Here is a 144,179-nt window from a genome sequence, read left to right as displayed (position 1 = left end):
CTCGCAACTTCGATGACCGATTGAGCTCAAATTTTCACAGGTTTGCTATGTTATGCATATGTTGAGATACACCAACTGTGAAGGCTAGTCTTTGACAATTACCAATAGTGTCTTTTGTCTTTAATGTTATATTTTTTGCTTTATTCCATACTAAATTACATCTTATCGTTATCTTTCTAAGAAGTATGGAAGTAAAAGTGTATCTGAATTGAATTGAACTGAATTGAATAATAATAGCCTAATATCTCTATATTCATTACCTTTGTTCCTGTCTTTTCGGCACTTAGCGGTAAACTCAGCGAATGCCTTAGCCGTCAGTGGCTTCCTTTCCTCCCCGGGAGCTACGGTGACCATCGTGGAGCACATTTCCCCCCTCAAGCTCAAGATGCTAGCAAGCAGAACCGCAACACGTAGAACTAACATTATGTAAACTGCGAAAGATCTTCGTTTTTTGTTGCAGCAAGAAAGTAGGTTAGAAGTAACAGGCAGAGTCTTCTGATGATGACCAGAGAGCAAGCTGGTCGAAACGTTGAGACTTTATTAAGAAGACTCCGCGGTAGTGCAGTTAATAATGACCCTATTATAAGCTAAACAAGTAGAAGTCCAAGCCGATGTTCTACCTTCCGCACAGGTAGTAATTAAACTGAGAAGTCTACTGAATTTTGTTTTTACAATAAATCTACTCCGCGGTGGTAGAATATAGCACTCTCTGAAATAATGTGAAAGAGTGAAAAACACCACTCTTTACATTTCGAGATGTCGCTCATATGGCTCTTCAAAAATATTGGTAGTTATTTCACTCTTTTAAGGGGTTTCACTCCAGGACAGAGTGAAAAGTCACTCAAAAAGATGCAAACTTCAATCTAAAAAAATGTAAGACCGCTCGAAAAAGAGTTGTCCTTCATATGGCTCTTCAAAGAGTGATTTTCACTCTTTTACATGTGGAGAGCAAGACAGTTCTCTTAGTAGCCACACACAATGATGTTACCGCACACCAAATAATGTTCACCATGCATTGCATCAAAACCTATATAGGAGAGTATAGGTTCCAATGGTAGTCGCATCGCATAGAATACCAATCGATTTATGATTATCGGCATAGGTTATATCAGTCAATTTTGCATAACAATCGCCATGAAACACATAATTGAAATAAACACGCCCCCTCTCTTCGTGTGCGCAGCCTGTTATTTTGGGTCACGTTTGGTTGTTCACGTTTTTAAGTAAAAGTAACGAAAAATAATCTTATTTAAAAAAGAGGATGATAGTCACAACCAAACTCTTGACCTCCAAACAATTATGAGTAAAAAAAAAAAGAAACGGTGAATAATCGTCACGGTAATTACTGCAATTATTTGTGGTGCGTGTTTTTGTATTATTTTGTGCAAGTTTATGCTTTAAATTTGAAATGTAGTATTTTTATACATAAAACAACCCGTGATTGATTATACCACTGTTCAGTATTGCAATTTTCTTTTAAACCACGATTGTAGTAAACCCGTGAGCTCAATTGGTCGTCGAAATTGTGAGATAACTGTGAAAGAAAAGACACCCTTGTCACACGAAGTTGTGTGCTTTCAGATGCTTGATTTCGAGACCTCAAAATCTTATTCTGATGTCTTAAAATCAAATGGGAAAACTACTTCTTTCTCAAAAATTACGTCACTTCAGAGGGAGCTGTATCTCGCAATGTTTTATAGTGGGTGCGTTCGTTTAGCTTCCCCGGGTCGACTCCGGTGTGTGGCGTGTTTTTTCCAGGACGAACGTGTGCAGATAATTACTCACTTGTCCTAGAAAAAAACCCGCCACACACCGGGGTCGAGCCAGGGAAGCTAAACTAAGGGTGCGTTCGTTTAGCTTCCCTGGGTCGACCCCGGTGTGTGGCGTGTTTTTTTTTCCCCAGGACGAACGTGGGTAATTATCTGCACACGTTCGTCCTGGGAAAAAAACACGCCACACACCGGGGTCGACCCAGGGAAGCTAAACGAACGCACCCTAACGCACCCACTATCAACCTCTCCCCGTTACTCGCTACCAAGTAAGGTTTTATGATTATAGATATTTTGAGTATAACCAATAGTGGCCACTGCCTTTAACGAGGTGTCATGGTCAGGGGCCAATTTCATAGAGCTGCTTAAGCAAAAAATTCGCTTAAGCACGAAAATAGCTAGCTTATTTTACATAATGTTACTGGCCAAAGTTTCATGCCATATACAATGCTTGTGACTGGTATTTAGCTGTTGTTTACTTAGCATAACAATTGAGTGGAGTCTTGGCCGGTAATCTGATTTTACTAAGCAATAATTTTTTTCTTTCAAACATAAGAGTATATGCTTACGAACAATAAAACAATTTTTTAGTAATTGTTTGTCACGATTTATATGTTTAAAAAATATATAAAGTTGTTTGGGGGCTGACTCCGCCTACCCCCTTTGTGACGTCAATCGAGGCAGACTTTGCCTGCAATGCGTATAGTAAACACACGTGCAAAGTACATGTACGTCCAAGTCGTGAGTTGGTACATTTTAAAATGTGTTTTTCTGCATTCAGCAGCAATACACCTGGTCGGAATTGCCGGAAAAACAAAAAAAAAATTTTTTTGAAACGTACAAACTCACGACTTGGTCCGTACAGTTACTTTGCAATTGTGTTTACTCTACGCATTACAGGCAAAGTCTGCCTCGATTTACGTCACGAACAGCGCCCTCTCGGGTCGGGATCTACTCTTAAATTTGTAAATAACATAAGAACTGATTTTTTAAAACCTTAGTTAACTGTTTATTCACATTCCACTCATCAAAACACATATATTAGTGACAAAAGCTTTAAATTGAAAAAATACCACTTCCAGGTGACTTTAAGCAAAACTTTCTGCTTCAGCAGCTCTATGAAATTGGGTCCAGAGGCTCTCATAAAGCCTCTGCCCTCTGAACAATCAGTGCATCACCAAACTGTATTCTTGGCCTTTGTTAACCCCCTCTAGCAGACATTGTTCTCAGGCATCCTCAACTAGGTTAATTCAAAACTTAAAAAATCTATAAAAAAGCTATAAATTGGGCCAAGGCGAACCAATGGACTTCGCCAATTTATAGGTTGGATTGACACACCTCTTGGTGACAGTGCAGGCACTTTTGTCAGTCCTGGCAAACCTGGATTGTTGTTGTCTTTCTGTTGTCCTCAGTCGTGTAGTACTTTGTCTTCTCTTTTACTGCCTGTCCTCCTTTTTATATCTTGATGTATCGCCCTTTTCACTGTTTTCCAATCCAGATGTATATATTTATATATTTAATGTTTTTAAGAGTTTTATCCTTTACGTATAAATTATTTGTATTTTTGTATTTTTAAGTGAATTGCCAAATAAATAATTGTAATATCTGCTGGCCTGAGTAACAAACGTCGACTCTATTATTTTCATTTATATTTTATTTTATCTCGGGATGATTGGTGAATCAGATGCGTGGGATTTTAGTTGCATTTATTGTTCCGCATCTGTAAATGGGTTAATATTAAAATTTAACCGGAGAGGCAAACTAGCTTTAATCCGAACGCATGAAAATTAAATTGGCTGCTCATTTTCCGAAATAAATTGACCAAGAAAACCTATAGTAAAATTCATAATTGTCGCCTTTCAGAATCAAACGGAAACCAAATGGCGCTAGGATTCTGTCACCCGAAATTACTGGTCAAGAGCATACGAGGCCTTAAAGGCAGTGGACACTATTGGTATAATTACTCAAAATTATTATTAGAATAAAACCATACTTGGTGACGAGTAATGGGGGGAGGTTGGTATCAAAACATTGTGAGAAAAGGCTCCCTCTGAAGTAACGTAGTTTTCGAAAAGAAGTAATTTTTCCACCAATTTAATTTTGATTTCGAGACCTCAGATTTAGAATTTGAGGTCTCGAAATCAAACATCTGAAAGCATACAGTCATATTCGTGTGACAGGGGTGTTTTTTCTTTCATTCTCGCAACTTCGGCGACCGATTGAGCTCAAATGTTCACAGGTTTATTATTTTATGCATATGTTGAGATACACCAGGTGAGTAGACTGATATTTGGCAATTACAAATAGTGTCCAGTGTCTTTAATAATCTTACCCTTCTTTTAATGCATCATTGTCTGAAATAGCGCCCTCTTTCTTCATCATTTGCCTACGATCACATAATTGCGAGTTGGGGCGCGTGATATCACGTAGGGGCATTTTTCGTGGCTGATGCAGAGGAATAACCGCGATATCAGACTTGAAATCAAGTCTATGCCATCTGTGGTTGGACAAACTATGGAAAGCTATAAAATGCAAACCAAAAACATATAAGCTACGGTTCGTAGTAATGTTACACTCAATGTTACAAAAATGGAGTTGATTCAGTTGTAAACAACCAGTCTGGAGGTATTTAATTTAATTTACAAGTTTGCTGAAAAAGTTGAAATATTAGTTTTTCACAACATAATTGTTAAAGGCAGTGGACACTATTGGTAATTGCTCAAAATAATTATCAGCATTAAACCTCACTTAGTAACGAGTAATTTGGAGAGGCTAATAGTAAAAAACATTGTGAGAAACGGCTCCCTCTGAAGTGACGTAGTTTTTGAGAAAGAGGTAATTTTTGAAGAATTTGATTTCGAGACCTCAAGTTTAGAATTTGAGGTCTCGAAATCAAGCATCTGAAAGCACACAACTTCATGTGACAAGGGTGTTTTTTTCTTGCATAGTTATCTCGCAACTCTGACGACCAATCAAGCTCAAATTTCCACAGGTTTGATATTTCATGCATATGTTGAGATACACTAAGTGAGAAGACAATATTACCAAAGGTGTCCAGGCATTGTCTTTAATACAACAGAATCTTATTGCCAATAAACCTTATCATTGATCTCTATTATAATTAGAGATCAATAAACCTTATGCATTGACGTCATCAAGTCGCCATCTTAAAAGTAAAAAGCTGACGCAACAATTGCAACGCACAGATTTGTAAGCGCGGCTCCGGGACTGTACAGTCATATGAAATGCAACATTTTTATTTACACAATAATAAGGACGTGTATGATTATTGGTGGGTTCCGCACTATGCACTGCATGCAGAGAATTAATGTTTTTTGTTTGGATAAAGCCTCTGACCCGCTAGCCTGATGGGCCTCTTGTCTTTATCTGCAAGGATAAAGACAGGTAATTTGCTTCTCAGAACCAGCGATTTCATTGGATCATCGATGTCATTGGATAAACGTGCAGTGACGTAAGTTTCTATATCTGTGTTTTGATTGGCCAGAAGTGACATCTTGGCAGCTGGAGTTGCGGTCGCTTGCGTGTGAATGTGGGTGAAAGGTACAAAAGGAAGGTTAGGCTGAGCATCTGGGCCCAATTTCATAGCGCTGCTTAACGGTAAGCAAATTTGGTTGTTTGTTTTGGGGTGCTTGTTTGTTTTGGGGTGCTTGTTTGTTTTGTGTATTTTTTATTGTCATTTTTATTTTTTTAAATTTTTTTTATAACTTGTTACCTGTTTTCAACGGGATGTGTTTAATGTGGCTATCCAAAAAGAAATTGGGGGCGTAAAATCTTGTGTGCGGAACTAAACTACACAAAGTGACTTGTACATGTACATTGTAGTGTCCATGTTTTGTATACAGTAAACAGCCCTATGTTTTCGCCCTGTAAAGTTCGTCTTTGTTCACGTACCGTTAGCTAACTACATATGCACGCTTGGTTGCCGCCCGTGTGTGAAAGAAGGTCAAAGAACACATACGTGGCCTCAACTTCCCTGTGGAAAAACAAATCAGCCTTTTTGAGATAAAACGGACACATTGCTACTACACCACTATAAGGTTTGGGTAAATTTGTGTGTGTAGTAGACACCCAAACCAAACAGTACACCCCTATCACGTCCGCCATACCTAAAAAAGGCTTAAAGGGTGCACCCCACCATAGGAGAAAACAGAGCGTCGAGCTCATTAATATTTGAAAATATTCTATATTAGACAGATTTGAGAGCCCACAGAAAGTGTTTCAGTGTAGAAATGTTGCCCAACTGTGACCTGGGGGTTGTTGACATCCAGCTTGAGGTATTTTGGATAACACAGGCCCTGAATTAAATGGTTCTATTTGCTGAGAGGTGTAGGGATATTTTTCAAGATTGATGCTCGGACGTTTTGAAAATTAGACCTGTGAAGGGGTGTTTTTACTTGGAGGGAGAATAACTCGACGGGCCCAGGGACAGCGCATATCAAATTGATCAGAGAATAAAAGTTTAAGAGTCAATCAATAATTTTTCCTTTCAAGTTAAAAGCTGTGAGACGAATTTGACGTGAATTTGACGTCACACCCTCCTTTCGCAGCGATTATTCGCAAGGGAGTAGGGTCAAATTCACGTCAAATTCGCTTCGCATTCGCATTCGCAGGAAGTATGAACCGGGCTTTAGTAAGATGTTTTAAAAGTAGAATACAATGACCCACATACGTTTGCCTTGAAATTGCGTGGTTTTCCTAACACGGTCGGCCATTTATGGGAGTCAAAAATTTGACTACCATAAATGGCCGACCGTGTTTGTCGACGAGGTAAAAGGAAAACCACGCAATTTCGAGGGATACTTGTGTGGATCATTATATTCTACTTTTAAAATATATTTCTATTAATATGCATTTTATAACAAATGAACACAAACGCTTTTCAAAGACCAACTCGACCGATCCAAGGCAACGTGTTCCTTTAATAGTGACAATGCCAAAAGTGCAACCATCAGCCGCTGAAGTTACATCATACTTTCTCCTTGCGCTGATGGTTATCAAAAGGAAACCATTTTATTGTCACCACAACCACCCACTTATATTCAACAGACAATGTATCTATTATGCACAAATAAAATATTCAAAAGAATATCCATACATAAATTTGTCTGGTGCATAAAATGATGTCACAGCTCTGAGATTTTGGTGTTTTTTGCTAGTTTCCTCGTTCCCAACCAAAGTGACTACAAAACGTCTGTTTTGGATAACAATGGTATATTTCGTTATTTTTTTTTCCAGCAAGAGTTGTGGGCCCATATTCTCTAGTATTATTTTTATCACACATCTTTTTTGTCATGTTCCCTTTTATGTTCTATTATGATAATAGGTATTTTGTTATCTGTTTCATTTAAAATATATTCATCTCTCACTTAAAAAATTGCTTGAAGGCATACAACTTTACTTGGTAACGAGTAGTCGGGAGAGGTTGATTAAGTATAAAACATTGTGAGAAATGGCTCCCTCTACTATGTAGTAACTGCAGCCGCGTATGAAAAAGAGCTGTTGCCAAAATAAGCGTCCAACCCTTTTAGCAAGCAACAACAGCATGCCACAATCTGTTCAAATAGTGACCCTCCTCTGGGTTCGAGTGATCGTCCAAAAATGAAATCAATTTTTGATAAAACTTCTTTGGGTGCTTTTGGAGACATCGCCTGGTTGCCGAGAAACAGCCCGCTAAGCAACAGTCCACGGCCTGTGGTGGCGCCCTTCCGAACACTGTCTGATAAAATTCTCCAAGCGTGGCATTTTTAGCATGCCGCATGAGCCCTTGATCGTATTCCAATTTCCACTGGTCAATGTGTTTAATGCTTCCCCAGTTTTCGTGTGTACTGTACACCAAGCAAGGAATTCCCTCCCGAGCTTTCTCGAGAAAGTCAGTTGGAGCTGGAAAGCAAAACTCTGGAGTATAGTCTGCTAGTTCGTCTGGGAGGAACACCGTAACATCTGCGAGGCTTTCATAATACTTGATGATGTGGTAGAGATAGGTATGGCTCTCTCGTCCAACGTTAGGTAGCTCCTCCCATTGTTTGACCGGAAATGATGGTTTTAAGCTTTTGCCGTGACCTTTGTCGTACACGTGACAATCCTTAGCAATGGGTTTCAGCCAATCAAGTTTCTCCTTGTAGTGAGATATGACAAATTCAGTTGCCGAAGGTTGACGCTGTTGTTGACGCGTATCTCCTTTCAAAAGATAAGTATAGAAAATGATCAAACCCCAAAACAAACAAAGAGCAATACTTTACAGCACCAAACTACTGCTGCTGCTGCTGCTGCTACTGCCGCTGCTGGGAGGGATTAGAGATAAGTCTACCTCCATGATGGGGTGGGGCGGGGGGGGGGGGGGACCAGACTGCATGATTTACTCAGCGCGCCATCAATGTGTGATCTCCATGGATGTAATCACAGGGGGGGGGGGGGGTAGTATATTGATACCTAGATCGGTCGTGCATACAATAATACGAGCCATTGCCTGTGTAGATAAAAAAAAATTGGTTCGCCATGGACGCGGTAAAAATGTCACGTGCATTAGGCGACGTGCAAACGGAAGATAGGCCTTAAAGACACTGGACACTATTGGTAATTGTCAAAGACTAGTCTTCACAGTTGTTGTATCTCAACGTAATGTATAAAGTAACAAACCTGTGAAAATTTGAGCTCAATCGGTCGTCGAAGTTGCAAGAATGAAACAAACAACACCCTTGTCACACGAAGTTGTGTGCTTTCAGATGCTTGATTTCGAGACCCCAACCGCTCTCCAATGCTCGTTAATACCATAAAGTTTTTATGCTAATAATTATTTTGAGTATACCAATAGTGTCCGTGCCTTTAAACCACTATGGACCTGATAAAATTAATTTAACGTGCTAACGGCAAAAAGTCACGTGCTAAACGGAAACGCACAGAAAATGTTCATGGAAGATAGGCAATTAATTGCGGCCCCCATGCCAGAACCCCGCGTTTGTACGCGCGGCCGATATTATATTAGGAAAGTTTAGCTGAAAGTTTAACGTGAACGTGAACGTCAGAACAATAATTGTGTCGTTAAAATCTAACATTTGTATGTAGCATAGCCCTACGTGAGAATCACATTTTGTTCACGTCAGGTACGTCGTGCACGCAGACGTCATACGTGAACATACAATAAGCTCAAAGTGGCAACGTCACCCAGAAACAACACCATTTTCTGACGTTCACGTTCACGTTTTTGTTCGCTAAACCTCGCTAATGAATCTCAGGTCATTTCGTCGAATCCACGGCGTTGGCTTTGAATTCGGCTTCAGGCTCCGTTCTCTCGTCTGAAGCCCTGTGAGCACTACGCAAAGTACGCGCCGAATCTGGAGCTAGCCGAAGCCGTGGTTTGGAAAAGGGCCTCGCCTCTCATCAACTTAGACTAAAATCCGCTTACCTTTTTCGACCACCATAATATCTCGTCCCCTCAGTGGATCGGCAACCACAGAACGATGTCCATTATTCACGTGAACTATGAGGCCAAAACATAGGCCTACTGTAACTGAACTAGCACAGTAAAAGAGGAAACGTGCTTTGGTTTTCATTGCTGTGATTGATCGCAGACGTAAACCATGAAATCAGCCACGAATGATTAATGAACTTTACTGCTATAATCATGGAGGTCGATTGAATCAACCAAACGCAGCTACAATAGCGGGCCAGGAGTCTGAACATCTGACGTCACACTTTGAGTCTCGTAAACACTAGTCTTGGTTCCAAGACCTTCGGTGTTTTGGCGACACACACAAAGTTCCGAGCTATGTACACAATGTAAACACGGCAAACTGTTTAAAGGAACACGTTGCCTTGGATCGGTCGAGTTGGTCTTTGAAAAGCGTTTGTAACCGTTTGTTTTAAAAATGTATAGATTAGACAGATGTTTTAAAAGTAGAACACAATGATCCACACAACTTGCCTCGAAATTGCACAGCTTTCCTTTTACTTCGTCGACTAACTCGGTCGGCCATTTATGGGAGTCAGATTTATATAATGGCTGACCGTGTTAGTTTGCAAAGTAAAAGGAAAACCACGCAAACTATTTCGAGCGATACTTGTGTGGATCATTGTATTCTACTTTGAAAACATCTTTCCAACCATATGTATTTTATAACAATCGGTTACAAACGCTTTTTAAAGACCAACTCGTCCGATCAAATGCAACGTGTTCCTTGTATTATGATCAGTTTTCAAAAGATTTATAAAGCGCATAAATTGAAATCAAATACAATAAAAAGCAATAAGTACGTACACATTCAAACAACACATGAAACAGCATACTAATTATTACAATTGTAACGAACACACATTGAGGGCGCTAAGTAATTTTGATACACGGATGCCTATAAGGGTGCACCCCACCAAATAGTCTCCCATAGCACACAGTGCAAAATGCTAAATATTCAAAAAACACACGAACAATACTTAAAAGTCTCACAGCTTTTAACTTGAAAGGAAAAATTATTGATTGACTCTTGAACTTTTATTCTATCTAATTTTCAAAACGTCCGAGCATCAATCTTGAAAAATATCCCTACACCTCTCAGCAAATAGGACCATTTAATTCAGGGCCTGTGTTATCCAAAATACCTCAACCTGGATGTCAACAACCCCCAGGTCACAGTTGGGCAACATTTCTGCACTGAAACACTTTCTGTGGGCTCTCAAATCTGTCTAATATAGAATATTTTCAAATATTAATGAGCTCGACGCTCTGTTTTCTCCTATGGTGGGGTGCACCCTATAAGCCCTTTTTTCAGGTATGGCAGACGTGATAGGGGTGTACTGTTTGGTTTGGGTGTCTACTACACACACAAATTAATACCCAAACCTTATAGTGTTGTAGTAGCAATGTGTCCGTTTTATCTCAAAAAGGCTGATTTGTTTTTCCACAGGGAAGATGAGGCCACGTATGTGTTTGACCTTCTTTAACACACGGGCGGCAACCAAGCGTGCATATCTGTGTAGTTCGCTAACGGTACGTGAACAAAGACGAACTTTACAGGGCGAAAACATAGGGCTGTTTACTGTATACAAAACATGGACACTACAATGTACATGTACAAGTCACTTTGTGTAGTTTAGTTCCGCACACAAGTTTTTACGCCCCCAATTTCTTTTTGGATAGCCACATTAAACACATCCCGTTGAAAACAGGTAAAAAGTAATACAAAAATAAAAAATAAAAAAATGACAATAAAAAATACACAAAACAAACAAGAACCCCAAAATAAACAACCAAATGAATAAATTAGTGTATTTATTTACAGGCATCAACGCTCCGGGGAATCTGTGCGTTGCAATTGTTGCGTCAGCTTTTTGCTTTTAAACAACAGCTAAATACCAGTCACAAGCATTGTATATGGCATGAAACTTTGGCCAGTAACATTATGTAAAATAAGCTAGCTATTTTCGTGCTTAAGCGAATTTTTTGCTTAAGCAGCTCTATGAAATTGGGCCCTGACCATGACACCTCGTTAAAGGCAGTGGCCACTATTGGTTATACTCAAAATAACTATAATCATAAAACCTTACTTGGTAACGAGTAACGGGGAGAAGTTGATAGTGGGTGCGTTAGGTTGCGTTCGTTTAGCTTCCCTGGGTCGACCCCGGTGTGTGGCGTGTTTTTTTCCCAGGACGAACGTGTGCAGATAATTACCCACGTTCGTCCTGGAAAAAAAAAACACACACCGGGGTCGACCCAGGGAAGCTAAACGAACGCACCCTTAGTTTAGCTTCCCTGGGTGTGGCGGGGTTTTTCCCCAGGACAAGTGGGTAATTATCTGCACACGTTCGTCTTGGGAAAAAAAAAAACACGCCACACACCGGGGTCAACCCGGGGAAGCTAAACGAACGCACCCACTATAAAACATTGCGAGACACAGCTCCCTCTGAAGTGACGTAATTTTTGAGAAAGAAGTAATTTTCCCATATTTGATTTTAAGACATCATAATAAGATTTTTGAGGTCTCGAAATCAAACATCTGAAAGCCCACAACTTCGTGTGACAAGGGTTTCTTTTCTTTCACAGTTATCTCACAATTTCGACGACCAATTGAGCTCACGGGTTTACTACAATCGTGGTTTAAAAGAAAATTGCAATACTGAACAGTGGTATAATAAATCACGGGTTGTTTTATGTATAAAAATACTACATTTCAAATTAAAAGCATAAACTTGCACAAAATAATACAAAAACACGCACCACAAATAATTGCAGTAATTACCGTGACGATTATTCACCGTTTTTTTTTTTTTTTTACTCATAATTGTTTGGAGGTCAAGAGTTTGGTTGTGACTATCATCCTCTTTTTTAAATTAGATTATTTTTCGTTACTTTTACTTAAAAACGTGAACAACCAAACGTGACCCAAAATAACAGGCTGCGCACACACGGAGAGAGGGGGCGTGTTTATTTCAATTATGTATTTCATGGCGATTATTATGCAAAATTGTATGACTGATATAACCTATGCCGATAATCATAAATCGATTCTATCCGATGCGACTACCATTGGAACCTACTCTCCTATATAGGTTTTGATGCAATGCATGGTGAACATTATTTGGTGTGCGGTAGCATCATTGTGTGTGGCTATTAAGAGAACTGTCTTGCTCTCCTCATGTAAAAGAGTGAAAAATCACTCTTTGAAGAGCCATATGAAGGACAACTCTTTTTCGAGCGGTCTTACATTTTTTTAGATTGAAGTTTGCATCTTTTTGAGTGACTTTTCACTCTGTCCTGGAGTGAAACCCCTTAAAAGAGTGAAATAACTACCAATCTTTTTGAAGAGCCATATGAGCGACATCTCGAAATGTAAAGAGTGGTGTTTTTCACTCTTTCACATTATTTCAGAGAGTGCTATATTCTACTACCGCGGAGTAGATTTATTGTAAAAACAAAATTCAGTAGACTTCTCAGTTTAATTACTACCTGTGCGGAAGGTAGAACATCGGCTTGGACTTCTACTTGTTTAGCTTATAATAGGATCATTATTAACTGCACTACCGCGGAGTCTTCTTAATAAAGTCTCAACGTTTCGACTAGCTTGCTCTCTGGTCATCTTCAGGAGACTCTGCCTGTTACTTCTAACCTACTTTCTTGCTGCAACAAAAAACGAAGATCTTTCGCAGTTTACATAATGTTAGTTCTACGTGTTGCGGTTCTGCTTGTTAGCATCTTGAGCTTGAGGGGGGAAATGTGCTCCACGATGGTCACTATTGCTCCCGGGGAGGAAGGGAAGCCACTGACGGCTAAGGCATTCGCTGAGTTTACCGCTAAGTGCCGAAAAAACAGAAACAAAGGTAATGAATATAGAGATATTAGGCTATTGTTATTCAATTCAATTCAGATACACTTTTATTTCCATACTTCTTAGAAAGATAACGATAAGATGTAATTTATGGAATAAAGCAAAAAATATAACATTAAAGACAAAGGACACTATTGGTAATTGTCAAAGACTAGCCTTCACAGTTGGTGTATATCAACATATGCATAACATAGCAAACCTGTGAAAATTTGAGCTCAATCGGTTCTCGAAGTTGCGAGATAATAATGAAAGAAAAATAACCCTTGTCACACGAAGTTGTGTGCGTTTAGATGGTTGATTTCGAGACCTCAAGTTCTAAATCTGAGGTCTCGAAATCAAATTCGTGGAAAGTTACTTCTTTCTCGAAAACTATGGCACTTCAGAGGGAGCCGTTTCTCACAATTTTTTATACCACCAACCTCTCCCCATTACTCGTCACCAAGAAAGGTTTTATGGCAATAATTATTTTGAGTAATTACCAATAGTGTCCACTGCCTTTAAGTAGCAGTTTGACGATTACTATTACCCAATAAATCAAAAATAACGTAAACTGATTGTGGGTCAATTGAAAATGAACTTGCGTTAAAGGCAGTGGACACTATTGGTAATTACTCAATAATTTTTAGCATAAAAACTTACTTGGTAACGAGAAATGGAGAGCTGTTATGTAGTAAAATATTGTGAGAAACGCGCCTCCCTCTGAAGTAACGTAGTTTTTGATAAAGAGGACATTTCTCTCTCAAATAATGAATGTCGTCAGAGTGGCATTTATTATGCATCTGAAAGCATACGCATTTATTTTGTGCAACAAGGTTTTTTTCTTTCTTTTAGCATGATTCTCGGAGAAAATAACGGGAAAACCCACACCTTGTTTCCGCACGTTTCGCCGTGTCATGACATGTGTTTCAAATAAATCCGTAATTCTCGTTAGCGAGAATTGATAATTGTTTTAATGTTTTCTCAAAAAGTGAAGCATTTCATGGAGTAATATTTCAAGAGAACTCTTTCACCTTTACCTTCTGTAAACTCTGTAAGTTATTTGTAAATCTGTGAACTTTTTTTTCTGTACTGAAAGTGTCCAATGGCTTTAAAGAGCACAATCATTTACGCCAGTGTAATAAGCGTCTTTTGAGTTTTCGTTATGTGTGTTGGTCGGGGGTGTTTTCAGCAGCAGAATGTGGGTTCGAATCTCGATCATGACACTTGAGACCTTGAGCAAGGCACTCAACCATACCTCGTAAACAGATGGGAAGGTATGAGGTTTTCTGCCCTAACAAGCCCCCTTGATCGATGCCTTAAACGGACTGTTTCAGCCCCATGAGTAGGTGACAACGTGCCCCTGATGCAACCGAACCAACACTTTTACGGTTTGGGGCACAATGGGTGGGAGTCCAAGGGAATAGGGATTTCTATGGGGATGGGCTACTGATTGTATTGTGGTAGGGTATGGAGGACGAAAAGAATCAGAATTACAGAAAAGCAGATTTTATGTTTTTTTTTATTTCAATTTTTCTCCTTTTCCTCTTTTCTGCTGCCTGAAAAGCAGATTGAACATTTTGTGAAAATGCATTTTCTACTTTTATGTTACCAGAAAAGCAGGGTTAACTTTTTCTCCATAGGTAGGGACCAACATCCATTTATGGCATTTTGTAGCGATTCTTAGTGGGGTTACATTTTTTGTTTTCATAAAATCAGATTTTCGCCCCTCTAATTATTGTTTTGGTCTTGTTTTCGTTGGGGTGGGAGTGGGGCACTAGGAATGTTTTCGGGGCACGTGCCAAATATCCCCCTTTTGCCTACGCCGCTAACCTGGTGACAGTTGGTTTCTGTGTGATAGCCCCAATCAGTTTCAAAAGGCACTTAACAGTAGCGAGCAATTGAAAGCTTTTGATTGTATACAACATTGTGAGAGTCGACTCCCTTTGAAGTAACATAGATTTTGAAAAAGAGGTAATTTCTCACTCAAATAATAAGTTAATTTTACCTGAAGCCTTTTATTATGCATCTAAAAGCAAACCAAGTTGTGCAACTCGAAATGTTCACAGGTTTGTTATGTTATGGTTATAATATTGAGGTACACCAAAAGAGAAGACGGGTCTTTGACAATTACCAATAGTGTCCAGTGTCTTTAAAACAAAGTATAAACCACAGCCTTGGATCACGCGAGGAAAATTAAAAAGAACAATACGGTAATTATATGGCGGCGTGCCATAAATTGTAAGCCGATAATGCATTGCCACATAGCTGAGGTCTCCAAGTCAAGGCATCTGGAAGCACACAACTTGTGCGACAAGGTTGTTTTTCTTCCATTATTCCCTCGCAACTTTGCCAACCAATTGGGTTCAAATTTTCAGGTTTGTTATTTTGTGCATATTATGTTGAAAAGACTGGTCTTTGGCAATTACCAAAGGTGTCCATGCCTTGAAGCCAGTCAAGGCATGCCCCCCCCCCCCTGCCGTCCATCCTCTCCAAAACTGGTGAGTTATTTCACTCCAACTTTCCCACATTACTTCGTTTATTATTTCTTTAAAGACACTGGACACTCAAAGACCAGTTTTCTCACTTGGTGTATCTCAACATATTTATGCATAAAATGACAAACCTGTGAAAATTTGAGCTCAATTGGTCATCGAAGTTGCGAGATAGTAATGAAAGAAAAAACACCATTGTCACACGGAGGTTTGTGCTTTCAGCAGATGCTTGATTTCGAGACCTCAGCTGAGATCTCGATTCAATGTTAAATATTTTAGTGAGAAATTACTTCTTTCTCAAAAACTATACGTTACTTCAGAGGGAGCCATTTCTCACGATGTTTTTTACTATCAATATAAACCACAAGGGAAACTGACTGGGTAAATTTGTGAATGATTTTTGGGGTTGAACAAAGAATTGACTAGAGTGGGATTCGAACCAACGACCTCCGGATTAACGTGCCGGCGCTTTACCAACTGAGCTATCTAGCCCTATATTGGCAGTGTCCCTATTCTGTCAATGGGCCAGAAAAAATAAAAAGTAGCATTTGCTTTTACTAGTCTTTTACTTAAATCCTTATAAATAAAAGTAAGCCTTAATATTGCTAGCAATTGGTCGAACTAGTAGGTAATATCAATGCTTGAGGGACTCTTCTTATTGAGATGTTAATAAAACCGACATTTTACTATTACCTGATAGTTTCACAAGATACTGGGCCGTGTAAAGGCCAGCATTAACAAAATGTCGATAAGTTTAAGATCAGGCATGAGAATTTGCTAAAATCTCTATAAATAACCTTTTACTAGAAAAACACCATTTACTTGAACGGATTAGTAAATGGTCAGAGAAAAGCCAAATAGCGGGGTATTCAGGAGTATAACAATAGAGGCATGGACTCGCTGATCAATAGCGATTAACTGAAATGCAGGCGGGGCAGTTTCCACTTAGTCAATTTTTTGATGGCGGCAGTGGCTATGAGGAAACAGCCAGCCTCTCCACGCCAGCGCTCCAAAGATTGGTTCTTTTAGAGCAATTAAAGTACACAACAAATTTATAAGTAACATTTATCGTTGGATCATTAGACCAAGGGAAAAATAACACTTTAATACTGACCCGATACCGAGCCATATATGCAACACTGTTGTTCAAGTAAAATCTCAAGCTCCTCATGCAGTAGCTTGTAAAAATACAAGTAATTGCTACAGTATGTTAGTAAAATGTCGTTTTTATTTATATGTCTATAAGTGAAAGGTAATCTAGCGAGCAAAATGTTCATGCCTGATCTTTTACTTTTCAGTCTTCTTGCTAATGCTGAACCTTTAACTTGATAAGTAATTGCTAGTTTTTATTTATCCGGCCCATTATCTTTGTTCGGGGGTGCCAGTCAGAAGCCATACAACCGTTAACTGCCGTGTAGCCATGCAGGGATCACACCCAAATTACGATACAACCTGGGAAGCGGCAGCTAGGGGATCACCTTAAGGGGATGCGACTTTTTGTTTCAGATATCAATATAAACCACCATTTCCTTTTTCAAAGGTTGAAAAAAGATCAATCGGTGCCTTGGATTTTTTAATCTAGAAACGTTGGAGTGAGAGGTTGTAGAATGAAGATTACTAATTGCAAATTGTATTGTATTCCGGTGTCAGATCTGGTGTACAAAAAGCTGCCATAAAAGGGACGCGAGCAATTTTAATAAACCCAAATGAAATTCTTGTTCAGGAAGAGCTAAGACTTTAAATACTGTCATGTGGGGGCACATGGGGTGGAGGTAATAATGAGAACTTAATTGCATATCGAGCTGTCATTTGACAGACATGTCCCCTGTACCATACCTATTAACTCAAAAGGGGTTCTGACAATACGTTACCCTATATATAGCCACCACTTGGTTACAATATTATTAGTTGAATGGTATATAATTTTTACATTAAAGATACGAGGTACAATTTCATCATTTTTAACTTGAGAAAGTTGCAATCTCCTTCACAAACAATGCACCCCTGATAAGTGGTAGTTAATTAAAAATAGAAAAATGAACTTCTGTCGGGATTACGATTTTGTCAAAGCGCATCAAAGCGCATGGGGATCATACGGTGATATAAGCTGAGAAAATAGAATTGGCTGTTGCAAACAACTTACCAACAGAGTCTTTCTAGCAGAGTCTTTCTCGAAGGCTAAATGACAACACAACAAACATGAACAGGTAACTAAGTGAAACATAAGCAGTGCAGTGGAAATACATGAATGGGGTTAGAAAGCATAAAAAAAAGCAGGGGGTAAACAATGAATAGGGGGACAAAAAGGGGGCGAAGGGAAGGGACTGGCTTGACCACAAGCAAGAAGATGGAAACACAAAGGACAACATCAAGGGTGGTGAGGTTGGGTAAAAAGTAATTAATTAGTGAATGAGGCACAGGCTAAAAGGCTATGGGGAAAAAAGGAGACAGCAAAACAAAAGGTTTATTAGTCGTTTCCTTCTTGGATGTTCAGACCATGGGGTTGAATGGTCTGGAGGCGTCTAATCTAGAGTTTCTCCCTACTCAAACGAACAGTCTCTCTGTGGTTGCCTAGTGCCTCTATGCCCTGTAAGATCATGTCAGAAATTGAGTGATTAGGAAGATTGAAGTGATGACCTACAGGTGTATCTAGCTTTTGGGTCTTGACTGTGATATAAGCTGTATGTAATGTTTTATTATTATGTCACGTTCACCAGGCATGCAACAAGGTTTGGTTTCGTGCACTACCCCTTAATTTTGCGAGAGTTTGTGTGTGTTATTCTGAAACAGCAGCATCATCTGTCGAAGTTCTTTAAGAGACACTATAAAACCACAACAGAACTCGAGCAAAGAACTTCCATGGTTTTTAAATAAAATATACAAGGGTTTTAATGAAGCAATCATAAATTTGAAAATCTCGTTTTGAGTTTGGTTTTCTTCGTCGTCGCCGCCGTCGCAGTCGTCGTCATCTCCTCGTTAATTTACCTAGCATGTTTGAAATATTGACTTCAACAAATATTTGTTTACAAAATTAATATAATGTTATACAAGATGTTAAATTTGCATCGGGGGGATAAAGAATATTAAAATTTGGTTTTTACCCATATACCGATGTTAGCACTGTATACTCAGTTCTTTCCCGAGTCCTGTAAAAAAATAACACAGGCATGTTACTCGGTAGTCTAGTTGGTAGGACAATGCTCTAGAGTTGCAAGGGTCGTAGGTTCGAATCCCACCGAGTAACATGCCTGTGCGATATTTTGTCACAGGACTCGGGAAAGTACTAAGTTTACAGTGCTAACTTCCCACACATCGGTGTATAATATGGGTAAAAACCAAAATTTAAAATATGATGTTGTTTTTAAGTTCAACGTGCGGTATCACCTTTCATTATCTGACAGTGACGTTGAAGCCGGTGACTACAAAACAGCCGTCGGTCACCACTACAATTTCGTCATTAACAACTTCGGTGCCACCTTTGACCACCGAAATTCCGTCAACGACAGCAGAACCACCGTCAACAGCAACTTTGATGCAACCACCGACCACCAATTTTCGACAAACGACACTAACGACAAAGGTCTCAACCACACCCTTGGCAACACCATGCTTCTCGATACAGACACAATCCAATGACGTGAAACGAATCCCCGAAAGTCGAAACTTCACATCATATCCCGTGGTTCTGCTTTTTACTCTCCAGAACTCTGCCAGCAATTTGATTGAGCTACGTTTTATGGATGCTGGTGGAAGCGCAATAAACGTTATTGGTAAGTTTCCATGTTTATTTAGCTGTTTTGGCTGTTTCCGCTCATTGTTCGCATTTGGAATTAATGTAGTATTAGGATTGAAACGTTTCGATCAGTATGCTCTGATCGTCTTCTGGTACTGATCGAAACGTCGAGTTAAACCAACGGTTCTTTTTAGAACCTCCCCAACTCATTTAGATATTATTACATGGTGTTACCGCAAACTCTTCTATATAATGTAGTTTTGGTACAAGCAAGACGATGTTGCTCACAATCTCAGTCAACTATATTCAAGGATTGGATAAGCAGGCTTTTGAGTCATCGTGTAGTAGTACGCTTTTGTTTATCCTGGCCGTCTTAGAATGGATTGTTGTCCCTTCCTCTTCCTTCCTCCACATCCCGTACCTGTCCTGTACCCTTTTGTCTAATCCCGCTCTTCTAGTTACCCTGTTTTTTAGTTACCTTTTTTGAAGTCTTATTATCCTTTGTTCTACTTGTTGTATATGTTTTTGACACTGGCCGAATAAATAATAATAATAATAATAATAATAATAATAATAATAATAATAATAATAATAATAATAATAATAATAATAATAATAATAATAATAATAATAATAATAATAATAATAATAATAATAATAATAATAATAATAATAATAATAATAATAATAATAATCATAATAATAATCATAATAATAATCATAATAATAATAATAATAATAATAATAATAATAATAATAATAATAATAATAATAATAATAATAATAATAATAATAATAATAATAATAATAATAATAATAATAATAATAATAATAATAATAATAATAATAATAATAATAATAATAATAATAATAATAATAATAATAATAATAATAATAATAATAATAATAATAATAATAATAATAATAATAATAATAATAATAATAATAATAATAATAATAATAATAATAATAATAATAATAATAATAATAATAATAATAATAATAATAATAATAATAATAATAATAATAATAATAATAATAATAATAATAATAATAATAATAATAATAATAATAATAATAATAATAATAATAATAATAATAATAATAATAATAATAATAATAATAATAATAATAATAATAATAATAATAATAATAATAATAATAATAATAATAATAATAATAATAATAATAATAATAATAATAATAATAATAATAATAATAATAATAATAATAATAATAATAATAATAATAATAATAATAATAATAATAATAATAATAATAATAATAATAATAATAATAATAATAATAATAATAATAATAATAATAATAATAATAATAATAATAATAATAATAATAATAATAATAATAATAATAATAATAATAATAATAATAATAATAATAATAATAATAATAATAATAATAATAATAATAATAATAATAATAATAATAATAATAATAACTATACATTAAGTGTTTGTGAACAAACACGAAGCTGTTCCGTGATGTTTTGCTTGGATTATGTGCTTCATTGCCCAAGGAATCTATAACTGAAAAAAAAGTTTCAAAAAAGTTTTGTAGCTCTTGATATTAGGTCACACGTCCCGGTTGACCCGCAAGTAAAGGTCAAAATGGGCCCACAGCTACCAAAGACTAATCTGCAATGCCAAGGAGTCTATAACTGAAAAAAATTAAAACAATCGGTTGTGAAGATCTTGATATATAGTCCCACTTCCGGTTAACCCAGAAGTAGAGGTCAACATAGGGTCACAGTTTTCCAAAGTTAATATTTATTGCCTTAGAGTCTATAACTGAAGTTTGAACAATGGCTTTGTACTTCTTGAAATATGGGCCCACTTCCGGTCTACCCGGAAGTAAAGGTCAACATGGGGTCAAATTTGTTTTCAACTAATCTTGAATGCCCAAGGAGTCTATAACTGAAAAAAGTTTGAAAATCGGTTGTATATTTCTTGAGATATGGTCCCACTTCCGGTTGACCCGGAAGTAGAGGTCAACTTGAGGTCACGGTTTGTCAAAAGTAATATTTTATGCCTAAGGAGTTTATAACTGAAAAAAGTTTTAAAATCTGTTGTATAGTTCTTGAGATATGTCCCACTTCCGGTCGACCCGGAAGTAGGGGTCAACTTGAGGTCACGGTTTTTCAAAATTAATCTCCAATCTCCACAGAGTCTTTAGCCACAAACAGTCTTAAAATCGGCTGTATACTTCTTAAGACATGGTGCTGCAAAGTTTTTCTACTTTAATATGCAAATGAGGGTCATGTGGTTAATTAGTTACTAGTTGACATTTTTCAGAAACAAAAGATGCCAACATCACGACATCATCTTCTTAGACTCTCCCCGAGAGTCCTCAACCCATTATAGGTCCGCAGTGTGTTGCAAGAGCCATAAATAAGTTCAAACAATGCAAAGAAAGTGACTGCACCCAATTTATGAAGTACTACGTTGTACCCATGATGCCAAGATTCTAATTGATTAATTAGTTAATAAACGAACATTGATTGCTTTTATGGACTGAAACAAATCTTATTAGAATCAGTGTATTTTTCTACACAAAATATGATATTTAGGAAACTAACAGATAAATAATTTTGAAGTTATTGTGTTTTTGACCAGTTCAAAGTATAGATTTGAAGAGCCATTGCTTTTGTGCACAGACACAAAACGTGCAGTAAATGACGTCATGGTGACGTCCTCCGAAATGTTATGTCAGAAATCACCTGAACAGGACCTGACTAGTGTATAGCTGAAAAAAGTTTCAGGATCGGCGGTCTTCATTTTGAGATATGGTGTTAAATAGGTTTGCTAATTAAATATTCATAAGCTTAATTAAGGCTTATTAATTAACAATTTTAGCATTTTTTTACGATAAGAATTAAGCTTATGTTCTATGCTTCAATTTGGTATAATAAACTCACTCTTTCGTATTAGGGTTAAGGAGATTAGGCTGCCACAAAAACGTGTACAAACGCTATGGGTTTTTAGGAGAAACAAAGAATAATAATAAACATAAAAATAATAAAAATCTCGACGAAAACAAAACCTGTTCCGACGGACGGTCGGAACAGCTAATAATAATAATAATAATAATAAAAATAATAAAAATCTCGACGAAAACAATACCTGTTCCGACGGACGGTCGGAACAGCTAATAATAATTAAAAAAAATCCCCGCTCACTCCTTCCTCCCCGCCGCGCACACTACTGTCGTTTTGCACCAAGACTACATTTTTCAGAACGTAGCGAGAACGAGTTCGTTGTGATGGGGGGGGGGGGGGGGGGGGGTAATATGAAGAGTATGGTGAAATCGGCGGCAGTGCCCTTTAAAGAAACCCACAACATTCAATTCTTATGAGATATTCGTTTTTTTTTTTCTTCCAGCGGTGAGAAGAGGTCCCGATGATTCAACTATCGGATCTACAACTGCAGTATTTAATACCGATTATGTTTCGGATGTCCTACGGCGATGGTTTGATAAGACTGGAAGCTCTCGACGAAAGTGGAACTAGTATGACGCATGGCAAACCGACGGCCGTCGTGTAGCAAAACTAAAACATGTCATGTGACGCGCTCTAAACCAATGAGCAGGCAGAATCTTTGCAAGGGGTGTTATAAAGCTCTTTATAACACCCCTTGCAAGTATTCTGCCTGTTCATTGGTTTAGAGCGCGTCACATGACATGTCTTAGTTTTGCTAGACGACGGCCGTGTGATAGTGCGTCGGTTTGCCATGCGCTAGTTCGAAGACTAGCACACGGCGCCGTGCGCTAGTCCGACAGACTAGCACACGGCGTGCAGTACCCAGACGTCCGTTGCGTGTACGAGGATGATAAATTAATAGTCTGTAACCATTTCGGATTGCACGACACTACATGCAACACAGTAAGTAAAAGTGTTTGCAATCTGTATTCGCGTCGTCCGTGGATTGTAGCATTCAGGTCTGTAACTTAATAATAATAGTACAGTATTTAGAAATGTTTGGGGTGTTATAAAACAAATATTGACTGCTTTTACTCGTGCAATGGTTAAAAACTATGACTCCCTCGGTGATCCCCGGAGCGTTCTATTTTCCCTCGGCTTCGCCTCGGGAAAATAGAACGCTCCGGGGATCACCTCGAGAGTCATAGTTTTAACCATAGCACTCGAAGCAGTCAATATTTGTATAATATGGATACATCCAAGACCCAGTGTACTTGGTGTTATAATCGATTGAGGACGAAGGGGAACACGTCCAATCGAGATAAAAATAGAACAGACTGGGGACGAGGAGGTCAATTAAAATATAATTTTGTCAAGTTACTATAATTATCATCGGACACTGATGAAGCGTGTTGTAATTGCAGTCGGCATTTTTGTTCTTCTTCATATTATATAATTATAATTTATAACACACCGCCAGGTTTCTGTGGCCTATTATTCTTTAATTGACCATTGTCAATCCGCCAGGTTACACAACATAACATAACTATTAAAATTTATAAGGCGCAATTCCATCAAGATCATAGCGCACTAGAAAGAAACTAACTTGGAAAAAGGTGAGTCTTAGGGACTTTACGAAAGAGTATAGTACATTCCCCCATGGCAGTTGGGAGATTGTTCCAAAAGCCTTTTGACCTAGAATTTTGTTTGCTTGGGGAACATTCAAGCGAGTGGTGTCAAGTGATGTGGGCCGGTGGCAGGTTTCTGTGGCCTATTTTTTAATATCATCTTACCTTTGATCTTGTTATTCTCTAATTGACCATTGTTAGTCGCATCCTGATGCAACTCGCTCCCAATGCATTAACCACTTTTATGATCCGGTAATCCTTTCATACTGAAAGACAGTGGACACTATTGGTAATTGTCAAAGACTAGCATTCACAGTTCGTGTATTTCAACATATGCATAAAATAACAAACCTGTGAAAATTTGAGCTCAATCGGTCATCAAAGTTGCGAGATAATTATGAAAGAAGAAAACACCCTTGTCACACGAAGTTGTGTGCATTTAGATGGTTGATTTCGAGACCTCAAGTTCTAAGCTTGAGGTCTCGAAATCAAATTCGTGGAAAATTACTTCTTTCTCCAAAACTATGGCACTTCAGAGGGAGCTGTTTCTTACAATGTTTTATACCACCAACCTCTCCCCATTACTTGTCACCAAGAAAGGTTTTATGTTAATAATTATTTTGAGTAATTACCAATAGTGTCCACTGCCTTTAACGTCCTTTGTACTAACCACTTTACTATCTAGGGCTCATAATTAGCAAATAGCAAAGATCGTGTATGCGACTGCACCTACGGCGCTATCAGTCTTTGGTTTATAAGCCACAATTTTTGTTTCTTCTAAAATATAAACTTTGATAGACTTTAATTTTCCCGCTTTTTTGCTGGATCCTTCCTTTGCCCCCCTTTTTTCTACAAATGGATATGTATTCGGTTGTATATGTATTCCGTTGTACTTGTTAATGCCTCTGAAGAAGGTCCAGTTTGGATCAAAAGCTGAGGCAATCTATCCATTCCTTATATATTGACATTATAATATCGAAGTCTTTGCTTAAAGGAACACGTTGCCTTGGATCGGTCGAGTTGGTCTTTGAAAAGCGTTTGTAACCGTTTTTTATAAAATGCATACGAGTAAAAAGATGTTGTAAAAGTATAATACAATGATCCACTAAAACATGCCTAGAAATTGCGTGGTTTTCCTTTTACCTCGACGACTAACATGGTCGGCCATTTATGGGAGTCAAATTTTTGACTCCCATAAATGGCCGACCGTGTTAGTTCGCACAGTAAAAGGAAAACCACGCAATTTCGAGGCAAACTTGTGTGGATCATTGTATTCTACCTTTAAAACATCTTTCCAACCATATGCATTTTATAACAAACGGTTACAAACGCTTTTTATAGACCAACTCGTCCGATCCAAGGCAACGTGTTCCTTTAAGTATCTACCAACAATGTGCTCAAGGCGTAATAGAATACACATTATTTTCTGAAAGATTGGTTTTCTTAAAGGGACACACCGGCTCACCGTTTACGCAATTTAGGGGTGGAGAATCATAAATAATGTTTTTATAGATGGTTGCTGTAAACAAAAATCATCAAAATGTCACGTATTTAGCGAAAATGATTTAAAAAACCAAAGCGGCCATATAACAAGCTTCAGTTACACGGACTCTTTGAATGTGAATCTTATGTTAGAATTTTCACCATTATTTACATTTTGTAGCGATAATTTGAATACATGATCTTTTTCGTCAATTATTCGTAAATAATTTTGTAAAAAAAGAGATTTAAATTTGGTTAAGTAAGTTACTTTTAGACGGCTGCAAGTAAAACTAGCCCGGAAGGTCACGTGATTGTTTGTACCACTTTTTGGTTAGAACAATCACGCGACCTGCGTTTTTGTCTTAAAATGCTCAAAAACGGCTTAATTTGATGATTTTTTTTAAGGACTGTTCTTCTTCATTCCTGGAAGACTGTTGAAGTCACATCTTAGTCTATTTTGTAGCCCAAATAGCCCAATGCGGCCGGTGTGTCCCTTTAAGTTATTTCTGTAGCACTTTATAAGGGTTTACATGGTGTTACATCCCATTCAGCAGCCACTGCCTCGGTGTCTGAGTAGAGAGTTCATAGGGCACAATTTCATAGAGCTGCTTAGGCACAAAAATCAGCTAAGCGAAACAAAATTATGCTAACCAGAAAAAGGTTAGCAGCCAAAATACATGATGTTACATGTTCAATTTGTGACTGGTAGCCTTCTCTATTATTGCTAAGCTGGGATTTTTTAAGTAGCTGTTTCTGCTTAAAGGTACTGGACACCTTGGTTTTCGTAAAAAGACAAGTATTCTCACTATACTGTATCTCAACAAATGCATTAAATAACAAACCTGTGATCCTAAATTGGTCGTCGAAGTTGCGGAAGAATAATGGAAGAATAACACCCTTGGCACACAAGTTGTGTGCTTTCAGATACCTTGACTTTGAGACAAACATTATCGGCTTACAGTTTATGACACGTCGCCATAGTTACCAATTATTGCTCTTTTCAGTTTTCCTCTAGTTCAGACGTTCCTGGAACAACCATTTGTGATCCAAGGCTGTGGTTTACGGAAGAATTCGGCGGTAAACAGAGCCGAAGTTTGGCCCTGTTTTGAAAGAGTCGGTCGCCACTGTCTTGTTTCTTTGGCAGTCAGTACCGGCTTACAGTTTATGACACGTCGCCATAGTTACCGCATTTTTTGTTCTTTTCAATTTTCCTCTCGTTCCGACGTTTCTGGAAGAACAGTTTGTGATCCAAGGCTGTGGTCTATATTTTGATAAAAGCAAGCATTCACGCATTGAATTCTACCTCCTGGCAAATCCTTCGGTTAAAAAAAAATCCCTGAACAGTGTATTGATTGGATAATATGATGTTAGAAAAAATAGAGTCTTTAAGGCACTGGACACGTTTGGTAATAGACCCTTCCCATGAAATATGTAAATTGCACATAGCGCGTGCGCACTAAAGTTTTGGTTGGCAAAATGAGGGAACATCGCGCTGTTTTGTACACGGCTAATGGGTGCGTGACGCAGACGCGATTGCGCGTCTGCTTAGTGCACAACTCTATGGCGTTTGCCAACCAACAGGGTATGTACGCATGCGTGAATGTAATTAGCATATTTCATGGGAAGGGTCCATTGTCAACTACAGCACCTTCTCACTCGGTGTATCCCAATTTCCAACATAATATTATGCAAAAAAAAAACTGTAAACAAAAATGACTCAATGGGAGACTTTCAGGACGCTTGGTGGCAGCAGACTTACCAGGTAAAATCCATTGTTCTCGGTAATGTGCGCAAGCTCAGAACTACGTTAACAATGGAAATTTACCTGGTAAGTCTGCTGCCACCTAGCGCCTTAAAGTATCCAATTGTTTATCGAAGTTGCAAGAGAATAATGAAAGAAAACAGCTAACGGTTGCAATGTGTGTGCCCTCTGATGCATTAATAAAAGGCTTCAACCTTTAGTCTTTTATTATTTGAGTGAGAAATTTCCTCTTTCCATGCACAAAAACTACGTTATTTCAGAGGGAGCCGCTTTTTACAATGTTTTATACAATCATCAGCAGCTATTCATTGCTTGTTACAAAGTTAATTTGTATGCTAACAAACTGTGAGTAATTAACAACAGTGTCCAGAGCCTTTAACAAATTCAATTCAATTCAATTCAGTAACATTTATTTCAATGCTGCAATTCAATACAAAAAAACACAATAAGTTGAAATTACCCAAGTAACACAGTAACATGAGATAATAAATATATTTGGTGCACAATGAATCAATAATAATCGACAGAATGACAACATTTAGGAGTAAGGTGAAGCAGAACGCTTTTGGAAATTAAACTGCCTAAACGTTCAGGCAATGAATGTTTCTCCCAGGTAAATCCTTCGGGTAAAAAAAAAATGTATTGATTGGAAACGATTGACTTGTTGAGAATTTTAATTTAAAAATTATATATTGTCTACTGTCAAAAAGGGTTCGGTCTGCCTCGTACCCTGCCAACACAGTAGTTATAAAAACTCAAACCCCCAAAACAAGCAAAAATGCCACGCTACTAATTAAAGGCAGTGGACACTATTATGATCATAAAACCTTTCTTAGTAACGAGTAATGGGGAGAGGTTGATGGTATAAAACATTGTGAGAAACGGCTCCCTCTGAAGTGATGTAGCTGTCGAGGAAGAAGCAATTTTTCACGAATTTGATTTCGGGACCTCAGATTTAGAATTTGAGGTCTCGGAATCAAGCATCTGAAAGCACACAACTACGTGCGACAAGGGTGGTTTTTTTTTCTTTCATTTTTATCTCGCAACTTCGAAGACCGAATGAGCTCAAATTTTCACAGGTTTGTTATTTTATGCATACGTTGAGATAAGTGAGAAGACCGGTCTTTGGCAATTACCAACAGGGTCCAGTGTCTTTACATTTTGACTCAATTTATTTCATTTTGTGTACAGTTTATCCTCATATCAACGCAAACAAACATGATTTTCATGTTTGTTTCATCTTTCAGTTGATGTTCCTGCTTTGATAGTATGAATAATATAAAAACGCTCCGGATTTTCAGCGAAGATAATTTCTTGGGTAGTCAGTATACACAATTTCGCTTATGTTTTAGTTTTCATTTATAATTTTGATTGTTAATTAATTATTATAAACATTTTAATTGATATCAGTAAAGATATATTTGTTGCCATTTTGTTAACATAACATCGTTTTTTAGTAGACCTAGCCTCATGATTTCTGAGACAATCAGTATAAATTTTGGTTTGCAATGATTAAGTTCTCATTTTTCATTTAAAATGATGTTGTTCTGTTACCGTAAAAATCTGCAAAATACGGCAGCACATATCATAGTTTGATTCAATCACACTTCTACTCAAAAGAAATGTGTAAAGGCCGATTTTCTTCTTTTTCGCAGTATGTGCGTTCATTATAGCGCTTAAAGCCATTATAGTCACCTGGAAGTGGTATATTGTCAAAATAAAGCTTTTGTCACTTAAATATGTGTTTTGATGAGTGGAATATGAATAAACAATTAACTAAGGTTTAAAAAAATTAGTTTCCATGTTATTTACAAATTTGAAAAAAAGCCCGACCCGAGAGGGCGCTGTTCGTGACGTCAATCGAGGCGCGATGAATCGCATGCAGTGCCAAAACAACATAGTGACGCTTGGCGCAAGCTAAAAACATGCCCGGAAAAATGCAAGAAAAAAATACTTCAAAACGTACAAACTAACGACTAGGACTTGAATGTACTTGCCCGTACGTGTGTTCGATGTTCCATCGAGGCAAAGTCTTCCTCGATTGACGTCACAAAAGGGGTAGGCGGAGTCACCCCCACACAACTTTATTTAAATTTGTTAACTTATAACTCGTTAAAAACAATTACTCAAAAAATTATTTTAGTGTTCAGGAATATATACTCTTATGTTTGAAGAAAAAAAATTCTATTTCCAGGTGCCTTTATACAATTTCGGAACAGAAAACAAAAAAAGTTCACAGATTTACAACTTACTTACAGGGTTTACAGAAGGAAATGGTAAAAGACTTCTCTTGAAATATTATTATGAAATGCTTTACTTTTTGAGAAAACATTAAAACAGTTATCAATTCTCGTTAGCGAGAATTACGGATTTATAGTAAACACATGTCATGACACGGCGAAACGTGCGGAAACAAGGGTGGATTTTCCCGTTATTTTCTCCCGACTCCGATGACCGATTGAGCCTAAATCTTCACAGGTTTGTTATTTTATATATAAGTTGTGATACACGTGGGCCTTTGGACAATACTGTTTACCGAAAGTGTATAATGGCTTTAACTGACATATTATCACACCTGTTAATTTTTAGCATTAAAATTGTGTACAATGTAAAAGAACATTCACAAATACCTCAGACAGTTTCGCTATTCCTATTGGTGGAGAGCGCGTCACGTGGGTGTATATAAACCTTTGTTTATAACCGGTAACAAGTGTAAATTCATATGCGTAACACGCGACCTTGCACCTGTTCTTCATTCCAGGACGAACGTGTGCAGATAATTTCCCACGCTCGTCCTGGGGAAAAAAACCGCCACACACCGGGGTCGACCCAGGGAAGCTAAACGAACGCACCCTATAATTTGTTTACCCGAGGGCGGCGGAGGGCTTTACCATTTCATAGCCGGAGGGGTGTTGTGTTTAAAGAAATCATTTAACAATTATAATTTTTGCATTCATTTTACTTTTTGACCAAAAAGTGATGATAATAAACCAAATAGGGTAGTCTAGACTCGAGCCCGGTTCATACTTCCTGCGAATGCGAATGCGAATGCGAATGCGAAGCGAATTTTGATGACGCAACCATCGATATGTGCTCCAATTAGTAGCAATTAACAGTAATTATTACCGCTAAATACTCACCGGAGTGCAGGGGGGTATATAAGTGTAGCAGAAAACGATCTCAGTCACTCTTAGATTTAAAAAATAAAATAGAGGTAAACAAACTAGGAAAAACAAAGAAATTCAGCCACACACACCCACGACCACGGCGTACAAAGGTAGGCCTTCATTCATAGCAATAATGTACGTGCTACACGGCAGCCATCTTCAATTACTTTTTACAGTAATTATTTACACACGAATACTCAACGGAGTGCCGAGGGTATTTAATTGAAGCAGAAAACAGTCTCTTATTAGATGTGAAAACATGAAAACCGAAGAAATTCAGCAACGCGCACACGTTAACGTAATTGCTACACGGCAGCCATCTTGAATTACAGTAATTATTACTAACAAAATAAACTTCTTGTACGAGGATGGAAATCCCCTCATTTACACAGGCCCCCCCATTTACAATGTTGTAAATGGGGGGGGATTACTAAAATGCAAAATCCCCCCATTTACAGCAAAAATTGTAAAAGGGGGGATAATGCCTGGATTTGGCAAAAATACTAGCCCCCCATTTACACAATACATGGCTTTTGTGATAGTTGACGTCACACCCTCCTTTCGCAGCGATTATTCGCAAGGGAGTAGAGGGCAACCATATGCATTTTATAACAAACAGTTACTACAAAACTACAAAACGTCTCTCTAGGATATCAATAATTATGGTAAATTATTTCGACATGTTGTTTCTCAGCAAGAGTTGTGGGCCCGTATTTTTGGCGTCCTTGAGTTAAAAATAACCTTTTGTATAAATCATTTCAGTCACCAACAAATGTTTGTTTGGATTTTCTAGTTGATATTTTATTTATGCATAGATGCATGGTTTGTTGAATATTGTTATAGGTGGTTTTGGCAACAACATATTTGTTATCCTTTTGATCACCATCAGCGCATGTATATGAAGACAAGTAATAATGGTTGCACTTTCGGTACTGTCACTATTTAAAGGCACTGGATGGCCATTATTGGTAATTACTCAAAACTTCGACGACCAAAAATGAGCTCAAATTTGCACAGGTTTGTTATTTTATGCAAGTGTTGAGACACACCAAGTGAGAAGACTGGTCTTTGACAATATTACCAGTATGTATAGTGTTCAGTGTCTTTAAAGGAACACGTTGCCTTGGATCGGTCGAGTTGGTATTTGAAAAGCGTTTGTAACCATTTGTTATAAAATGCATACAAATTATTATGGTTAGAAAGATATGTTTAAAAAGTAAAATACAATGATCCACACACATTTGCTTCGAAATTGCGCGATTTTCCTTTTACTCTGCGAACTAACACGGTCGGCCATTTATGGGAGTCAAAAATTTGACCCCCATATGGCCGACCGTGTATGTCGACGAGGTAAAAAGAAAACCACGCAATTTCGAGTGATACTTGTGTGGATCATTATATTCTACTTTTAAAATATCTTTCAAATCATATGCATTTTATAACAAACGGTTACATACGCTTTTCAAAGACCAACTCGACAGATCCAAGGCAACGTGTTCCTTTAACTCGGTTCCTTTAACTCGGTTCCATTGTGTGCTGTCTGCTGACCTATTTCATAGATTTTCGTGTGAATAGATTCATGGTTCACTGATTTAAGGCGATGGTGGCGACCAAAAACTTGTGTCCTCTTTGAATGTGTGATTTATTATTACAGTTCTTCTCACGCTAGTATACCGTACTAGCGTCGGAGGTTAAAACATCAGTGGCGCCATAATTTCCACATCATGTAGTTTTGGTTGGAGGCAGTATATTATTATAAACATGTCATTTCTTTTATCTTTTGAAATAAAGTCAGAAATGAATTAGTTTGCTTATTACATAAACAATAATTGAAGTTGATGCCTGAATTGAAACTAAGCTTTGGTGTATCCGGTGCAATGTCGCTCTAGGATTTTTGTGTAGTTTTGATAGTTTCCTCCCCCCCCCCCCCGAAAAAAAAGAAGACCGTAAGCAAAACGTCTCTCGTGGAATTGTCGTATGGCCAAGTTATCGCCACCAACTTAGTTGAAATATATCTCATGTCGACTCTCTTATAAAGAGGATAAGCTTTGTGTTTGGCTCAACGAAAACCCTTGTGTAGTTGATTATTAGTTAATCATTTATTATTGGCGCCTATAGTTTACTTTTGGAAGTTATTATGTTATGAATTTTGAGCATCATCAAACAGGTTAACTTTTACACACTGTACGTGCTGAGCCTTCTGGAGAAATGTTGGACTCTGTATCAAGTACTGCATGCAGTGCCGTGCAGTTCGTCGTCCAAACTGTAGACTTGATGACAAGTCGTTAGGCGCTGCCCATTTGTCTGCCTTTCATGCAACAGTCACAGTGCGTTGGTACACATGCAAAAGTCGTAGGTAGCGCGAGGCAGCTCGCGTATTTTTTTTCCTAGGACGAACGTGGGCAATTAACATAAAATGTTCCAATTTAAGTAACTGTCAAATTTGTTTTAATTTGAATAGCCATTACTTAAATTTGAAAATTTTATGTTAATTGCCCACGTTTGTCCTAGGAAAAGAAATTACGCAGGCACTCACACACACATACTGGGATCGAGGGTGTGTGTAACGTCCCCGCAGCTACACCGCGCTGTAACTACACACCGCGCTTAACAATTACCGTCTTATAGAAGAGTTTGTGGTAACACCATGTAATAACTCTAAATGAGTTGGGGTGGTTCTGAAAAGAACCGTAGAGTTCACTTACCGCCTGTATTTCCCGCCTTCGTGCATCACCGCTGATCCGCCGCCCAGTACTTAAGCAGCATGCAGCATCAGAGTTCAGCATTCTCCAGAAGACGATCAGAACATACTGATCGAAACGTCGAGTTAATCCAACGGTTCTTTTCAGAACCACCCCAACTCATTTAGAGATTGTTATTACATGGTGTTGCCGCAAACTCTTCTTTATCTTATTTCCACCATGCAAAGTTTCAAATCCTACTTAATTACCGTCTTGACTATCCAAACTGTGATTCGATCATTACCATAGAGCAAGGAACTGCCTGATGAATTCAAAGCAAAGCGGGGTGCTTGCGTTTAGGTGCTTGCGTTTAGAGCCTTGGGACAAGGCTAGCGTTAGGAATGCGCTGTTTGGTTCGGCTGTACACACAGACTTCAATCCTAACCGGGGGTGGGGGTTAGTCTTATTAGTCTGGGTGCAAGAATTTCTTTTCTTTGCAGCATTATTGAACACCGATGCACAGGCATTACTGTGCAGCGCGTGGAAGCGGTTCACCGATAGCGGGCGCTGTTCAATTATGTGAATAGAGTGCCCTCTACTGGTTACGCGTGACAAAAAAAACCCGCTAAAACCGTACGTCTTGTACCATGGAGGAATCCTCCATGCTTGCACTAAGTTAAGTGTAATGTGTCTCGTGTCTCAATGGTTTATTCGTGGAGGTAGAAATAGCATCTACCCCCATGGTTCAATTCACTTCATCTAGGCATACGATATCCGATTTGGGGAAAACACTTGACATTATTTATCGGATAAATATAAGAAAATGTGACCCCAAAATGGGCAAACAACCCCTAAAATACTATGTTATAGAAACTTCTTGTTTAATATTTATTCTTTTAACAAGTTGGCCTTGAACCTGGTGAAACAAAAATTTGTGGCAAGTAGCGCTCCGTTTGGAAAATAATGGGGGCACCATGTGGCGGAAAATGTATTGATTTAAAAAAAATAAAAACATAATTTGAGGAAACAGAATTACACAGAAAACAATTATTTATAACTTAAACAATATTGTAACTTTTTATTTACATTTTTCCCTAACAAAGAATACTTGACTTAAAGACACTGGATACTACTGTTGGTAATTGTCTAAGACTAGTCTTCACAGGTCGTGTATCTCAACATGCATAAAATAACAAACCTGTGAAAATTTGAGCTCAATCGGTTGTCGAAGTTGCGAGATATTATTGAAGAAAAAAAAACACCCTTGTCGCACCATGATCACACGAAGTTGTGTGCTTTCAGAAGCTTGATTTCGAGACCTCAAATTCTAAATCTAAGGTCTCGAAATCAAATTCGTGGAAATTTACTTCCTTTTCGAAAACAAACTATGGCACTTCAGAGGGAGCTGTTTCTCACAACGTTTTATACTATCAACCTGTCCCCATTACTCGTATTTCAAGAAAGGTTTTGAAGTGCCTTGAGCGTCACTGAGTGACCGATATCAGGTTATATAAGAAGCCACTATTATTAGTGAAGACCACTTGTTCATTGTGTCTTGTTATTAACTGAAGCTTGTTGTGGCTTTCAGAGGTGATGTTCCTTTTAAATCTTCACAAAATATTTATGGTTAGACACTACGCTTGATTATTTCTTTGACTGTCCCTCCAGGTAGTCTTTGGCTTCGTTAATCTTGGTTGCTAGGTATGGAGAGCCACCTGCGACAAAAATAAATAAACAAAGAAATTGATTAGTTGAAATGTTGGGTAATGGCGAGAAAAAGGTGGCGACATCGACTCACTACAACTCCAACGTCAACTACCGCCTGGCCACCAAATATAAAATATAAACGTGAAAAAATAAAACCAGTGATTAAAATCATAACCAATCAATTAAATAATATAAAAATCCAACAAAACACTTTGTGAAAAAAAACAGAAAAAAACCCACAAAACATAAATTGATTAAAGCACTAAGTTAAACGCACTCTGGTAATATAAGCAAATCAACAATTTTGCAAAAAAACATCAAAGCTAAAAAGGAAATAGATGGGAAACTATTACAGATTGATCAATATTCAAATTGATAATAAACCACTTTATGCCTAAAGATCAATCGTTCCATATTTTAATCAATATTCATGTTGAATACTCAACTATCCAAATATTCAAATTAAATCGATAGTTGATCACTACATGGCTGAGTGCAATTGTTCCCTGAGATTACAGAGAACAATATTAGTCAACACTAATCAATATTCATATTGAATATTCAAATTTAAAATGAGTCACATGCGTCGATCGTTTTTCCTGCTCACATACACTGATCTCTGTTATAATCAGTAATCCCTGATAGTTTTTTTTTTCTTTCCAGGAAAGATGAGGCCACTTAGCATGAATGGGCGTGTTGTACCTTCTTTCTCACATGGGCGCAACAACCGAGCGTGTCAAGAGTACTCTCTACTTGTTTATTGCATACAAGTACATGTGTTTCCATGCCAGCTCCATATTCCATCTTCCGTCTTTGTTCACCCCACCACTGAGTGGTAAAACACGCCACTTGATGCACGTGGCCTCATCTTCCCTGGGAAAACAAATACGCTAAGAATTTTGTTTTCCGTCGCCTCGCTCCCTCCCCGTCGTCGAGAGAAAGCTTGCTAATATCGTTGCAACAGAGGCAAATATCAGGGCAACACAGGGCATGGACTTTGTGTAATTCCAGTTTAGTAAAGGGAACATAATTTTGAAAACTGGGTCTGGGCGGCTAGTGCGATAATTTTGTAGTCGCGACTATATGAGGTGTTAATATTACTAGTCGCCCTGGCCCAACTAAAACAAGAAAACAACATACCCCTGTCTGGATGGTTTAACAACATAATCCTCCGATGTGCTTCTCTTACTTTAGTTTTAGATGCAGATGGGCTATAAAGAAAAAAAAGACAAAAATGCTTTAAAGGCACTGGACACTATTGGTAAATAACTCAAAATAAATGTTAGCATAAAAACTTACTTGTTAACGATCAATGGGGAGCTGTTGATAGTATAAAACATTGCAAAAAAATTGCCTCCTCTGAAGTAAAGTTGTTTTGGAAGAAAAAATTATTACCCACTAAAATATTTGAATTTGATTTCAAGACCTCAGAATTAGATTTTGAGGTCTCGAAGTGAAGCATCTGAAAGGACACCACTTCGTGTGACAAGGTTTTTTTTTCTTCACTATTCTCTCACAACTTTGACGACCACATGTAGTTTACACTACTCGGACCGAACTCGGCACGAGATGTTTTGACTACAGGTTTTTACAATGTTAGAAAATCGTTTGTGCCATTCAGGATGATCCTGGGCATCATGAACAGCCTGATCACATGTAGGCCGATGGCGTTGAGGTTGTCTAGAAGCTGTGATATGTAGGTGCAGCGGAGGCTTCCACCCTGTCGAAAGGGTTCAGATGGCTGGTTTTGTGGATTTAAGAAGGCAGCGAGAGGCACCTCAGGTCTTCGGAGAGCATGTCCAATTAAAAAAAGACGACTTCTCAGCAGGGTTGTTGTTGGCTGGCAGGTGACCTACACTTGTGTGAATACAAGGCTGTGTTGGACAGCCATACTGGAAAGTGCACACCAATGCTATATAAGCACGAGAGCATGGTAAGACTGAGAAGCGTCGAGATTGGTGGATGAGTAAGGTCAAGTTGGGATGGCCAAGATAGGGCGGTATTGTGGTGGGATAATATTGTAACTTGGGTCTGTATCATACCTTGTTCCTAAAATCAAACTGGCCTCTCTCTTGGACATCTTCAAATCAAATCCACCCTTGTAGTAAGAACTAAATGTCTGCAAGACCAAAATAAGTACATTGTAAAAAACATGATGCAATCAAGCAAAGTGAGTCGTTTGTCAACCCGGGTAATTTTTCTATACATTTGAAAGGAGCCTAAATTCACAAAGTGAAATGAAAATCAAGTTTTCAGCCCCCCCCCCACCAATTTGAATTTGAGAAATGTTAATATTAGAAAAAATTGTCAGATATGTATTCCAATTACAAATAATTCTTCCTGCTTGGACTAAACCGACAAGTTGGCATCATAAAATTTTCTCAATTAAAGGAATGTTACAGAATTGGTAAGAAAACAAATTGTCAAGATCACAGATTTACATAAAACTCTAATGAAAATGATAGTAGAAAACATCCCTTGAAATATATCTGTCTGAAATGTCATATTTGATGAGAAATGAATAAAACTAATTTCGCGTTTGGAGTTGATCGCTCAACGAGTGTTTTTTTCCCATTTTTTAGGGGCACAGATGTCATGCAAAATGTGTAATCGTTTTTTTCACTAATTTCTCATAACCCAGATGGTCAATCGATCTCAAACCCAACCTTCAACAAGTTTGTCAGTTTATGTATATTATGTTGGATTATGGTGCTTACACTCAGCTGCCGGCAACTGTTTTGTTAGCAAAACAAATTTTTTAATGTTCCTTTAGTTTAAGTTTTGAGTGTAATGCATTGGTACTTACGGGCTTCGGAATTTTGTGGGCATTCTGTTGGACAAGTTTTCCAGTTTGCATGGCGAGACGTCCTAGAAAGATTCACATAAAATGAATGATAACATTACATTTGTGGGGGTAAAAAAAAGTGAGCAGTACACAGTTGATACAGTGATGACTGCTTTATATTCCAAAACCCCTATGTTCGGACAACCCTATATTTTGAAATCCAACTCTTTAGTTTTAGCGCATATGGTGATAACACGGATCCCAGAGGTTTCTTACCTACATATGCAGCCCCTGCCAGTCCCAAGCCAGCTAAGATAAGTGTTGACGACTGTGGAAAACAAAGGGAATTGTTCATTTACTTGATATTATCAAAATAAATGTAGGAAGCTATAATATTAAGATCTGTGTAAGTAATTAACATTAGTGGTGAGCTTGGAAAAATCTCATGCATAGCTGGCCTCTGGACTTGGCATCTCTGTACATTAGCTTGCGCGCCCAACACGCGAAGCCAGCTGGCCTTTAACAGCCTCAGCTGTGTCTTAATCCACCGTTTAAACACCCACCACATGACGCTCTCTCGACCAATAGGAATAGCGAAACTGTCTGCGAATTGTAGGTTTTAATCCTCCAATCATGCCAATCAGAAGCTCGAACCGTGTGACAATAAGCCATAGGCCTACGACCTACACACTCCAAGTTATTATAGAATTATTGCCCTCTGCGTATTGTCTGATTGTGAGTGTCAATGCCTTCTGCTCCGCATACGGTCAGTACAAAACATACACTCTCTGTTAAACTTTATGGTACGCGTTTCACTTTCGCATGTGTGTGCAATGCATGGTGAGCCTTGTCATTAAATTAAGTCTGTTTGTTTGTTTATGAAGACGAAATCATTATCACATGCACGCCCGTGGAATACGAAAAAAAAAAACTGCTTTTGCGTCCCATATCCAACTCGGCCTCAGTGGATATCATGGATATGGGAAGCGGAACACTACACACGTGTATATTTTTCTGTATTCCACTTTTGCTTGTGTGATAACTTTTTATTGAATTATTACAAGTGAAGTAATATTAATAAACTTCTACATATAGATGTATATTCAGATATTGATCATGTTGATTGAGAGAATTTTAATTTTTGTTTAGCTAAAAAGGCTAAACACCTATAAAAAAGTATATTATATTTGTTACCGATGACGTAATGTGAATTTTTATGATTGTGAACTGAGAGTGAGACATCAGCATGATGATATTGGTTGTACAACGACTCGACTGTACACACACCATCAATCATGACCAGACATGGCTGCTGGACATTCTGATTCTCATTCTGAAAAACTTTCCGTATGGCGACACCACTTGTTCACTCATTTTTACAAAAAGTGATAGGCCTATCTCATTGAGGAAACTTAGATACCTACTATTCATATTTCACATCGAATGAAAATGTGGTGGCGCCATACGGAAACTATTCCCTCATTCCCATAACCAACGCAACGGTGCCATCCATTTCATTTTCAACTCAATTTCATTTTCAATTTCAATCATTCATTTTTCTATGATGGTTCATTAATGAAAACTGAAACTGCTCTCCAGTCGCCAGCCAGCAAAACGTGCCTAAAATGGAAAGAATTATACCATATAGAGCAAGGGTACTCACCATTTCCAACCTTTACGTAGCCGGTAATGATCGTGATAAACAACTACATGCATGTACTAGTATGAATTCAGCCCTTCATATTACATCAGATTTGTTGATTGATGTGTGTTATAAAATCGTACACCGTGCATGCTGATCTTCAAGGGTATCTGATCGTCTTATAATCTACGTTGAACGATCATCAATTAAAGTCTGGGTGCCAGACAGTTCTGCAGACAACGCAGAAAGCCCGCCCTCTGTCGAGTTATCACGTTTACGTTTCGAGTATGAGGCCGTGTCCGAGTTAGCGGCTACAGCTACGGCAACGGCTAGATTTACACGTCATCACGCGTTGAGGTATAGGACGTCCCTAGCAACACCCTTAGCAACAGCCGTAGCCATAGCCATAGCCGCAAATTCGGATTCGGCCTGAGGCCGTGTCTGAAACGGCGACTTCGGCTACAGCTACGGTTTTTTTTTTTTTTACATTTTTTACAAAGGCTCAATATTAATCAGCAAACACTTTTTTTGCACACACGTTTTAAATGACACTATTATCAACAAGAAAGGCACTTGACACTATTGGTAGGATTACGAAAAGTAGTTGTTTGCATAAAAACGTAATTGGTACACGAGCAACTAGAGATGTTGATAGTATACATTAGTGACATTGTAAGATTTCTGAAGTAAAGTATCTGTTTGAAGAAGTAATCAATTCTCACTAAAATACTGAGGTCTCATATTCAATTAACAGCTGTCAATTATTAGGGACCTGAAATCACACAACCCCTTGACAAGGGTGTGTTTTTTCTTCCAGTATTCTCCGTCGAAACTTCGGTTTACGACCATTTTGAGCTCCGGTTTTCACAGGTTTGTTGTTTTTAGGCATGAGTTGAGATGACATCAAAATAATTTAATATGAGATTTCAGAGTCGGAGGTCCCCGGTTTGATTCTGCGGCCGGGTTGTCAATTTGATGTTTTTGATAATTTATTTGTTTTGAAAATTGATGGGGCACGAAAAATGATGCTCATTCAGAATTTTCAAAAGTTTTACTTTGAATCAAACGGTTGGTGCCGCGAAAGACGCTCAATTATTGGAGGAGTCAGAGGTCAGGAATTCCGCTTCCGAAGCTTCAATGTCAAAAAAATGTTTGTATAATAGAGGATGGAAACTTATCAGTCGGATTTTTGTGCCCCTCAATAATATTGGCAAAAATTGGAAGATTATCTCCGATCCTTGGAGCGGGCCAATGTAGGCGGACCCAAATCTTAAAGGAACACGTTGCCTTGGATCGGTCGAGTTGGTCTTTGAAAAGCGTTTGAAACCGTTTTTAATAAAATGCATATAATTATGGGTAGAAAGATGTTGTAAAAGTAGAATACAATGATCCAAACATGCCTCGAATTTGCACGGTTTTCCTTTTACCTCGTCGACTAACACGGTCGGCCATTTATATTGGAGTCAAGTTTTTGACTCCCATAAATGGCCGACCGTGTTAGTTCGCACAGTAAAAGGAAAACCACGCAATTTCGAAGCAAACTTGTGTGGATCATTGTATTCTACTTTTAAAACATCTTTCCAACCATAATGCATTCTATAAAAAACGGTTACAATAGCTTTTTAAAGACCAACTCGTCCGATCCAAGGCAACGTGTTCCTCATTTAAGTCACTAATTTTGTTTGTGTATTATTTTCCCACAGCTCCTTCACGTAAGGGTAAAAGCTTCTACGGTAGGAGTGTGGACAATACCAAAACACTGAAATAACCAGCATTATTGGACAAAATCGGAAGGTGATCTTCTCTAAGGAGTTTGACGAGAAAAATACACCTAGACCCATGGCATGGAGGTAGAGACCCAAACCTTTATAGTCAAAATAATGCATTAACCTATGTTTTTAACAATTACTTGACATAATGACACTAGGTCTAACGCTGAATAACCCCCAAGTGGCCAAAATCGGAAGATGATCTTCGCTAAACTTCGAGTTGGCCACTGAACGTAGAACCAAAACCTTTGCCCAAAATAATATTATTCACTATTTTGTTTGTTGCGTTATGTATTTTGTCCCAATTCCTCGTGACTATAGACTCTTATGCTGAAGAAGCCATCAATTGGGAATAATCGGAAGATCATCTTCTCGACAAGGCTTTTTATGAGGCCAGTACTATATCCCCAAAACATAACCTGGGAGTAGTCAACATTTATCAGCCTATAGTGTGGGATACGGACACAAAAGTCCTTCACATTTTTCAAAAACCAAATCTCCACTCCCTTTGGATTCTTGGGTAGGCCCCTGATGATAGGGTTCCTTTCTCTTCACTCTGATCCCATTTAATGTCCAGTCGGAATCAAAAGCCGGTTGCTTTGTACACCTCCTTGAAAAGGTCTGAAAAGGATGTTTAAACCCTATCTTTGCAATCAGCCATGCATGCAGGAATTTGTCCTCCCCACAACTAAAATCTTAACCCTAGTCCTTGCTCCTTGTTCATCTCCTTTCACAGAAATCCAAGTCAAACTATAATAGAGATAACTATAGGATCGGGCAAACAGAACCACTTACCTTCACCACACCAGGAACGGGAGGACATTTTTTCGTCTTCGGATTTTCGGATATTTAGGTAAAGATGATTTGGATTGACGTGATTCGTATGAAATGGCGAGAGTCGATACACGGGCTGTTACAGGCCAGGGATGGAACACAGCGAGTCTCTTTAACTGGATACCCAACCGAACTCTTCGATGGAAACCCAAAACGTAAGAAACTCATACTTTATTTTTTTGCATTTTTGTTTACAAGGCCAGAGGACGACCACAACCTCGTCGAAACACCGAGTTGAAGCGAAAAGAAAACTTTTGGGGAGGTTCCTGCATGCTGAATTGTTTTCTGTTTTACAATAAATTGGGCCCAGATTTGTTTTTCTGTTGGGATGTTGTTGTTGTGGTTGCTGCTTCTGCTGCTGTTGTTGTTTGTTGTACTGTGTTTGCTTTGTTGTTGGTGTTGTTTGTTTGTCTGTTTTGGGGGGATGTTTGTTTGTTTATTTTGTTTTGTTGTTGGGCTTTTTTGGCGGGGGGGGGGGGGGGCTGCCTTCTTTCCAGTATTGTAGTGTTATGTTAACACCTTTGAATGTGTTTTGTTTTTAAGTCGTATAGGCCTCTTAGCGCTCCTTTACTATGACAGTGTGTAATGTTTTTTGTTTTTGTTTGTTTGCTTACTTTTTGTACCCACATCTAGATTCGCCCCGTAGTGAGCAGCAAGAACAAGAACTGGTGTGGAACCTGCACCCGTCCACCAGAAAGCTACACATCGCCTTCCACTCGTTGCTGTACAACTTCTACAACCACAAGGACCTGGCCTTACCTTTAGATCTACAGGAGCGCATTGCTGCAATGGAAGAATCCCAGCAGCACGGGGCATCCACGTCCCGGGCAACAACGCCGCAGACCTACAGTGGTCTTAGACCGAAGCCAACCCTAGCTGCACAGGCACGCCATCTCAAGCTCAGCCAGCTACTCCATGTGTTGGATAAGCTAATCGTCGTGCAAGAGAAGATGTTCAAACGGCTGGAGAAGCAGACTAACTTGTCGGAATGGGTCCAAGATAGCCTCAAACGACTGTTTGAAGTCCTGGAAAATGTGAGTTTGTTTGCGTTTCCCCTCACCCCCCCCCCCCCCCACAACCTCCACTGTGGGTGTAAATTTATAAGTAGCATGTGTACATGGGTTTTTAATTACTTTGATTGCGTGGGTTTTCCGATATTAATCTGGGTTTTTCCTCCAACAAATAATGCTGACATTTCTTAATATTGTCATCTCGTTTGGCCATATTTAATAAGAGCGTTGAGATATAAAAAACCAAAACCTATGACAATGAATTTTGTCAATAACATTTTTCAGGAATGCGACACCATCGTCGGCATCTCAGTTAAATTCTCCACGGCGAAGGAAGACCGCTTCCAGATGGAACAAGACATCAACCAGATCACGGATGCCTTCCAGCGAATCCTATCAGGTTTCCTGGACGTCATCCAATCTTGGACGGACGTGGTCGGCAACGTACGCGGTGCCGATGTAGCCCCTCCGGGCGGGGAGGACCCCTGGCCGGACCAGACTACCATCGAGAAACTCCGTGAGGGTCTTCCGGATGGGTACGAGGTGGATTATGACTTCATGGAGGCCGTCTTGAAGGAGGCTGAAGATGAGGAGAAGTGGTTGGAGAATGGATATTCCGATGGTGATGAAACGAGCTCCGGTTGTTCCGACCAGGAGGAGGAGGAGGAGCAAGCATCCTCCTCGAGACCAACCGTTGATGCGGAGATCCACCATGAGGAGGAAGGTATCATGCAAACAGAACGGGATGACCAGCCCATGTTGGAGAAGAAAACAGCAGAGGAAATCAAGTCGATGAATAATAATGGATCTTTCAAGAAGTCTGCCCGTAATGATGGATACCAAGTATTGGCATAGTGTGCGATGGCCCACTGTCCCTTGGGCTGACCCATGCCCACTTACAAAATTTCAAATTTTGCAACAAAAAGAAGGCATATTTTTGTACAGACCTTCGTGGTTTTTGGAGGCAAAGCATATTATAACATTAGTTTTGGGAACTGCAAGCTGAATATTGTGTTTATCCTATTAAGGCATGAAAGATTATGGATCGATAATACCTAAATTATAGACAGTGGACACTATTGGTAATAATTGTCAAAGACTAGCCTTCACAGTTGGTGTATCTCAACATATGCATAAAAAACAAATCTGTGAAAATTTAAGCTGAATCGGCCATCGGAATTGCGAGATAATAATTACGAAAGAAAAAACACCCCTGTCACACGAAGTTGTGTGCGTTTAGATGGTTGATTACGAGACCTGAGGTCTCAAAATCAAATTCGTGAAAAACTACTTCTTTCTCGAAAACTACTCCACTTCAGAGAGAGCCATTTCTCACATAGTTAATACTACCAACCTCTCCCCATTACTCGTTACCAAAGAAGGTTTTATGCTAATAATTATTTTGAGTAATTACCAATACTGTCCACTGCCTTTAAGGGCGGAAGGCGGAAGGTGTGTTATTACGAAGGAAGAAACCGTAATTTGTATATCAAAATGCGAAATGTTTCACGCATGGTATCACACGAATGAATACATGTACCAACAATTCTGCAACATAGTTGGGGTTATTTTTATCCCCTTAAATGCTGTAATAATGTGTTCTCGCTTGGGTATATTTCTGTGACAAAAAAATGGTGTCAACTATTTTAAACCCCGATTGTTACAGATACGACTGTTTCGGGCTATCTGGTAGAATCTATATAAATAAAATTATTGGGATTTTTATGAGTTTTTAAGGGTGTATCATATAACCATATTTAATTCGGTGATATTTTACATTAATGATAGTGGTTTTGTAACTGTTTTTTTTTTACAACTAGAATTTAAAAATGTATGACTATATAACAGTACCAGTAACACGATTTACCAATCGTACCAACATTAATTTTGACAATACACATGTAGTTGATTTTTAAAAGATAACTTATTGGGTATACTTATAATTATTAATCTGCTTTTCTTATAATTACTGAAATTTATATATGTAGTTTACTTTTAATTAAAAAATGAAACAAAAGTCTTTGGCCTGTAAGTAATTTGGTCGAGACGGACGGTAACTAACACAAATGCCTAGTACATGTACATGTACATGAGACTTTTGTTCTAATATTGTAAGACCAAAATCGGTATTTTATTTTTAAGATTGTAGGGGGAAAAATATTTAAAAAACGTGTATTTAAAGGGACTGGACATTATATATTGTAACTACTCAAAATAACTGTTGTTATCTTAATACTTATACTTCTTAGCGACCAATGGAGAGATGTTCGTTAAAACATTGTGTAACACGGCTCCCTCTGAAGTAAAGTAATTTTCGAGAAAAGAAATTTGCACTAATGTTTGAATTTGATGTATGCATTTTGACGATACAAGTATCTGCAAACAGTCATAAAATATTATCACAATCGGAAATCACAGTCAGAGATCACTATAATGATTTGGGGTTAACATAATTGACAAAATGACTTGAGCGGGATTTGAACCTATACGATCCTCAGTTGCAGTGGAAGTGAGTGATCTAGGCCCTATAACGCGTCTCTTAATACTTATGCATGACGTCATAATTCTTACCCAAAATGAGGCTATTGGCGCACGTTCCCCATCACTTGCAGTGGCTGCGCCCATCGCCTCGTTTTGAGTTAGCATTTTGACGTACCTCATGCAAAAATATAAAGAGAGGCGTATGGGCTTCATTCAATTGTGCCATATAAAAAGCTACAAGCTATCATAGATCACAAGAAAGTGGCAGTCAGTGGATAATAATTAACAAGTATTGATAGACGGCCATTTTAAACTTTGAAATAGGCCTGCAACAAAACACTACTATGTTCAGTCAAATTGTCAGGGGTAGGCCTAGACTAGATTTCAAGTCTGAGACTGGCAGAGTTCCCAGCAGAGTACATGTAATTGCTAACACGCTCTCGTGTAGGCTATAGTTAAGGAGTTATATCCACAAAAAGAGGGCGCTGTTTCAGCAGCTATCGGGCTGGCAGGGAAAACTGTCACGGCGGAAGACTGAAACCGCCACACCTGGCCGGCCAGACCGGACGACCAAAAATTCAAGTCCAGGGTATGGCCATGCAGCTTCACCAGTTTGTGTGATACATGTACAAAGAAATAACAATCAAAGTTGAAAGTTTAAGTTTTGTTTGTGGTCCAGACCAATACAAAATTGGTATTAATTTTATTTTCTTAAAAAAAAGCGTTTCAGCCAACTTCCCCAATCAAAAGGCATTTAAAGGCAGTGATTGGTATTACTCATAAAATATAATTATTAGCATAAACCCTTTCTTGGTATAAACGAGTATGGGGAGAGGTTGATGTTATAAAACATTGTGAGAGTACTTTAGCTTTCGAGAAAGAAGTAATTTTCCACGAATATGATTTTGAGACCTCAGATTTTGAATTTGAGGTCTCGAAATCAAGCATCTAAAACACAACTTTGTGTGACAAGGGTGTTTCTTTTTTTAATTATTATCTCGCAACTTCGACGACCGATATTGAGCATAGATTTTCATTTTGTTTTTTAATTTGTTATTTTTTTTATATGCATATAAAAATGTTGAGATACACTAACTGTGAAGGCTAGTCTTTGACAATTTTTATCAATAGTGTACAGGGTTTGTACTCTGCATGACAGCATAGCCAACTTGGGGGCGTAGTGAGTGTAGGGACGGGTGGGGGGGCACATGTCTCCCACTTTTTAGACTGCATGGGAGAGTATAACATCAATGTTCCCCTCACTTAAAATTACACACCATGTTCTTGTTTTTATTACAAATTTTTGTGAAAAAAAGGAAAAGCGAGTTTACAAACTGAGTGAAGTTCTCTTCTTTTTTGTGTCCCCTCACCACGCGCAGATTTTAATCTAGACATAAAAAATGAACGCCAAAATCACGTTGTGAGTCGTTTACATGCAGTTGCAGTACGATCCCTCCACCCACCTATGCCCAATTTCATAGAGCTGCTTATAAACACAAAATTTTGCTTAAGCAAAAAAATCCTTGCTTAGTTAAATCATGGAGGAATAAGATCTAAATTATTCATCCATGGTTAAATCAGATTACCGGTCAAGGCTCCCTTCAATTGTTATGCTAAGCAACAGCTAAATACCAGTCACAAGCAATGTATAATGGCAAGAAATTTTTGACACTGAGTAACATAAAGCGAGCTATTTGCTTAAAAAGCAGCTCTCTGAGATTGGCCCCAGGCCCGTGTGCGCTCTTTTGCAAAGTGTGTTACATTTTTGTTACAATCGTATTATACATTACAAAGGTAGTAAAATCAATTCAAAGAAAATAAAGAGCAGTTTTGGGCCAGGACCATTTGGTTTGAGGAAGATTTTCACAGGTGGTGAAATTCAATCGGAAACTGTGTAGTATAGTTTTATTGAGCTTAAGGATGCTATGTGGTTAGAATTAATACGGGACAAGTGTAACATAGAAAAGGTATTTGGTATAAATGTGGGTGCAAATAATTAATGAAAGATGTAATTTTTTTTTGCACCAGCTTCTCATCTCAGTAGCGACCGCGCGTCTGGTCAATATGGTTTCAAACACAAAGCCATTCACAAAATTGTTACCACCGTCGGCAGTTGGCAAGATAACACGGAGGCCATGTCGAAACAAAACAATGTTGCTTGAGACAAAAAAAGTCCGAGTAGCCTCGGTGAAGAAGTTTGTCGTGAGTGGATCATCCCACTGCCACGGCCCCCTCAACCAAAACCAACTTCCAACCCCGTCCCTTCCCACCGTGTATGTAGACCCCACCCCTCCAGAAAACAAAAGAATACGCGTTTTTGACTCTCTTCTCGGGGTTTCTGAACCATGGCGGATTTACAATGCCATTGCGTGCTCAACAACCTGCATGCATTGTACACTGCATAACATGACATAACTCAAGTCTACATTGTACGTAATATTGTACAATGCACAGCCAACAAACATGATGAGGTTCTGTCAATTAAAGCCATTAATTGGACCCTTTCGGTACAGAAAAAAAAAAGTTCACAGATTTACAAATAATTTACAGGGTTTACAGAAGGTAATGGTGAAAGACTTCTCTTGAAATATTAGTCCATGAAATGCTTTACTTTTTGAGAAAACGGTAAAACAATATAAATTCTCGTTAACGAGAATTACGGATTTGTTATAAAGACACGGCGAAACCAGGAGTGGGTTTTCCCGTTATTTTCTCCCGACTCCGATGTCCGATTGAGCCTAAATTTCCACAGGATTGTTATTTTATATATAAGTTGTGATACACGAAGTGTGGGACTTGGACAATACTGTAAACCGAAAGTGTATAATGGCTTTAATGAATTATGAGGTGGCGCATAGCACTGAGACAGGAGGCCAGTGACCCCGGCCGAGGATAGAACATGGCTGATTAGTGATTATATTTTACACACAGTACTATCCCACCAGGCCCGATTTGAGGCCATGGCTTTTCTCCTGCTTGGAATGGCACTTGAATTCGTGCCCTTCAAAACTGCCGCAAGCTCATAATATTTTCTCGTTGAAAGTGCCCTTTAAATTGTTATCGTTGCATAATAGATCATGGATCATGATCATGAGATATCCATACGTAGATAAAAGTGCCCTTAGAAAATTGGCATAAAAAGATCATATCCCGGCCGTCTGCTGCATGATATCATAACATGTACTGAGCCTGGAAATTCCCAACTATCATATTTTTCGGTCACTATTTACGCTGTGAAGGGACATTATTTAATAATTCTAAACAAGCCCTCGAATCAGCTGCATACAGTAGGCCTACTGTACTAACCAAAATTGAAAAACATGAAGTGTATGACATCGTTTTCTCCCTCACACTTACATAATGACCATGCAGTCAAAGTGCGGGGAGTCGAAAACTTACGTCAAGTTACTCTGCATCAAAATGCCCGTTGAGAACCACTGAACACTCGCATGCACAAAACGTACGGCAAGGTCAGTAGTACACGATTCCTGGTTTTTACAGCAGAAACAAATTGACATTTAGATGCCCTTTCGTCGTGTGTCGATGACACCGACCAGCAAGTTTTTCGTTTCGCGGTGTACAAACAACAGAAACAAGCTTCAAAACTGTTGTGGTTAACCCAAAAGTCGCTGATTGAAAAATCAGCTAGGTTAGGGTTAGGAATATGGAGGTCGGTCCGTCTTCAACGACGAGTCGCTACCATCTGACCGTTCTAAAAAATAACCCCATGGCGTGGTGTAAATAAAACAGCTCCGCCAGTGGCTAGCTGTGCCCATGGATCTGTTTAGTCTGGTTCCTAGACCCAAAAATCTCCAAAATAGCCTCTGTCGGATTTGGTTAGGGGACCAGACTAGGATCTGCTCGCACCAGCTAGTCTGAACATTCGACGTCATACTAAGGTTGTCCTTGCGGATAAAGACAGGGGCCCAGTCTATTTACACGCCGGAAGAACAATAGACTTATAAACAAGTCGTTAACTCTCTTAACAATTACCGTCTTCACTTCAAGACTAGGCGGGGACGGACTGCCTGCAAGTTTACCTACACAAACAAATATAAAATATAAAAAAAACAACTGTCAACCGATATAATACTGTCAACTGCTGTCTGTATTTTGAGGATCCGATTTTGATTGCCTGAATGCCTGGTGTGGTAGTAGTGTGACTGGTGAGTGTAGTTTGTGTGGGTTTTTAGATTTAGAATGTTAATGTTTGTGTTTAACTTTAAATTAAAGTTTAATAGTATCCCTATATTAGGATTCATCTGGGAAAAAATTGGAAAGAAGCTAATTTCAACTGATAATGGTAGGTATGGGTGTCAGTTACCACCAAAAAAAAGTAAGGACCAATTGGAGTTGGGGAATTCGTTTCCCCGGGGGGTAATTAAAACCTGGGGGTTAATTACCCCCAAATTTACCCAAAGTATGTTGTGTTTGGTATCAAATGAAAGGAAATTTAATTTTAAACCAAGTATGTGATGTTCATTTTGTTGTTTTATCATCCTGTGAAAAGTTACACTTGATTTAAGATTAGGTGCTTGCTAACACAGGATCAACAAGGTCATTACACACATTCTAATGTAAAAACCTTAAAACTATTATTTTACATTACTTTGTATCTATCAAAGTGTACCACACTGTTTGAGGGTTCAAATTAACTTGGTTCAAGACATTTTAAGTGGATACTACTGGTACTGACAAGCCAAACGTTACAGAAAGCTCATTAAGACCCTAAACACATTAAAGGGCCACCACGGCTTGAATAGCAAAGTTCCTATACATTGCTCATTTTTCAGTGTCTGTAATATCGGCTCCATTGGAGCAATGTCCACAGCACACTCCACATGCAGCCTCTTTCAAGGGGCCCAACTATGGAGGTTTTGAGATACTGCCATACCCTAACTTGGAGGTGAACACGAAGGGAGTGTTGTGCTGTGTAGCATTTGGTGCTGGTGGTAGGCGATCAGGATCTATTTTTCCCTTGGCTGCTTGCTTTTGGAACCTTTAATAGTATGTTGTGTTTGGTTTCAAATAAATATAAATTTAACTTGAAACTTAACAAGTGTTGTTAAACCTGCAAGTTAACTATCATCCTTATTCTTCACACCATGCAAAGCTTCAAAAAAACGTTTACTTGGGATCTTGTAACAACTCTTCCAGAACGTTGGAGCCGTGATTTGGGTAAGAATGGGTCCCTTGTTACCAACACTGGAACCAACAGGGGCGATGGCAACCTGTTGGTAGCTGAAATTCTATCTCAACAAAGCCATCATAAGGAAGAGTTGAATTATTTGCTGCCGTTATCATCAGAGTACTGTTCTCTAGCAAATCAGTCACTGGTTGAACATGTTCTGGTTATAAGCCATGATGTAGACACTTTTAGGGAAACCTGGTCACCAGTATCCCACAAAGCCTAGGACTTAGGTTGGTCTTCTTCCTAGATTACACCGGATGGTGCACTTCGGGCCAACTAAGTTGGTCAGTTTCGAACCTTGTGGTAGTTGCTGAGCTGACATTGCCATGAGGGCAGCACTCTCTGAGACATCACATATAGATGTTTTGGTTAATTGGGTTGGTTTTGAGGACATTGGACTTCTTGAGATTGATTGGGTGTCAGGACGGCTACTCATCCCCTCCGTTCGCCACGTTGCCGTCTCCTGCCTGCTGGGGTGGTTGTCGCTGTTTGCAGCCTCTCCTGAAGTGCTTAGAGCTACCACAGGTGAAGCAGTGGTCATATTCATGTCATTTACTGGCTTGTCGTTACAGCCCCATTCATGAGAGGGCAGTGTTTTTGGAGCATTTGGGCCTCTCTGCTGTTTTGGTTAAGGTGGAAGCTTTGAGAGCAGCCAAGCAAGCTTGAGTTTGTTTGAGCTGCTTCATCAGGTTGGTCTTGATGGCACTCACCTCCTGCACTCTCACAACTTGCGTGTTCTTCTTCTGCTCGGCTAAACCAACAACATGTATCTCTCTACCCTCAGCAATTTTGAGATGCTGGAACAAGGTTTCATTGTGACCCGATTCACCATACTGGCTGATAATGCGAAACTCCTTCTTCAGTAAACCGCCCATTTGATTTACCGGTATGGTGGCCCTTGAGCTGCTAGTGTGTCTGTTGGGGCATCTTGGGTCGCTGTTGTGGCACGAGCTTGCTTCTGACACTGTACAAAAAAAAACGTAAAATTTACGGTTCTTTACCTGGCGCCCTATGCTGCCAGGTAAAGCACCGTAAATTTTACTGTGGAGGTTTTGTAAACTACCCCTTCAAGGCACAATTTACAAAACTTCCACGTAAAGTTTACGGTGATTGAACAAGCACCCTAGCTTCTTTTTTTACAGTGAAGGGATTTTTGACTGACGTCCCTGGTGTCACATGCTTTTGAGAAAGCTATCAAGATCTTCAAATCTTTCTGACTTTTATCTTCAGACGCCTCTATCCTATCGATGTTGAGATGTCGGGTTACGAGGGGAGTGCTTTCTTGGGTAGGGGTTGTCTGGTCCACTCCAACTGTCGGCATACCTGCTGTGGTTCTTCCTTCACGGAACCGATCTGGCCAGCAACAACTCTGAAGATCCTCAAAATGATTTATTTTCTTAGAAAAGCCATGCAAAAAATGTCTTCATCCACTTTAAACTCTCTCTCCAGCTTCTCTAACTGCCTCCGGATGTTAACTACCGCATACTACCATGGAGGTGCCTTCATGATACTAGTGGGACGTTCTTCGAAGATAGCTATGTAACAATGCATTGACATGCACTGACCACATTACGTCCTGACAAGGTTGCCAAAAGCAAGCTGCCAAGGAAAAAATAGATCCTGATCGTTTACCACCAACACCAAATGCAACAGCACAACACTCCCTTCGTGAACACATCCAAGTTGTGATGTTGAAGTATCTCAAAACCTCTCTTTGAGCCCCTTTGAAGAGGCTGGAAGTTTGATACCAACAATAAATTGGGACTCAAGATGCTTGTCAGAGTATCACCCCAGAAATCTTTTAACAACAATTTGCTGCAACTGCAAGGAAGGGGAGATGCAGTACCAAACCATGAAATGTACCAGCATAAAAGCTGGCATGTCATGTGTGTTTGCATGTAGGGTGTGCTGCGGACATTTTGATGTTACAGACACTGAATAACTGAGCGATGTAGAGGAAACTGCCATTCAAGCCGTTTGGACCAAAATGTGTGTAAAAAGGGTCTTTAATGAGCTTTCTCTCATATTTGGCTTGTCAGTACCGGTAGTATCCACTTAAAATGTCTTGAACCAAGTTAATTTGAACCCTCAAACAGTGTGGTACACTTTGATCAACACAAAGTAATGTAAAATAATAGTTTTAAGGTTTTAACATTAGAATGTGTTTTAATGACCTTGTTGATCCTGTGTTAGCAAGCACCTCATCTTAAATCAAGTGTAACTTTTCACAGGATGATAAAATGACAAAATGAACATCACATACTGGGTTTAAAATTAAATTTCCTTTCATTTGATACCAAACACAACATACTTTGGGTAAATTTTGGGTAATTAACCCCCGGGTTTTAATTACCCCCCGGGGAAACGATTTCCCCAACCCTAATTGGTCCTTACTTTTTTTTGGTGGTAACTGACACCCATACCTACCATTATCAGTTGAAATCAGCTTCTTTCCAATTTTTTCCCAGATTTGCTGCAATTATTGCTAATTTTGGGTTACTATAAAGGAACACGTTGCCTTGGATCGGTCGAGTTGGCCTTTGAAAAGCATTTGTTATAATATGTGTATAGGTAGAAAGATGCTGTAAAAGTAGAATACAATGATCCACACAAACATGCCTCGAAATTGTACGGTTTTCCTTTTACCTCGTCGACTAACACAGTGGGCCATTTATGGGAGTCAAATTGTTGACTCCCATAAATGGCCGACCGTGTTAGTTCGCACGGTACAAGGAAAACCACGCAATTTCGAGGCAAACTTGTGTGGATCATTGTATTCTACTTTAAAAAAATCTTTCCAACCATATGCATTTTAAAACAAACGGTTAAAAACGCTTTGTTATAGACCAACTCGTCCGATCCAAGGCAACGTGTTCCTTTAAAGGAACACAGCCTTGCCCTTGGATCGGTCGAGTTGGTCTTTGAAAAGCGTTTGTAACCGTTTTTTATAAAATGCATATGGGTAGAAAGATGTTGCAAAAGTAGAATACAATGATCCACACAAACATGCCTCGAAATTGCGTGGTTTTCCTTTTACCTCGTCGACTAACACGTCGGCCATTTATGGGGGTCAAAATTTTGACTCCCATAAATGGCCGACCGTGTTAGTTCGCACAGTAGAAGGAAAACCACGCAATTTCGAGGCAAACTTGTGTGGATCATTGTATTCTACTTTTAAAACATCTTTCCAACCATATGCATTATATAAAAAACGGTTACAAACGCTTTTGTTTTGACCAACTCGTCCGATCCAAGGCAACGTGTTCCTTTAATTAAAATAAAATAAAATGTAGTTTTGGAAAAATAAATTTGGTTATGATCTTCCTTGTCATGTCTTGTTTGGAATGTCGGTCATCTCGCCACCTGACAAGCTCACCACCAACAAAGTCGCTCCCTGCAAAGTCGCCCCCTACCCGGCTCGCCCCGGGTTGAAACAAAGTCACCCCCTGGCAATCTCGCCCCCAAACAATGTCGCCCCCTAGTAAAGTCGCCCCCTGACAATGTCGCCCCAGCCAATGTCCCCCCCTAGCAAAGTCGCCCCCAGATGTTGTTCGGAAAATAATAAAGGCTACAATAATTATGGTAAAAAAATATAGTTAAAACATTTTCAGAAAAATTTCCATCTGAAGTAATGTGCTTGTGGAAGATCTAACCCTAACCCTAACCCTAACCCTAACCCTAAACCCTAACCCTAACCCTAACCTTAACCCTAACCCTTAATTATTTTCTGGGGGCGACTTTGCTAGGGGGCAACATTGGCTGGGGGAGACATTGTCAGGGTGCGACTTTGCTAGGGGGGCGACATTGTTTGGGGGCGCTTTGTTTAGGGGGCGACTTTGTAACAACTCGGGGCGAGCCAGTTAGGGGGCGACTTTGCAGGGGGCTACTTTGTTGGTGGCGAGCTTGCAAGGTGGCGAGATGACCAGCCCCCCTTGTTTGTTTGTTTGAAAGACCTTCACATGGGAACTCGGCATACTCCCACAAGGGATGTAATAATATAAACACCAAGCTCAGAAGATGGCAACAGCCAATAAAAAAACAAAAATGTGATTCACTATTTAACTTGACGACAATATTTGTTCTAGTCGATGTGAAATCATCAGATTCAGCTAAATCAGATTTTTCAGAGTCTTGAGAGCCAGGCCCAGACCAGAGGTTAGCTTGGGATGGATGGTTTTACTAAATCTAACTTCTAGCTACACCTCCAATCAATTTTAGAACACTATAAAAACTCTCTGGTTGTGTTCATTGCAGTTGCATCATCAAAGTACACGTTTTTTCTGGTGAGTCTCTACTCTAGTCTACGGCACGCTACATAAACATCTCTCAACTGAATTATTATGGCCAGAAGGACCAGCGTCGTAATTGTTGGTGCTGGTATGGCCGGTCTTGCTGCAGCTGTGGAGCTGATGAAAGTCAAAGTATTTGACATCATCATCTTAGAAGCGACCAACCGTGCAGGAGGGCGAATTCACACTTCTGAATTAGGTAATTGTGGGATCATTACACTTAAAGGCAGTGGACTATTGGTAATTGTCAAAGACCAGTCTTCTTACTTGGTGTATCTTAAGGTATGCATAAAATATTAAACCTGTGAAAATTTGAGCTCACTTAGTCGTCGAAGTTGCGAGATATTAGTGAAAGAAAAAACACCCTTGTCACACAGAGTTGTGTGCTTTCAGATGCTTGATTTTGAGACCTCAAATTCTAAATCTGAGGTCTTGAAATACAAATTTTGCAATACATTGATGCCTAAATAAAAATGAATAACGCACCAAAACTGAAACTCCAAACGCGAAGTTAGATTATTTGTTTCTCATCAAGTACAACATTTCAGACAAAAATATTTCAAGGGATGTTTTCAACTATCATCATCGTTAGACCGTGTAAGTTTTATGTTCTGTTTTCTTCACGATTTTTGTTTCTTACCAATTCTGTCATGTTCGTTTAAGAACTAGTTATTATTATTGAGCAGGTTGTTGTAATAACTGACACCTCATGCATGATGTTTTTGCAGGTTCTGAGGTTGTTGAATTGGGTGCTAATTGGATACACGGTGAAGACAACAATCCTATTCACAAACTAGCTAAGGAAAATGGATTACTCAAGGTAAAGAATCATTGAATAAAAGCAAAGGAACAGGTCTTATAGTGTGATTACTACTTTCTTTTGAGTCGTGGGAGGAGTGTTGGCTGCATAAAATAAATCACTTGTGAAAATTTGGACTCAATTGGGCGTCAAAGTTGCAACAGAATAATGGAAGAAAAAACACCCTCCTTGTCGCACAAGTTTTGAGTGCTTATAGCTTAGATGTCTTGAATTCGAAACCTCATCTGAGGTAATTCATTCAATACAAATATTTTAATCAGAAATTACGTCTTTCTAAAAAACTACTTTACTTCAGAGGGAGCCGTTTCTCACAATACTTTATACTATCAACAGCCCTACGTTGCATTTTACCGAGTAAGTTTTTAACAATTATTTTGAGGAGTAATTACCAATGACTCCAGTGCCTTTAAGTTGGCCCTGTTGCTAGTGGCCAGAGAAAAGAAAAGGTAACTACTGGTCAGCCCGGCTAATAACTGAAAAGGTAATTGGCAACATCTGCCCTGGTTGTGTAATAAGTATTAGTTGTAAAATTGTTAAAAACACTGGACACTATTGTTAATTGTCAAAGACCAGGGGTGGATTTCATAAAGGTAATGTAGTCCTAACTTAGGACTAGTCCTAGGCAATGCTAGGAGATAGGACCAGTCTCAAGTTAGGATGAGTTACTGGTCCTAACTTAGGACTGGTCCTATCTCTAAGCATTGCCTAGGACTAGTCCTAAGTTAGGACTACCTTTGTGAAACCCACCCCTGTCCTCTCACTTGGTGTATCTCAACATATAATGCATGATAACAACCTGTGAAAATTTGAGCTCAATTGGTTGTTGAAGTTGTGAGACAACAATGAAATAATAAAAACCCTTGACACGTTTCGAGATCTCAAAATCAAATTCTAAGGTCTCACAATGTTTTATACAACCAACAGCTCTCCATTGCATGTTACCGAGTGAGTTTCTAACAAATATTGTGGAGTAATTACCAATAGTATCCAGTGCCTTTAGGTTGGCCCTACGTATATTGCTGGTGGACCATTGAAAAGACAAGCTAATAACTGGTTGTGCTGGATAGTAACTGAAAAAGCTAAGGACAAACTCTTTACTGTGATGTGTTTTTTAGCTATATAATTGTTAAATTGTTAATCCTCTAGGAGTCAAGAGAGAGCAGCAGCAGCTGTTCTAGAATTAGTAAAGACAACTCGTCTACCAATTGTAGTACTGATTGGACTAAAACAGCCGCTGATAAAGGCATCTTTATACTAGAGAATGGGACCGTTGTCCCACCTGAAATCGTCAAAAAAGGTTGTATGTGGTATGACAATCAATGCGAAAGCAGCACGGACAGCGGAAACCACAATGGCTGCTCCAATGTGAGTGAATACATCAAGAAGAGCTTGGAGACTAACATGGCCGAAGAAGGTATCACAGACGAACGGGTGAAACATCTGCATCGGAGACTGTCCAAATGGTGTTTGATGCAAGAGTGCCTGGACATGGCGTGTGAAAGCTGCAAAGATATTTCATTAGCGCATTTCAACGATTTTAAACCCTGTCAGGGAGAATACTACACTTGCCTCGGGGAAAAGGGTTTCCAAGGAATTGTGGATGTGTTCTTGAACCAACTTCCTGGTGATGCTATTCGGTATTGCCAACCAGTGGACCAAATACTATGGACACACAAACCAAGTGCAGGCACTACAGCAAATGGAAAACCACGCGCAGTGGTTCGTGTCAAAGGTCAACCAGACATCCTAGCTGATCATGTGATCATTACATCATCAGTAGGATACCTCAAGGAGAACCACCTGAGTATGTTTCAGCCAGCGTTACCGGCGGACAAGCAGCGAGCGATAAACACCCTCGGCTTTGGGACGGTCGATAAAATCTTCCTCAGATACGAGAAGCCATTTTGGGAAGATGGGCTTGAAGGGTTTCAGTTGCTATGGGAACATGATCCTTGGCATGCTGATCCTTTAAAGGATGAAGGAGAAATCATCAATAGCGAGAGTAATTGGACGTGGAAAATCCCAGGTGAGCCATTTTGTTAAAAGCAGATCATGCTGGTTCTAAAATGCAGCCAGCAATTTGTTATGAGGATGAATGCATTTAAAACACTGGACTTTTATTAGTCTTGGTGCAAGACATTCTTATTGAGTTGGTCAACCTCTATAGTAATACCATAGGCCGCATACACACGTCACGTCTATTCCACAGATAGAGGGGGTTTCTGTAAGCCTTGACCCTGCGAGCATTGTTTTGAGTGTCGTGTGTTGGGATGACCTTAAAGTTTTCCAACAGCGCCGGCTGTCTGTTGATAGTAATGTGCGTGGCAAGGAGGAGGGGAGTGGGGGATCATGATAGTTGAGTTTAGTGAATAACTTCTTGCACCAATACTAGACTTTTATAGACTTTGTGTGCAAAGTTGTTTTACCTTAAAGACACTGGACACTATTGGTAATTGTCAAAGACGAGTCTTTTCACTTGGTGTATCTCAGCGTGAAAATTTGAGCTTAAATTGGTTGTCAAAGCTGCATGAAAAAAAAAAAAACCCTTGTCACACGGAGTTGTGTACTGTCAGATGCTTGATTTCGAGAGCTCAAATTCTAAATCTGAGGTCTCAAAATCAAATTCGTGGAAAATTACCCCTTCTGGAAAACTGTATTAACCTCTCCCCATTTATCTTACCAAGTAAGGTTTTATGCTAATAATTGTTTTGAGTAATTACCAATAGTGTCCACTGCCTTTAAACAACCTGCTCAATTGAATGTTTTTGTGTGGACCTCTGTTGCTCTCAAGTCCATGCTAACACTTTAAAGACAGTTACTTAGTGCACAGTTGTACCTCAACACGCAACCCCCATGCAGTTGAAAGGTTTCAAACAGTTCTAGTCACCTCACTGAAAAATGTTACTAACACTAGGTAGGTTTTAAAAAATTGTGTGTAGACATGGTAGACATGTAAATTTGTAACGTATTGTTCGTATATATTTTTGTTATATCTGACAGGGTTTTACTCAGTAGAAGGCCATGATGATGTACTGTGTGCATGGATTTCAGGAAAGGAAGCAGAATACATGGAGACTCTGTCAGATGCTGAAGTCATGCAAGTAAGTATTTCCCTAGACTTGATGACAAGTCGTTAGCGCTGCCCCAAACACTCATTCTGCCGCCCACACACTTACTGGGATCGAGGATGTGTGTATTCCCCGTAACTACACTGCGCTTAACAATTACCGACTTGACTTCAAGACTAGTATTTCTCATGTGATTCTCAACAGTGGGCAAGTTCGAGTGTGCACAAAGGGTTGACTATTTGACTCAAACCCGGCCATTAGTTAACTTCTGTGAGCTTTCAGGAGTGTCTTGAATATATGCAGTGAGGTGGTATCTCTGATGTATTCTGGAAGTTTGTTCCAGATTTTGGGTCTATCAGAAACCTACCCTTTACAAAACAAAACAAGATCCACATTAAATTAATTTCTTTTGTCAATACTAGACATGTACGGATATTCTACAGAAGTTCCTCCAGAAAGACGTTCCAAGCCCGGTCCAGATTGTTGTATCCCGTTGGGGGACCCATCCATACATCAGAGGTTCATACTGCGGTTATTTACCAGTACATGGTACGGGAGATGAGTACGATGTCATGAGTAATCCCATTATGCAGGAATGCCAAGGAGACCTCCAGGTACGTGCAGGGACAGAAAGTTTGGTCAATACCATAGAGTTATATAAGAACTAGAGGGCACACTGGTGGTGCTGCGTGCACAAACGATGTGGGATCGCAAGGAGACATGCGTTGTGAAGTTTGTTGTAAGCGCGTTGGATACAAAGTACAAGTTGGTGTGTGTGTAATGATAACACTATGCAATGCCGTTTTGTTAACTTAGAAAATGGCCGCACACCGGGCCGCATATCTAGGCTTGTGCGCCCTCTAGTTCTTATATATTACTCTATGGTCGATACCCACTTAGCCCTCATGGCAGAACAGCCCAACGCGAAAAGTTACATTTTGAAAAAAGGAAGTACAGAGATTTATAAACTATAAGAACTTGAACTTAGGAAGGTGAAAGTGCCTTTATTTCTATGTACATTGTACATTGTACCTCCTAAGAACAGGCATGATATTATTCCTTCAGTCTGTTTCCGTTTTTTTTTTGCAGTGCATTAAACCTTACTTCTTATGAACTTGTAAGTCAGCCCTTGTGCCCCGAATTTTCCTACTTTTTATCCAAGGATGAAATAATATGCCTGTAGGACATTACAATCCCGGCCAAAATGCTTGGGCCACCTGTTTGCAATGTTACAATAAGTATTCACTCTCTATCTCCCCCTGGCAATAAACATTCTCCCCCCCCCCTCGCTCAATGTTGACTGAATGCTGAAGACAGCGCAATGAGAGCCAACATTGAAAGGGGGGCACTGGGGCCCAACAAAATATAGCCGGTACTTTGCATGTAGATCCTAGTCACAGACTATCAATATAAACCACAACGGAAACTGACCAGGCAAATTTTTAAATGGTTTTGGGGGTTAAACAAAGAACTGACTACATGTAGAGTGGGATTCGAACCAATGACCCCCCGGGTTAACGTGCCGGCACTCTACCAACTGAGCTATCTAAACCCTTTATTAGTAGTTTCCCTATTTTTTTGTCAGCATTGACTTTCACCCCCGATAATCCCGATTGATTGAGGTTTCTGGCGTTGTATCTTTTACAGCATCCTTTACTCTTGTTTGCTGGTGAGGCGTGTCACAAAGACTTCCAATCTACAGTCCACGGTGCGATGGTATCCGGTCAGCAACAAGCAGAGAAACTCATCCAGTTTCATCGGTCACCCAGTCTGGAATGAGCCACTGATACGCCAAGATGAGAGACAATAACGCAAAAAGGGAGAGGTGCGAATTTTATAATTTTTAGAGATAACCTGGGAAATGTTTTTGAAATGTAGAATCATGCTTTGGTAATGGGGCTGAAAAGGGTATAGTATTGGAGGATTAAAATCAGTACAGGCATGACAGGAGTTTGTTTGTTATATTTTTGATGTCATATGAATTTTGTTTCGTTTGTACTTGTTTTGTTTTGTTTGTATTCTTGTGAGTGCTCATCCTTTATAAAAAGAGGACCGGACACCTTTCTTTGTCCCTACAATAGAGATTGTAGACTCTTTACTGTAGTTGCATTAATAATCGGCTCTTATATAGCGCTTTATCACACCCCTAGGGCCATATCAAAGCGCTCAGTGTTTTTTCCTGCAAGGTATGTGGAGCTACGTTTTGAAGTATGAGATCTTAAGCCGGCCTCAGGTCGACCTATGATTTTCTTGCGCCCGCAGCAAACCGTCGGCAACCCGCAAACAAAAATGCTCGGGTCACAACAACTGAGAAATTGTGCGCCTGCGATTGGTTCCCGACTGTCGGGATTACATCGTACAAGTTGGAATTGTTGTCCTCTTGCGACTGTTTATTTTTTTGAGCAGCGACTGTTTCAGATTTTCTTAAAATCATCGCAGTTACGCCTAGGTCGTAAATTATCGCTGACTGAAAAGTTCCCGATGGTCTTAGCTCAGGCGCAGTGTGATCCTGCAAAGTAAGTTGTCGACTGTTTCTTGTTGACGCAAGGTTTATTTGAGGCCGGCTTTATAAAATTCCTTTATAGCACCTTGTAATGGTTTACAAGCTGCTTCAACTTACAGTCATACGTAGTTGAAAGCTCGATAAGAACGACAGTTTAAATTGACTGTGGCTTAGGAAGACATTTTAATATTAAGAGTGGTGTAAGTTTTCTCTGCCACAAAAGTTTATGTTTATTTTGCCTTCGCTTTAACTCAAGATTTACTGTTTGAATTTTTAAGAAGGAATGGTGCATTAGCATCGAATTCTGGAAGAATCGTTCTGGAATATAGATTTATTGTCCATTATTATAACAAACTGTCTTAACATGCACTTTGTTCATGTATACCAGTTGATAAACATGTTTCGAATCTGCCTACGATAGGTGGTTTGTAATATCAACAAGGATGTTGTGAATTTTATCCATGTTGTCCAATAAAGGTTTTCTCAAATTAGAACAAGCTTTCTTTGTTAATTGACATCACAGTTATGTCGTACATAATGGCAAGCATGAACCCTTGATGTTCATTTATAGTGACCAATCAGATAACAATAGATTTGCCATCCCCATTCCCCAAAACTCTCCAATTCCTTATTGAAATTGATAACCATTTGATGTTTCTTTTGTTGGGTTAAACATAATTCACATTTGTTTGGGAACTTCATTGTTGCCATATTTGATTCATTTGAAACTTGATTTTAGATTTTCCATTCATAAACAAAAAAAGTACATATGATGAGCAAATTTTGGCTCTGACATGTTCAAATATGGAATGAGTTGGCTTTAGGTTATTCTGGCCCATCTGACTGAAACCCAACGTATTTAGCTTGTACATGTAGTTGCATTGGACCACGCAGCTTGTCTTGTGCTTGGATAATCACACGACGTCTCTCATTTTCCAGCGGTGGAAGAAACTTGCCAGGTTCAGCATCCAGCTCGGTCGGATCAAGTATTTTGGTGTGGTCGAACGTCTTGGAAGGTTGTTCTTCCTGTAATGAAGATTTAAGGAAAAATAGAAAACTGAAGGTCCAGCTATTGATACTTTGTTAATATTATTACATATTTATAGCTATGGAACCAAGGTTGTCTCATAACTTAATCAATGTAGCTTGCAAGCCTGAGGAAGCCTGTACACTAGGTGCTCGGCCAAATGCTAGTTAAAACACCCAAGGACAAGTCAAAATTCATGTCAAGTGGTCCAAATGGAAAGTTCAGTATTGAAAAGCATCCCAATTTAGTATGATTTATGGACAAGTGCAAAAGCTGACGGACTAGTGAAATGAATTGGTCCTACTGGCTTGTCTCTGCAGTAAAGGCTGGGTCATACCAAACTAGTTCTCATGATGTCTGAACACGTCCTAAGAAAATTGTAAAACAGGTTTGGTCTGGCTAGAACATACATGTAGCTTTGGCCGTTAATGTCTTTAATGTGACCCTACCTAGTTACTTAAAATTCTGGTAATGAGTTGGTTTTGTCTGTAAACAGGATGAACGTCTATGTATAAATGGATGCGGTCTATGTGCATACAGACAAACATACATCCAAATGACGCTGACCGCACCACATCTAGCCCATTCAAAGTAGGATTTAAGTACAGCAACAGTTTGAAGTACATTACCATTCTGTCTAACTGCAGGACGTGACGTATGCCCCAAAATTGTTAGTATGCACCGATTCGATTAAACACGTCCGAGCCCGTCCATCAAGTTTATAAACGGACTGTAAAAAGTTGCTACTACGTCCACTCCCCTTGCACACAGTTTAAGCCTGCTCGGCTACGTTTTTGAGAAGGTGATGAGCACTACAATCCCGGCCAAAATGCTTGGGCCACCCTTTCCTGATACAACAGTTCCCTGTGCACTTCTCATTCACATTCACATTCAAAACATTTGCCCCCCGCCCCCCGCTCAATGTTGACTGTAATTCAGAACACAGTCGGCAAATGGAACCAACATTGAAAGGGGGCAGGGGGGCCCAACGAGTTATGGCCGGGATTGTAGTTTGGGGTGATGGCGGTTAGTCCTAATGGCGGTATGGGGTCATAATACTATGGTTTTTATTTGCTGCCAACCTGAGTTTGGAAGAGTTGGCGTTTGAACTCCAAGATGGTTGTAAGTGGCTGCCCAGCCTCCTGGTTATCATCCCCATCTGGTTTCTTGCCAAGTCTACCCATCAGTTCTCTTTGATGAGATTGAAGGCCACGGTGGGAAACGGCAACGGGTCGGCATCGACGCTTTGAATCGACTACTAGTGTACAAACAGTCAAATTTTTTTCTGATTAAGTGGTTTGTAAATTTTGTACAAATTTAAAGTTTTACGTCCCAATCTCTCTCATACAGACATTGGTATAACATTTATGATCATAATTGCACAAATCTAGAAATTGTGATTCATTTACAAGACAACAATACTTATTCTAGTCATTGTGAAATCAGCGGTTAGCTAGGTAGGATTCAAACCCAAAACCTTGTGATTGCAAGTCGTCCAGTAACTACTGGACCACGTAAATCAGCGGTTAGCTTTAGGATTCGAACCTACAGCCTTGAGATTGCAAGTCGTCCAGTCTAACCACTCGACCACATAAGTCAGCAGTTGGATTCGAACCCACAGCCTCGTGATCGCAAGTCCTACAGTCAAACCTCTAGACCATGGCAATCTTTTGATTGACCCATTGTAGTAGCAGCTTCCTTGACCTGCAATTTTCCCTTTTGTCACTTCGAGCAGGATTCTGTTTTTGATGGTTTGTTTGTTTGTTTGTTTGTTTTTGGTTCACTCGGGAGTGTAAACACCAACCTGGCAACAGCCAATCTCTCTCACACAAACATTGGTTTAACATTTATGATCATAAATTGCACAAATCAAGAAATTGTGATCCATTTACAAGACAACAATACTTATTTTAATCATTGTGAAATCAGCAGTTAGCTAGGTAGGATTCAAACCCACAACCTTGTGATTGCAAGTCGTCCAATATAACTACTGGACCACGTAAATCAGCGGTTAGCTTTAGGATTCAAACCAACAACCTTGTGATCGCAAGTCATGCAGTCTAACCACTGGATGGACCACGTAGATCAGCGGTTAGCTTAGTAAGATTCGAACCCACAACCTTGTGATTGCAAGTCATGCAGTCCAACCACTCGACCACAGTTACCTTTTGATTGCCCCATTGTAGTAGCAGCTTCCTTGACCTGCAGAGTGACCAGCCCTCGTCTAGGCAGTGTGGCTTTTGGTATGTGCATCTCATCCCGATTACGTGGTTTCTGGTTTTCGTACCCAGTTAGGGCAGGCAGGTAGCGATGGGAACTCTACAGTAAATCATGACACACAGTAAGTGGTTAACACTGGAGTTCTAATATTGAACACAGGACTGGATGTGTTGCAAAAGTTTATCAGCACTTGTAGAAGTGTCCTTTTATCTATTGTCTTTTTCTTTTCTATTCTAAGTGCCATATTTCAAGATAAACGTTGAAGTGTGTTGCAAGTGTCAAGACCAGGACTCGAACCTAAATTCAACTGATAAGAAACACCAGAGCTTGAGTCCAGTGGTCTTGACCTCTCAGATATGACACGCCATGTGATGTCCCAGACTAGTATAGGATGTTACGTTACCAGAAAGCGTCTGCTTATAGATCTTGGTGAAATTGGCTCCAAATCATCTTGGATGACTCTATGGCCCCGTGGAATACATCCCTGTGGAATACATCCCTGGGGAGGCCCCAACAGTTATGCGGCGTACTTTCTTACTGTATCCTTATTCCACGGGGTTCTGGTTGCACATTTCAAGAACACCCCAGGGTTTTACCACTTACCCTTACTCAAGAGTATGGGATGGCTATAATACCCCAGGGTTTTACCACTTGCCCTTACTCCAGAGTATGGGATGGCTTTATTTACCCCAGGGTATGTCCAATTGCCGGGGCAGACTGGGGGTAAAGTGACCATATTGTGAAAAGGCCAGCCGTTGGTTCCTGGGGGCCACCACTGAGAGAGTAGTGTGAAAAGGGCATATTTTGTTTTTTTCAAAGCTTGAGATTTAAAACTTGTCATCATGTACCTGGATTGAGTTGAGCGATTGTGTTGCCATAGGTAGATGTAGATCTACAGCCTGCCTTGGGAAGTCCCGGTCTATGTGTACATGTATTTGCTTTTTCTGGGGCTGACCGTAGTTCACATTGCGTTGCTGTAACAAATAGGAGTTAAACATCCTCTTTTAATGGGTCTTCAGACGTCGGGCTTTACTTCAAGGAGAGCAAAGAAATTTAGTGTACTGCTGAAAGAGCATTGACTTGCCGCAAGGACAAACTCACACCAGCGAAGTATTATGATAAAGTAACACAAACTTAATTCCATTCATGACGGGACAATAACTTGGCATTTGGGGTTCAAGTTTGGATATCAGGGAAAAGTGGAATTGAAGTTGTGAGGGGGGGGGGGGGCAAGCACCCAACGTAGCGCCACTGCTGCTTGTCTTTGGGATGAGGGGGACCATTGTTTACGCAAGGAACAATTAGAACAATTACTTACAATAAATTACTGGCAGTATAAACTCACCTCCAGGAAGCTATTGTGAGATGTTGAGCGTGTGAGTTTTAACGGCAAGGGTTTGTTGTCAGCTTTTGGTTGATCTCTCTCGGCCTCGGGATCCTGCTGTAATGCCTGTTGGTATTTGTGTTTTCATAGAATGACAAGGTAGAGATGATGATTAAATTGTCAGTCTTAGGTGGGGGAGGGAAAATCATAAATGGGGAAAAAGCCATACTCAAGAAGAGACTTAGAGGCAGTGGACACTATTGGTAATTACTCAAAATAATTATTAGCACAAAACCTTAATTGGTAACAAGTAATGGGGAGCTGTTGGTAGTGTAAAACATTGTGAGAAACGGCTCCCTCTGAAGTAACATAGTTTTCGAGAAAGAAGTTATTTTCTACGAATTTGATTTCGAGACCTCAGATTTAGAATTTGAGGTCTCGAAATCAAGCAACCAAAAGCACACAACTTTAAGTACAAGGGTGTTTTTTCTTTCATGATTATCTCGCAACTTCGACGACCGATTGTTATTTTATGCATATGTTAAAATACACCAAGTGAGAAGACTGGTCTTAGACAATTACCAATATTGTCTAGTGTCTTTAAATCCCAACCCAAGTGATCTTCCTTGACTTTCGTCCACTGGCCAAAATACTAGTTAAAACACCTCATGTCGAAAATCTCTCTAAGTGGTCCGGCTGGCTAGGTCAGTGTCGAAAAGCATCTCTATTTAATATTAATTTTCGTTTTTACCCATACACCGATAAGTGTTAGTACTGTACGTTGTATACTCGGTACTTTCTCGAGTCCTGTGAAAAAAATATCACAGGCATGTTACTCGGGTGGGGTTCCAACCCACGACCCTTGCAATTCTGGAGCAGTGTCTTACCAACTAGACTACCGAGAGGCAGTTCGAATCCTATGTTTCGGCAGCGGGTACCGCAACGATATAATAGATGTTAAACCTCTATTTAGTACAAGTATGGAAGAGCTTGTAGAATGATGACTAGTGAAATAAGCAAGTGGACTGATCCCCCTATTGGGAGCTGAGAAACATTAAAGGGGTGTTATTGGCCCAATGAGCAGGGGACTAATGTTATTTAAGCACATTGATACGGTTTAATGTGAAATGCGCTACATAAGAATTTGTTATTATTAGTTAATTAGTTATGACGCATTACACATTGTGTGTAACTCTGCATTATTATTTTTATTAATTTCATTTACCTTGAGGGTGTTTGTTGGGGTTGGTGTTGGTGTCATCAAAACTCTGACTTCTTGTCGTATGCCAAAAGTGTTGTGCAGTACACTATATTCCTCCATCTTCATGTTAAAAAAAGATAACAATATGGTTAGGATTTGAAACTTTGAATGTGGAAATGCAATCTAGTATATTTTTCAGACAAACACAGTGCAAGACCACAATCAAATTAGAAATCATTTAGGTCCAGGACCAAGACCTGAATGTCTGAGACCGAGAACTTGAGGCCAAGACCTGAGGGTCTGAGACCCAGACAATGACCTAAAGGTCTGATACTTGGACTGAGACCTAAGGTCTGAGACCTAGCCCAAGACCTGAACGTTTGAGACCTAGACCAAGACCTCAAGGTTTGATACTGATACCTTAAGGCCAAGACTTGAGGGTCTGAGACCCTGACAATGACCATATGGCCAAACCATCACCTAAAGGTCTGATACCGGGACTGAGACCTAAGGTCTGAGACCTTATCCAAGACCTGAAGGTTTGAGACCTAGACCAAGACCTTAAGGTTTGAGGGTCTGAGACACAGACAATGACCATAATATGGCCAAACCATCACCTAAAGGTCTGATACTGGGACTGAGACCTGAGGTCTGAGACCTAATCTGAGACTCGGAAGGTTTTAGACCTAGACCAAGACCAAGACCTGAAGGTTGGAGACCGAGACCTTAAGGTTCGATACCATGAACTGAGACCGTACAAATCCAAGACCAAAACTGAGACCTAAGGGTGGGAGACTGAGAGCAAGAAACTTTAATGTCCCCAAAACAACTTACACGCCTTGGAATTATGTTATTTTTAACCTAACGCATGTCATGGTTGTAAGACCTACAACATTTCTAACATTACAGGGAATTAAACAGCATCAATCCTCTTTGGAATAAACTTAAAATCTCCTGTTACTGCAATTTCAACAACTTGGCATTAGGTTCACCTGTTGTGTTACAGTCTCTCTGAAGAATACTGTAGTCCCTGTGAGTACATCGATAGAATGCTGTCCGATCATCTCAATCTGTTATATTACATGTACATACGTCTTCATGTACAGTGAGCAGGAATTCATGTCTTACCCAAAAAACTTGATCTATAAAGGTATCAAACCCCTTTACATTTCCCCTCAAACCCTCTACAACTTGGCATTAGATTCACCTGTTGTGTTACAGTCTCTCTGAAGAATACTGTAGTCCCTCTGAGTACATCGATAGAATGCTGTCCGATCATCTCAATCTGTTTCTGTAGCCTGGTGCAGAGGGAGTCGCTTGGGCCAGGCAGGAGTCTCTCCATGGCTGCCTGGTCTGCTGCCATGATGTAATCTCGAGCAAAGGTATTCCACAAACCTACCTGGTCAGCTGTTTCAAAGAATCACACAGACAACATTGGTGATTGTCAAAGACCTGGGCTCAATTTTATGGCTCTGCTTATTGCCAAATTCTGCGCTTACGATCACGATTCCCCGCTTACATGCAAGCCCTTAATTTCTGCGCTAGCCTTGTAAGCGTAGAATGCCTAGTAACGTTGAGTACGCACCCGCAGAAGCCAAAATTTTCCGCTAACCCGTGAATTACGCTTGCCGTAAGCACAGAATTCCCTGCTTATGGTAAGCAGAGCCATAAAATTGGGCCCGGGGCTCAATTTGATAGAGATGATAAGGAGAAAATCCTGCTTAGTAAATTTCTTTCTAAGCAAAATATAATGGGGTCATTGCAGCTACTTGTAGGTAGGAGTCTCTCCATGGCCGCTTTGTCCGATGCAATCTCGGCAAAGGTATTCCACAAACCTGCCTGGTCAGCTGCAAAAGCATTAGCAGCATTGGTAATTGTCGAAGACCAAGGTAAAATTTCATTAAGCTGTTAAGCAGAAAATGCTGCTTAGCACAACCAAATTATGCTTACCAGTATCCAGTTTACATCTGCAATTTATGTGACCTAACATACATGTACATGAAATAATGAACCTGTGAAAGTTGAAGCTTAATAGGTCTTCGGAGTCACAAAAAAAAACTGAAAGAGACCCCCCCCACCAAAAACCTGGTTTTAGAATTGTGAGATACATTGTACCACTACTCTTTTACTTGATTCTCCAAAAAACTATAGCATATCAAGTACAAGTATTGCAAGGGAAATTTTCAACCATGACCATATCATGTATATACAAATCTGTTAAAGCCATTAGACCCTTTCGGTAAACAGTATTGTCCAAGGCCCACACGTCGTGTATCACAACTTCTATATCAAATAACAAACCTGTGAAAATTTGGGCTTAATCGGTCATCGGAGGGGGGAGAAAATAACGGGAAAACCCACCCTTGTATCCGCGCGTTTCGCCGTGTCATGACATGTGTTTAAAATAAATCCGTAATTCTCGTGAGAATTGATATTGTTTTACAGTTTTCTCAAAAAGTAAAGCATTTCATGGAATAATATTTCAAGAGAAGTATTTCACCACTACCTTCTGTAAACCCTGTAAGTAATTTGTAAATCTGTGAACTTTTTTTTTTTTTTCTGTACCGAAAGGGTCCAATGGCTTTAAAGGCACTGGACACTATTGGTAATTATTAAAAATAATTGTTAGCATAAAAACTTACTTGGTAATAAGCAATGGAGAGCTGTTGATAGTATAAAACATTGTGAGAAACGGCTCCCTCTGAAGTAAGTAATTTTTGAGAAAGAAGTAATTTTCCACTAATTTGAATTTGAATCCGAGACCTCAGATTTATATTTTGAGGTCCCGAAATCAAGCATCTAAAAGCACACAACTTCGTGTGACAAGGGTGTTTTTTTCTGTCATTATTATCTCCCAACTTCAACGACCAATTGAGCTCAAATTTTCACAGGTTTGTTATTTTGTACAATTATGTTTATGTTGAGATACACCAAGTGCAAATGCTGGTCTTTGACAATAAATTACCAAAGGTGTCCATTGTCTTTTAGGGATGGTAATTTAGACTCGTCTGCATCTGGATGATCCTGTGGCACCTATAAGAACATAATGTATAAAATATAACCCAGGAAAAAATTCCCATTGAAAAAAATCAATGGGATTTAATGGGATCCCATTGAACATTTGAATGGGATTAATGGGATACAATGGGATTGGGGTGGAATTTGGGACATATTCAACCGGATCTAATGGGATCCACAGGGGATCCCATTGAATCCCATTGAAACAATGGGATCCCATTGAATCCCATTCAAAATATCAATGGGACTCAATGGGAATTTTTTCCTGGGAACCTACCAAACACAGGAGTATGTGTTCTAGTTTGAAAGTTCCATTGCTGTTCAGGAGATGCCGCATGCATAAATCTGGAGAAAATCAGAAATAAAATTCAGCATTGGTTCAATACTGAAAATGTGGGCAATATAATGATTGAGGCACTGGTCAGTCTTCTCACTTTGTGTTTCCCCAACAAACGCACAAAATAACAAACCTATGAAAATTTGGACTTTTAAGTCAGTTAAAATTGATCGTCGAATTTGCAAGAGAATAATGAAAGAAAAAACACCCTTGTTGCACAATTTTGTGTCCTTGAAGCCTCTCAATGTTCAAGTGAGAATTAACCTCCGTTTCAAAAACTACATTTCTTCAGAGGAAGCTGTTTCTCCCAATGTTTTATACTATCAACAGCTCTCTTTTCCTCGTCACCAAGTAATTTTTATGCTAACATTTATTTTGAGTAATGACCAATAGTGCCTAGTACCTTTAAACCTAGACTTACCTCCGCCCTGCAGGTTGAATGGTTGCAAATGCATTCTTGGTGGCAAACCTAGAGGACTGGTTCTTGTCCTTAATTATTTCAAAGCGCCCTCTACGGATGGGAGTTGCCAATCCTCTGCTTCTCCTGCCTGTATCAGCTGATGGGGGGATGCTCTCGAGTGTTCCCTTGTATTTACAAATAAATGAGAGAAAAAGTGCAGGGATGAGATTTCTCAGTCTTTTATCTGAATTCAGACTTTTTATGTCTGCCTAGTGAAGAAAATCAGGCGGAATTTTATAAAGAAATCCTGCGTTTGATCATCTTCTCCAGTGCTGCGGGCATTGTTTCCAAAACCTACTTTAAATCTATATAACTCCTTGAATTTCCAAAAGGTGGAAATGGCATCGTAAAAAAAAACCACTTAGAATTTGTATACCAGTTTCAGACTCTTTGTTAGCAATGACTCTCACCCCTGAAAAGGAAAAATTTCCATATCCTGCATCCACTTTTTCATTCGTTTTGACATAAAACAGTAACGCCTACAGTGTATCTGTTTTAATACTCAAATGAGCAGTTCCTTTTAATTTTGTACAAAAGTACTTTGACAAGCTACAGAAAGTTTTTTGATGAACATCTTAGATACTATGCCACATTATGCAAACTTTTAAGAGCTCATTCATTTGTTTATTGGAGAGCACATTTGATTATTTTCTCTAGTTTTCAATAAAAACACAACATACAATAGAGCTAAGAAAGTTCCATGAAAACTTATTACTCCCACTTGCCCACAGGGCCCAATTTCATAAAGCCTGTAAGCAAAAAATCTTGTCTACCACAGAAAAAAACTGCTTAGCAGAAATAGATTAACAGCCAACATAGCTCTGTAGTCTACACAGCGTGCGTTCGATTAGCTTCCCTGGGTCGACCCAGTCTGCACCTGGTACATTCGAATAGCTAAATATGACGTCATTCAAGGGGCTAATCCGGGTCAGCCCCAAGTGCCCTGCTTGTGGAGTGGGTCACTTGGGGCTGGCCTCACGTGCACATCACCATGAGAGGGTGAGTGATCGTTAAATTAGCTCTTGTCAGGGGCTCACCCAAGTTAGCATGACGGGGTCAACCAAGGGAAGCTAATCGAATGCAACGTCTCGTGTGGAGTTTTGTGGCAAAGTGAAGTTTGGGCAGGTAAATTGACAGAGGAATTTCACTTCAAATACCTGATCCAGTTTCTGGAGTGTCGTTTCTGATAACTGCTTACGGATGGCAATGTTTACATTCATCATATCAGTGACCTCTCTCTGTATGAGTCGTTTAAGGTAGTCTGTGTATCCGGTGATGCCCTGGATGATGCGACCAAGCTATCAGGAACAAAAATTTTAATAATAATAAGAAGAAGAAATAGTTCTAATAAGAACTAATAAGAACTTTTTCTAATAAAAGAACTAATAAGAACTTTTTCTAATAAAATAACTAATAAGAACTAGTTCTTATTATTGAGTTTTCCTTGCAGGGGTTTTCCTCCCATGTCTGAAACTGGAATTTCTCCGTTGCCCTCTCTACACAAAGTTGGTGTGATGCTTTGCCAACTACAAATAATTCAGATTCAGAGTGTAGTTTGACATTGCCCCCTCCTGCCAGTTCCCACAGTTCAAAATTTTCACTCATTATATTACTTTAACACCAAAAATAGTGAAGAAGTTGTCATTCAGAACAGCACTATAACAATTATTCAGGCCTGATTCTTCGCGGAGGCAACAAAGGCGATTTCCTCCATGCCCTTGGTGCCCTAGGCATTGTCGGTGCCACTGAGTCCAACCTGGGCTACCCAGGTTGCCCTTTCAACAACTAAGCATACAGGCCTGAATTAATCCTTCATTCTACTCACCTCTCTTTCCACATAGCTAACAATACCATCTGCGTCAAGCTTGGTCGGCATCTGACCCGCTTTCATCTGGTGCGATATACTCGCCCTCTTGCTGTCCATTGCTGGTGTGTACGGCCCTGTGGGGTCAAACTGTGTCCAATCAGCTGGAGGTTTAGCATCAGGCGTCTGATCCACAGGAGTATCTGTTTCAGTAGGGGCGGTTCCAGTTACCAGACTGGGTAGCTGTGAGGATTTCCGAAGTTTCTTGATCTTTATTGAAAAATTATCATTAAGGTTAAAAAGATTAGTTTAGTAGAAGTCACTGGATAAATCCCAGAGGGCCTGGCCCAGTGTCATAAAGCTGTTAAGCAGAACTGCTTAGCACATTTATTGGCTAAGCAAAAAATGACCACGTTATCAGCCACGTTATAATGTCAAAACTGCCAAAAAGGATGCACAACAGAAACAACATGTTTTATTCCACTTTAAAAATAATATGGTGTTGTCATCAGTGGCATATCTCAAGGATCTGACACTATTTTTCATTAATATTAAAACCACAAAGAGATTAAATTGATGGATGTCTTCATGTCCCAATACCTCAAGTGATGTTTAAAATCTGTAGCTCATTACCTTGTTCTTAAAAAGTGGTTGTATCCAAATTATTTTAATTTAACAGTGCACATGCAGGCCCCATGTTTACTTGTTACTTACCGATGGTACATTTGACCACTGACCCAGTGGGTCCATCATTGGATCTGTCTGCATCCCCTGTGTACAAAAAATAAGTATGCATGAGAGCCCATTCATTGACTCTTTATTCTGTATTCCAATTGCAGTTCTTCCTGCATGTCCAAGTGGCCAGATACTTATCTTCATAAGTGGTATGCCAGAGCTACTAACCTGATCAAATGTCACAAATTCCTCCATCTGGACATGCTCTTTTTCCTCTACCATCGAGGAAGAAACCGTGTCTTCCCTTATCGCTGATTCCACTTCTGCTACCATCTGCGATCCCACCTCTGCAACCACCTGGCCCTGTTGCATCCCTTCATGTCCTCCCTTAGATTGCCTACGAGGCCTGCTCAATGTCTGCGAGGGTCGAGTGTCCTTGTTGGCCTGCATCAGCTCTGCGTAGGCCTGGAACTCGTCGTCGTACTTTACCACGGTTGGTTTCCTTGGCGTTGAGATGGTTTCCGTTGTGGTAGAAGTCTGCAACAGGAATTTTTGTATTTTAAACGTAGGATTACATGTAGTTTTTTAACTTAAGCTAGGTAATGTTTAGATAGGTAATCATTTTTATTAAGTTTTATTGATAAATGAACGTTGATTGTTTAAAAAATAAATAAAAAATGATCAAGAGTAAACTTGCTTGTTATTTTGTTAATTGTATAGAATGTGATCAAAGTTTGAAGAATACAAATCAGACTTTGCCTGGACAGTTTTGTCTTGCATGTCAAGGAAAATGTGGGAAGGGGTGCATCCGAGCGCAAATTTGTTCACTTGTTGAACAGAAGTTGTTTTATGGTATTAGTAGTTGTATTAATTTTGTCTAATTCCCAACTCCTTAGGAGTATGCAGCACCAGCTACCATCATTCACATCAGCAATTACTCCTTGGTGATGAGGAGCAATCATGGATTAAGTGTCAAAGGATATTGTGTTATGACCGGGATTCTTTTTTGTTTGTTAGTATTATATAAATGCCTACATGTTTATCCTTTTTCAATTTCAGTTATTGCTTTTGACCTACCCACCACAATCACTTTGAAAAAAATAAATACAATTTTTAAACTATGATTATTTTGAATGCCCCGCCCTTACATTATTTTTACCTGAGATAAAGAATCGCTACTAGGCTGCCCAGTCTGGTTCTCCAAATCTGATGTTTCCGATCCCATTTTGCCAGGCACAGTCGAAGCATATTTCACCGATATCAAGTCTCGTTGCGCCCTCATCAGTTGACCTTTCATGGTAGTGAGGTCATCCTGGAGTTTATCCCGCTGCTCAGTGAGTCGTGAGATCTCCTCCTTGTCCCCGAGACTAGTCTGGCTGGACTGGCTGGCGATGGGTGTTTCCTCCTTCACGCTATTAGATGCTTCTCGCTTTTTGGCGCTCTTTTTCGAAGATGTTTTCTGGCCACGCGGAACTTGTAGGTTTTTGGTGTTGCGAGAGGCACTCGTTGTTTGATTGAAAGATCTGTAGACGAAGGTTAAGCCTTCGTAAATGCATTGTTTAAGTAATACTATGAAGTGTACACAAAATTAAATACGAAATGACGCTACCGTGCCTGGAGGTAACGAAAGTTTTACCGGCGGATTGATGCCTTGAATAACCTGCAAAAATGCTGGTATACGCCGAGGTCACGCGCATGTTTTAAAGGCACTGGACACGGTTGGTAATTGTCAAAGACAAGTATTCTCACCTGATGTATCCCAACATGGTGTATAAATCCCAACATGCATAAAATAACAAACCTGTGAAAACGTGGACTCAGTTGGTCATCGAAGTTGCGTCATCGAAGTTGCAAGAGAACAATGACACAATAATTGTGTACAAATTTGCTTGTTTTTAGATGCCTAAGGTTTCAGGTCTGAAAGTCTTTTAGGTCTGAAGTTTTTAATATTTGAGTGAGACACTAAAGTAGCGCAATTTTTTTTTATCAGGAGTCCACACTCTTTCGTATGCTCACGCCCTTCTTTTACTGTGACAACAAGTACTTTGTGTTAGAGGGGCATGGAACCTTGTTCGCCCCTTCTCTTTATCAGGCACACGGCGAAGGCACACGGCGAACACACAGAGTGTGTTCGTTTAGCTTCCCCGTGTCGACCTTGGTGTGTGGCGTTTTCTTTTTCTCCAGGACGAACGTGTTCAGATATTTACCCACGTTTGTCCTGGGAAAAAAAACCGCCACACACCGGGGTCGACCCAGGAAAGCTAAACGAACGCACCCACAGTAAACAACTGTGCTCTAAAACTTGGGCCGACCATACCACACAGCTTACGTGATATCTTGTGTTGAGGGTGTATGTTCTGTGATCCGAGCTTGACATGTCGTTTTGAGGTTCACATCTCTGGCTAAACCGATATTCTGGAAGGCTACTGGGTCAGTCATTGAGAGCCGTTTGATTATTTGGGGAGAGGATTTCTTGACGGCGTCCATTACTTCAGATAACTGCAACTCCAGTTTCATCATTTGCATTTCCTAAAAGTATCCATCATATAAAAAAATAGCCATAATATGCAAACTTTGTAAGTTTTTGTTCTCAGAATATTATCGAATTGAAAATGTTTGGGAAATAAATAGAACTTGGCACGAGCATCTTACGTAACCGCACGCTTCGAGGCTCATGAGTTACGCCAGAGATTGGCCTCAATAGGTCAACCTCCGTCATTAAATCACATTTCACCTACATTAATATTACATGGAAAGTGCAGCGCTGCTGCCAAACACTGCACGTTTATCCAATGAAATCATGTATCCCCCAAAACACTGGTTCTCAAAGCACCTGTCTTTATCGTACAAGGACAGGGAAGCATGACAGTCTAGACTTGACCGTACCTTTTCAACCAACGTTTGTTCCAACCGGGACGCCTTTGCCGTCAACCACTCATTTTCTTCCTCCAGTACTATCACTTCAGAGGATGGCAAGTAGCTCCCGTGTTCTTCTTCCTCATCACCGGGTACTAGTCCAGACTCGACTGCCTGAGAGTCACCAGGTTGAGACGGTTCAGCCTCCTGGACGCTACGGTCGAGATCTCGGCGGCAATCTTGGCACAACATGCCTCTGTCTCTCTCCTGCTCTCTGCCCTGTAATTGCCTGTTCCTGCGTTGATTTGTTTCTTGCCTCGTGGGGACAACTGGCATTCTCCTCTGAAAGAGGAAGCAAGTGGTACTGTATACGTTTGGTAATAGGACCCAACTGTTTGTTTCATTGCTATATAAGTTTAGATTTATACCATTAAAATAAGACTGTGGAAACTTAACTTCAAACGACGGTAGCGTTTTTGAGATACTGCCGAAAATCTGGAGCAGTTATGTCCAGGCTGGAAGAATAATCTTACAATTACAAAAGTAGTTTCGCACATTACGGCAGCCTATGGATTATAGCCAAACTAGTATAGCACTTACTGGTATCTTTTGTGCATCCACATCATCTGGTATTGTAGCAGTGCCTTTCTTACGTCGCTCCTCAATCAGAGCCTTATAAAGCAAGTAAGGTCACAACATTTTATTCAGAAATGTTAAACTTTACTCAAGAAAAACACTGTTTTCATGTTAATAATAAGATAGTTAACAATAACAAGAGCACATTGTCTAAAACTGTGCCCAATTTCATAGACCTGCTAAGCACACAAGTTTGCTTAGCATGAAATGTCTTCCTGGATGAAAACAAGACCGCCCACCAAATGTCCACGTGAATTTCAGAATAAGCAAACAAAACCTGAACTAATGCAACAAATTGGAATTTGTTGGTAATCCTTGTTTTTAGCAAGGAAGACATTTAATGTTAAGCAAATTTGTGTGCTAAGCAGCTCTATGAAATTGGGCCCAGGTCAAGCAACAAAAATATATTTGTATCCTCTCATGTTATAGTATTTCTTGTTGTTTATAAAGTATCATCGTACTCGGAAAACCAAGTACTTGGTACTCAGTTGTTCGACTTCGTACTTGTAATCATTATTAACCTTTTTCAATTTCTTGATGATATCTCGGCATTTGTCCTTCTCAGAGTTCAAGAGTAGATTATCGTTGGTTAGCTTGGCGTTCTCCTGTGACCATTTCTCCACCATCTTCGGGAAATAATAAAATTGTGTCATTAATTTCATTGTCTATAGTCCTTTCAAAAGTCTTTTTAAAAAATAAAAATAAAATGCTCCAATTACGTACATAGGCGCGCGCACGTTGACCAAGTAAATCGTAGAGTTGTCTTCGTTTATCCTAATTTTTGGAATATTTTGAGAATTTTGTTTCACAATGGATCAACCGAGAATCTCTCACTTTGTAGGAAAGTCAAGTGGTGTAATAGACACTTTGTTATAGATGTATGGAAGTAAACGTGCTGCATTGACCTGGGCCCAATTTCATGGCTTTGCTTACCACCGAATTCTGCGCTTACGATCACGATTTCCCGCTTACGTGCAAGCGCCGAATTTCTGCGCTAGCCTCGTAAGCGTAGAATCCCTAGTAACGTGGATTACGCACGTGCAGAAGCCCAAATTCGCCGCTAACCCGTGAAATACGCTCGACGTAAGCACAGAATTCCCTGCTTCCGTAAGCGCCGATTCTGCGCTTACGGTAAGCAGAGCCATGAAATTGGGCCCTGAATTGTTGTTTTAAAAAAGTTCTTATTTTTATCCTAGTTAAATACAATGAGAGTCGACTTTTCCGATTTTTTTTTACCTCAATCATCAGCTTAGTTGCCACTTTCAATGTACAGAAATAACACCAACATGTTTATTGACTAAACCAGCTTTATTTTAAGTAGGATTTGAAACTTTGCATGGTGGAAATAAGATATAGAAGAGTTTGCGGTAACACCATGTAATGACTTTCCCATTTAGAGAAAGTCATTACATGGTGTTACCGCAAACTCTTCCAAAGCTTTATTTTGATAATTTGTGTAGTTTACTGTACCTGCTCCTTTTCGCGGATTCGTCCTTCAAGTCTGGAATGAATCACAGAAAAAAAACACAAAAAAAAACATGTTAATCAATGTCAACCAGCAAAAAGCAATTTAATGGTGACCTGGGCCCAATTTCATGGTTCTGCTTACCGTAAGTACAGAATCGGCGCTTACGGAAGCGGCCCATTCTGTGCCAAAGGTAAGCGTTTTTCACGGGTTGGTGGCGAATTTGGGCTTCTGCGCTAAAGTTCGGCGCTTGCAAGTATGCGGGGAATCATGATCGTAAGCGCAGAGTTCGGTGGTAAGCAGAGCCATGAAATTTGGCCCTGGTGATTTCACGCTTGCCTGGACACAGGTCCGTAAAAAAGGTCGTTCCCGATGCCGCTAAGAAAGTCCTCAAAGCAAAATAAAAAGTCCGCCCAAATTAAAAAATAAAATGTTGCGCAAAAAAAAAATAAAAAAAAATAAGCGCAATTAAATAATCAAATGGTCTGAAGTTTGAGAGTTCTTAATTAGATTGTGCCGATGTGTATAGGCATACATTTGTTGTATTGTTACCTGATCATCTCTTCAGCCTGTCTTTGGATCGCATTGGCAGCTTTCTCAAGCTGCTCTCCCAATGCCTCGATAGCTGGACACAACAAAACAAACACAAGGGGTTGTGAACAGTGTTTCGGCAGTGTTCTGCACGAATAAGAATCTGTTTGTTTGTTCATTATCTTCCCACCAAGGGAACTCGTCAAACTCCCACAAGGGGTTCGCCAGTTTCTCCGGTACAAACATTGGTTTAACCTTTATGTATGTGGACTGCACGAAATGAAGAAGTTGTGATTCAGTGACTACAGACGACATAATTATACAGTAAGCAGTTAGCTTGCTGAAAGGATTCGAACCCCCAATATTGTGATTGCTTGTCCTACAGTTTCATGTGAGCTTTTCAGACTGAAGCAATCGTTTTCACCAATAAACCCACCAACCGTGTTCCTTGTCGTTAATAATAATAATATAGGTATTTATATAGCGCCTTTAACACAGATCAAAGCGCTGAACAATGAATAAAACAAAAACAAAGCGAGAAAGGAGAGAAAAACAGAACAACAAAAGATTAATGACGAGGCTGACTGAAGAAGTAGGTTTTGAGTTTTGTTTTGAAAATGGCAGTTGAAGATGATTCCCTGATGAGTTTGGGTAATTTTTTCCATTCCTTCGGCCCAGCCAAAGAAAAAGACTTGGAGCCGGCAGATCGAGAAGGCCTTTGCTCACAGAGAAGGGATTTGTCAGAGGAGGAGCGCAGACCTTCTCTGCCAGGTGTATAAGAAGACAAAGCATTACACTTTGAACATTTAAAAATGATAACCAATGCAACTTTGTACATACAACCAGTGCCTTCAGATCTAATGCGTCGAAGTAGCACGACAATCTCGTCAGATGCGTGTTTCCAATGGTCGCCAAATGTACGTCGAGTTGCAGACAACTTCTTAGCTGTATAGAGAGAAACATCGTCATTATTTTTGTCAATTTTTAATTGTTGAAAAGTTTAAAACATAAAGCACAATATTATAACCGTGATATGTTGGTATAACTGCGGGTGACACTATGCAGAATAGTTTTGCTGTCTTTGTACACTTTTTAAGTTTCTTTTTTTTGAAGGAAAGTCTTTCTGAAAGGAAAGTCATGGTTGAAACTTACATTCATACATCTTTTTAAACTTTTGCACAACTTTCATCTGCAGCCTGGACGACTCCCTAAAAAGAAAAACAGAGAAAAGAAAAAACGTTGAAAAAATTATATTCACATGCTTGGAGATAACTTTTGATGGAATTCGATGTATGTTTATGGCTTAACTTGTACTTTCACTTGGTATAAAATGGATTTAAAGTGATGTTAAAACTTTGCACCATATATATAATATTGAGATTTGAGTGTATAGTATTTCCTTCGATAAACCCTTAATTTTTTTGAAAAACCGAACATCAAAATTTACCCTTAAAACAAACAAATAATTAACAACTAATTTAAACCAACGATCCATTACGAGCAGATGCCTTACCACACATCATTTGCATAATTTTCACATATAAATACCTTTTATCACGGGAGGGTTGTCTGCCAATTGTAACGTCTCAATGACGTCATCAAGCTATAATACTCACTCTTGGATAAGTCCAGTGTCTTGACCTTGACTGACGAGACGATCTTTCTCATTGTTCATCTTCTCTAACTTCTTGAAATCCATCTTAGTGTTCAGCATCTGGTCTCTGTGAGACAACCACGTTAAAGGGAAGGTACATGTTTGGTAATTGCAAAAGACCAGTGTCCTCATCACTTGGTGTATCTCATTATCAGCAAAAAATAACAAACCTGTGAAAATTTGAGCTCAATTGGTCATCGTAGTTGCGAGAAAAAGATTAAAGAAAAAACACCCTTGTTGGACGAATTTGTGTGCTTTCAGATTGGAATAAAAGATTTCTAGCTGGAAGTCTTTTATTATTTTAGTGAGAAATTTCCTCTTTCTCAAAAGGTACGTTACTTCAGAGGGAGTCGTTTCCCACAATGTTTTATACTACCAACAGCTTCCCAATGCTCGTTACCAAGTCAGTCTTTAAGCTAATTTGTTTTGAGTTATTACCAAACGTGTACCTTCCCTTTAAAGCCATTGGACCCTTTCGGTACAGAAAAAAAAAGAAAGTTCACAGATTTACAAATAATTGACAGGGTTTACAGAAGGTAATGGTGAAAGACTTCTCTTGAAATATTAGTCCATGAAATGCTTTACTTTTTGAGAAAACGGTAAAGCAACATAAATTCTCGTTAGCGAGAATTACGGATTTATTTTAAACACATGTCATGACACGGCGAAACGCGCGGAAACAAGAGTGGGTTTTCCCGTTATTTTCTCCCGACTCCGATGACCGATTGAGCCTAAATTTTCACAAGTTTGTTGTTTTATATATAAGTTGTGATACACGAAGTGTGGGACTTGGACAATACTGTTTACCGAAAGTGTCCAATGGCTTTAAAGGAACTAAATGCATTTGGTAAGTACAATGTTTCACCAATATGAACAAGTACAATTTTTATCAGATTAGTGCTTAGCATTTGGGCCGAACTTAATTATATAGAGTTGCCTAATTTAAGCTCACACATTTACTAAATACCAAACAAAATGCTCACTTGAAAAGTTTACCAGTTAAAGTATCATGTTATGTGCACATGTTTGTGCCTGGTATCCTGCTTATTTGCTGCTTAGCAGAACTCTTCGAAGCAATATTTTCTGCCAAAATTGATCTTTCTATAAAAGCGCGCCTTAAACCTATTGTAAAAAACCCAGTACTTTTTCTGGAGTATTCTGTTTCAGTTTTAATGGTTATTACCTGAGCGACTGTGCTGATTGCTCTGTCGAGGTAGTGTCTTTGGGCTGATGATTGAAGCACACCAAAATTAATTGAGAACATTATAATGTGATGAGAGCGTATACTTATTATTTTATTATAGCTGTGACAGCTGGAGAAATATCCACATGCACGAGGGACAGGGAGATATGGGACAACTCAGCCGTAACATCATTAGGGAGGTTTAGCTGCACGTTACGCGCCAAAAACGTTAACGTGAACGTCAAAAAATGGTGTCAGTTCGAGGTGACGTCAACAGTGGGCTTATTTCATGCTCACGTATGATGTCTCTACGTACTTACCCGACGCGAGAAATTGTAATTTCACGTAATATGCTTAAAACGTGCTTTGATAACAAAATTTGCTGACGTTCACGTTCACGTTTATGTTCGCGTATAACGTGCAGCTTAAAACTCCCCATTGACCGAGGAAATCAATCGAAATAGAAGAAAATGCATGAATTTTGGAAGTTTGTGTTTGCTGGCTACCTACCGAATCATATGGAGTTTGATCAGATTCAAGCCACTGTTTTGTAGACCGAGGAGATCCAATGAAAGAAAAATTACAAAAAAGAATGTGTTATTTGTGAAATAACACAGCAAACAAGCGCCGAAACACTTAAAAATCAAACTATCGTTTTCTTTGGATGTTAAACTACAAAATATCACAAGATGTAATCATTATCAGCAAAGCTTTTGTAAATTGTACCAAACAAAAGGGACCTTTGCTAAAAAAAAACTTGTTTCAAACTAATAATCTTTTGTCTATATTATAAGCATAAATCCAAGGCGTAGAGAACGGTCGAAACTTGATTCCACTAATTTACTTTGGCAATTAACATTACTACAAAAATTAGAATTGTACTTCAAAAATATTATAAACATAACTGCATTATGCGCCGCCCTTATCATGTGACATTGATTATCAATTCCTAAAAACATAAAATTAACGGGAAAACCAATCAACTAAAAAAAGATAAAAAAGGGTTTGAAGGGTTTACGTAACTTTTGTAGGACAAAAAACACAACGTCCACAGACTTACACTAAACTTACACAGTTTCAAGATAATGATAGTAGAAAGCTCCCCTGAAAATGTGCTGAGGTGCAGTAGTTTTTGGGAAATGAGTAAAACAATGTCATGAAAATAGTTATAGTCTCATGAAACGAAAATTATTTTAATCATTTACAAACGGATTTTCATGACATTGTCTGACTCATTTCTCAAAACCTACAGCACCTCAGTAAGTAAGATTTGAAGGGAAGCTTTCCACTATCATTATCTTCAAACCCTGTAAGTTTAATGATGTAAATCTATGGACAGTTTGAAAAAGTACCCAAATCCTTTAATCTTACCTCTGCCATTGAGTTCAGTAACTGGAAATTAGGAAAACAAAAACGGTATTATTGTTTTAAGAGTTGTGATGAAATCAACTAATTTTGTTGTTGCTTCACCATTATTTTGCAAAAATAGTGTAGAATTTGTTATGTTGACGTCGACACTCATCTCATCCAACTCCTGTTCTAATTGTCAAATCTTCTAGCTTGATAGCATTTTCCATTAACTTATAATATTATTAAAGGCACTGATCACCTTTGGTAATTGTCACTTGATGTATCTCAACATTATGCATTAAATAACAAACCTGTGAAAATGTGAACTCAATTATTGGTCTCGAAATCAAATCAAATTTTTTAGTGGAATTTACTTCTTTCTCAAAAAACATGTTACTTCAGAGGGAGCCGTTTCTCACAATGTTTTATACTACCAACAGCTCTACATTACTAATTGTTACCAAGTTTTTATGCTAAGAAATGTTTTGAGTAAAACCAATAGTGTACAGTGTCTTTATCGATAACAAGAAATTGTGAATAGATAACTCAGTTTTCTACATTTCAAGACATGTTCAGATAATTATATTTCTGGGGTTTTTCTTAGTTTGACATAACCAACTTTATTTTGTTTTTTATTGTAGGCCATTCAAACTTTGAGTTTTGGGCCAATTTTATAACCTGCAAAAACGAGAAGGCTGATGATGAGAGATTCGCCCAATCCTGGCAAAAAAGAGAGAGGACAACTATTGAACGCTAGTCTTACCTCGGCTCGTTCCCGTTCCATTGTATCCACTCTTGCGGTTATAGTCTCATATCGAGTCTGAAATTTACGTTTCTCGTCTTCAACGCTCGTCTTTTTCAAACAAAATTTAATGGTGTTAATATTGTTCTTGTCACATAATTTTTGAATAGGCACTTAAAATAAAGAAAAATTAACAATTTTAAGAATTAATGTTGAATTATATATTATAGTAATGATTTTAATGTTGATAATCACCAATGTTTTTCTTTTAACCACTTAAAAGTGTGCGTATAAGAATGCATTCAATTTGACCTGCGGGATAATATTTTTTGTTTGAATTAACTAAGCAAATATCAACTTTAATAAAAATGTTTACAACAAATTTGGCTTCTATCAATTTAAATTACTGTATGAAACGATTGCTTAAATTATACAAACTTATCAAACTTAGGTCAATTAACAAAATGCCCGTTTTGGTTGGTGTGACTGTAGAAATGGTTTTATTTGAGTTGAGAAACTTAATAATTATTTGTCACTATACGTCATTTTTATTTAAATAGTAGGTCTAAATCGCACAGAAGTTTAAATCTGAGGTTCATGCGAGGGGGAGGAGGGAATGTGGATTGTTTTACAAAATTATTACGACTGTACTGAGTGTCTAATAATTACCACCGTGCTTTCAGTTGTCCTTTCAAAGTCATCACTTTCATTCTGTAAGAAACGTCGAAAAAAGAAGAAGAAAAAAAGAATACATTTAGTGGAAATTAATGTTCAAGCAGACAAAAAGAACAGGTTTCAACTTAAAGGACACAACTAATCATGTTGCTAACCTTAACTTTTGATTTCCTCTCTTCAGCGTTGATTACGTGCTTTTCATTATATTAAACGGCGAAAAATTAACATTTTAAAATCCTCATTAAATTATGACTATTAGTTATAGACACTGGACACCTTTGGTAAGTGTCAAAGACCAGTCTTCTCACCTGGTGTATCTCAACATTAAGCACAAAATAATACACCTGTGAAAATTTGCACTAATTGGTCGTTAAAGTTGTGAGATAATAATGGAAGAAAAAACACCCAAATGTCACACGAAGTTGTGTGCTTTTATAAAATGCTTGATTTCGAGACCTCAAAATAAAATTTTGAGGTCTCGAAGTCAAATTCAGGATGATATTATTATTGTAGTGGAAAATTACTTCTTTCTCGAAAACTACGTTACTTCAGATGGAGCCGTTTCTCACAATGTTTTGTACTATCAACAGCTCTACATTTCTTGTTACCAAGAAAGTTTCTATGCGAACAATTATTTATAGTAATTAGTGTCCAGTGCCTTTAAACTTGTGAGCATCAATATCTCCAACTTACCTCATCCTCCTTGTAGACATTGTCATACTGACTCAATGTCTGAGATAAAAAATAAAACGTGACACAAAGAAAATAAAGCAGGAATTGTCACTTACACTATATAGAGACAAGAAAAAATATCCGATATTAAGTTGCGACTTTTAACGATGTGAATCATTTATTATTTATTGTGGCAAGAGGGGTAGGCTAAAACACCTTGATCATGGTGCAGCCATCTTGATTTTTTTCCCATTGATATTAATGTAACCAAACCGAGGCTGGAAGAACAAAATAGTCTGGTTCCTTTTTGCAACATTATTATTAGCATTCATTATTGTTATTCGATACGAGGAACATGACCAAGATGAAGACAGCACGAAACAGGTCTATTCTGACAGGGGAGCGGGTCTACCCCTGCCTCCCTCTGGTTTCTGGTAACGCCACTCATTGTGTTATCTCTTTTTTTTCTTCATAAAGTGTGATGTTTCCATTGCCGACTGTTTTAAATCTGTTCCTAAACAAAAGTGTATTTATTTTTTTATAAAAATTATTAACGCACGTAAAATACCCGGTACACACTTATCGCAAAGAGAAGGGTTCGCCCGGTGTTTCTGGCAGTGCGACTATTTTCGAAGAAGAAGAAGAAGAAGGAGAAGAAGTATAGGAATTAGTGGAAGAAGGAGATTACCCTGTTGAGACGAGATGTGATGTTGTCCAGTCCTTCCCTCATGTCAGCCTGCCTACTGCTCAGTATGGGTATGGAGAAGCCCAGGCTATTCACTGCCCCATTGCTCACTGCAGCCGAGTCTACCATACTGAAGTCTACGGTTGGCGGAGGAGGAACCATTGGCGGCATTACGCTGCCGTCGTCTGCTTCACCTCGTCTTCGATGACCCTGCAGCTGGGACGGTTTCTTGCCTCGGTGACTCATGTGGGTGCGCTAACGTCTTCGGACGTAGGCCCTATAATACACAGGAGAAGTTTGGCATTGTCAAAGACCACTTGACATAGTATACGACATAACAAATAAGAAACTTTTTAATCTCTTAAAAAAAATGAAGAATTCACATTGCTCGCACAAGTTTTATATAGGCATCACAAAATAATAATTTCAACAATTTCATCACGTTATGCTACAACCAAGCCATACATGTATCTCCACACTTGCCCAAGATCGCCGTGTAGTCGCCTTCTCTGTGCAGCCGAAAGATGATGATGATCATCAATATTATGCATAAAATTAAATAAGAAGTCTGTAAAGATATCGGCCCAAGTGGTATCGAAAGTTGCAAGATGAAAGAAAGCACCGTTGTTGCACATGCTTTCACAATAATATGTCTGATAAAGGCTTTACGCCCAAAGTTTTTTTCGAATCAAATAACTATGTGAGAAATTACCCCTTTCTAAAAAAACTACGTTACTTCAGAGAGAGCCGTTTTTCTCGCAATGTTTTACACTACAGCTTTTCCTTGCTGATAAGATAATTTGGATGCTATTTGAGTAATTACCAAAAGTGTCTCTCACTGCCTTGTACGATTTGATGAACAAGAAACTCCAGCACTAGGACAGTGAGGTTGAGCTATTGCTCCAGCAGCCCGACAAGCTCGAGAGGTGCGCCGTTCAACTTCCCAGTTTGTGGACCGTATGCGACAAAAAGTTTTGGTGTGAAATGTTATAGTGTTTTTTTGCAAAATGTTGATCCCCGATTGTTGTGTAGATGTGTCTTCTTTACGGGGGCAACGCATTACTTTTCTGAGAGCATGCATTGTTGCGTCACAATAAACAATGCGTCACAGATAAGTTTATCACATTTCTCATAACGAAACAATTGTTTTGGCTCTTTCATTGTTTGAGTAGAGTAGGAGCCCTGAAACAAGTTATCGTTTTGAAACCTTTATTTCAGGAAAACCGTTGTTTGGGGGAAAACACACATGAGCAGACCACATGTGCAATCTGCAGCTGCCCCCCCCCCCCCAGCCCAGACTCGTGGCGTTCAAATTCGTACGCGGCGCCTGTCGATGTCCTCGTCAATCACAAACGAAAACAGCGCCACCAATCTTTCGGGGGGTGGTGGGGTGGTGCGGCGGGGGCAGGGTCGGTCAAAAGTTACAGTTGCTAGGCAACTTGCTCGCTTGGATCCTGCACGCGCGCGCGCATGGGGGACACATTTCACACAGGCCGTTTGTGTGGAATAACGATGATTTGCTATATTAAATTGGTAAACATGAATTTAGAAAGCTTGGTCAACTTCAAGAAGCCATGTTTAGTTCACGGTAGTTAAACCATGATTATTAGGAGTTCTCGGAAAACTTCCAGTAGCTGGTGGAGTTCATGACTTGTAGAACTCAGTCTTTTCTTTAACTGTCAGTGTCAGTGCGGCATCCACTAACTGCTAACTAAGTTACCGCCGTCGGCCAGCCAGTCTAGACGGCCCGTGTGTCACCTCTCACACGGGGCGAATACAACGCAACGGGGGCACTAGCTAGGTGATTATAACTCCTTTACCTTAGAATGCTTTTAGCCTTTTGTGGAAGATTGAACAATCCTCGATCAATAGACGGTGATGGTTTATCCTTGAGTGTTTCCTTTCATCTATTGTTGACGGTGTTTGGGCAGGTTTGTATGTAGCTACCATTGTTACCCCATACAAATACATACAAAATGCACAGTTATATGTGGTGTAACTGTAGACCCTAATATAATTATCACATTATAAGAAAGATCAACACAGTGGCAGTGCGGCAACTGCTGTGTGTTGTGTGGGAGTTTCGTGGTGTTACTTTTGATGTGCCGTTCTGGTCCAACTTTGGTCTCATAATATTTATTATATGGAACTTCAGCAACTATAAACTAGGACTAGGTGAGTCTGAAATGAGTGCAAATAGTGTTGTGGGGAAATGACTCTAGCCTATACTATAGACAGTCCTCTATATACTATACCCTAACTGTTAAAATGGTTGACAATTATTAGATTTTAAACAATTGAATTGAATATCAATTTATTTATTTCTATCATATCATTTTGCTGTTTATTCTGATATTGATAATCATACCCTTGCTACAGCACTTTGAAAAAAAATCTCACGCATAGCTGGCCTCTGAACTTGGCGTCTCTGAATTTGTGACTGTCAATTAAAGCTCTCTTTTTTTTTGCGTTAAAAAAACTTAAAGCAGCTCTATGAAACTGGGCCCATCAGTTGTTAAATACTTTGTTTTGAGGGTTAAAACATTTTTGAACTGGTTTATGTTCTATTGCTGTAGAATAGTGCACATGACCACAAGGACAAGGTTAGTTTTATGTAAAGTTGTTTCGGTTGCTGCAATGCAGTTATTATTTAATATTAAAAAAATCCAGTTATTATTATTTTATTTATTAATATTTTAACTAATTAATTTAGTACTCGCAAACCATTCTAATCTAAGCAATGCACTGTTTTGTTGTGTTGTTTTGCTTAAAAGTATACTATTCAAAATCATTATTCTTGTTAGAGGTCTGTTACCCTTCTTCCATATTTATATCAATTATTGATACAAAATTATTTACAAAATAAATAATGACTAAATTTTAACACCAAATTTATTGTGATTTCTTTGACTACAGGGTTCAAATTATGAGGAGAACTGGAGGCGTTGAAACCCAGCGTCATCATGAGAGAGAGCGTCATGCCAGGCAGCTCAAACTTGTCTTACAGTGTGCTGGGCCGGGGAGTGTTGCTGGAACTGGGTCTAACCAATGCCACAGAGAAGGCAGACCACATGGGGGATATAAAGGTACGGGGGTTAGGAAAACAGCGCCTAATTTCATGGCTCTGCTTACTGTAAGCAAAAAATCGGTGCTTATTAGGAAGCAGGGTATTCCGCGCTTACATCAAGCATTAGGCCTATTTCACAGGTTACCAGTGGTTGATTTCACAAAGAGTTCAAACTAGTCTTATGTATCTCAAGTTAGGACAAGTTACTTGTCTCAAATTAGGACTAAGTTTTTAACTAAGACTAGTCCTAGTCCGAAATTCTTTGTGAAATCGACCCCTGGACACTTTTGGTAGCTTCTCTAACCTACAAGTATATAGGGGCCTATTATATTAGTATAAAACCTTGCTTGGTAAACTAGCAACGGAGAGCTGTTGATATTAAACATTGTGAGAAACGGCTCCCAATGCTCACACTTCTTTTGAGAAGGAGGTAATTTCTTTCTAAATTAATTGAATCTGAGAGAGATTCAAGGCTGAAGCTGATGAAAATCCTGAGCAAATTTCTCCACATCGTAAAACAACTTTTTTAAATAGGAACACCCAATCAGAGAAATGTCACTGACAGTTGAGCCGCTTCTTACCAAATTTGGGGGATAACATTAGACTACTTCAAAGTGAAATGTTTTTCAAAATGCTTTTGAAAGCTGCTGTATGCTTTCCAACCGAAAGTTGCAAAATTGCCATAAACATTACTAAACAATACTAAACATAAACCTCCCTTTTAAACAAACTGCCAGCATTTGATAAATAATGCAGACTTTGTATTCTCAACTTACAGTTTGAATATTTACACACAATGATCAGTTTAGAAACCGATACAGTCAGTTTACCCAGTTATTATAAGTAACATTCTGCATTTCTGGTGGGGCTTAAAGGCACTGGACACTATGTTGGTAACTACTAAAAATAACTGTCAGCATAAAAACTTACTTGGGAACGAGAAATGGAGAGCTGTTGATAGTATAACACATTGTGAGAAACAGCCTCCCTTTTATAAGTACAGTAACGTAGTTTTTGAGAAAGAGGTAATTTCTTACTCAAATATTAAAAGACTTTAGGCTTGGGGTGGTTTTCACAAAGAGTTAAGACTACCCTTATCTTGAGTTCGGACATGCTAATTGTCCTAACTTAGGACCATTCATACGTTTTTAATATAGGACTAGTCCTAAAATAGGTCTAGTCCTAACTTTTAATCTTTTAATTGGCGTCTGAAAGCACACAAATTTATGCAACAAGGGTGCCTTTTCTTTCAGTATTCTCTTGCAACTTCAATGACCAATTTTATACACCATGTGAGAATACTGTTTTTTTGACAATTACAAAATGTGTCTGGAGACAACACTGCCTTTAAAATAACAAATACACACTGTTGACAGTATCTTTGTTGACAAAACGGTTTCCTGGGCTACTTGCAAAAAGCTTCTGTGTTGCAGATTTCGTTTCTATGATTATGTTGTTGAGACTGACAAACCACTTAGACTATGCTCCTCGTGGTTTGATTCGCAAACATGGGGACAAAATGTACTGTGTACTTGGGGCATTGTGGACCAAAGTGGCGGACAAAAGAGGGTGAAGTGAGGCACTTTACATTGGAGTGATATTGGCCTACTTGCACTGTGTAGACGGAAGGTTCTGCCCCCATTCTTTTAAAAAACTGAATGTTCTTTGTCATTAATTTTGTCTAGCCCAGTAGATGACAAGTTTTCAACTCATACAAACAGACACAGTTGAACTTTAAAGACACTGGACACCTTTGGTAATTGTCAAAGACCAGTCTTCTCACTTGGTGTATCTCAACATTATGCACAAAATTACAAACCTGTGAAAATTTGAGCTCAATTGGTCGTCGAAGTTGCGAGATAATTATAATGGATGAAAAAACACCCTTGTCACAAAAAGTTGTGTGCTTTCAGATGCTTGATTTCGGGACCTCAAAATCTAATACTGAGGTCTTGAAATCAAATTCGTGGAAAATTACTTGAAAACTATGTTACTTCAGAGGGAGCCGTTTCTCACAATGTTTTATACTATCAACAGCTTGTTAATTACCAAGTAAGTTTTTATCCTAACAAGTATTTTAAGTAATTACCAATACTGTTCACTGCCTTTAAAAATGCAAATAATGTGGACAATTTGATGTGTCAACACATTCCTTGTCAGTCACTTAGTTTAGATACTTAAAAAAACACTGAAATGTCTGGAGTCATTCCTAAGGCATTATTTATCTAGCCCCATTTTTATACAATTTTTCACCTAATACAAACATTTACAATGTTTTATCAGTTGAACTTAAATGCAAATAGTTTTTGACAGTTTGATGTTTCAAAAAACATTCATTCATTGTCAGTCACTTAGTCTAGCTACTTAGAAATAAGAAGTGATAAAAAAATGAATTACATGTACATCAAATTCAAACATGCATACATGTGGGCCGTTTTTGTTTACCAGGTTTACAGTGCACAAAACACTTGCAGCAATGTAAACAAAATTTTGGTCACAAAAATATTGAAATGAAACTGTCAGTCACCTGTAACACAATGCAGTTTGCTGTTTCTCTGGCAACTGCCCCATTTATGCAGGTCCCTGTAGCCATGCTCCATTGTTCTCTGCAGGTACCCTACCCTCCTGTTAACCCCATTTAAAATTAAAGTGAAAGTACAGACACTTTTATATCTTTTAAAGGCAGTGGACACTTTTGTTAATTACTCAAAATAATTATTTGCATAAAACCTTTCTTAGTGACGAGTAGTGAGGAGAAGTTGATGGTATAAAACAATGTGGGAAATGGCTCCTTCTGAAGTGCCATGGCTTACGAGAAAGAAGTAATTTTCCACGACTTTGATTTTGAGACCTCAAGTTTAGAACTTGAGGTCTCGAAATCAACCATCTAAACGCACACAACTTAGTGTGACAAGGGTGTTTTTTTCTTTCATTATTATCTCGCAAGTTCGATGACCAAATGAGCTCAAATTTTCACAGGTTTGTTATTTTATGCATATATGTTGAGATACACCAACTGTGAAGGCTAGTCTTTGACAATTAGGCTACCAATAGTGTCCACTGCCTTTAAGAATGTTAGTCAGTGCAACCTTCTCTGCTTAGTTGACTACACAGGTATTTCCTATTCCATCGCTAGGCTTTTTATACTGAGGGTAATTTATAAACAACACTGATTTGTTTGGTCATTATGTAAGTCCATACTAGTGTACTCATGGCAAAGCGGTAAAGCTCATTAGCCACAAGTTCAAGGCCCACTTTTCATAAAGCTAGGATACAGCACAAAAATGAAGCTCAGCACAAAAGAATTTGCTTACCAAATTAAAGTTAATTACCATCACATCCATCTTTGACTGGTAACTTGCTAATGTTTGCTAAGCACAAAGTTGTTGAGCAAAATTGTCTGCTTAAGCAGCTCTATGAAGTTGAGCCCCAAGAGCTTTGGTTTTGAATGCGAATGTGACACTAATAGTGTCATTGAACAAGATGCTGTGTGATCATCCTCATTCTTATGATTGTTGCAAAGTATAAGGAAGACCTAGCAGATTGGGACTGGCACAAGTTTTATAAGAGTTTATTTTTTAAATCAGAATCTATTTTTGTTTTAAATTGTTTTGGAGCAAAGAAAGTAAACACTTCTTTTTGTTAGACCTCAAAAAAAATCTAATTTTGAACCAGTCAGTTTCCCTTGTAACTTATTATTTGACTTTTTGTATTACAATTTCTGATTAAAAAAAACCTACTTTCTATTTGTGTTACTAAATACAGGGTTGTCGAACCAGTACCCGTTGTCTCGTTCGGGCTTTGACAAGCAAGAGTTCATGGACAATGTGAAGGACAGTGTGAATGACCAATACAAGGAAGAGCAGAAGAGTCGTACCAGCTCCCCACAGTGGCTACCGGCTGCAAACAAGGAGAAGAATCACACTGGAGAACAACCCCTCATCTTGCAACATTTCCTGGCAGCTAATAAAGTAAAGAAATTTACCATATTTCTTGTCCCACTCATAGTGTTATCCAGAGTGATGTGTAAGTGTTTAGGGACAACCTGCTTTAAATCCTGTGTTGTCTGTCATTTACACATATTTCAATTTAAAGGCAGTGGACACTATTGGTAATTGTCAGAAACTAGCCTTCACAGTGGGTGTACCTCAAAATATGCATAAAATAACAAACCTGTGAAAATTTGAGCTCAATCGGTCATCGAACTTGCGAGATAATAATGAAAGAAAAAACACCGTTGTCACACAAAGTTGTGTGCGTTTAGATGGTTGATTTCGAGACCTCAAGTTCTAAACCTGAGGTCTCGAAATCAAATTCGTGGAAAATCATTTCTTTCTCAAAAACTATGGCACTTCAGAGGGAGCTGTTTCTCACAATGTTTTATACCATCAATCTCTCCCCATTACTCGTCCCCAAGAAAGGTGTTATGCTAAGAAATATTTTGAGTAATTACAAATAGTGTCCACTGCCTTTAAGAGAACACTTTGGACAACTCTAATCCTAACCCTTTTCATCAAATTTGAACCAAAATGCTGGTCCTCTTGCCTGCCAGAAATTTTAACAAACGCTGCTTTGGATACATAGATTTTTGCTATACAAATTTGACAATCCATCTTTTGAACATTCACAATCCTGAATGTTTCACAAATAATCTTGAGTGAATGTTAAATGTTTAAAAGTAGTCCTAAGTTAAAGTTTGAAAACATTTTTATTGTTTTAAGGGTTTGCAGCGGTGGTAATATTGAATATTCCTTTATTTACCCAGGGTGAGCCAAATCAGTAAAAAACTGCTTTCCTTTTGGGCCCTGCGAACAAACTAACACATTAAAAGTAAACATAAAATCACATGATAAAATTACGATATAAAAATTACGTAAACATTTAAGAATGTTACAGAAAATTAAAAGCAATAAAAAAAAAAATAAGGGTAAAAAAATATTACAAGAGTAAATTTGTTAACAGATTAACAGATGTCAACAGATTTTCACACAAACTTATATGGTTTGTGGGCCCATCAGTCATGGTGGAACTTTCCTTGAAATAATTTGATTTTAGACTCATTTGGATTTTATTATATTGAACAGCAAGAGCAAATTGATGGTGTTCTGCCTGCCCCGAGTCCACTGGTCAAGCGTCAGAGTAAGAGTGCTTGTATCTACCGCGATGATCCCGATGCTTTCTGTCGAGGTAACAGCACCCATCAGTACCTGACTGCCACTGAGATGCCTGGCCAGTCTGAAAGACTGGTGGATTTAACACTGGGTCGACCAACGAGAACAAGGTATGAGATTTTAGTCACTTTGCTTGGTGGATCATTGGTTTAATTCTTTTCTGGAACATATTGTTTAAAGGCACCGGACATGTTTGGTTATCGTCAAAGACCAGTATTTACACTTGCTGCCGAAAATAACTGTGAATATTTGGGCTTATTTGGTCATCGAATTTGCAAGAGACCAATGAAAGACAAAGTAAAAGGCCTCAGCTGAAGACTATTATTATTCAGTGAGAAATTACTTCTTTCAATGTTTCAATTCTCACAATGTGCTATGCTATCAACAACTCTCCATTACTTGTTACCAAGTAAGTTTTTATGCTAACAGTTATTTTGATTATTGACCAATAGTGTCCCAGCTCTTAAGTTTACTTGAGAGAGATTTTCACAAAGTTTGTGTTTTCACACTCTGCAGTTTATTGCGTGTACGACAGAGAACGAAATCAGCTCCAGGTGTAAGGCCAGTTGTAGAGATCAAATCTCACCTACATAAGCAACAAGAGATGGCAGCAAGTAAGTTGAATACCCAGAAGTTCTTGATCTGCTATTTATTTGTTTGTTTGTTTGTTTGTTTGTTTTACTTCCATTTGTACAACAACAAAATTACAGAAATACTGGTTATCAGTTAAAAAAAAAACCAAAGTTATAAACACTGAATAAGTACAAATGGGGGTTGCAACCAGAGGAGGTCACATTCCTGTATTGGAGCACCCAAACTGCTTTAAAATGCTGCACTGGTTCAACAAATGACAAAGTAAGTTAAAGTTTCCCTAAAACACACATTTTTAGAGAAAGAGAACAAATAATAATAAAGTGGCTCCCCTCCAACTCTACCAAAATGTAATATAATGTAATATAAATTGTTGCAAGATTGATGACTAGGGTACTGTTTAAGCTTTTGGATGGTAAACTTTAGCACAACAAAATGTGAATTTTCAGAAAGTTTTAAAAATTCAGGATTATACACTGTTGTCCCTGCGCATGATGAGCCTTCAGATTTTCTTGAAAACGATAACCTTGCTATCACAGAGATGAAAAGAATTTGCTTTTGTTGAGACCAGGGGTCAATTTCACAAAGAGTTAGGACTAGTCCTAACTTAGGACTGTAGTCCTAGAAGATAAACAAATTGCATGGATAGTCCTAAGTTAGGACGAGTAACTGGTCCTAACTCAAGATAAGACAAATCCTGACTCTTTGTGAAATACACCCCAGACCTTCAGTTATGATGTAGAGAGTCTGTAAACTTATTCAGTTGTTTTGATTTTTCATTGTTCATTTGCTAGTTCTTCCGTGCTCTTAGCATAAGACTAGGTTTTTAATCAGTCAGTTTCCCTTGTAACTTGTAATTTTGCCTGGCTCTAACTCCTAACTATTACTTTATGTTTTGCAGAAACTGAAGATCGCCATAAAAGTGTAGAGGTTCCTCACGAGTAAGTTCTAATTTTTATGAAATTTAAATTTTTGTTTGACTAGGGATGGATGCTTTTGTTTCTACCATTGAAAGAACAAAATAAGAATATCTTGCATTTAATTCCCTTGCCATCACGTTAAGTCTCTTTCTATTTGTTTTTTCTTTTGCAGATTGTTACCAGTAACGGAGAACCATGAAACTGTGCATCAGTTCTTAGTTGGTGCTCGATACAACAGGTTTGTTTCCGTTGTCTTTTTACCGTTTTTGTCAAGGTAAACAGAGGTAAACAATTCGGGCGCCCAAAAGGACTCTGAAGAAGTCCTTTTAAAAAAGTTTGTTATGCAAGTTCCCCCCCCCCCAAAAAAAAGGCTAAAAGCCACTCTTGGTAACGGGCTACAAGAAGAAAAATATGTGTGATGAAGGTAATTCAGTGGAGCTGAAGGTAGGAATTGATTTTCCTCTTAAAAACACTCTTACAGAAGAGTGTCAGATTGGTGTAATGGTTCCTCGCATTCCGCCTCTTGTGCCCTGGTTTTGAATCTCACTGGGGGGCACAATATGGATTGGGTTTTCAGTCCCTACCTGACTGCATTGGGTTTTCCCTGGAATAATTCTCTGGGGTCTTCCTCCCACATATAAAACTAAAATGTCTTCATTGTCTTCTCTTTTTCTCGTTTGACTCTAATCAGAGCGTTGAGAATATATATCCAGATCCAGACAAATAATATCAAATTTGGGGGGCAACGTTGGCTTGTGCGTAAAGCGCTCGCCTCTCACCAAGGTGACCCTGGTTCGATACCCGGCCAGGGCCATGTGAGTTGAGTTGTGCATTGATGGTTCTCTGCTGTGCCATAAGGGTTTTCCAAACCATCCGGTTTTCCTTTCTTGGGAACACTAAAGCACTTTCAATCTCTGGCTGTGCTCCTTGGAATGGGTTGATGTGGCTGGCTGCCAAAGGCGCCCTTGCAAGCGTACTTCGCAATTCAGCTCTGAGCTGCGAGTAAGGATGATCCTCCCAATTATTAATTATTATTACAAACTTTTTCATTTTTTAGAATGAATCATCACGATGCCAAGTGCCTGAGTACTCGGGGTTTGTTTGTCTCCAGGCACGATCCTCTACTCTGCTTCAAGATGACGGTACCTCCTAGAAACTACCAGCCAACTCGGCAAAAGACAAATCGTAAGTTAAATCCCATGCAAGTTTCACTCAAGCTTGTAGCTGCAACATGTGCTCAGTGCATGGCAGAGTCTTAACTTAACTTAACTTAACTTAACTTAAATGCATTTATAAGCGCTGTTCTATTGTATCAAGCTCAAACTTACGGTCTAGTCGGTGAGACACTGCTCTAGAACTGCAAAGTTCATTCGAATCCCACCCAAGTATTAATATGCCTGTGATTTCTTTTTCACAGAACTCAGGAAAGTAATGAGTTTACAGTGCTAACACACATCGGTGTAAGGGTAAAACCAAAATTAATATGCATTATTTTTATCTATCTATCTAAAATTTAACATCTATTAAAACTCATAGTTCTTGGGCCAAGTGCATAGAGCTAAGCTTGGGCGATATCGATTTATTTTATTCACGATAAATCGCCGACAATATATCGCGATATTCGATATAATCGCAATTAATTAAATTTGACATCATCAGTTTTGAAACTCCAAGTGAAAGTTGTAGAAGAGACAGTCAAAGCATAAAAGAGGTGTTCTAATGACCTATTCTTCTGGTTTTACTCCAAACCTATGGGGTGCAAGATGTCTCCAATATATCGATATTTCGATTAAAACCAAATCCATCCGATGTCGAAATCGTTTCCAAATTAATATCGCGATATTCGATAATATCGTGATATCGCCCAAGCTTACATAGAGCTGCTTATAGGCACAAAAAGTAGCTAAGCACAGCAAAAATATGCTTACCAGATTAAGGTCACCAGCCAAACAACCATGCACATGCACAATTTTTGACTGTATTCTGCTCATTTCTGCTTAGCAGAAAACTGTAAAGCAATATTTTCTGCTTAAAGAAACTGGACACTAATTGGTAGTTACTCAAAATAATTGTAAGCATAAACACTTACTTGGTAACTGGCAATGGGGAGCTGTTGATAGTATCAAACATTATGAGGAACAGCTCCCTCTGATGAAGTAGCAAAGTTTTTGAGAAAGAGCTTATTTCTCACTCAAATGTTAAAAGACTTCAGGCCTGAAGCTTTTCATTTGGCATCTGAATTATCACACAAAGTTGTGCAACAAGGGTGTTCTCTCACGACTTTGATAACCAACTGTGTCCAAATTTTCAAAGTTTTGTTATTTTATGCATATGTGAGGATTACACCCAGTGAGAATACTGGTCTTTGACAATTAACACCCAAAACACTATGTCACATGCACAATTTGTATCCTGCTCATTTCTGCTAAGCAGAACATTGTTAAGTTACATATGTGCTCAGCTGTAAGAAATTTGGCCCTGGTGATTCAGTCACTGGCATGTACATGTAGGTTGGATCCCCTGCCGCAGAATGCACAGGAACTGCCAAGAGTGTAACTGTCTGTTAAAAAAATGTGGACACTTCTTGTTAATTACTCAAAATAATTGTAAGCATAAACCCTTACTTGGTAACAAGTAATGGAGAGCTGCTGATAGTATTAAACATTATGAGAAATGGCTCCCTCTGAAGTTTTGTAGTTTTCAAGAGAGAAGTCATTTTCCATTTTCATTTTGAGACCTCAGAATGAGATTTTGAGGTCTTGAAATCAAGCATCTGAAAGCACACAAATTCGTGTAACAAGGGTGTATTTTCTTTCTTTATTATCTTGCAACTTCGATGACCAGTTGAGCTCAAGTTTTCACAGGTTTGTTATTTTGTGCATATGTTGAGACTTTGACAATTACCAATAGTATCCAGTGTCTTTAAAAAAGATTTGTGATTTTTTTTTTTTTTCAGTTCGTGGCAGTTCATCCTATTCCAATCTCACAGAGAGCTGCGAGTCTTTTGGCAGCTCCTCAAGTCTGAATGATTTAACTGCATCGTCTGTAAGAGATCAGGAACCACTTTCCCCCAAATCAGCCTGGGTCGCTGGACCATCGGGCCAAGTAGAGGAGGATACCATCCGGGCACTGAACGGAGTCATGAGAAGCTCCACTCCTGCCCCGAGTCCGTCACCAGCTACCCGCAGCCGGGAGACTTTCGCTTCGAGCCTCGGTGGAATTCGGAGAAACAAACCAAAGATGAAAGTAATCGATGGAAAGACACTGAGCTCTCGCGATGATGAACACGTAACTGGTGAGAAAGACCATCACTGCTGCGTCATGTGTAAGAGTGAAGAGCCACCCAAGCATTATCAGCGGTTTGCGCCGGGAAGTCACTTCGCAAGGGTGCGGGAATCAGGACATGTGGAGCAGGAGGAGGACTGGGATCATAATGTGGATCACATGAAGGTCCAGCAGTACCACTTAAGAATCATGGGTGAATATTGTTTCCTGAACTATTCCTAGGGTTAGGGCTTTTACGGTTTGGGTCGGTGTAAGGGTTGCGTTCAGGGTTGGGGGTAGGCAGGCAGTTTAGTTTCAAACTTGAGAATCATGAGTGGGTAGTTTCCTGATCGAGACCAAGGATAAGGGTTTTAGGGTTGTTTAAGTTGGTTAGGGTTAAAGGGTTAATCATTTTTTTGTCAAAAGATAAGTATAAGTAACGACTTTTGATCACTTTTCGTTAAAGCAAAAGTTACAAAGTTCACTCTGAAGTTTGGCGTGAATACAGAATTTGTGTTGACTAAAACGGGATTGGAGCATGAATTTGCTGTGTTTCAGGTAATTACATGCTGGCACTGTACTAGCTGATGAGCTTATGTAGCTCCATGTAGCCAATGATCATGCCCAGTTCATGAAACAACCTGGGAAGTCGCACTGCAAATATGAAGAAAATCTAAGATGTAGAGTACTTTCCGTTGATTTTTTTTCCCCTTCTAATTCTCCCATCTTTTACATTGTTCATCAGGTATAAAGTATGGTGTTAAATCAGGACGCCAGGCTCCGCCTCGCAACAATCTACTCTACACAACCAAGAAGCAGTCCAACGCCGAGCTGCCTACACTTAAGCACCACAAGAAGAACGCCCAAAACACCAGTAAGAACAACAGCAACGAGGACGATGGTGTCAAAGATGCAGAAGAGGCGGCAATCTCCTTGAAGGAGGAAAAGCCGTCCTCAGCCACAAGTAGGATCTCTGTGAGGATAAGCACTCATACGAGCGTAGCTGGTGACGAGGAGGGGGATGAGGAAGACTCTGTGCAGGATACCCCGAGGAATGAAGATGCTGCAGGAGAGAAGACCCAAGATGCGGAGGACAGACCCAAAGATGTGGATGGGGTTATTAGTAAACCAGAGGAGGATAATGTTGAAATGACCAACATTTTAAGTAATGAACAGGCCGCAGAAGAAAAAACCCAAGATGCGGAGGACACACCCAAAGATGTCGATAAACCAGTGGAGGATCATCTTGAAATGACCAACATCTCACGTGTGACTGATGAGGTTGTTGCAGACAAGGCGAACGACTTGTCTCAAGTTGATGATGACACCAAAGATTTAAAAGATGCACCTGATGAGAATAGTGACTTTAAAAATAAGGAGCCGGTTGTAGTAGAAATCCCAAGAGACTCTTTAGAAGATGCTGAGGAGCAAATCAATGAGGATGTAGCGAGTGTCAATGAGAACAGTGCTGAGGTGTCTTTGAAGGATGCGGGACAACATGAGGGAGGAGAGGCGATCAAGGATGCGATTGCTACGAGTAACCCAGACTCTCCAAGCAACTAAGTCATCACTGATCATCAAAATGAAAAACAAATAGAGAGCAATCCAGAAGAGTCAGCAATGACACATAATCTTGATCAACTTGACACTAAAGAGACTACTGAACGATTATCCAGGGAACAGTGTCTAATTTCATAAAGCTGTTTTAAAGCTGAAGTTACTGCTTGACAAATTTCTTTGCTTAGCAAAAATTGAGCCCAGGTGTGCTATACTCTGTTCTTTTAAAGGCGTGACAGTTTTTCTTTTGTAAAAAGTATCTCCAAGAGAATTGTGAGATTTCACTGGAACATTTGGAGGGGCAAAAATAATGATCAGGGGCATGATGGTGAAAAGTCCACTTTTGTCGGGATCCCGACAATATATCACGTGACCAATTCTGATGTGTTTTATAAGGAACATTTTTAACTTTTGTCATAGTTCCTGACCATTAAAAGTAAAAGTTGAACTATTTTTCATTTAGAGCGGGTGATACTCTATGAAAGATCATTCACTAAAAAAAAATCTATTTTTTAATGTTTGGGGCCAAAAATCTGACATAGCACCTTTAATTATAAATGTATTGTAGGCATATTCATTTTGTAAAATGACTGAAAAGTACGATCATTAACAAACATTCTTTGCAGCCATAATACAACTAAACAATGATTGGACTGAGTGATGACCGCAAGCTTTTTAACAAAGTTAAATGTTTACATCAAGCCCTACGTACATGTCTAGGTGCAGCAACACAGTTCTTCTTTATAATAGTTCGTGAGACTGGAACTAATTTTCCTATGATTATTAACCACAAATTTTGTCTGTGAATAGCAATGAGTGAGCAAAGCTTTGAAACAAAATTAAGTTTTACTCTTAAAGGATTTGGGTACTTTTGTAGCACAAAACACAATATTCACAGACTTATGTTAAACTTACACCATTTGAAGATAATGATGGTAGAAAGCTTCCCTGGAAATATTACTTGATGAGGTGCTGTAGTTTTTGAGAAATGAGTAAAACAATTTAATGAAAATACGTTTTTACAGACTAAAATAATTTTCGTCTCATGATCACTGAGACGAAATTTATTTCCATGACATTGTTTTACTCATTTCCCCAAAAACTACAGCACCTAGGCAAGTAATATTTCCAGAAAAGCTTTCTAACATCATTATCTTCAAGCTGTGTGAGTTTAATGTAAATCTGTGGACATTGTGTTTTTTTCCTACAAAAAGTACATAGACCCTTTAAGCCTACGCGAATTAAATGCAACAACACATTTCTTCTCAGGTTTGTTAGACTGGAACTAAGTGTCTTCTTTTGATGTTTAACCAACATTCTTACTATTATGTGAACACCAAAGGGTGAGTGATGATGAACGCATGATTGCGGCGTAGTGCGGTGTTGCCCAGTGGGCTACACAGCTGCAGTGAGGGCGTGAAAGGGCACTGGACACCATTTTGGTTAATATTGTCAAACACCAGGGCCCAATTTCATAGAACTGCTTAAGCAAAAAACTTTGCTTAAGCAAAAAATTCATTGCTTAGTAAAATCAGATTACCGGGCAGACTCCACTCAATGTTTATGCTAAGTAAACAACAGCTAAATACTAGTCATAAGCAATGTATATGACATGACATTTTGGCCAGTAACTTGTGTAAAATAAGCGTGCTATTTTCGTGCTTAAACAAATTTTTTGCTTAAGCAGCTCTATGAAATTGGCCCCAGTATTTTACTTTAAAGACAGTGAGTGGACACTATTGGTAATTGTCAAAGACCAGTCTTCGACCATCAGTGAATAGGGCTACATATAAGTGTTGTACCACTACGTGACTATGCCCCAATTGCCTAACTGAAGCCTGGTAAGCACACAAACTTGTTAAGCACAGAAAAGTATTGCTGGACAGAAATAGGTTGCCAGACAAGACAACATTAGCTTAGCAAAACAAATTTGTAATACATAATTTTCTGTCTTACAGCTTGATGAAATATGGGCCCGGGGGAGAGCTGCATACGCAGTCGGTGAGTGTGTAATTAATACCCCGACTTGTATAATGTCTCCACAGACTTCATGGCAACTACCGGGAGTGCATTACTAAACCATTATTAATTACCTTTAAAGACCTGCTTGAACGAATGATATGTCAAGTCGTAAACTTTGCTGAAATTCACTTAAAATATTTTCAAAGAATAGGGAAATCGAGTCATATGACTATAAAAAGATTTCAACTGTGTAAAAAAAACTATCATTTTGAATGCCCTTTTATATCCAGGGCTTTTCTGAGAGATTTGCGAAAAGCCCTGTTACGTAATCACTCTCAAGACGTCATCTCTGGGAGCTCCAATTTGTAAAGCCTCTTTGTTGCAGCAACGTGTACACATCAAAATTACATTAAAATGGTGAGCAAGTGCATTATAAACAAGTTAAACTTTATTCAACTTTATTCAACCAAAATTTTATCATTAAAACAACTGCGATTTTTGTTTGTACTTGAAATTAATAAAAACCCATTAGGTCATTAAATAAGGGAACACAAGGGTAGCGACGAGTTCTTTAACGGCCGTTTCAAGCCGGCAGGGTTATGCCGTGTGATAAAGGCCCGAGCCGAAGGCGAGGGCTTTTATCGCACGGCAACGATCCTGCAAGTTTTTAAACGGACGTTTAAAAACAACTCGCTACTCTTTTATTTCCATTCATAAATGCCCTTTTGTTAAAATTTTGTTAAAATTTTGTGTGTACGCGCGCGCGCTTAGAAATAGATTACGCGCTGTTACTAATAGCTATGAACTGCGCATTCCGCGTGATAGTATTCGCATACGCGCGCGCCCGACACGCGGAAGTCAGCCGGTTATAAACAGCTCCAGCTGGTCATTATCAACCGTTTAAACACCCCACGTGAAACACCTTCCACCAATAGGAGTAGTGAAACTGGCTGGGGCATTTATGAATATGTTTTTAATGGCCTACTGCGCCCTCTACTAGGCTGGTCATGGAGGGAGCGCAAATATAAATTTAATAAAAGTATTATTACTAACAAAATGAAAATCGGAAACCTCGTTTATCCCTTTAGTCCCTGCACCGCCCGAGTTTCCTGAAGTCCAATTTCTCAAGATTCTTGCAGTAAATTACTGGAATCGTAGTTCAAATTTTAATGTGTATGCACAATTTTTAACCCTTTCGGTAATTTGTATAAAAGTACAAGTTCTCATGGGAACAAACGGCTACGGTAGTTTTTTTGGCGAATATTTTTGTGCACGGATAAAATGGACACAATAGCTTTTCAATGCTTTTATCTGGCTCAATACTCATATACTGATTAAATGCGCGTTTTTTTTTGTAAAAGAGCTAAATTATTTCATCACAATTAATAGCTTCGACAAGTCAACTGTGAAGGGAGAATTAATAACGCTCTAAAACAACTCGATACATTAACAAATGCGTAGACCTACTAATGACTATCGAGTTTTCGTTTGATGTTCCTTTTTTCTCGTACCGCATATACGAGGTTTCCTCGTACCGCATATACAGTGTATCGCTATAGGCGGCTGGGCGGTGGCTAAATGGTTATTGGGCTGCCCATGATGCATGCAACGAAAATAGAAAACCCCATAAAGATGATCACAAGAACAAACATTTAAAACTCAATTAGGCTGTTAACAAGCACACAATAGAAACTAGGGCCTGACACAAGGCTGTTTACCGACGCAACGAAAATTAAAACTGAAAACAATATTATTATTAGGGGCCCATAATAGGCTATTCACAAAAAGACCAACAGATTTGGAAACCTGTTAGTCTGTTCACAAGCAAACAACAGAAACCAGGGGCTGACAAAAACCTTTAAAGGCTGTTCACCGACGCAACGAAAACTAAAATTGAAAACCATATTAGGGGCCTAAACATGTATATAGGCTACTCACAAAAAAAACCAACACTTTAACTGGTATAGTGATGACTAGAGTCGTTAATGGACAATGTCCTTAAAGGCATTGGACACGTTTGGTTAAGACCAGTATTCTCACTTGGTGTATCCCAACACATGCATTTAACAACATACCTGTAAAATGTGTGCTCAATATTTTCGTCGAAGTTGCAAGAGAATAATGGAAGAAAAACACCCTTGTTGCAATACTATGCATGCTTTATGCATAATAGCTGAAGTCTTCTATTTTTTGAGTGAGAAATTACCCTTTTTTCTCAAAAACTACCTTTTCTCACATTGTTGTACACTTTCAACAGCTCTCCATTGCTCGTTACCACGTACGTTTTTATGCTAACAGTTATTTTGAGTAATTACCTATAGTGTCCACCCAGTGCCTTTAAAAGACTTTTACTTGTTGTAGTGACGCGTATTGACAATGACCGTAAACCTGCATAAATTATTACCACGATGAGACACGTAATAGGCGGGAGAAGAAGCAGTACAAACACTTCAGCTGCTGACTGCGATTTGGTGTCTCCGTTTATGTACATGTACGCCTAAACGTCGTAGCAGGAATCAGGATTAATGAGAGAAAAGGTAATATAGAGCTAGAAATGAAATGAAATATAGAGACCTGGGCCCAATTTCATAGAGCTGTTAACAACACAAATTAGATTAGCATGAAATTTCTTCCTTGATAAAATTACTTCTTTCTTGATAAAATTGACAGAATTACCAACCAAATTTCCACGTGATTTTCAGGATAAGCAAACAACAGCTGAATACAAGTAACAAGCAATACGCCACAACATGGAAATTTGGTTGTTAATCATGATTTTTATCAATGAAGAAATTTCATGCTTAGCAAATTGTTGTGCTCAGTAGCTCTATGAAATTTTGCCCTGCACAGGCTCGGGAAATACGATTGTAGAAGTGAGATGTTTTTTAATTCATTAAAAGCACTGGACACTATTGGTAATTACTCATAACAAGTGTTAGCATAAAAACTTACTTGTGTGACAAACTGAGTTCAAATTTTCACAGCTTTGTTATTCTATGCATAATGTTGAAATACACAGTGAGAAGACTGGTCTTTGACAAATTACCAAACGTGTCCAGTACCTTCAAGGTAGTAAAATTAGACCTGCAGTACCGTAAGATAAAATAGATTCGAGTAGAGCCAGTGTCAATGTAGCTCTGTTTATTGTTGAAGACTTTAGACGACAAAAATTCAGTTTCCGTTTACATGCCATTTTAATAAAAGGGTCGGTAGGTCGGGAGTTTTAAGGGTGAAATCACGGAGATATCGGTAGACTTTTTTGAGAATTTTTGTTTGGTGCTCTGTTTCTTATTTGAATTTTGTTTACAAACACTGTGAAGTTGGTCAAGGTCATGCATTTTTGTCCAAGGTACAATTATAATTATTACTATCATTTTGTTCCCATGCCTTTTTAAAGGCACTGGACTCCATTGGTAGTTACTCAAAATACTTGTTCTATATAACAACTATACCTTGGTAACGAGCAATGGAGAGCTGTGGATAGTATAAAACATCGTGACAAAAACGGCTCCCTCTGAAGTAACGTAGTTTTTTGAGAAAAAAGTAAATTGAAATCGAATTTAGTTCGAGAAATCAGCTGAGGTGTCTAATTCAAGCAAAGCACACAACTTGTGCGAAAATTGTTTTTTTTTCTATTTTCTTGCAACTTTGACGACCAATTGAGTTCAAATTTTCACAGGTTTTTATTTTATGTATGGGATACACCTATGAGAAGACTGGTCTTTGACAATTACCAATGGTGTCTAGTGCTTTCAAGCCGAATAAAAGGTTTAGGGTAACGGCGTATAAGGTCATGGCGATTGGTTAACCGGAACATCTTTTCTTCTGTATACACGATTCAACTGTAGATCATTATGGACGGAAAAGGATCTGATGTAAACTTGGAGAATGAGTTTGCCAACAGCACCAGCCTACATGGTATCGCTCGAGTTGCTAACAATAAGAGAGTACCCGTCAAGCTGGTTTGGGTGTCCATCATGCTGACATGTCTCTGTGTATGTGTGTACCAAGTGCACGACAGGTTCTCATTTTACCTAGAGTATACGGCCAATACTGCCATATCGGTGGAGTATGCAAGAGATCTGGACTTCCCGGCAGTCACCATTTGTAACTTCAACAGGTTCGTTATGAAGACCTTCGTTTGTTTTGTTTTACCGAGTTGGAAAAAGCTCAGTAATATGGTGGCCCATTGTTAAAGGTCTCTTCTGTCACAAATATCTTATGTTTACGGCCACTTTGCTGTATCATATCAGTGACTTCCCGGCAGTCACCATTTGTAACTTCAACAGGTTCGTATGAAGACCCTTATTTTGCTTTGTTTTCCAAAATATGCTCAGTTATGGTGCCCCATTGTTACATGTCTATACATTGCAAACCTAGGGTATAACCGGTGTTAAAATTGAGACTATGGGTGATGTTTGTGTCACAAATATACCTTTGTTAGAAACCTTAATTTTCCGGCAGTCGCCATTTGTAACTTCAACAGGTTCGTATGAAGACCTTTATTCCGTTTTGTTTTGCCGAGTTGAAATAGGCTCAGTTATGGTGGCCCATTGCTGCAGGTCTACACTACAAAACTATAGAGTAACAGTTAAATGCCTCATGTTTATGGCCACTCTGCTGTATCATTGACTTTCCGGCAGTCACCATTTGTAACTTCAATAGGTTCGTATGAAGACCAATATTATTTTTTTTTGTGCCGAGTTGAAATAGGCTCAGTTATGGTGGCCCATTGTTACAGGTCTACATTACAAAACTATAGAGTAACAGTTAAATACTTCATGTTTATGGCCACTCTGCTGTATCATTGACTTTCCGGCAGTCACCATTTGTAACCTCAATAGATTCATATGAAGACCAATATTCTTTTTTTTGTGCCAAGTTGAAAAACGCTCAATTATTGTAGCCCATTGTTACAGGTCTATACACTGAAAAACTATAGAGTAACAATGAAACACCTCATGTTTATGGCCACTCTGCTGTATCATTGACTTTCCGGCAGTCACCAACTGTAACTTCAACATGTTGGTATGAAGAAGAACTTCATTTTGCTTTGGTGGCCCGTTGTTACAGGTAGGCCTGCCATACTGCAAAACTAGGGTGTTGTCAAATTGGTACCACGGGTCATGTTGTCATTCACATATCCTAACATCCATGCCTACAATAAATTGTAAATAACATATTAACAAGTGAATAAAAATACACTGCACTGTCTCAAGGACGTTAAACATAGATTAGAAGCTGTTCCTTAGGAATAAAAAACTAAAACACCACAATACAGCAAATTGTTCAAAGATTATTTAGTTGCTAATAATGTTTTCTCGGTCAAATTCGGCAAATGAGCAGTCAATTTCATTTCCATGCGTTCGAATTAAAGCTGTTTTTCCTCTCCAGTTGTTACTGCGTTTCAAATTCAGAATTCGGCCATTCAATTTCGCTTAGAGTCGAGTCAAATAATTTTTATAGCACTCTGTTCAATTTAGTGTATCGTCATTCTTTTTCGAGACACACCCGCCCCAAGAAGCGTCTGCGAACTTCAATGCTGCTTTGATGAATTGTGAAATCGAATGACCCTTTTCAGTAGCATTACGATTTCGCGCGAAATAGAATAGCTTGGTGGTTAAATTGGCTCTGCATTTGCCGAAATTGACAGAGAAAACCTATAGTATTTAATTATGTATACAGGCAATTCACACAATTTTTACCACAGACAGTACCAGGATAAAAAGCATACTCTTTACGAATCAATTAAATTCTAAGTAGCTTTTTGAACAATAGTTTTAACTTACAACTGACCAATCTTTTTAAATGTGACGTAAAAACTGACCCCGTTTTCATTAGTGTGTGCGTCACAAAAGTTAATTAGACTTTGAAGCTTTGTTTTACAACCTTGCTTGGTTCTATCTGGGAAAAAAGGGAAACTACACGTTTGGTAATAACTCAAAACAAATATTAACTTAAAACTGACTTAGTAACGAGCATTGGAGAGCTGTTGGTAGTATGAAATATTGTGAGAAATGGCTCCCTCTGAAAAAGCATCGATTTTGAGAAAGAGGTAATTGCTCACTAAAATAATAAAAGACTTCTAGCTAGAAGTCTTTCATTCCATCTGAGAGCACACAATTCGTCCAACAACAAGGGTGTTTTTTTGTCTGTCATATTTTTCTCGCAACTTCGCCGTCCATAGGTCAAATTTTCACAGGAATGTTATTTTAAGCTTATGTTGGGATACACCAAGTAACAAGACTGGTCTTTGACAATTGCCAAACGTTTACCTTCCCTTAAAATAATGTAATGCAATCTGTATTATTATAGGCATTTTTCGCCGTAAAACAATAACATCATAACTCGATATTGTGTGCAGTTTACTTCGGTTTGAGATGGCTGGCTTTTGTTTTTATGGGTGGCTTAGGCTACTGATGTTAAAAACACCCACCGACGTGTGTTAGCACTGCAAATTCGGAACTTTGCCGAGCTTTGTGAACAAATCCACAGGCATTTTCGTTCAGGCAGGTATTTTAAAGCCACTAACACTTTCGGAACAGAAAACAAAAATAAAAGTTCATAGATTTACAAATTACTTACAGGGCTTACAGAAGGTAATGGTGAAAGACTTAGCTTGAAATATTATTCCATGAAATGCTTTACTTTCTGAGAAAACATTGAAACAATTATCAATTCTCGATATCGAGAACTACGGATTTATTTTAAACATGTCATGACACCGCGAAACGTGCGGAAACAACGTTGGGTTTTCCTGTTACTTTCTCCCGACTCCGATGACCGACTGAGCCTAAATTTTGACAGGTTTGTTATTTTATATAGAAGTTGTGATACACGAAGTGTGGGCCTTCGGACAAAAGTGTTTACCGAAAGTGTCCAATGACTTTAACAGGCTTTGATGAGTACCGACATAGATGAAGATGTAGATGTAATTTGGTCTCAGATTCAAAACTTCAATTATGAGTAAAAACCAAACTAATATTATTCTTAATCCCCGATGCAAATTTGACATCTATTTTAAATGACCAACAACATAGTGGCCGAAAGTGTATAAAAGCTTTAAGCACATTAAACGGGTTTACAAGGTGCTACGGTGCATGTATTCAACATCCACTGCAAGGAACAATGGGGTGAACCCAAAATAAAATAAAACAAACCCCTAAATACATTCCTTAAAGGTGCAACTATATATGAGAAAATAAAACTACGCTTGGTTGAGTAGTAAAACATCCATGTACTGGCGCCCTGGTGTTTCCTATTCGACCTTGGGTGCTTTTTATGGTGCTTTTATTTATTTATCCATGGATTTTTTTTTTAAGACTTTATAATACAGGCTTACCGTACCAGGTCATTTTCGAGAAATAAGCGGGTAATCTGTATACTTTGTGTCAGCTACGAAGTAGAGTGGTTATTTAAAGGGACATTTCAAAACTATTTTTGCTAACAAAACAGAATCTGGCAATGTAAGCACTTTTTATGTAATCCAACATATACATAAACTGACAAACGTGTCAGTTTGAGATCGCTCGGCTATCTGGGTCACGAGAAAATAGTGATAACCGATTACATATTTCGCATGACATCGATGCAGACAAAAACATGAATAAAACGGTCACTGAGCTATAAACTCCAAACGTAAAGTTAAATTATTTATTTCTCACCAAATATGAAATTTTAAGCAGAAATTTTTCAAGGGATGTTTTCTACTATCATCATCATTAGACCGTGTTAGTTTGATAATAATCTGTGATCTTCACGACTTTGTTTTGGTCACATACCCAGGACTCCATCCAAGTACAGACCTTCAGTATTCTACACCCACCCCCTCGACACACACACACACACACGCGCACAAGAAAACTTTGGTGACGCTTCTCATTTATATTTACAAATTTATTTACATTTTACTTTCTACAATATTTACAAGCTCTCTCATTAATGTTACTCGGTTCTGCCTTCCTCTGACTTAGTAGGGGGGATGTTCCGTCCTTCTCGTCTAAACGGTGCGAGATCACCGTCCACACTCCTCTTCTCAAGTACGCTTCTCCCAAGGCACAAGCCCTGTACATAAATACATAATGAACACCATTCTAACTACTCGGTCTATTTACAACATATGCCAAAATATATATATTATATTCCCATAGGATCTACAATTTTAAGGCGCGGTTTGGCCACTCAAAAATAAAAGCTTGTTATCTTACACGACAAATTTAAAGTACTGTACGTGCACTCTGGCCATACACAAATTATATTATGTTACTCTATTACCATAAGATCTGGAGTAATTTCGCTACTTTTAGTTCACTCTGTGACAGTTTTCTTATCATATTTTCTGAAATTTGAAAATGAGATACGTTACTGTCATAAACGCTTCTCACTGTATATTATCAAAGATTATAGAGCGCCGCAAGATGCGGAACGGAAGCTTTATCTATTGTTGGAATAGTCTTGATTCCAAGACCATTGGTGACGTTGCACGGTCACACACAACCAACGTTCCGATCATGCACACGCTTGTAATGAACGAACGCTAGCGGGCGCTCTGTTTCTCTGATTTCCGGATCTCACCATGTCTGTACTCACCAAGGTCTTGGATATTTGCAAATTGAAGGCGTGGCCAGACTATGTAAAGGACTTTTAATGTATGCAATATTCATATCACGTGACGACTTGAAGATGACTATTCAAACTAGATCGAGTCAAAGGTCAATATGACCGGCGCTCTATTTTTTTAATAATCTTTGCCTCAAAGTGATTCCGTTGTCATATTAGGCCTATTAAAAGGAAAACAGTGAAACTTCAAGTTAAGACTATCTATTCAGATTATGGATACGTGACGATTTGAAATCGTAAATAATGGTCAAAAATAGAACGTAAGATTGGCATTCAGAGAGTCCGTGTAACCATGATGTAACGGACGCTTATATGGCCCCACTGCGTGGAGCAATCGGAACGTAAGCCTTATGGAATATCACGTACCGCCCATGCCGTGTCTCGTGGGGGTTGGAGGTGTTAAATCCCGGGCGCTATGAACTCCCAGCTTGCGGGTGTCTAAACCGTTGTTTCTTATGATCGCAACGTTCCATTATGCTCCATTTTGTTTCATGGCCCCCTAATTTCTTTTTGTTATGAGTTTTCAGGTAATGTTGATAATGTCAAAACGTCACATACCGCATTTTGTTATATTGACAGTGTTATTGTGGGAGTAGCTTTAACAAAAATATGAGAATTTTTTTATAAATAAAAGGTTGAAATAAAAATAATGGTAAAACAAAATTCCCTCATTTTTTAATTCTGTGAATGAAGAGTTATTTTTGAGGTAATTATTAAATTGGGCAACTAGCGGAATTTATGACCCGACTATAGTCGCCTCAAATAACTGCGACTTCGATATTAGTCGCGAAACTAACTCCCGTTGCCCCAGATGCATCGTGACATATTGTTTGCTGAAGGGGCATCTGAAATGATTGAAAGATTGTGTCAGTGACGTCTGCATGGTTGTTTTGTAAAATGTTTTTGTGAATAGTCATGAGCGACAAAAGTGGTCATACCAAGCAGGAATTTGATCACGACTACTTTTATAGTACGTAGTCTTAGCCGCACGATTAACCAAGTGAGTTGAATAGCAGTAGTCGCCACTCAACAAGCAATCAAAATTCACAATTTCTCATGAGTTGTTCCAAAAGATATGGTTACGTCTTCATTCCAAAAGATGTTATATGGTTACGTTCCAAGCTACGCAGCTACTCGGCTACGTTTACGTTCCAAGATACGCTTAAGTTACACTATAATATTAAAAAGTACGTTTTCAAGCCCGAGTCAAGCTACGCTTACGTTCCAAGATACGCAGCTACGTTTACGTTCCAAGATGCTATGCTTACGTTCCATACGTTCCAAAAGATATGTCAACGTTCCAAGCTACGCAGCTACTCAGCTGCGCTTACATTCCTAGATCTGCTTACGTTCCTAGATCTGCTTACGTTCCTTCAAGTTACACTATAGTATCAAGGTACGCTTTCAATCCCATGTGAGGTTACGCTTACGTTTCAAGATCATTTACGCTCCAAGATATGCTTACGCTCCAAAAGATATTGTTTTGTTCCAAGCTACGCAGCTACTCAGCTACGCTTATACACTCCAAGATACGTTTAGGTTACGCTATAATATCAAAAGGTACGCTTTTAATCCCGAGTCAAGCTATGCTTACGTTCCAAGATCTGCAGCTATGCCTACGTTTCAAAATACGTTCTCAAAAGGATGCTTTTGAATCCCTCAAGATTTCCTTCCCCCAAGATTAAACTACTTTCACTGTGAATAACACTACAGGGCCCACCAGTTATCTGTTTGCCAGAAAATACTGTACAAAACTTCTTTACTATCTAAAAATTTAGTTGGGCACTAGCCACAAGTCTACAACATTTCAAATTTAATTAAAAATTGGTTCAGTAACCAGTCACGTCGGGAGCATAACCCCACGATCGCATTTCAAACTGCATCATGGCAATGCAGAAGTCTGCATCTGGATATAAATAGAAAGGTTTGTGGTGTTACCGCAAACCTTAATTCTATATCGTGTTTCCACCATGCAAAGTTTCAAATCCTACTGATCTTGATGTTATTAAAAACGTAAACCCACTACACACATTCAGAGTATAGCAAAGTCATGCAACGCAATACCTGCATGCATTGTACACTGCATGCACAACACTGATTATTATTCATGAGCCAACCGCTACGCAGCCTCTGATTGGCTCCACCGGAAAGTCGGGGAGATTTGCCGAAAAACAATAAAAAAGTTAAGACCCGTCGTTGCAAATATTCAAGACCATGGTGAGATCTCAATCAGAGAAAAAGAGCGCCCGCTAGCGTTCGTTCATTACAAGCGTGTACAGTTTTTGCCGTGCATAGTGACCGCGCAACACCAATGGTCTTGGAACCAAGACTATAGTTGGAACGTGAAATACGCATGGGCGCCATTTCAGCAAGTGAATGTTTTGTTTCCCATTGATAGGAATGATCATTGTCTGCACTGATCTGCACTGTTCTATTGTTGTATATCAAAAGAGTTACTTGCCAGTGGGACTTCACATTTCAGCCCGTCAGAGTTCCGCATCCTGCGTCTTGCGGCGCTCTATAATCTCTGATATAGGTTTTCTCGGTCAATTTCGGAAAAAGAGCAGCCAATTTAACCACCAAGCTATTCTATTTCGCGCAAAATCGAATGCTACTCAAATGGGTAATTCGATTTCGTTTTGGGATTAGTCAAATGTAATGTTGTTTCATTCGCATTAACAAAATAATCATTCAATTTAACAATTCATCAAAGAGGCATTCAAATTCGTAGACGCTTCTTGGGGCGTGTGTGTCACGAAAAGGAATGACGCTACGCTAAATTGAACAGAGTGCTTAAGGAATTCGACTCAACCCAAAACGAAAATGAATGGCCGAATTCTGAATTTGAAACGCAGTAACAACTGGAAAAGCAAAACAGCTTTAATTCGAACGCGTGAAAATTAAATTGACTACTCATTTGCCGAATTTGACCGAGAAAACCTATATTATCTTCCTGCTTTTAACTCGCTCCGGATTTTTTCCCCCGCGATTTCTTAAAAACGCCGCCCTTCGGAATGAATATTTCACACCGTGATTGATTGTATGTTTTTGAAACGTTATTTCAAGGGACGTAAACACATTTCTTGTGAAAGAATTATTTTTGTTTTGGGGGAACGAACTAGTATTTCGAGGGAACGCAATAGTTTTCCGAGGGATTGAAATATAACCTATATTTCTCGGTCAATTTCGGAAAATGAGCAGCCAATTTAACCACCAGCTTATTCTATTTGGCACGAAATTGAATGCTACTGAAAAGGGTCATTCGATTTCGTTTTAAGACTAGTCAAATGTACTTTTACGTTATTCGATTTAACAAAATAGTCATTCAATTTAACAACTCATCAAAACAGCATTCAAATTCACAGACGCTTCTTGAGGCGTGTGTGTCACGAAAAAGAATGACGATACGCTAAATTGAACAGAGTGCTAAAGGAATTTGACTCGACTCAAAACGAAATTGAATGGCTGAATTTGAAACGCAGTAACAACTGAAGAGGCAAAACAGCTTTAATTCGAATGCATGAAAATGAAATTGACTGCTCATTTGCCGAATTTGACCGAGAAAACCTATAGTTTCAATATTCTGAAAATAGAATTTTCAGATGAAGGTTTTATTGTGTTCATCTTCATTTACATATCATGAATAAAACAATCGAAAGACTTGATCGTTTTTAAATGTATACTTTGCCTTAAAACGGGTCACGTATTTACAATTCACGTATCTAAACAATATTGTTTGAAAACCTAAAATTAAAGTCTTAAAGGCAGTGGACACTATTGGTAATTGTCAAATACTAGCCTTCACAGTTGGTGTATCTCAACATATGCATGAAATAACTAGCCTGTGAAAATTTGAGCTCAATCGGTCATCAAAGTTGCGAGATAGTAATGAAAGAAGAAAACACCATTGTCACACGAAGTTGTGTGCGTTTAGATGGTTGATTTCGAGACCTCAAGTTCTAAATCTGAGGTCTCGAAATCAATTTTGTGGAAAATTACTTCTTTCTCGAAAACTATGGCACTTCAGAGGGAGCCGTTTCTCACAACGTTTTCTACCATCAACCTTTCCCCAAGAAAGGTTTTATGCTAATAATTATTTTGAGTAATTACCAATAGTGTCCATTGCCTTTAAAATAAACACTTTCTCGGAATTCTTACAGGTATCGCCAAAGTCAAGTTACAGCGGAGGAATACAAATATTTAAAGTTTATCTTGACCACCACTGCTGCCTTTAATTTGGACCTCTCGACAGAGCAGACTGTGGACAAACCGAATGAAAACGACAGCAGGAAATTCAACTTTACAGAATTCACGTTGAGGGCGGGCTTTCTTATTGGCCCAGCACTCCTTGAATGCAAATGGCGAGGGAAGCCATGCTATGCAGAGGTCAGTGTTTTTTGGAGTTAGTATTTGTAAAAAAAAAACCTCCTGAGTAGCCATTGCCCAAGACGTATGTAGACAGTGATCGATAGTGGATAGTACTATACGCTCGGTTGTAAATCGCTATAACGCGGCACCCTCCTACGTTATGATTGGACTGCGAGGCACTGAGTAGCCTGAACATCTGACGTCACACTCTGAGGCTCGGGAATGGACCGATCCGGCCTATCAATCAAACTGTGCGCGTTCACCCATTTGACCAATCACAGCAATGATTTTGGTCGGACAAACTCGGCCATGCGTGCGCGTATATTTGGCACGCGCGGCAGAATCGTGCAGAATGTCATTGGGAGTTTTCGTACACGTGTCTTGCGCACGTGTGCAGTGGGCGGAGCTTAGTGGAAAGCCGGAATGGTCCATAGCGCCAGAGAGTGGCTTGTAGCCTAGGTCATGCTACTCTCACACTAGGGAGAATATGCTAGCGAATGTGCTTACGATCGGAAATATTGAACAGTCGCTCACATTCGCCACAAATTCACTACGTTCACAAGTCATTGTCCACCTCCTTACGAAGATCGGTCACTTTATGCTGCTCTTACACGGCGAATATGCTATCAGAAGGAAATATTTGACAATCGCTCAAGCTTCGCAACATTCGCCGTGTCTTCGTAGGCGTTGGTGACAAATTCGGAAACTTCACCAATTATTCCCCACCTCCTTACGAAGATCGCTCAATTTACAAACTGGTTTGTAAATTTCAGCGAATGATGCGAAGACGGTCATTCGGCGTGATTTTCGTAAGCATTGCTAACGTTGGTAATATAAGCAGTTTTGTAGAGTAGACCACTGGAAAGCAGAATTTGGAGCACCATCCCACCGTCTATTCCCTGCATCACCATTAAAGCTACAATTTAGCAATGGACCCTTGATAAAGTGCTCTCGTGTGAAAGAGGCTTTAGGCCCACCAATATTGAGTTTCCGGTTACCCAATCGCCATGACTCTATACGCCGTTACCCTAAACCTTTTATTCGGCTTGAAAGCACTAGACACCATTGGTAACTGTCAAAGGCCAGTCTTCTCACTTAGTTGCGAGATAATACTGAAAGAAAAAAACACCCTTGTCACACGAAGTTGTGTGTCTTTGGATGGTTGATTTCGAGACTTCAAATTCTAAACTTGAGGTCTTGAAACCAAGTTTGTGGAAAAATACTTCATTCTCAAAAACTACGTCACTTCAGAGGGAGCCGTTTTTTACAATGTTTTATACCGTCAACCTATCCCCATTACTATACGATACTATACTACAAAGACATTTATAAAGCGCTCTTACAAAAAATGTATCACAGTGCTTGTTACCTAGTAAGGTTTTATGCTAATAAACGTTTTAAGTAATTACCAATAGTGTCCACTACCTTTAAGTGGCAATTGTTCAGCTGAGAGAATTCCTAGACAAATAATTTGAAAGGGTTAAGCTGCTAAATAGATCAAGAGCCCGGACTGACTTGTACAGACACTGGGTTTTCTGTACAGGAATTTACCTTTTGTTATCAAATTCATTCAACCACTATACTTTCTTGTTGTATTTGCAAATTTACTATAACACGTAAGTCTACTTTAGCTTGGCCCATTCGGTAATGGAGAAGTGGGATTTGAAACGTTGGATGGTGGAAATACGACAGGGAAAGGTTTACGCGGTAATACCACGTAATGGCAATCTCTAAATGAGTTGGGGTGGTTCTGAAAAGAGCCGTTGGTTTCAACTTGAAACCTTTACATAAAAGAGCCGTTGGTTTCAACTTGAAACCTTTACATATAAATGGATAAGTTTTTGCTACGAAAGCTCATGCATTTTGTATAATATTATGAGTTCGTATTGCATGCTATATACCACTACCACCACATTTCTTGTTTCAGAATTTCACGCACGTGTTTACACCATTCGGTAGCTGCTGGACGTTCAACTCTGGCAAAGATGCACCTATCCTCCAAGCTCACCAAGCAGGGGAGGGCAATGGACTCGAAATATTTATTGACATAGAACAGGTATGCAGTTGTTTTCACTCTTGCAATTTATTCATGAAGTGTCTAAGGGGCCATTCAGTCAGGACATCGTTTAGTCAAGGCGACGCTACGAAAAATTTTAACAATAATTTAAGTTAAAGACCCTGAACACAATTGGTAATTGTCAAAGATCAGTCTTCTCATTTGATGTATCTTAACATATACACAGAAATTACACACCTAAGAAAATTTGAGCTCAATTGGTCGTCAAAGTTGCGGGATAATAATGAAAGAAAAAAAAACACCCTTGTCACACGAATCTGTGTGCTTTCAGATGCTTGGTGCCGAGACCTCAAAATCAAATTCTGAGGTCTCAAATCAAATTCGTTGAAAATTGCTCCTTTATCGAAATCTACCTCACTTCAGAGAGAGCCGTTTCTCAAAATATTTTATATCAACAGCTCCCCTTTACTCGTTACCAAGTAATGTCTTATGCTAATAATTATTTTCAGTAATTACCAATAGTGGTCACTGTCTTTAAAGTCACCTGGAAATAGAATTATTTTCTTTCAAACATAAGAGTATATGCTTACGGACAATAAAACAATTTTTTAGTAACTGTTTGTCACGATTTATATGTTAAAAAAAATATATAAAGTTGTTTGGGGGCTGACTCCGCCTACCCCTTTTGTGACGTCAATCGAGGCAGACTTTGCCTGCAATGCGTATAGTAAAAACACGTGCAAAGTACATGTACGTCCAAGTCGTGAGTCGGTACATTTCAAAAAGCCTTTTTCTGCATTCAGCAGCAATACACCTGGTCGGCATTGCCGGGTAAAACAAACTTTTTTTTTAAACGTACAAACTCACGACCTGGCCCATACATGTACTTAGCAATCGTGTTTACTCTACGCATTACAGGCAAAGTCTGCCTCGATTGACATCACGAACAGCGCCCTCTCGGGTCGGGGTCTACTCTTCAATTTGTAAATAACATAAGAACTGATTTTTTTAAAACCTTAGTTAACTGTTTATTCACATTCCACTCATCAAAACACATATATTAGTGACAAAAGCTTTATTTTGAAAAAATACCACTTCCAGGTGACGTTAAGGTTCGAGGTACCAAACGAACTTGGTTTTAACCGGTGTAGAATAGGTTTGCACCTTGTTTGCTAATATAGTATCACGTGCATGAATGTTATTGCCCCATGAGCATTTTTTTGTGGATTTGTGCGCATGTTCAGTACCATAATGGTTATTATTAATAATCTAACTGTTTACGATTTTTCAATCAACAGTCGGAATATACCGAAACAATCACGAATAACTTCCAAGCTGGTCTGAAAGTTGTCATACACGACCAGCACACGCCTCCACTTGTTGAATCAAGTCTAGCAATCTCACCTGGTGTCCACGCCTTCGTGGGTATCCGACGACAACAGGTCAGAACAAGCAATTTGCGAGTTAGGCCAAAATCCTCAAAGCTGCGAATTGCATTTTTTTGTAATCCGCCAATCATCGTGTGTTGCCGTCAATGGACCGTTCCGGCTTTCCACTATAAGCTCCGCCCACCGCACGAGCAAGGAACGTGTACGAACACTCCCAATGACATTCTGCACGATTCCGCCGCGCCGCCAAATATACGCGCACGCATGACAGAGTTTGTCCGACCACAATCATTGCTGTGATTGGTCAAAATAAATGGGTGAAGGCGCACAGTTTGATTGATAGGCCGGATCAGTCCATTGTCGCCTTGCTGTTCAAAAGCGTTGGCAAGATCTTTTCATTAGATCTCTACGGTGGCTGATCTCCGCCAACAAATAAACACTGTTATATCGCCCTAATTTAGGGCGTTATAACGCCCTACTGAAAAGGTGTATATTTGTTGGCGGAGATCAGCCACCGTAGATCTCACAGCTTGGCTTAATCTTCTGTCGTTTGTTTGTTTTGTTGCTTTTTGTGTGTGTCTAATAACCTTTAACAACATATATGGCATTTCAACGGCACATTTCAAAACACGCTTACGATTCCAAATATTGATTGACAACAAAGTCTCTTTTCAGTATTTGAATCTGGAGAAACCGCACGGAAAATGTGACGCATCAGCCAAGCTCGACAGGTTTGAGAAATACTCACTGGAAGCCTGCGCTATCGATTGTTTAACAGAAGTAATCGTGCAGAAATGTCTCTGTAGGCCTGTCGGGTACGTGAACTTAAATGTTGGAATTAACAGAATTTAACTGTTTGGTTAGTCTGGGCCCGAGACGATGGTGCTTGGTTCTGGATAGTGTACTACGCGCGATTGAATCGCCAAAGCGCGCCCGCCACGGTATGATTTAGTTACGTGGACGGCTTGAAATCTAGACCACACTCTGCAAGCTACTATATCCAGAATCAAGCACCATCGACTTGGGACAAGACTACTGTTTGGTTAGAGAAGCACGCAGCATCCCAAGGTCAACGAGCGCCTTCACAAAAAACAAACTCTACTCCAAAAGTTGTGCGGACGTGAAAGTGTGCTGCGGACCGCGTGGGGGGGGGGGGGGGGGGGTTGGGTTCAAACGAAGTTTTAAAATGGACCCATTGCCTGTGACGTTTTCAATAAGCGCCCCGTGATTGGTGCCAAAAATACTTGCGTGGCCTCAGCGTCCACGTAGCGTTTTGCGTTATGCAAGGGCCATATTAGCCCTATATAGGACTATTTCTCTGTATAATAGATGTTAAATTTGCATCGGGGATAAAGAGTATTAATTTTGGTTTTTACCCATACACCGATGTGTGTTAGCACTGTATACTCAGTACTTTCCCGAGTCTTGTGAGAAAATATCACAGGCATGTTACTCGGGTGGGATTCGAACCCACGACCCTTGCAATTCTAGAGCAGTGTCTTACCAACTAGACTACCGAGGTTGCCCGGCAGCTAGAGGCAGTTCGAATCCTATGTTTTTGGCAGCGGGTACCGCAACGATATAATAGGTGTTAAATTTGCATCGGGGATAAAGAATATTAATTTTGGTTTTTACCCATACACCGATGTGTGGTAGCACGGTATACTCAGTACTTTCCCGAGTCCTGTGAAAACATATCACAGGCATGTTACTCGGGTGGGATTCGAACCCACGACCCTTGCAATTCTAGAGCAGTGTCTTACCAACTAGACTACCGAGGTTGCCCGGCAGCTAGAGGCAGTTCGAATCCTATGTTTTTGTACACAGGAAATGTACCCTGATGTCCAGGACGTCACTTTTAGTACAAAACGAAAGTGTAAGGCCGCCAGGGCTAGGGTTATATCATCACAAATGTGGGATACAGACACAGTTGAGTGGCCGCTTTTGCCAGGAGCGCACTGTGATTTTAAAGGTCCAGATTTTTTAATCAGAGAAAAGGGTTCCCTATGATCGCGGTAGTAGCATTGCCGTTTCTCGGACAAAATAAGAAGTAACACTGCCCCATAAGGTGTTCAAATGCGGTCACAAAGTTGTTTGTTTTTTGTTATTTTCATGAAGATATCCTGGAAATGAGACGGAATGTTCGCCTTTCCAGGAAAGGAACTGTTCTATCCAAGTCACTGGTAGGTCTTCAGAGAAATCTGTATTTCTCATGGTCGTTTCTACTTGTTTATTACCGGACTGCAATGACCGTTTCTAGACAGATAGCTTAATATTTTTTTTTAAAGAACTACACTATATCCACAGCGCCTTCAACAAACTTTTAGAAACGCACCATGAATCAGTGGTGTTATAAAAGCACTGTACATGTTTGGCAATATCTGTCACAGACCAGTCTTCTCACTTGGTGTCTCAAAAAGTGCATAAATTAACAAACCTGTGAAGCTTGTGACTCAATTGGCTGACGAACTTCGAGACTTCAGAATTAGTTTTTGAGGTCTCAAAATTAAGCATCCGAAGAAAAGAAAAAAAAAACAGCTTGTGCATCAAGGGTGTATTTTGAGTAATAACCAAAAAATTAGTGTCCACCGCCTTTAAGATTCGTAAAATGTTGTTTTCCTATCAGATCAATTTCACACCGGTGAAATTCGAGACTGTGAATGCACAGTGCCTTGCAACCACACAGCCTTCTCTACTGGTCTCTCAACAGCAGTAATACCCAGTCTGAGATCCGTGAGAGTATTGACTGAAGTACTCTTCTCCGGTAACCGGAGTATGCAAAACTCCCCTGGTTTGAACGACACGATCGCTGAATTGGTGGACGATTTAAGCGCCTTCCAGGAGAAATATATTAAGTAAGGATTATTATCATGTCTTTCTGATTTAACGTTTTTTCCTTTAGATACAGTATCAGAACGAATGAAGACCAGGGGTCAATTATTTCATAGAGCTGCTTAAGCAAAAAACAAAACAAATTTGCTTAAGCAAAAAATCCTTGCTTAGTAAAATCAGATTACCGGCCAAGACTCCACTCAATTGTTATGCTAAGTAAACAACAGCTAAACACAAGTCACAAGCAATGCATATGGCATGAATTTGTTGCCAGTAACATGTGAAAAATAAGCGAGCTATTTTCGTGCTTAAGCAATTTGTATGCTTAAGCAGCTCTATGAAATTGGCCCCTGGTTTAGATTTGTAGGCACTCAATTGGACTCAAGTTAGCTAGACAGGGGCTCAATTTCATTGCACCGCTTACCGCCGAACTCTGCGTTTACGATCGCGAATTACATACAAGCGTCGAACTTCAACACTAGCGTAGAATGCCTAGACGTGGAGTACGCACGTGCCAAACTTCTCCGGTAACCAGTAAAATAAGCTTGCCGTAAGCAAGCACAGAGCTCCCTGCTTTCGTAAGTGCCGATGAAATTGGGCCGAGGATGCACCATAAGCCCCAGTTAGCACTTTCGCAATAGGTATAAATTGCAAAAATGTCCATTAATTACGCAGTTCTGAGCATGAGCACATAACCGAAAACAGTGGACTTTGCCGGGTAAAACTGCTGCCGACTAACGTCCCAAAAGTCCCTCGCCGGTGTTGCTTAAAACAAACGTCTGGTAAGAACAATGCACAACGGCGACTTAAATTAACCTAAATCTTCAATTATTTCTTTTTCAGGGACAACTTTGTGATTCTGACTAAACTAAACCTAATTCTTCGTTTGTTTTTTTTGCAGGGATAACATGGTGATTCTGAGCGTGTATTACAAAGAACTGAATTTCCAGTTTTATGAACAAACCAAAGCATATACACTGTCAGCTTTAGTCAGTAAGTTTGGGTTACTTAACGAAATGTAATAACGTTTGCATTATTACGTTTACATAACGTTTTTACGTTTTTCGTAAAATAATCACGTTTGCCTAATTAGGTTTTGAATAACATAATTATCTTTGCGTAATTACGTTTTACCTAACGTAAGTCCGTTTTACGTAGTTACGTTTCCGTAAATACGTTTTAAACGTAATTACTTTTGCGTAACGTACTTACCTTTTACTGTTGCAACTACCAACTTGGACTCAAAGCATTTTTACTGTTCTATCCAATGCATTTTATTCTCATATCTACTGCCTTGATGGCAATGCATTTTACTGTTATATCTACTGTCTTTATGTCAATGCAATTCCAATGTTTGGGGAGTCCTGTATGTGGGTCTTGTATTTTCTTTTTTGTGCGATTGTACGGTTTCCTTGCTTTTCAAATTGTTAGCATTGTAATTTTGTCTAATTGTTCAGTACATTTTAAAGAAAGGGCCGCAATGTAAGTCAATAAAGTATTATTTTGACTATTATTCTTTTTAAAGGCGATATTGGCGGTCAACTTGGACTTTTTCTCGGAGCAAGTTTCATCACATTGGCTGAGATACTTGTGTACATTACACACAAAGTGAAATGGTGTTTTGCTTCGAAACGTGAATCTGAAAACGAAGAAACTGTCGAGTCTGAAAAAAGTAACATTGATAGCGTTACTCATACCAGTGTGGTTTGAAAGATTGAGGTAATAGCCAAAGCATTAATAAACTATGACAAAGATTTCCTATCAATTTTTGTTTTTGTTGGTGAATATTAAATTTTCTATAAAAAATATTGACTTTAACAGCAATTAAAATGTAATATATGTTAAGCATTAATAAACTATGACAAAGATTTCCTATCAATTTTTGTTTTTGTTGGTGAATATTAAATTTTCTTTAAAAAATATTGACTTTAACAGCAATTAAAATGTAATATATGTTATTATTTAACAACAAATGCTACTGTTGAGTTGGCAAATAATTCACCTGTCCCAAAATGCTAGACGTTTAAGGAGATTCCGTCAAATCTCATTGGCTAATTTTGTATTGTTCAAGGACTTATAATATAATAATATCATTGGTTTTCTGTCAGGAGACTAAATTGAGAGATTGTTTTGTTTTGTAAATGAAAATTTTGCTACATTTCTTAAGGATAAAAACAAAACAATGATTAATTTAAATACCAGAGTAAAGATAAGACATTGGGCTACGAATCTTTGAGTAAAAAGTCAACGATCGGCTGTTTCTTGAAATTGAGCGTCATCAAGTTTTTTACTCATGGTGGTTCAAAACAGTGGCGATTGAAATTATCTCTCTCCGTAAATACACGTGAAATATTTATTGTACTTCACAAACTGGGTGTGGTCGGCCTCGTACCGGGTGCCGTTGTTGAGTTGGCAAATCCTCTCCCCTGTCCCAAAATGCAGCACGTTGAAGGAGCGACATCTGGGGTCGTAGTCGCACACCGTGGCGCAGGCACGGACGTTGGTGGTCGGTATGTCTCGTAAGGTGTGGCCGGTCAGACACGACGCAAGCAGGCGCCATTGCTTTAAATTGGAATGTTCAACCATCTTGCCTTTGCAGGTAACCTTAAACTTTTCTGAGCATTGGTAATCTATCAATTTACCGATATATGGGTATACGGACCAAGCGCAATACAGCTTTCCAAAGTTTCGCCGTTTGGCTCATTCAAGCCCCAGTTCATATACCCGCCGCTGTCTGGAGTGCAGTCCCACTGCCCTTCATTCTCCAAATCGTTGCAATTAATCCACATATAGCTGATAGTTTTACTCAGTATAAAGTTATTTTCCTCCGATGATGAAGGCGCAACCATCTCCCCTCCCATCTCCAGACATTTCAATCTCCCTTCATGCCAATTCAGTCTTTCTTCAAGAAGTTTATAGCAAGAGCCGCCCCATGACTCCCAGCAGAACTCATACCAATGGTAAAGAGAGTCAACACAACATAAGGCAGACCAAATCCTCCCATGTTTTCAAGAGAGGCAATGGTCTAGTCTATAGTCGTGGTTAAATTTAACGGTATTCTTGGCACACCGATCAGCGTCAACTGATGGCAGCTCACACTTACCCAAGCTCGCAATTATCTGTAAAAGTTCAAACGATATCTCTTGAACTGTTCTTCGGAGAGTACAGAAGCTCAGGTTTGCTCCGGTGATGTTGAGGTCGGTCACAGAAAGCTGAGTGAGGACTATTTTGTGTGCTGTTGTGATAAATTGGTATTATTACTAAAACTATCCACACCTGTCGGGCAGGGCAAGCATTTATTATTGCCTCTGTCTGTTTGGAACCAATCCAACAATTTGCCCTGTCTCAATTGACAAGGTTGTTTAATAGGTTAAAATGAACACAATAGGTTGTGATGTATTTTCCCTGCCAGCAACTGGCTCATACTGATGAATTTGCACGAAGTCATTGTCTTTGACGGTATTATCCTGACAAAATTTAAATTTTGTTTGTAACAAATGAGCGTGTTGGTGCGAGCTACACTCAATTACCACTGACGTTAACATTGAACAAATGCCAACTGTGAAAGGAGGCATTAAAAGCTATCTGTGTAAACAAATGTCATTGTATTAAATGCAGTGGACATGTTTGGTAATTACTCAAAATAATTATTAGCAAAAAACCTTACTTGGTAACGAGTAATGGTGAGAGGTTGATAGTATAAAACATTGTGAGAAACGGCTCCCTCTGAAGTGGAGTACATTCCGATAAAAGAAGAATTAAATTTCCATGAATTTGATTTTGAGACCTCAGACTTAAAATTCAAGGTCTCGAAATCAAGCATCTGAAAGCCCACAACTTCGTACGTGTGACAAGGGTGTTTTCTTTAAATTATTGTGTCGCAACTTCGACAACCGAGCTAAATGAGAAGACTGGTCTTTGACAACTACCAATAGTGTCCAATGTCTTTAACTTATGCGTAATACTAAGAGTAATTGTATTTTTCTATTTTTGTGTGTGTTATTATTACACTGATTTTGGTTTTGTTCTTATAGACCGACTGTGTTCAGCCTTGAATACATTATACTTTTCAGAGTTATGTGAAGAATCAAATGCGTTGGGATTCGAACCAACGACCTTTCTAATTCTAGATCAGTGTCATTCCAACTAAGACCACCCTTTATTCATTAAAATTTTTGTATGTGTCTTCATACAAATATAATTGTGAGTGTCCATACGCATACGTCTATAGCCCCGTTCGCATTGGACTTAGTTTAGGTAAACTAACCGAGCCAATGGGTAACTTACTCATTTTAAGTCCAATGCGAACAGCACAGGAAGTTTTCGTCCCAGGTAACTGACCCGACCCGATAACCGAGCCAAAGGTGCCCAGGAAGATTGACCAGGTCAGTTTAACCGAGCCAGAAAGTCCAATGCGGACGCGACGACTCGGTTTAAATCTCCAATCCGCCAATGACCCGAAGAAGCTGACTTGTTTTGTCATGGAAGAATAAAATTTTCGTTATTATCGAACTTTTTAATGTTAGTAGCAAAAATCAGGAATGCATCGAGCCGACAACCAAAAAGTGCTGTCAAAGGTTACGCAGGGGCCAGCTCGGTTAGTTTTACCAACGGTCTTGGTAAGTTTACCCAAATCAAATGAAGTGCGGACGGTTGGAAAGTGAAAACCCGTCGGCATGTTGCCCAGCGTCATGTTTATTAGTTACCCTTAAAGCCTTTATACACTTCCGGTACCGAAAAGGAGAAAAAAAGTTCACAGATTTACAAATTACTTACAGGGTTTACAGAAGGTAATGGTGAAAAACTTCTCTTGAAATATTATTCCATTAAATGCCTTACTTTTTGAGAAAAGATTCAAACAATATCAATTCTCTATAGCGAGAATTACGGATGTATTTTAAACACATGTCATGACACGGTGAAACGTGCGGAAACAAGAGTGGGGTTTCCCGTTATTTTCTCCCGACTCCGATGACCGATTGAGCCTAAATTTTCACAGGTTTGTTATTTTATATATAAGTTGTGACACACAAAGTGTGGGACTTGGACAATACTGTTTACCGAAAGTGTATAAAGCTTTAATCCAGTGCGAACACGGCTTATCGGTTGCCTGTGTGGACGGAGATTTCCCCCACCCCACTGTAAAAATATATTAGTCAAAACAACGCTAGTCGTACGAGACAAGATTTTGATGTAAGTTAGTCAAAATCAGGTCTCATACGCTTAATTAGCGCTGTTTTGACTGATATATTTTTTACGGCAAACTGTGTACTGATAGCACACTATTTTGAACCCCTCCTCATCAAGCTTACGTTAATTTCCAATGATGGGGACCGAACCCTCCGCTGGCCGGACAGAACTCCCTGGGACACTCTGGCCGGGGATGAAACGATAGAACTTGCGGACAAATATTTTTTTCTGTACTGAACATAACATAGGCATACATTAAAATATTTTGGGTAGTCTTGATACTTTCTCCTTTTGCTATACTTTAGTACATTTTTATTCTTATATTAAGTGCACTAACTCTTAAAGGTTGTCATTATACTTTGGTAATTTTCTCTAAAGATGAAATAGTGATGTATATGTTATGTTTATCTATACACATCGTTGCTATAAAAATGGTAGTAATGATTGTCAGCATTCTGTGAAATTATTTTAGTCTTTAAATGCAGTTGACTGAAGAACTGCAATAAAAGTATGTAAACAAACTGAATCTCAAAAATGTAAAAAAAAAAAAAAAGAAAAAAAAAAAAACCAACAACAAACAAACAGCCTTAAACATCTCACCCCCAAAAAATTAAATAAAAAGATTATATACCCCCCCGAAAAAAACGCAACAACAGCAGCATCACAACAGCAGCAACAACAGCAGCATCAGCGTCAGGATCAACAGCATTAACAGCAGCAGCAACAGCAACGGCAACAACAACAACAACAACAAATAATTTGTGTTGCCATTATTTTTATAGAGTGATTATTCAAAACGTAAACTGACCCTTAAAAAAGAAGAAGCTACAACAACAATTAAAAGCAAATTTTAAAGTTAGTTTACATCCCAAGTTCGGAATGGGAATCTTTGAGTCAATGTCCACGATCGGCAGTTTCTGAAACTTGAATGTCATGTCTAAGTGATTTAACAGTGTTGATTTGAAATCATCCCTCTCCGTATATACACGTGAAAGGCTTCTCGGACTCAACAACCTGGGTGTGGTCGGCCTCGTAGCGGCTAATACTGTTGAGTTGGCAAATTCGCCTGTCCCAAAATGCTGAACGTTGAAGGAGATTCCGTCAAATCTCGTTGGCTGATTTTATCTTTGAAATCTTTGAAAATTGTCTTTAGTTGTTCAGTTAAGTTCAAAGGATATCTCTTGATCTGATCGTCAGAGGGTAGAACTCGGGTTTGCTCCGGTGCTGCCGAGATTGATCACACATAAAGCTGAGTGGAGAAAATTGTGTATGTGCGATAGTATAAACTGATACTATTGCCAAACCTTTTTGCTATAATCAAAGTTGAGGCGAATGTACTATTATAACCCATTGTCTTTACAAGCTCAATATAGAACAATGTGACCAATATCAGGTGGACAATTAAGAGAAGAAATGACGAGCACTCAGGTAAGTTTAAGTCCACACAAAATGTTAAAGGCAGTGGACACTATTGGTAATTACTTAAAATAATTATTTGCATTAAACCTTACTTGGTACTGAGTAAGGTTGAGCAAGTAATTTGAGCCTATACACAATTTGTAGTTTCTCTTGAAGTCACTGGACACTAATGGTAATTGCTTAAAAATAATTGTTAGCATTGTACTACGAATGTTACTGAGGTTTGGGTAAGCTCATGCGCCGTGGACTTTGCGCCGTGCACATACAGACTACATCGTGTGAACATTCTTGTGGAATTTCCTAGTTGTTGGACTGTTGGTTCAAACCATTAATGGCCTTGTTCAGCCACGGGTAAGGTCTCATGTTACAAACTCCTAAATACTCTCCAGTGATTTCGAGAATTTAGGGTTTATTGAACACACAATTGTTTCAGTAATCATGTCATCCTAACGCACGTTTACATGCAGTACGCCGTGTTTGTTTACATCTAATACCAACTATAGGTCACGTGACAGACAGAGCGCAATCGGTCTATTGTCTCTCTTAAAGAAACATTACAGAACTGTTTTTTTGCTAACAAAACAGTTGATGGCAGTGTAAGCACTTTATGTAATCCACCATATACATAAACTGACAAACCTGTAGAAGTTTGAGATCGATCGGCCATCTGGGTCACGAGAGAAAAGTTAAAATCCGATTACAAATTTTGCATTGCATCGATGATAAAATAAAAAGGAATAAATTATGTATTTCTCATTAAATATGACATTTCAGACAGAAATATTTTTAGGGATATTTTCAACTATCATCATCATCATTAGACCGTGTAAGTTTTATGTAAATCTGTGATCTTCACTATTTTTGTTTCTTACCAATTCTATAACGTTCCTTTAAAGCTCGACACTTGCCAAAAGCCATAAATGAAGAGTACGTTAAAGGAACACGTTTCCTTAGATCGGCCGAGTTGGTCTTTGAAAAGCGTTTGTCACCGTTCTTTTATAAAAATGCATATGGGTGAAAAGATGTTGTAAAAGTAGAATATAATGATCCCCACACTTACACGCTCGGCCATTTATGGGAGTCAAAGTTGTGACTCCCATAAATAGCCGACCGTGTTATTTCGCAGAGTAAAAGGAAAACCACGCAATTTCGAGGCAAACTTGTGTAGATCATTGTATTCTACTTTTAAGACATCTTTCCAACCATATGTATTTTATAAAAAACGGTCACAAACGCTTTAAAGACCAACTCGTCCGATCCAAGGCAACGTGTTCCTTTAACCAAATGCTTGTGGTTTGTTTCTATGATAAGGGGCGTTACAATGCATACTTCGCAATATATTTTGAGACGTGGTCTGTAATTCTTATTTCTTTATTTCTTTAGTAGCATCGAATGTTTTAGGGTCAAGTGTGTTCGTCACGAGTTTTACAAACACGTTGGCAAAAATGAAACAGCGACTGCATTGAGATACAAGATACATATTGCCTTTGTTTGATAATTTCAAAAATTAATAACAATAATAATATTGTTTACATTGTTCAATGGAATGATGTGCTCTAAATGCTATCAATTGTAACTGTAACCTTAAAATAAATTCTGCATGTTGATTTTCTGAATCCCTACTGAGCTAGTATTAAATAGGTTATATTTTTTTTATTGTAAACACTGACATTATATTTTGTAGCTAGTCTTGTGTTTAAAGAACTTTGGTCATCAAGTTGTAAAGTGACGCATTGCTTTATCACCGCTTGTCACATAATCGGTGCTTGTGGAAGCAGCGAATTGTGCACTAAGTTCAAGCGTATTTTAAAGGTTAGCGGGGAATTTCGGCTTGTGTGTGTGCGTGCTCCACGTTTAATACTTGAAATCCTGTGCTTAAAATTCGTTGCAGTGCAAGCGGTGAATGGTAATCGCAAGCGCGAAATTCAACCGTAAGCAGAGCCATGAAAGAGGGCCCGGATGTTCATTGTGCAAAGTGACACTGCTTTTTAATGCGTACTCCATAAGCTCAAGTATCACGTACATGTTTGGATACTGCCTAGTGGTGGGACACAATTAATAGATAAAAACAACGGTTAACAATATTTTTGAGAATATGCTTGTAGAAAGTGTTTCGGATAAGTACACATTTTTTTTATGAGCTTATGTTTTTATTCTGATAAGGAAACATTGAACTTTAAAAAAAATGTTTCAGACACAACATGCCGAAGCCAAAGTTTAGATGAAATCGGAAGAGTAGGCTTAAACTGTAAAAACACGACATAATAAATATCTGTTTTTTAATCATAACTCAATTGTCTATAAAACCAAATTTATATTAGTCTAGAAACTTTGTTTTTCTTCAGTGTGGCAATTTCTGGGGATTTTTGCACATGTTGTTATTGTTGTATTAAAGTGCTGCTGACGCAGCCGTAGTGCTAACACTGTTGTTGGTTTTGCTGCCGCGCACTGCTGTCCTTGTTGTTTTTGTAATGTAATTGTTTAGCATTCGTTTGAAAGAAATGGTATAGGGCCTACAATTTACTCGAATGAGATAATTATTCCCTTTATAGCTAAATTGCGTGAACAATAGACAGATTGCGCTCCGTGCGTCACGTGACCCATAGTGGGTATTGAATGTAAACAAACACGGCGCACTGCAAATTCAGAACTTATTGGGGACAAAAGTGTGTATCAAAGTGAAAACCACATCTAGAATTGTAGCGCGTCTTGCGAGAGAGATAGATAGATTTTGATTTTCCCAATCTCAGTTTTATTCCCGTCTTCATTAAAAGTGAAACACAACAAATGTTGGAACACCAGTTGAGATCAGATACCAGTCATACCAGTATGCGTGATGAATAATAAAAACAACAATTATAAATAAATAATTAAATAAATAAATAAATTAATATATAACGAAAAATAATGTTGGCTTTTACCCATACACCGATGTGTGTTTACTCAGTACTTTCCCGAGTCCTGTGAAAAAAAAGTATAACGGGCATAATACTCGGGTGGGATTCGAACCCAGGACCCTAGCATTTCTAGAGCAGTGTGTTACCAACTAGACTACCGAGGTTGCCCTGTAGCTGTAGGCAGTTCAAACCCTATGGTTTGTCAGCGCTTACCGCAACGATATAAGAGATATTTGGAAAAAAACTAAATCAAGAAATTTAATCATACCAATTATTTAGTCTGGTGGAAAAATATAAAAGGTTACGCTCCGGAAGTGTCAGGCATTCAGGCGCCGGTTCAGTTAATGGCACACACTGGCCCCTCCGCATTGCCATATAGAACCCTTCAGGACTTGCATCCGACCCAGAGCACATCCCCCTGTCTCGAATCCTAGCCACTACGCGGGCCCTGTCCCTTTAGGGGAGAAAACAAGGCAGATCCCAATCACACTGTCCCATCAGGGGCAGCAAAAAGCCTTGAATCTATATTAGAGACAGACGGTATTCGAACCCGGACCGGATGATCCGAGTTGCTGAAACAGTCCAATCACCTTACGCACTGCGCTACAGTGTTGGTACTTAAAAACTGGTGTTTTCATGGTCATAATCAATATATACTGATTGCGCTCCGTGCCTCACGTGACACAGTGGGTAAAGTGTAAACAATCACGGCGTACTGCATATAAACGTGCTATAAGAAGACACGATTACTGTTTCAGTGTTTGGCTCAATAAAGACTCAATTCTTGAAATCACTGAAGAATATTCCGGAGTATGTCATAATGAGACCTTACCGATGGCTAAACAATGCCAGCATGGGTAAACAAAGTTCCACCAAAAAAAGGAAATTGCAAGAGAAGTTCACACGATGGCATGTGTTTGTGCACGGAAAGTGTGGTTTTATATTGCCCCCATTCTTATGATTTTCCTGCCAACATTTTCACTAAAAAATCTCATTTTGAAGCTGCAAATCCCTTAATTTTCACCCTCAAAATATTTTATTGCAAGGGGAAGCTGTCAGCTATGAGTCAGACAACTTCGCGATCTCCATTATCACATCCCAACTTCACGCCGTGCACAACGCAACGGCGCGTTAGGAGCTCGCTCAAACCTCAGTAATTAACGTAGTCTAAACCTACTCTCAAAATAAACCTCTTTTGAAGTAGAATACTGGAAACATCAAACAGCAAATGTGCTACAAATAAACGTCACAATATTTAACTTTATCAAAAGGGATCCGTTTTTAGTTAAAAGTGTTATTTATTGAAAATACAGCCAATTGTGATCCATCGGTACAAGTCTTTCCGTGTATTTACTGCTTAGCGGTGTTTTTCTTTACCCAGTATAGGGCACGTGATCACATGTAAACATTGCGTAGAGCAATTGGTCGATTGGTAGCAGGATATGGACAGTTGTCCAAAAGAGTTTCCAAGAGTAGTACGCATTTCTTTTGACTTCTTAATGTACATCTGAATTTGTTGAACTCTGTTTCACCTTCATGTCACTGTTGAGCCCGTGCTTAGCGTCCGGTGCTTAATATTTTGTGTGAATAGACCACATTGTTGGGGCGATGGCTCTTCTTTATCATCGGTCTAAGTGGCAACTATGATAAAACCGATGCTAAAAGAGAGCCATTTTAGCCCAACTATTGTAGTGGGCTATTGTGTCTGCGACTCTGCGGTGTTTAGGGAGTCTGTCAGGAATCTCCGGAATTTGTCAGAGGATACATTTCGTTTGTACAAAATGATTACTGGTGTTTGATGGGAACATTTGGGGGACACCCTCTGCTACATATCGGCAGGTCTTGCTATTACCACAGGCAACTTGGAAGTAGTTTTAAAATGCCCGGCATGTTAAAAATACACACCGGGCATTTTAAATAAGTGCCTTACTACCAGGCCGTCCGTTTTACACACGTTCGGAAATGTTATTGAACAACAACAACAATTTAATAGTCAACATGTTATTGGTTGCAAACGTCGACTCACATCGGACGGTTGCGGGGATGCTACAATTGCATACATGATTTCTGTATGAATTTATTTGAAGAAAGTAACGCAATTATTTCATTTGAATAAATCATTCTGCACAATGTTAAACCATTTTTCACATGAGTACTTTATGGTAGGGTTCAACAAGTATCAGCGGTAAACAGTCTGCTGTTATTTTGTCAAATCTCATTCGAGGTCATCTAAGTCTCGCATTTGTTTTACTGCCCGATATGTGGAAGAGGGAGCTCCCCTCTTCCCCTCGTCTCGTGTATAGAGGCACGCCAATCGTACATTTCCCATAGAATTCCCGAAATTCCAAGACGACAATGAATACACAGTGAGAGAGGAGAGGGTTACCACGCCATCATCAAGCACCAGGCGATTTGTTTTACGAGAACAAACATACATGAACAGAGCAGGTGAACAGAGACTTAACATCTGTTTGACGGAATTCTGAAATAAAAACCGGTTCAATTGTCCACTTCTCAACAGCTTTGTGTTCTAGTTGAAGGTATATTATTATAATTATTAACTATTACAACTCGGACTGCAGCCCGATTGTTCTCTACGGGTCGACGGGTATGGGCATTACACGTGTGACCAGACTACAGGGGTGATGTATGTAAGGCTGGCAAGGTAAGTTTTTATCTAAAAAAGGCAAGACGCCTTGTACATGGCACCAACCTTCATCCAAAATGTTTAAGGACCTTGCGAAACTGACAAGTGATTTTTATTATAACCAGACATCAATTTATTTTTTGTTATATGAACTCATTTCACACCACAGACGAAAACATTTCGTTGAACTCTTTGATATTTGTTTGCACCTCGCCACCAATTTATCCGCCCTAAATAGAGTTTTATTTTGTCTAATTCTTTTTAATTTATTGTACACCGCTGTAGCCTTTTGGCTCTTGTATTCGGTCTGCTGTATTTTTGAAATAACTTTGTAACATGTTGGTGTAATTTTTAAAATTCGTTTAACTGTGTACTTTGAATCGAGTTTGGCCTTTGGGCTACCTGTTTGCATTTTAATGGGACGACCTCTGCTTCATATCGGCAGGTCTTGCTCTTGCCACAGGCAACTTGGAAGTAATGCCCGGCATGTTAAACAAACATACCGGGCATTTTTAATAAGTGCCTTACTACCAGGCCCTCCGCTTTACACACGCTCGGAAATGTTATTTAACAACAACAAATTAATAGTCAATACGTTATGCTGTGCTGTGTTTGACTTGAAGAATTTGTTTAATGAAGTCGGGAATAAAAATGAGATTGGGAAATTCAAGTTAAATCTATCCCTCTCGCACTGCAATTATATCAGGGTTTTTCATGCGTGAGGTATCGAAATCAATTAAAATAGTTTATTTTACTGTGAATTTACTTATTGCTCAAAAACGACCATTTACTTCAGATGAAACCGTTTCCCCCATTTTTTTTCTACTATCAACAGCTCTCCATTGTCCGTACACCAAGTAGGTTTTTTGTGCGAACAACTATTTTGAGTAATAACTAATAGTGTCCATGCCTTTAAGCGTTTTCTCTCCATTTACATGGCTGCGCCGCTTCAATATGAAGTGTATACAGATTACGCTACCAATGTTCACATGCGATCAAGTGATCTATAGTGGATGTAGAAAGTTAAATCTGCATAATAAAGGGAAAACTAGTACCGATTGGCCATAATGAGATGTATTTTCGATAAATAACTCTTTTAACTGAAAATGAAACCCTTTTTCAATAGATGAGTGTTATGATATTGACTGAAATCACAATTTGCTGTTTGATATTTAAAGGTTTCTACTAGTAGGCCAGCCAAAGTGTGAAATTACACTGTGGACGGCATAGTTTGTTAATGGCTGGCATCCATGCTAGATGTATGGATCATGGGCTCGGGAAGACGGTTAGGGTGGATGCCCAGCTTAATTTTGAATTTTAAGGTCATTTTGGGGTAAAAAGCTCAAAAAAGGTCAAAAATCAATATTTTCAAAATTTGTGTCAAATTTATTCACATTTGATAGATCTATCCATAAAATGTATTTTTAACTTCATGTTGATACTACAAATCTATGTAATTAACGTATAAACTTTGATTTTGTGCACAAATGTATGGCAAAACGAAGTGTAAAAGTGTGATTATCTTGAAAAGGGTACATTTTGAGTACACCAATTGTTTTTGCACTCCCCATCCTCATTGGTGCATATATTGGTTTCAAACAACTTTTTTTGAAAAGTAAATATACCCAGGCAGTTTTTGAGAAAAAAAAAATAATTCAAATACCACCTTCATGTGGGGGTCTTAACGACTCATTTTAAGGTCAAATCTTCAAATAAGGCAACAATTTTGCATTTTTGAAATTTGCACAAAATTTGACCCCAAGTGATAGATCTATCAATAAAATGTATTTTTACGTTAATGTTGATATGACAAACGTATGTAATTAACGGATAAACTTTGACCTTGTACACAAACGTATAGAAAAGCAAAACGTAAAAGTGTGATTATCTTGAAAAGTGTACATTTTTAGTATACCAGCATTTTTTGCACTCCCCAGCTCATTGGTGCATATATGTGTTTCAAACAACTTTTTTTTTGAAAGGTTAATGTACCCAGGCAGTTTTTGAAAGAAAGAAAAAAAATCTAATACCACCTTCGTGTAAGGTCATATTGAGGTCAAAAAGTGCCAAAAATGTCAAAATTTAATTGTTTTTAGATTTTTTGCGCCTAATTTTACCCCAGGCGGCAGATCTATCCATTTAATATAGTTTCATCATGAAATTGACATGCCAAGTCTGTGAAACTATGAGTTAATCTTTTGTCTTGTACACAAACGTGTAGAAAAATTAAATCTTAAATTGCAATTTTCTCAAAAAGTGCGTATCTTGAGCATAATACGGTGTTTTGCACTTCCTATCCCAGCAATGCATATAATTGTTTGAAAACAACTTTTTTTTTGAAAGGTCAATATACCAAAGCATTAAAAAAAAATCATATCAAACTTTCTTATGTGGTAAAATGAAACTAAAAGGTACTTGTATGCTATTCACGCAGAACAGTTTGACATAGTTTTACAGTTTGACTTGGTGCCCTTTGATTTGCACCCAATAAAACTAGCTCAAATCAAGCATCTAAGATAGGGGTAGTCTTCCAGGTAACCCACTCTTTCTTTTAAGCTCATTTGTGTCTGTGTCAGTGTGAGAGATGAGACGTCCATGTATTCCTAGTTTATGCTGTGTGAAGTTTCAGTGCATCTCTTGTTGGCGGTAACATCTCCAGACACTTCTTTGCCTTATTTACCAAAGAGTTGGAGCCTGACAAGGTTGATGATTTTATACCAAGGTGCACAAGTGCTACCAAACTGCTCAATGAGAGCAAGTTCTCCATTACGGCCGATTCCCATGACACATAATAACTTTGCTTTTCGGGGACTTTCTTTTCCCAATGGTCATGTAGGAGAGGCTGTGTCGCATCATTTAAGAGCATGTAAGCTGCCTTACAGGTTGGCAAGTCTCTCAGTTACTGCACGTATCGGGTAATTAATGTGCATTTCTTTCCAAGTTTCTGACGCTTTTGATGAACACACAAAAGTGACATTTCTCCACCTGCAAATCACTCTTATCCTTCATTGACTGCCTCTATGCATGGAGCATCAACCGGGTGTCGGCCTGCTAAGGTGTCCTCAAAACGTCATCTCTCCTAAAGGACCATGGCTTCCGTGACATAAAGGAACCCCCGCCTGTACTATTCCTCATCTTTCCAGTAGACCCTTGCCCTTTCTACAAAAACGTCTGACAAGAACTTGAGATTAGGTTTGTTCAGTAGCCCATACATGTACCTGACGTGTAGGAGTGGAACCCCGGTCTATCGATGAACTTTCGAATTGGCTTTTTCTTTCCCATTCTCTTTGACTGTGTCACTGCCTTGGTGGAGCCCTCTCCAATCTAGCGATCAAGACCAGGTTGTAGGTTCCAGTGGCAGCATTAAGCAATTGTTGCAGTAACTTTCTGTCCGTTTTGATAGGCTTCTGTACCATACATAATTCGTTTGGTTGAAACATTTGCATTGTATAGATCAGAGAAAGTTTTTGCGCAATGTTTTCTTCAGGGCGTCACTAAAACCATCAGTTTCTTGAAGCAGACGGTGCTTCCAGATGGTAATTATATACTGCGTTCCATGATCTGGAGTTGCTAGAAGATCACTTTACCACATCAACTGGTGCAATGTCTTTTGTTGTCAAAGATACCAGTGGTATCTCTCTCACAATATCAGAGTCTGTGTCATCGTCTTCGCAAAGGTTTGGTTTAGTCGGAACACATCAAATCTTACTGTTTGTTATGAAAGCTTCTAAACATCATCAACATCTCTGTCTTCTTGAGGAGTTTCATATCTGCCAGATGAACACATCCCTTTCGATCAAAGTTACTTTGGTCATAGATGATGGGGACGGCAGCATTGCGGAAAAAGCTCCCAGATTGGTGATCAAGTATCTGTCTTTCCGAGTCCTGGATCTCAATCTCCACCATCTCAATGTAATGAAACCACTGTTGGGAGTTTGGATTTCTAGAGTGCTTGTTGAATTTGTTTAAGCAGACGTAGTCCTCCCTTGAAAAAGATTTAAATCTCAAACTTTGGACTTGCCCGTTTACGTTCATTTCTTCCTGAAGTGTATAGTGGCCGGGCAACTGTGATGATGGAATGTTTCTGACCTGTGTCATGTCCACAAACTGATTGATCAAAGTGATGAGATTGTCATTGCTGTCTGCTAGTGCCTGAAGAGTAGTGAGAATTCTTTCATCAAAGAAACTTGCCATAAAAGTATGTCAAGCTGTAGTGGTTTTGGTGTGCCTGGTTACATGTAGCTCTGGAGTTAGCTTTGACTAATGGCACTCCAGATAAGAAAGTATACAATGTATCACTGCACGATACCCCCTACCCCCATCGTAGCTACAATGTATAGGCCTACCTAAGAAAAAACAACATTTTACTGCAAAAAGAATGTTCAACTTTGTTAATTCACTAATAAAAGTTGAGTATTTAACTGCGTACATGTACTTGGAAAGATTGGGAGTGTTAAAATAACTTTGATACAAACATGCATTTTTTTAGCACGTCAAACTGTACAACTACTATATCAAACTAATTGCATGAATCAGCATACGCATTTCTTGTTTCAATTTACCAATGAGGAAGGTGTAATATGAATTTAGTTTAAACTAAAAACTGCCTTGGTATATTGACCTTTCACAAAAAAGTTGTTTCAAACATTTATATGCATTGCTGGGATAGAAAGTGCAAAAACACTGTATTATGCTCAAGATACGCACTTTTTGAGAAAATTGCCATTTAACATTTAATTTTCTTATACGTTTGTGTACAAGACAAAGGATTAACTCATAATTTCACAGACTTGGCATGTCAATTTCATGATGAAACTATTTTTTATGGATAGATCTGCCACCTGGCGCAAAATTTGGCGAAAAATATAAAAACAATTAAATTTTGACATTTTTGGCACTTTTTGACCTCAATATGACCTTACACGAAGGTGGTATTTGAGTAAAAAAAAATTCAAAAACTGCCTGGGTACAATAACCTTTCAAAAAAAAGTTGTTTGAAAGATATAAATGCACCATTGAGTGCAAAAAAAGCTGGTATACTAAAAATGTACACTTTTCAAGATAATCACACTTTTATGTTTTGCTTTGCTATACGTTTGTGTACAAGGTCAAAGTGTATTTGTTAATTACATACGTTTGGCATATCATCATTAACTTAAAAATACATTTTATGGATAGATCTATCACTTGGGGTCAAATTTTGTGAAAATTTCAAAAATGCAAATTTTTTGCCTTATTTGAAATTTTGACCTTAAAAACTGCCTGGGTATATTTACCTTTCAAAAAAAGTTGTTTGAAACCAATATATGCACCAATGAGGATGGGGAGTGCAAAAACAATTGGTGTACTCAAAATGTACCCTTTTCAAGATAATCACACTTTTACACTTCGTTTTGCTATACGTTTGTGTACAAGGTCAAAGTTTATACGTTAATTACATAGGTTTGTAGTATCAACATAAAGTTAAAAATACATTTTATGGATAGATCTATCAAATGTGAATAAATTTGACACAAATTTTGAAAATATTGATTTTGGACCTTTTTTGACCTTTTTACCCCAAAATGACCTTAAAATTCAAAATCAAGCTGGGCATCCACCCTAATCGTCTTCCCGAGCCCATGATCCATACATCTAGCATGGATGCCAGGCATTAACAAACTATGCCGTGTTTTTTTTTTCTAGAGCACTTTTTAAAGTTTGGCTGGTCTACTATACTACAAAAACGGATTTTTTTCAGAGTTTTGTTAGACTACGTAAATTACTGAGGTTTGGGAGGTTGTAGGAATCATTTCTGAGCAACCCCGCTTACTTGAGCTTTTTGCTATCAAGAAGTGTGCATGTCGACCTAAAAATTGATGCAGGGGCATGCCAGGATGACTAAGGAACAAACTGCATCTCTCTAGCATTTTTAGTTCCATAGTTATTCCAGAGCATTGCTGAAAGTTTTTTAATTGTCCGGGCCTATTTTTGAGTGACTATTATTTTTAGTTGGATTCCTGACTGAGCCGTGTGTTTGTATACATTGTATACACGCACAGTGTACGTCAATTTCTAATGGGTGCCTGCTCACGCCGTCGCATCTAGCCCTGCATTAAAAATAGTCAAAGCATTAAGTTTTGTACGAGAGAAAAGCCCTTGAACATGGCAATCCTGTGGTGGTAATTTTTGTGAAGATTTAGCATGATACTGGGATCGAAATTACGCGTTGTGAATTTTGTTTTTTCTCTCCGACAGCTCTGTGCACAAAACTCCCATAGTGGGGGTTGTTGAAATCGTTCATGAGCAACCCCGCCTACTTGAGCTTTTTGCTAGCAAGAAGTGTGCAAGTCGACCTATACAATTAAGAAATGGATACAGAGACATGCCAGGATGACTAAGGTACAAACTGCATCTCCCTAGCATTTTTTATTCCAGAGTTATTCCAGAGCGTTGCTGAAAGTTTTTAAATGTCCGGGCCTATTTTTTGAATGACCCCCTTATTGTTGATTGGAATCCTGACTGCGCCGTGTCTTTGTATACGTTGTATACACGCACAGTGTACGTCAATTTCTAATGGGTGCCTGCTCGCGCCGTCGCATCTGGCCCCGCCTTAAAAATCGTCAGAGCATTAAGTTTTGTACGAGAGGAAAGCCATTGAACATGGCAATCCTGTTGTGGTAAAATTTTGAAGATTGAGCATGATACTGGGATCGAAATTACCCGTTGTACAATTTGTTTTTCTCTCCGACAGCTCTGTGCACAAAACTCCAAACAAAGACATGACATTGTAGCCCTTGATTAGGGCTCTGCGGTGGTGTATAGTATGTGCCTTTCTAAAAATGTCTTAGGTAAGAAAAGGGCCTCCGTGTGGTGTCATTATTTCCAGAGAAACTTACTCTTTGGGCATTGTTGTCTTTTGGGGTGAGGGGTTGCTCTTTCGCCAGCCTTGTCACGCAGACTTGTTCCACATACACAAAACAAACATGAACTTGTAGCCCCTGAGTGGGGCTCTCCTTTGGTGTATATTATGTGTGGATCGGCTGATTTCTTGAGGGTGATAAGAGCCTTTGTACTTTGAATTTCTCTTCAGAATGGCTAATGTTGACGTCCGGGTAGCAATCTTCGACCCCGTCATTTTGAGTAGGCTTGCTCGGACGTCTTTTTGGGCACCACGGACTCGTTGCGGGCTCCCCGGAAGTTGATCATCGGACTCGGCAATATCCAAGCCACACACAGGTACCCAAATTTTCTCTCTAGCATGCCAAGTTCAGAAGTTATGGTCAAGTGCACAGCGAACTTGTTATGCCGACCTTTTACGCCACATTTTTCCCTGCCATGAGCTGACAACCTTGCCCAAATTTGACCGAAAATAGTTCCCTCTATTGTCGGCTTGCATTGGCTAGGTCTAGGCCACAAAAATCAAACAAAGACATGAAATGTAGCCCTTGATTAGGGCTCTCCTGTGGTGTAGTGTCTGTACCATTTTAAAATTGTCTTGGGTATGAAAAGGGCCTCCGTGTGTTGTAATTTTTTCCCGAGAAACTTACACTTTGGGCATTGTTGTCCCTGGGGGGTGAGGGGTAGCTCTTTCGCCGCCCATGTCGCACAGACTTGTGCCACATACACAAAACAAACATGAACTTGTAGCCCTCGAGTGACCTCTGCTTTGGTGTATAGTATATGTGGATCGGGTGATTTCTTGCGGCTGATAAGGGCCTTTGTACTTTGAATTTCTCTCCAGAATGGCTAATGTTGACGTCCGGGTAGCAATCTTCGACACCGTCATTTTGAGTAGGCTTGCTCGGACGTCTTTTTGAGCACCACGGACTCGTTGCGGGCTCCCCGGAAGTTAATAATCGGACTCGGCAATATCTAAGCCACACACAGGTACCCAAATTTTCTATCTAGCATGCCAAGTTCAGAAGTTATGTTCAAGTGCACAGCGAACTTGTTACGCCGACCATTTTCGCCACATTTTTCCCTGCCATGAGCTGACAACCTTTCTCAAAATTGACCGAAAATAGCTCCCGCTAGTGTCGGCTTGCACCGGCTAGGTCTAAGCCACAAAAATCAAACGAAGACATGAAATTGTAGCCCTTGATTTGGGCTCTGCAGTGGTGTATAGTATGTGCCAATTTAAAATTGTCTTGGGTATGAAAAGGGCCTCCGTGTGTTGTAATTCTTTCCCGAGAAACTTACACTTTGGGCATTGTTGTCCCTGGGGGTGAGGGGTAGCTCTTTCGCCGCCCATGTCGCACAGATTTGTGCCACATAAACAAAACAAACATGAACTTGTAGCCCTCGAGTGGGGCTCTCCTTTGGTGTATAGTATGTGTGGATCGGCTGATTTATTGAGGGTGACAAGAGCCTTTGTACTTTTGAATTTCTCTCCAGAATGGCTAATGTTGACGTCAGGGTAGCAATATTTCAACCCGTCATTTTGAGTAGGCTTTCTAAGACGTCTTTTTGAGCACCACGGACTCGTTGCGGGCTCCCCGGAAGTTAATCATCGGACTCGGCAATATCCAAACCACAAACAGGTACCCAAATTTTCTCTCTAGCATGCCAAGTTCAGGAGTTATGGTCAAATGCACAGCGAACTTGTTATGCCGACCATTTTCGCCAGATTTTTCCCTACCATGAGCTGACAACCTTTCTCAAAATTGACCGAAAATAGTTCCCTCTATTGTCGGCTTGCACCGGCTAGGTCTAGGCCACCAAAATCAAACGAAGACATGAAATTGTAGCCCTTAATTTGGGCTCTGCGGTGGTGTATAGTATGTGCCAATTTAAAATTGTCTTGGGTATGAACCGGGCATCTGTGCGGTGTCATTATTTCCAGAGAAACTTACACTTTGGGCATTGTTGTCTTTTTGGGTGAGGGGTTGCTCTTTCGCCGCCCTTGTCGCGCAGACTTGTTCCACATACACAAAACAATAATGAACTTGTAGCCCTTGAGTAGGGCTCTCCTTTGGTGTATAGTATGTGTGGATCGGCTGATTTCTTGAGGGTGATAAGAGCCTTTGTACTTTGAATTTCTCTCCAGAATGGCTAATGTTGACGTCCGGGTAGCAATCTTCGACACCGTCATTTTGAGTAGGCTTGCTCGGACGTCTTTTTGAGCACCACGGACCAGGATGACTAAGGTACAAACTGCACCTCTCTAGCATTGTTAGTTTCAGAGTTAATCCAGAGATTGCTGAAAGTTTTTAATTGTCCGGACCTATTTTTTTAATGACTATTATTTTTGGTTGGATTCCAGACTGCGCCGTGTGTTTGTATTCGTTGTATACACGCACAGTGTACGTCAATTTCTAATGGGTGCCTGCTCACGCCGTCGCATCTGGCCCCGCCTTAAAAATCGTCAGAGCATTAAGTTTTGTACGTGAAGAAAGTCCTTGAACATGGCAATCCTGTGGTGGTAAAATCTTGATAATTGAGCATGACACTGGGATCGAAATTACCCGTTGTACATTTTGTTTTTCTCTCCGACAGCTCTGTGCACAAAACCCCCATAGTGGAGGTTGTTGATGAGCAACCCCGCCGACTTGAGCTTTTTTCTATCAAGAAGTGTGCAAGTCGCCCTAAACCTTTAAAAAAGAAATGCAGGGACATGCCAGGCTGACTAAGGTACAAACTGCATTTCTCTAGTATTTTTAGGTTCAGAGTTATTCCAGAGCATTGCTGAAAGTTTTTAATTGTCCGGACCTGTTTTTTGAGTGACTATGATTTTTGGTTGGGTACCTGACTGTGCCGTGTTTTTGTATACACTGTTTACACGCACAGTGTACGTCAATTTCTAAACTTTGAAATTCATATGCAGGGACATGCAAGGATGATTCAAGTACAAACCGCGTCTCTCTAGCATTTTTAGTTCCAAAATGATTCAAGCATTAAATGATCATGCATTAAATTCCCCAAATTTTGGAGTGTGTTTCGGGTTTTCACTCCCTGACCTCTAGCCTCGCTTTGAAAATCCCCACAACACTAAGTTTGACACGAGAGGAAAGCCCTTGATCATATCTCTCCAATGGTGCTAAACTTGTTTCGATTGATCAAGTATTTGGGATCGAATTGACCAGTTGTAACTTGTGATTTTTTCTGTGCACAAAAATCCCATAGGGAGGCTTGTTGAGTTAGCTTCGGAGCAAAGCCGCCTACTTGTCATTTTCGTTATCAAGAAGTATGGAAGCCACCCTAAAACTTTAAAATTCGGATGCAGGGACATGCAAGGATGACTCAGGTACAAACCGCGTCTCTCTAGCATTTTTAGTTCCAGAATTATTCAAGAGCATAGCTGACAGTTTTTAAAAGTCCGGGCTTTCTTTTCAATGAATATATATATTTTCCATTTGTCACCACGCGCCGTGTAAAATATGCATTAAATTCCCCGAAATTTAGGGGTGTGCGTCGGGTCCACTCGCTGACCTCTAGCCTCGCTTCGAAAATCCCCACAACATTAAATTTGATACGAGAGGAAAGCCCTTGATCATATCTATCGAATGGTGCTAAACTTATGTAGATTGATTAAGTATTTGGGGTCGAATTGGCCAGTTGTAACTTGTGATTTTTTCTGTGCACAAAAATCCCATAGGGAGGCTTGTTGAGTTAGCTTCTGAGCACAGCCGCCTATATGTCATTTTCGCTATCAAGAAAGATGGAAGCCGCCCTAAAACTTTGAAATTCGGATGCAGGGACATGCAAGGATGA

General features: G+C 39.1%; 8 protein-coding genes and 1 pseudogene across 11 annotated transcripts in view; 5 read left to right on the top strand and 4 right to left on the bottom strand.

Moving 5' to 3' along the window:
- LOC139945390 (uncharacterized) overlaps positions 1 to 423 on the bottom strand; it is a 7,216-nt gene extending 6,793 nt beyond the window's left edge. The window contains exon 1 of the mRNA XM_071942737.1: positions 261 to 423. Within this exon, the coding sequence (XP_071798838.1) occupies positions 261 to 423 (163 nt within the window). The remainder of the gene's footprint in view (positions 1 to 260) is intronic.
- Positions 424 to 6,694: 6,271 nt separating this feature from the next.
- On the bottom strand, positions 6,695 to 9,422 carry LOC139945235 (uncharacterized). Its single transcript, XM_071942546.1, has 2 exons — positions 9,193 to 9,422; positions 6,695 to 7,967 (listed from the first exon to the last, which is right to left on the bottom strand). Exons 1-2 carry the CDS (start codon positions 9,338 to 9,340, stop codon positions 7,315 to 7,317), a joined length of 801 nt encoding a protein of 266 aa, XP_071798647.1. The 5' UTR covers positions 9,341 to 9,422; the 3' UTR covers positions 6,695 to 7,314.
- Positions 9,423 to 12,934: 3,512 nt separating this feature from the next.
- Positions 12,935 to 22,869, top strand: LOC139945389 (uncharacterized; annotated as a pseudogene).
- An 11,159-nt stretch (positions 22,870 to 34,028) lies between these two features.
- Positions 34,029 to 39,257, bottom strand: LOC139945133 (dnaJ homolog subfamily C member 15-like). The gene is made up of 6 exons (XM_071942410.1): positions 39,120 to 39,257; positions 37,733 to 37,784; positions 37,478 to 37,539; positions 36,714 to 36,790; positions 35,812 to 35,882; positions 34,029 to 34,679 (listed from the first exon to the last, which is right to left on the bottom strand). The coding sequence occupies exons 1-6, from the start codon at positions 39,120 to 39,122 to the stop codon at positions 34,609 to 34,611; spliced, it is 336 nt and encodes a 111-aa protein (XP_071798511.1). The 5' UTR covers positions 39,123 to 39,257; the 3' UTR covers positions 34,029 to 34,608.
- Positions 39,258 to 41,597: 2,340 nt separating this feature from the next.
- LOC139944863 (uncharacterized) lies at positions 41,598 to 46,377 on the top strand. Its single transcript, XM_071942006.1, has 3 exons — positions 41,598 to 41,856; positions 42,335 to 42,735; positions 42,997 to 46,377. The coding sequence occupies exons 1-3, from the start codon at positions 41,727 to 41,729 to the stop codon at positions 43,564 to 43,566; spliced, it is 1,101 nt and encodes a 366-aa protein (XP_071798107.1). The 5' UTR covers positions 41,598 to 41,726; the 3' UTR covers positions 43,567 to 46,377.
- Positions 46,378 to 49,220: 2,843 nt separating this feature from the next.
- LOC139944862 (peroxisomal N(1)-acetyl-spermine/spermidine oxidase-like) lies at positions 49,221 to 61,228 on the top strand. The gene is made up of 7 exons (XM_071942005.1): positions 49,221 to 49,358; positions 54,638 to 54,871; positions 55,401 to 55,492; positions 56,639 to 57,518; positions 58,493 to 58,593; positions 58,983 to 59,174; positions 60,208 to 61,228. The coding sequence occupies exons 2-7, from the start codon at positions 54,724 to 54,726 to the stop codon at positions 60,337 to 60,339; spliced, it is 1,545 nt and encodes a 514-aa protein (XP_071798106.1). The 5' UTR covers positions 49,221 to 49,358; positions 54,638 to 54,723; the 3' UTR covers positions 60,340 to 61,228.
- A 137-nt stretch (positions 61,229 to 61,365) lies between these two features.
- LOC139944861 (uncharacterized) lies at positions 61,366 to 86,608 on the bottom strand. 2 transcript variants are annotated; one of them, XM_071942003.1, is made up of 31 exons: positions 86,402 to 86,608; positions 85,582 to 85,855; positions 84,915 to 84,953; positions 84,216 to 84,257; positions 83,568 to 83,657; positions 82,826 to 82,846; positions 81,965 to 81,997; positions 81,455 to 81,498; positions 80,234 to 80,338; positions 79,770 to 79,825; positions 79,458 to 79,562; positions 78,639 to 78,711; positions 78,092 to 78,122; positions 77,143 to 77,247; positions 76,586 to 76,657; positions 76,016 to 76,327; positions 75,459 to 75,658; positions 74,289 to 74,652; positions 73,358 to 73,666; positions 73,169 to 73,225; positions 72,476 to 72,724; positions 71,808 to 71,948; positions 70,612 to 70,775; positions 70,131 to 70,198; positions 68,043 to 68,245; positions 66,860 to 66,955; positions 65,656 to 65,760; positions 65,159 to 65,284; positions 64,256 to 64,409; positions 63,173 to 63,348; positions 61,366 to 62,089 (listed from the first exon to the last, which is right to left on the bottom strand). In XM_071942003.1, the coding sequence occupies exons 2-31, from the start codon at positions 85,822 to 85,824 to the stop codon at positions 61,889 to 61,891; spliced, it is 3,984 nt and encodes a 1,327-aa protein (XP_071798104.1). In that variant the 5' UTR covers positions 85,825 to 85,855; positions 86,402 to 86,608; the 3' UTR covers positions 61,366 to 61,888. The 2 variants fall into 2 exon arrangements, with proteins under 2 accessions (XP_071798104.1, XP_071798105.1); XM_071942004.1 differs by having other exon boundaries at positions 68,043 to 68,242.
- Positions 86,609 to 87,037: 429 nt separating this feature from the next.
- Positions 87,038 to 101,059, top strand: LOC139945131 (uncharacterized). Its single transcript, XM_071942406.1, has 10 exons — positions 87,038 to 87,379; positions 88,495 to 88,664; positions 92,411 to 92,616; positions 93,730 to 93,926; positions 94,333 to 94,430; positions 95,309 to 95,348; positions 95,500 to 95,565; positions 96,385 to 96,512; positions 98,284 to 98,805; positions 99,337 to 101,059. The coding sequence occupies exons 2-10, from the start codon at positions 88,505 to 88,507 to the stop codon at positions 100,152 to 100,154; spliced, it is 2,235 nt and encodes a 744-aa protein (XP_071798507.1). The 5' UTR covers positions 87,038 to 87,379; positions 88,495 to 88,504; the 3' UTR covers positions 100,155 to 101,059.
- A 336-nt stretch (positions 101,060 to 101,395) lies between these two features.
- Positions 101,396 to 125,479, top strand: LOC139945132 (acid-sensing ion channel 1-like). 3 transcript variants are annotated; one of them, XM_071942407.1, is made up of 10 exons: positions 101,396 to 102,149; positions 105,959 to 106,230; positions 114,890 to 115,115; positions 117,025 to 117,153; positions 118,413 to 118,556; positions 119,178 to 119,317; positions 120,621 to 120,685; positions 121,129 to 121,357; positions 122,236 to 122,327; positions 122,860 to 125,479. In XM_071942407.1, exons 1-10 carry the CDS (start codon positions 102,111 to 102,113, stop codon positions 123,042 to 123,044), a joined length of 1,521 nt encoding a protein of 506 aa, XP_071798508.1. In that variant the 5' UTR covers positions 101,396 to 102,110; the 3' UTR covers positions 123,045 to 125,479. The 3 variants fall into 3 exon arrangements, with proteins under 3 accessions (XP_071798508.1, XP_071798510.1, XP_071798509.1); XM_071942409.1 differs by having other exon boundaries at positions 101,396 to 102,527; XM_071942408.1 differs by lacking the exon at positions 101,396 to 102,149 and adding an exon at positions 104,427 to 104,647.
- The last annotated feature ends 18,700 nt before the right edge of the window (positions 125,480 to 144,179 follow it).

Source organism: Asterias amurensis, chromosome 12 (assembly GCF_032118995.1).
Source record: "Asterias amurensis chromosome 12, ASM3211899v1".
NCBI lineage: Eukaryota > Metazoa > Echinodermata > Asteroidea > Forcipulatida > Asteriidae > Asterias > Asterias amurensis.
The sequence above is the reverse complement of the archived record's forward strand: the minus strand, read 5'-3'. Positions and strand labels throughout refer to the sequence as shown.

Excerpts from the sequence above, each read along its gene's own strand:
- LOC139945235 (XM_071942546.1), bottom strand. The coding sequence starts at position 9,340 with ATGAAAACCAAAGCACGTTTCCTCTTTTACTGTGCTAGTTCAGTTACA. Across the intron at positions 7,968-9,192 it reads TATTATGGTGGTCGAAAAAG|GAGATACGCGTCAACAACAG; the intron begins GTAAGCGGATTT and ends ATCTTTTGAAAG.
- LOC139945133 (XM_071942410.1), bottom strand. Across the intron at positions 36,791-37,477 it reads CCCACAAAATTCCGAAGCCC|ACATTTAGTTCTTACTACAA; the intron begins GTAAGTACCAAT and ends TTGGTCTTGCAG. Across the intron at positions 35,883-36,713 it reads AGTTTGATTTTAGGAACAAG|CCCATCTGCATCTAAAACTA; the intron begins GTATGATACAGA and ends TTTTCTTTATAG.
- LOC139944863 (XM_071942006.1), top strand. The coding sequence starts at position 41,727 with ATGATTTGGATTGACGTGATTCGTATGAAATGGCGAGAGTCGATACAC. Across the intron at positions 41,857-42,334 it reads CTTCGATGGAAACCCAAAAC|ATTCGCCCCGTAGTGAGCAG; the intron begins GTAAGAAACTCA and ends ACCCACATCTAG. Across the intron at positions 42,736-42,996 it reads TGTTTGAAGTCCTGGAAAAT|GAATGCGACACCATCGTCGG; the intron begins GTGAGTTTGTTT and ends AACATTTTTCAG.
- LOC139944862 (XM_071942005.1), top strand. The coding sequence starts at position 54,724 with ATGGCCAGAAGGACCAGCGTCGTAATTGTTGGTGCTGGTATGGCCGGT. Across the intron at positions 54,872-55,400 it reads AATTCACACTTCTGAATTAG|GTTCTGAGGTTGTTGAATTG; the intron begins GTAATTGTGGGA and ends ATGTTTTTGCAG. Across the intron at positions 59,175-60,207 it reads AATGCCAAGGAGACCTCCAG|CATCCTTTACTCTTGTTTGC; the intron begins GTACGTGCAGGG and ends TATCTTTTACAG.
- LOC139944861 (XM_071942003.1), bottom strand. The coding sequence starts at position 85,824 with ATGAGTCACCGAGGCAAGAAACCGTCCCAGCTGCAGGGTCATCGAAGA. Across the intron at positions 81,998-82,825 it reads TACTGAACTCAATGGCAGAG|TGGCTTGAATCTGATCAAAC; the intron begins GTAAGATTAAAG and ends TCTACAAAACAG. Across the intron at positions 65,285-65,655 it reads CTCACAATAGCTTCCTGGAG|CAACGCAATGTGAACTACGG; the intron begins GTGAGTTTATAC and ends TATTTGTTACAG.
- LOC139945131 (XM_071942406.1), top strand. The coding sequence starts at position 88,505 with ATGAGGAGAACTGGAGGCGTTGAAACCCAGCGTCATCATGAGAGAGAG. Across the intron at positions 92,617-93,729 it reads ATTTCCTGGCAGCTAATAAA|CAAGAGCAAATTGATGGTGT; the intron begins GTAAAGAAATTT and ends TATATTGAACAG. Across the intron at positions 95,349-95,499 it reads AGTGTAGAGGTTCCTCACGA|ATTGTTACCAGTAACGGAGA; the intron begins GTAAGTTCTAAT and ends TTTCTTTTGCAG.
- LOC139945132 (XM_071942407.1), top strand. The coding sequence starts at position 102,111 with ATGAAATATGGGCCCGGGGGAGAGCTGCATACGCAGTCG. Across the intron at positions 118,557-119,177 it reads TGGGTATCCGACGACAACAG|TATTTGAATCTGGAGAAACC; the intron begins GTCAGAACAAGC and ends GTCTCTTTTCAG. Across the intron at positions 122,328-122,859 it reads TACACTGTCAGCTTTAGTCA|GCGATATTGGCGGTCAACTT; the intron begins GTAAGTTTGGGT and ends TTCTTTTTAAAG.